General features: G+C 40.2%; 9 protein-coding genes across 9 annotated transcripts in view; 3 read left to right on the forward strand and 6 right to left on the reverse strand.

Moving 5' to 3' along the window:
• Positions 1-845: 845 nt before the first annotated feature.
• On the forward strand, positions 846-9784 carry GNL3 (G protein nucleolar 3; the record flags this gene model as incomplete). The annotated part of the gene is made up of 15 exons (XM_082004778.1): positions 846-858; positions 1242-1300; positions 1768-1905; positions 2562-2675; positions 2850-2933; positions 3444-3579; positions 4481-4584; positions 5553-5688; positions 6219-6306; positions 6696-6879; positions 7534-7676; positions 8393-8529; positions 8984-9195; positions 9525-9606; positions 9696-9784. 15 exons carry the CDS (start codon positions 846-848, stop codon positions 9782-9784), a joined length of 1719 nt encoding a protein of 572 aa, XP_081860904.1.
• A 2448-nt stretch (positions 9785-12232) lies between these two features.
• GLT8D1 (glycosyltransferase 8 domain containing 1) lies at positions 12233-18676 on the reverse strand (the record flags this gene model as incomplete). The annotated part of the gene is made up of 9 exons (XM_082004624.1): positions 12233-12423; positions 13090-13202; positions 13384-13550; positions 15122-15234; positions 15471-15555; positions 16102-16219; positions 16877-17093; positions 18454-18552; positions 18661-18676. 9 exons carry the CDS (start codon positions 18674-18676, stop codon positions 12233-12235), a joined length of 1119 nt encoding a protein of 372 aa, XP_081860750.1.
• Positions 18677-20981: 2305 nt separating this feature from the next.
• SPCS1 (signal peptidase complex subunit 1) lies at positions 20982-23280 on the forward strand (the record flags this gene model as incomplete). Its single annotated transcript, XM_082004612.1, has 4 exons — positions 20982-21017; positions 21709-21768; positions 22113-22199; positions 23158-23280. 4 exons carry the CDS (start codon positions 20982-20984, stop codon positions 23278-23280), a joined length of 306 nt encoding a protein of 101 aa, XP_081860738.1.
• Positions 23281-24707: 1427 nt separating this feature from the next.
• On the reverse strand, positions 24708-41746 carry NEK4 (NIMA related kinase 4). Its single transcript, XM_082004389.1, has 16 exons — positions 41487-41746; positions 37661-37927; positions 36444-36641; positions 35457-35564; positions 34629-34783; positions 33812-33953; positions 32485-32910; positions 31986-32044; positions 31630-31762; positions 30600-30740; positions 30139-30205; positions 29633-29739; positions 28214-28302; positions 27352-27569; positions 25639-25772; positions 24708-24934 (listed from the first exon to the last, which is right to left on the reverse strand). Exons 1-16 carry the CDS (start codon positions 41577-41579, stop codon positions 24842-24844), a joined length of 2430 nt encoding a protein of 809 aa, XP_081860515.1. The 5' UTR covers positions 41580-41746; the 3' UTR covers positions 24708-24841.
• Positions 41747-42964: 1218 nt separating this feature from the next.
• LOC309408578 (inter-alpha-trypsin inhibitor heavy chain H3-like) lies at positions 42965-65354 on the forward strand (the record flags this gene model as incomplete). Its single annotated transcript, XM_082004452.1, has 20 exons — positions 42965-43054; positions 46960-46983; positions 48130-48296; positions 49345-49449; positions 49862-50024; positions 50968-51078; positions 51716-51841; positions 52378-52494; positions 53257-53425; positions 53751-53876; positions 54124-54305; positions 55333-55518; positions 56493-56632; positions 57029-57183; positions 60493-60543; positions 61174-61287; positions 61874-62078; positions 63185-63357; positions 64946-65057; positions 65158-65354. 20 exons carry the CDS (start codon positions 42965-42967, stop codon positions 65285-65287), a joined length of 2646 nt encoding a protein of 881 aa, XP_081860578.1. The 3' UTR covers positions 65288-65354.
• A 3868-nt stretch (positions 65355-69222) lies between these two features.
• LOC309408640 (inter-alpha-trypsin inhibitor heavy chain H4-like) lies at positions 69223-88306 on the reverse strand (the record flags this gene model as incomplete). Its single annotated transcript, XM_082004529.1, has 22 exons — positions 69223-69298; positions 69904-70006; positions 70638-70792; positions 72241-72415; positions 73081-73194; positions 73685-73723; positions 74053-74106; positions 74729-74761; positions 76229-76261; positions 76772-76926; positions 77547-77686; positions 78255-78437; positions 79315-79496; positions 81045-81161; positions 82145-82313; positions 82864-82980; positions 83843-83971; positions 84056-84166; positions 84267-84429; positions 85108-85212; positions 85638-85798; positions 88232-88306. 22 exons carry the CDS (start codon positions 88304-88306, stop codon positions 69223-69225), a joined length of 2589 nt encoding a protein of 862 aa, XP_081860655.1.
• Positions 88307-91314: 3008 nt separating this feature from the next.
• On the reverse strand, positions 91315-95274 carry MUSTN1 (musculoskeletal, embryonic nuclear protein 1; the record flags this gene model as incomplete). Its single annotated transcript, XM_082004435.1, is given in 5 exon segments — positions 91315-91421; positions 92197-92317; positions 95151-95213; positions 95217-95246; positions 95248-95274. Coding segments are annotated over 5 exon segments (348 nt in total).
• A 7710-nt stretch (positions 95275-102984) lies between these two features.
• LOC309408712 (store-operated calcium entry regulator STIMATE-like) lies at positions 102985-118795 on the reverse strand (the record flags this gene model as incomplete). The annotated part of the gene is made up of 8 exons (XM_082004613.1): positions 102985-103101; positions 104007-104156; positions 105044-105117; positions 106045-106161; positions 112271-112392; positions 116041-116136; positions 117942-117990; positions 118714-118795. The coding sequence occupies 8 exons, from the start codon at positions 118793-118795 to the stop codon at positions 102985-102987; spliced, it is 807 nt and encodes a 268-aa protein (XP_081860739.1).
• Positions 118796-129256: 10461 nt separating this feature from the next.
• Positions 129257-135928, reverse strand: part of SFMBT1 (Scm like with four mbt domains 1) — a gene marked incomplete at both ends in the record, with an annotated part of 22355 nt that continues 15683 nt past the window's right edge. Inside the window, one exon of the mRNA XM_082004614.1 lies at positions 129257-129367. Coding sequence (XP_081860740.1) covers positions 129257-129367 — 111 coding nt within the window. The remainder of the gene's footprint in view (positions 129368-135928) is intronic.

Below are 135928 nucleotides of genomic sequence, written 5' to 3' on the forward strand. Positions count from 1 at the left end.
CGGAGAAAGACAAAGACAAACACTTTTTCGCGTACCGGACCAGCCTGTGCCCTCACGGACTGACGGGATGATGTCCCCCCCCGCCCCCGATCCGCGCTGCCTCCCACACAGGGCAGGACACGCTCCCGTCCCCCGCGCCTGGCTCCGGAGGCCCCGGGAGCGGCCGTGCCGCCGCTGGCCCTCGGCCACCCGCCCGCCGCGCGGCCGCTGTCACCGCTGCGAGCCCGGCCCGGTGATGGGACGGGGCGCTGGGGGCGGCGGGTGGGGACGGCACAGCAGGGAGGCCAGCGGGGTCGGGACGCCGGTGACGGACAGCGACACCGAGGGGGCCGCGACAGGGCGGCCCGCGCCCAGGGCCCGGGCCGCCGCGGGAGGCGGGGACGGCAGAGGTGACGGGTGGAGGCGGTGGGGCTCAGCGCCCCCGGGCCCGGCGCGAGGCCCGCTGTGGCGGAGCCGCTGCGCGGCCGGGCGGCGCTGCCTCCCCGCGGCGGCCACACAAAGGGAGGCAGCGGCCTCCTGGCTTCGGCCCGCCGCCCCGCCTGCGCGACCCCGGCGCCGCGCCTCTCACCCAGCCGGCTCCGCTCCGCCTCCGACAGCCGCGGCCGCACTCGCCCTCTGCAGCCCGCCCCGCCACCGCTGCTGCTGCTGCCGCCGCCGGTGCCGCTGCTGCCGCCGCTCCGTACCGCCGAGCCCGCCGCTGCCGCAAAGACCGCCCGGCCGCCAAACGCGCCGAGCCCGCGCGACACCTCCGGCGAGGGAGGGCCGCTTCGCTTTACGGCAGCGCCCGCCGGCGGGAGGAGGAAGGAGCGCGGCCTTCCACGTGGGGCAGGGGCTGACGCGGCGCCATGAAGCGGCCCAGTGAGCGGCGGGCCGGGGCGGCGGGAACGGGGGCATCAGTGGCTGCGGGAGCGAGGAACCGGTGGCCGCGGGTGGGAGCGGGCTCTCGGGCGCTATCGCCGGCCAGCGCTCTGAGGCGAGGGAATGGCGGGGGCGGGCGGCGGCCCGGGACCAGGGCAATGGCGGCGGGCTGGGGAGGTGGTGTTGCGAAGCGGCCGCCCGTGGTCGAGCGAACGGCGGCGGCCCGAGGCGCGGGGAATCGGACACCGGGGCTCGAGGGAACGCCAGGGGCGGGCGGCGAGGGGCGCTCGGCCGCTGCCCCGGGCGCCTGTGAGCGGCGGGGCTGTCCCAGGGAGGCGGGTAGGCCGCGGGGAGCCGGCGCTGACGGGCACGGTACCTTGCAGAGCTGAGGAAGGCCAGCAAGAGGCTGACCTGCCACAAGCGCTACAAGATCCAGAAGAAGGTGAGTCCCGGCCCGGGGCGGTGCCGAGCCCCCGGGCTGCCCCTGCCCCACGCAGCGGGGGGAACGTGGGGAGGCGGGGGGTGTCTGTTTTTAATTAAAGCTCCATGCTAACTAGTGTAACACTAAAAGCATTTTTTACATGTATTATTACAGAAATATGTTTTACGTATACATGTACACGATAAGAATGTTATACTGAATGTTAAGGAGTCTGGACTGTAGTGAGGCAGTTGCTTTCCAGTTACCATTGGCCAAAGGATGATGTAGAAAGGAGTGTAGGTTTTTTACATCGTTACATTTTGCGTTATTTTGGGCTGGGATGTTCAAATGTAGCATTATGATGAGACATTATGCAATCGAAACACTTCAGAAATGTACCACTTTTTACTCTCTGTCTGTAAATAGGAGGGATACATCACTTTTTTTTTTTTGCCTTAGACTGAAAATATTCTTGTTCCTGTCTTCAGATCAGAGAACACCACCGAAAAGTCAGGAAGGAGGCCAAAAAACGTGGACGCAAAAAGCCCAAGAAAGATCCCGGTGTTCCCAGTGCTGCACCATTTAAGGAAGAGCTGCTACGGGAAGCGGAGCAAAGAAAGCAGAGGGTAAAATACAGTTTGGGGTAAAGAGGACAAGAACTGAGACCATTCCTGTCTTCAAAGAAGCTTTGTGTTCATGTGCGTCCACATGTGCACACCCAGAGGTGCAATCATGGTCCTAGTAAACACATACTTTAGAAGAATAATACATTTATTTCTAGCATTATACAGTGTGTAACAATTTGCTCTTTTATTTTTAACCTTGATTTTATCACTGTGTGTATAAACATGCTGGAAGCATCATTTCTAATGTAATCCTGATTGCCTGTGATGCTAAGATACATAGATGTCCCATCAGAATGCTAAAAGTTAAGTCTTGGCATTGTATGATTATACAGAAAATAAGGATCCACTGTCTGCAGTGTGGAGTAATGTGACATGAGAGCAGCACCCTTCTCAGTTGTAATGTGGTTGCTGCACAACTGTTATTTTGAGGTCTAGCTAATGGATATATTGCCTCTGGTTTTGAGGCAATTGAAGGCAACAGTATCCTTTTCAGGGTAGGATGCAAAAAAAGTTCCCTGGGTCACTTGGACAGCCATGACTTGTAGCTAAGCTGTCTCAGGACTTTTGGTCAGAAATAAGTAAATGGGGAGAAAGATCAGTCTTCCTTACGACCTTCAAATGTGTTTTATCCGTCGTGCGGTTTTGTTTGCAATCAGCTTGAAGAACTAAAACAAAAGCAGAAGCTCAACAGACAGAAAGAACATGAAAAGAAGAGAAAGCTTGAAGCTAAAAAGAATGCAACAAAAATCAAGGAAAAAGCAGAGGGAAAGGTAGGCGTCTGGTATGATTTTGATTCCTTGAAGCTTATAGAAGCAATAAAAGTCATCCTGAAACTACATCTTAAGCAGTATGTTATGTGTTACGTTTTCATGCAGTATATGCATGCAAATACAATACACCAATTCTCATTTAAATCATTCCCTTTCATTTTTATTTGCATTCAGAAATCCTCTGTCAAATCTAAAGCAAAGACTAACAAACTGCTGGATAAAAATTCAAAGAAATCATTCTGCAGGGAGCTCAAGAAGGTGAGATGCTTCAACTATTTTTAAATAATTTTATAAGAGCCAGCAATAAGACCACTTGTTACTTTCCTTTTTGGCATTACTGTGCAGCTGCTAGAGAGTATAAAGGTTGCTTGTGATAAACTTCAACACGTGAAGTAAGGGATTTTATGACAAACTGTGAGGGTTTCAGTCTTGCCTGATGTGACCTACTGAGACATCCAGTACTTTGAGGCATTAGACTTTTTGGGCCAATGTAAGTACATACTGAGTGATCAGAGAGCTCTTGTAGTAATGAGGTACTAGTGTCTAAGGATTTCTTGCCTTTAGAGGAAAAAGATGAAAATTGCTTCGGCTTTCTAGTTTGTAGTTTGGAAGAAAGGAGCTCAAACAAGAACAGTCTTCTGAAACCTCACCAGTCATTCTGTGAAATTCAACAGTAACTGTTGTAAGCCACAGCTATTCCAGAGCTGTTGTCTGTCAAATAGTCTGTCCTATCTTACTTGAGTCTTCTCTCTTTTTTTCCTAACCTAGGTGATTGAAGCCTCAGATGTGGTTCTAGAGGTTTTAGATGCAAGAGATCCAATGGGCTGCCGATGTCCTCAACTGGAGCAAGCTGTAACTTGCTCTGGAGGAGACAAAAAGCTACTGTTGATTCTGAACAAAATTGGTAAGAAGCACAGGTTTTCTTGAAGTGTTAACTTGGTCACTGTGTGGTTCTGTGAGCTATGAAGAATATTTTAAAGGAATCTGAGGTTCCGTTGAAGACATAAGATCCAACTCTGAGCTCACTGCCCTACTGAAGGGGTCACATATCCTCCATCTTTTAGTCTAGTTTGCTAACAAAACACCACAGACAGGTAAATGCACATTACACCCTTTCTTTTGCAGTAATTTCTGACGGCACTGGCCAGTTTCAGCCAAATTTGTCCAAAGTTAAAGATCTTGCAATTCTTAACATTTTTGTGAATGTAAGTGAGTAGGCAGAGGTCATGATGCTGGTCCCCACTGAGGCAATGGTGAGTTACAAATCAGCAAATCAATGCAATACATGGATTTGAAACTTGCCTTTGAGAAGCATTTTCTCTCTTCTGTTGCTGTTTGAGAGAATCCACACAAAAGCAGGTGAAACCCGCTAGAAAGGGTGGAAATTACTGAGTTACCAGCAGCAAAAAAATAAGAAAAGAAAATACCAAGAGTGACAGCAAGAGCAAAGGGAACTTTGTATTAGAGTAGCCTTTGCAGGGGTGATGGGATAATCCTTCACAGAACATCACTCTGTACCGTACAAAGTCTCCTAGCAAGACCCCAGCATTAAAAATCTGATACAGGGACCAAAAATGCAATTGTGATGTGTTCTCCTTCACGCAGAAAATAAAGACTAAAACTTGCAACACTGGGTGCCTTTGGGGAATATACCCAGTACTTTACTACAGTTTTCAGACAAACATTGTTTGTTGTAAACATACAAAATACATCCTGGTTCCTGATTGCACATTAGATTTCCTCCACACAGTGATGTTTAAGATTCATGGGAGTGAAAGGACTGTACTTTTTTTTTTTTCCCCTAGACTTAGTGCCAAAGGAGAACTTGGAGAAATGGTTGAATTATTTGAAGAAGGAATTTCCAACAGTTGCTTTTAAATCAGCAACACTGATGAAGGACAAGACTATGGTAAGAGCACTGCAGGCCATCTCATGACTAAGTCATATACGTTTGCAATCATACATGTTGAAACATGCTGAGAAACAGGAACTTTTGTAATTTAAAATTCCTTTTCCCCTTGTTTGATTATACTGCTGTGATGGATAGATAGGCCTTTGCACTTTAAGCTTTGTGGTACAGTCAGGGAATTCTTGCTTTTCAAATACATACTGTTATTTGTGCTCAAGATGCTGGACTAGAGTAAAAGGAAGGGGTTTTTTTTACTGTAAGAAGGACAGTGAGGGGAGGAAGATGAGGAATTTTTCATTTTCTACATAGGATGGTTGCACCGGTTAGATCTGGGTTGTTTGTAGGTAAAGTGGTGCAGGCTATACTATTGCATTCATCCTGACTGTGGCCATCAGTAAAGGTAGTACCTAACATTATTTAATGAAGAGTATAAAGGGGTTAGCTCCCTGTGTCCTAGTCTCAACTCTTCGAAGATGCTCGTTTGAGTCATAAGTGTATTAATACATAATGCTTCACACATCATAACCCTGATTAACAGCATAGTGAAATAGACCCTCCTGCAAAATGATGCAGAAGCTGCAGTGCAGAGAGCAAGTTTTGAAATCCTTCAAAAAATGGAAGTCTCTTGAGTGCATTTGCAGATTTAAAGATTTTACCGTCTAAATGTACATGGTTTATTTTATGGTCGCACAACAAATCTGCAGTACAGCCTGCGCTGAAATCACAAGCCCTATAAGTTGGTTCACATTCCTTTTTCTCTTAGTAGTTGATGGCTCCCTTTTTTACTGTCACTTAACTGATTAGCCAATTTCTTATTAAACTAATTCCTTCTGTTTAGAAGAACACAGTAACATTAATAGAGAATAGGAGTTGGAAACGTTACAGTACATAAATAAATCTAAGCATATGTATTTATCTTCCTAAATAGCTCCTGACTCTTAAGATTTTTTTGCCTTTGAATCCTGTAGCAGGAACAGTTCACAAAAAGACGTGCACGTGTTGATTTATCAAGAACCACCGAATGTTTTGGAAGCAAATGCCTTTTGAAACTTCTTCAAGAGCATGGCAAGACTCAAAACAAAGCCATTCAGGTTGGGGTAGTAGGTAAGCATTTGGAGAGACAGGATTTTTCTTCTGCCCCAGTAAGGCTTTTGTATCCCTTATTATAAATTGAGTAAAACAACTAACCCATGACTTGCTAATGGGCTTTCTAGTCACTGTTCTTACTGTCATCCAAGAGTCACTACTGTAGTACTGCAGTTGACAGCGATCTGTGTTGCACTTATATGCACGTAGGTATGTGATCTGTGGAAGGCACATTGTGTGAAGCCTTACCTGATTCACCAACTTACAGAAACAAAGAGAAGCAGGTCACGTACCATGCAGATGGCACTGCCTTCCTCCTACCTGATTTGTGGTTACATTCAGTGATGTGTTTCGTGTCCCTTTTATTATTAGTGTGAGAAATGAGGATACAGACTTTGTCTTACTTCTGTAGTGAAGACTTCAGATCCAACTCTGACTCACACTGAAGACACTTTATCAAAGACACCTGAAAGAAGCAGTTTTGATCAGTGTTACATAGGCTGAGTTTTCTTGTTTCACTTACAAGGATTTATGTGGGGCTTTTTCAGGTTTCCCTAATGTGGGAAAGAGCAGCATAATCAACAGTCTTAAAGGAGTTCGTGCTTGCAATGTTGGCCTAGCAAGAGGTGTTACCAAGTAAGCTTAGTCTGATAAAAGCTGTTTGTTTCCCTGTTTGTTGTTCTGTTCAGATTACCTTGAGTTTGTTGTTTGTGTACAATTTCCATCCATTAAGGGCAAAGTATGCCCCTGTGTGCAGTTTTAAATGCACACTTCAGTTTGCCAGGATGAAAGATAATCTATGTGATGCAAGGCATCACGAGGGAATACAGTGTATAAACTTTCTCTTTTTGTACATTTAGATTTCTGTCCTGCACAAAGCATATGATGAAAAAGCATTGAAACTGACTCTGTATGAAGTGCATTCAATCCAACACTGAGCTTTGTGTCTTGCATCCCTCACCATTACCAGCCCTTTGCTAGTTGATTTATCTTTATCTACTCACAGTACATTTCTCTCTGAATAGGTCCATGCAAATTGTGCACATTGATAAACAGACAAAGATGTTGGACAGTCCAAGTATAATTGCAGATCCTTCCAACAGTGCCCTGGCTCTGGCTTTGAGAAGTATTATAGACACTGAAGAATCAGGCTCAGCAGGTGTGCTTGAAGGAGTAGATGCCCTTCTAAATCACTGCAGTAAACAGCAGGTAAGCTCCATCTTTTTCCACATCTCTCACTGCATTTGACTTCTCTGTAGGTTTTTTAGGCCAAGAACCAAAGTTCATTTCACTTCAGCTAGTTATGGTAGCTTTTGCACTGCACTCCCCTAACTATACAGAGTGGCAAACTTTGGCTGCTGTATCCAATGCTAAGTGTGATTTTTCATCCATCAAGGCAGAAACAGCATGCCAGGATCCTGTAAGCCAGAGTCTGTTTTCCCAATATCTTTTCTGATTTTTAAAAACCCGGCTTTTAAGATCTCATCACAGTATGACAGAGTGAAAAATGAAGATATTCTAACTGCTTCCTATTATTACAGTGAAGACCTCAGATCCAACTCTGATTTCACTCGTTTCAAGTAGATTAACCTAAGCCTAATTCCCATTCAGTTTGTGATAACTGTTTTGTCACAAATCAGTGTGCTGTCTCTATACACCCACTAGTATGGGTAAAGAGCAGATAGATTTGTTGATGAAGTAGGTATTTTGCTTTGTGATGTTTAGTCTCACACGCAAGAGAAAAACAGCTCTTCACATACTTGTTCATCCTTGCTGTAACCCAATTTGATTTGCTTTTTTATTACTAAAACTAAGAGAAAAGTGAGTGTTGCTTTCTGAATGCACCATTTTCTTTTGCACTAGGTAATGATGCACTATAGCATCCCAGATTTCAGGAACACTGAAGAGTTTTTAACTTTACTTGCTCAGAAGAGGGGTATGCTGAAAAAGGGAGGTGTTCCTGACATAGAGAATATAGCTAAAGTACTACTTTGTGACTGGACAGGGTATGTATGCTATGAATTTTGCTTTATGCTGCTCATCTTTTTCACATTGTTAATCCAGCACAGCAGAAGCTCTGAGTCCTGAGAAGTACTTAGAAAGGAGAGGCTGCTTTTTTTTTTCCTCTGCTTTCTCACATTTTACTTTGGTAAAGAGAGCTGGATTGGCTAACAGATTGAGAGAATGTCATCCCTGGATCACCTCCTGAAGTAGTGAAGAATAAATGGAAAGAGTTAAGCATGTTGCACGTTACTCCGTAGCCAGTTTTCTGACTTCTGCTATAACTTTTAGGGGAATTTGCCTTCCTCTCAAATACTGCATTTGCGTAGACCTCTTCTACAGACAGGAAAGGATGTGGCAAATTTTTTGTCAAAATTTATAGTGGTTCCTATATTCTGAGGCTGGGAATGAATAATCAGTAATTGAGTTTGACTATTTCCCTTGCTCAAGTGCTTCAGCTGCTTTTACAGCTCATGATTTTGCAGGCAGATGATTTGTGGTGACAAAGTATGCCATTTCTTTTTCCTCTCAGGAGCAGGCTACTGTCATTGACAACTTCAGAGTCAAATTTAAGAACTATTTAACTGCTGTTAAGCAGATAATAAATGAGTAGTTAGGTTGAGGAGTTTGAGAGGTTTGTACTTTTTTGAGAGGGTTTTATTTGTAAATACAATGATTTAACTGTGTCCTTTTTGGTTGTTTTTTAATGCTGATTTCCCAGAGCTAAAATAAGCTACCACTCACAACCTCCAGGATCTCAGAGACTGCCACCATATCTTACAGAAGACAAAATAGCTGAAATTCAGGAGTGCTTTAATTTAAAGAACCTAGAAGAAGAAAATAACAATACTGTTCAAGGTAGGATTGTTACTGTAGTGCAACACTACCATTAAGAGTAGCAGTAGTAGTTTTAATGGGAGATTTTGAATGGAAGTCCTCTTGGGGTTTATATGACAGCTTTGCTAATATGCAGTGACTATGGACGTTTTAAGAAAGAAATGGTTTCTGATGCAACAGATCAGTACCCCTGCTATTTCTCAGTTTCTGCTCATCTGACCTAACCCTCCTAAATAGGAAATGGGGTAAAAGAACATTGAAGAGCACATAAACACTGAATAATTAGGCCAAGAAAATACATTTTACCCAGGACAATCTATACTCAATTCCAAGTCTTTCAGCTCCTAGCGGTCTTCTGTAGATGCTTCAGGGAAAACTGTTCTCAGAGAATTGTCCTTTGTTCTACCTGCTTATATGGGAGGGGACAGGACTGTATTTTTCTGACCTAAAATGGCACTTCCTGTGTTTTTTCTAGCTTTAAAATACCCCAGTCCAGCAAGCAGCATCATTTTCCAGTCAGCTGGTATGGCAAATGGGACAATAGAGGAAAATAAAGTGACAGAGGAAGCATCAAAGTGGGAAGACTTGGAAACAAGCAAGAAGGGGGAGGAGGAAGAGGAGGAGGATTTCACAGGAAGTGATGATGATCAAGACAATGTAGAAGAAGAAGAAAAGGTTGTCAAAGAGGTAAATCAGGGTTTCATTAGGCTTCTCCTACCTGTTTAGATCCTGACACCAGGTACCCAGTCAGTATCTTGCTGTAAACTGAGAATGTGTAGGCACTGTGGAGCCATCAGAGGTAATCAAAAAGTCCTTCTCCTGGAGATAAAGGTTGGGCTTTTTGCTGAATTAAGGAAACAACATTGTTCTAAGTCAGTTCTAAGGCAGTGTGTTTCTGATGAACTATACAAGGGGACATACACACTATCATCAATCTCTGTTAGGTTTCATTTGCATGGGAGACTTCATTAGTGATGTCTGAATAAATACCTATGTCTGACCTCTCTGACTTGTAGGAAAGCAAAATTCAGGTTGCCAGGAAAGCAAAGCTTGGAAAACAACAAACAAGTCCTACAAATTCAGAAAAGGAGATGGCAGGTGTGTATTAAAAACCCTGACTTGAAGGATAGTCTCTAGTACTCTAGTGCTTGCATTGGTTTCACTAACACACTATTTTCTTTTCTCAGAAAGTAAACATTCCAGTTCACTATCATTCAGCTTGGATAAGACAGGAGATGAAGATGATGCTTATGATTTTAATACAGACTATGTATAATGAACTATATGTGTAGACAAGGTTTGGAGACTTATTACTGGCTTTCAGAACAGTCATGAAGACTTGTGTTGCAGAAGTTGGAGGAATGCCATATACCAGAGCTGTTGCAAATATTCACAATTATTGCTGTGTAAAATGATGTATATAATAGTTTATCATCTCCCTAGATCGTTCCATTATTTCATACAAGTCTAGGAAACCAACTATATTCAGCTTTATCTCCTATATTAAAAAAAGCCTATTTTAAAAATTTCCTAAAGACTGAGTTAGTCTGTTCTCACTTTGCCTTAAAAAAGATGTTCCAAAAGGATAACAGTAGTAAATGTTTCATTCTGCTCGTGTTCAAGCAGTTACATTTCAAGGTAAGTTTTCATCCTCCCTTCATAAAATGTAATTGTTTTTCCTAGAGGATTACAGAGACCGTACCTCTAGAGCATGACTTAGGTCAGTAAGTCTTCAGTATACTTTTGCAAAACTTCTAGAACTTTCATAAATAGCATTTTCCAGCCAACCTTTACCTATTTCAACTAGCTATAAGGTATTTTATCTAAGCACTGCTTCAGATGCTTCAGTGGGAAAGGTAACTGAGATTATACTAGTAATCTGTCTTCATTGGGGAACAAGCTTGTTCTAACAGTGCTCTTGAACAAAAGCTGTATTTCCCCATGACACCTATTATACACAGTAACAAATGGTAACTGTAAAGCAAAATTTTGCCCTGTTACTGTGCTCAGAGGTGCTGCAGCTGCTCAATGAATTAGGCATTTAGAACAAATGCCAGACACCAAGCATTTTCTTCCTATTAACTTAAAGGTCTGATTTCTGAGCTCATCTCTTTAGTAGATAGTTGTGCTTTCCCTAAATGTATGTTCAGGCACAGTCCCCCAGGCAGCTTGAAAAGTTCTTGTAGAACCTGGTTGTCAGAATTATTAACTAAGTTCAGTTGGTGTCAGCTGATCTAGTACAACCTTTCAAAGTTTGGTAACTGAACTTATTTCATTATTCCTAACTACTTCAAGGATGACAGTGGTTCCTGTTCATCAAAACCCAGGAAAAAAAACAATAGGTAACAAACCATAGATCAGCATTCATGACTGCAAAAAAACTATAGGCAGTGACTGCAACAGATCAAGCAGTTGGAAGTCCTTTTAAAATTATAAAGCAGTAGTAAAACCATATTCATACACATGAACAAGCCCTTCAGCTCTCTGCTGCCCTCCCTGGATCTCAGACCATATAACGCTGAGCCCATCACTACGTTAACACAAAGCCTTTTGTCTAACTGATGACTATTCACAAGCAGCATTATTGAATAAAAATAGCAACTTGAGTTCAAACCTGCATTAAATGGAATAGTTGGCACAATAGGTGCTGGGATGTATCAGCTAATAATAACCATTACTTAAACTTAACACTACAACTATTTAAAAAACGAACTTACCTATATGAAAGGCAATGGACAGCCAGCTGCAAAAGTGCACAGGAATCTCACTTGATGAGTTTAAAGAGCCAGAAGGAGAAAGGCACGGTGGCACAAACTGCAGTACAGCCATGCTCACTTGAAAGAACTATGAGGAACTTAACAAAATTAATCTGTAATTCATAGAGCCTGATCCCCAAAATAAACATTTTGCACAATTTTAGAATGCAATTGCTTTCACAAAGATGAGATAATTGACTTTACTTTCAATCACTACTGTATTTAAGCATAAAGGAAACACACTTCATACATCGGATTAAGCCTAGCATCAGATTGCCATTTACCTGAGGTTTGAGTCAACATGTTAAAATCGGCTTTTTTTTTTGAACAAAGTTTTCTTCTTTCACCACTTTACAAAAAATGTTTTAGTGTTCACTGCAGTTAAAACCACTTTGCATAGTGAAATAATACTTGAAAAATCCATTTTTTAAAAAAAACAAGATTCAATTTTGCAGACTTCTGCAAGAAAGACACAGAAATGGTTAAGAGATTTCATGCAAGAAAGGGTTGTTGATAAAACTATTTCACAGGATAAGAAAAGAGAACAAAACAGAACAAAACCCAAGCAGCTCGTAACTACAGTACATTGCTGTGCAAGATATGCATGGTGCAAGCACCAGCTGAAGTTCTGTCTTGTTCTTAGAAACTGCTTCTATAGCTGACGAAATGACCCTCCTCGAGAAGACTTGTAAAGAGCAGAAGAACACACAACATACAGAAATGAACTAACACAAGTGCTAGTCTGTGGAAATCTTCCCTTGCTTTCTATACTGCTACTGGAGTAGCAGCCTCTGTCCCACAAGTGAAATGAGTCTCCTTTGGACCTGTGCATTTCAGAACTGCACCTGAATAAATGCATCACCTTGTGCTCCAGAAAGCAAGGACTGCTCTGTAATACAAGTGGGCTAAAAAAAAGAGTTCGGCTTGGCTCCAGAAGTTTCCTGAGAAAATGCCATCAGTTATTGACTCTACTTTGCTTCATAGGCTTCTGAGTGTCTGCGGATCAGGCTGAACTTGCCCGTAGGGTCAGGGACATACCACTTCTCCCAGACTTCAGCATATGAAGCTGTTCTTCCCCACGGTTTGAAATGTCCATTCCAATGGAGCAGCTTGGCAGCTTTCACAAACTGAGGAGAGTACCTTTTTCCAGCACTAGACCCTTTTATTGAAAAAGAAGCATTAGTACCTGAAATAAAGGCAGCAGAAACACCAACAAGCAATATTTTAACTTCAAAACAAAGGATTTTAACAAAGGAAACCTTGTCATTTTTGGAGAAAGCGGGTGATATGGGAGTCAGAAATCAGGGCAAAAGTGAAAAACATAATTGGGTGCAACTGAATGAAACTTTGATCTGTCCCAGTATCTATTTTAACGTACTGCCTTAACTTCCAAGTTCTTTAAAATCCCCTTAATACCCAGATGTATTCAGCAGCCTACGTATTGTTCATTGCCTAAGACAGCTCTCCCAGCACTGGGGTTTCACCAGTAACAGAACAGATATGAATGGAACAGTCTGTTCCTCTCAACGGTCTTGGAAGAAACACCTAGGATCACTTCAGAACACAATATATATGCAGAAAAAGGAAAATGAGAAGTAATTTGAAAGTAAGTCAATTCAAGACCTATCGCCCTAGCAGTTCAAAAAAGAACGTGAAGGATCAAGCCCACAAGCCCCAAGATGGTATTGCAAAGCAGTGTTTCTTAAAGAACAAGGTATAAGATAGGGGAAGAAAAGATCCATTTGCTGCATCATCAACTAGGTGTCCAGCTACAGACCTGGAAAAACACACTGGTGGAGCAGTATCACAAATGTTTTCTACATACCGAGATGCCGGACATTCCACATGGGATCAATACTGGAATGTTGCTTGTAAAATACAATTAGCAGTGGAGGTGTCGTGATGCTGCCACCCAGAGTCCTACTGTAAAGTTCCTCTCTGGAAGATAAGATGAAAAGAAGTTGGGAAAGGATGCTTGTGTGGCCCTAATCAGTTGATTTTCACTTGAAGCTGCATGACAGGAATCCACAGACATACACAGCCCTTCATCTAACAGTTAAATGCTGTCGCCATAACCCAATCCGTGACCCACTGTTGCCCCCAGCTTGGGGGTACTTACGCTACATTAAGTGCCATCCACTTCTCCAATTGCTTAGTGATGTTCTGTAATTTCCATTCTGTCAAATTGGCAACAAAAACTCCTGGATTGAAAGAGCAGGTGTTGGCTTTCATGGCAAGCTTTCGTATGGTTTCTTTTTTGTAATCTAGAAACCCAATGTAATTATACTGGGAAAAAAGAGAGTAGAAATTAGCTTAAAATATGGTCAAATTACTATTTAAAGAAAAATTTTGCACAACTCCCAACAGACAAGCATAACTTGAAGTTGTTAAAGCAAATAACCCTTCCTTTAAAATGAGAGAAAGAAAGCTTAAGAGATCTAACATATTTAATATATGATTATATACACTACATATTTTAAGGAATGCTGCTTAATAATACCATATTATTAATCACAGAATCATTACAGTTGGAAAGGACCTTCGAGATCATCAAGTCCAACCATTAACCCAATGCCACCACGCCCCCTAAACCATGTCCTGAAGTGTCACATCCACACGTTTTTTGAACGCTTCCAGAGCTGGTGACTCCACCACCTCGCTGGGCACCCTGTTCCAATGCTTGACTACTTGGTGAATAAATTTTTCCTAATATCCAATCTAAACCTCCCCTGGCACAACTTGAGGCCATTTCCTCTAGTCCTATCACTAGTTACTTGGGAGAAGAGACCAACACCCACCTCACCACAACCCCCTTTCAGGTAGTTGTAGAGAGCAATGAGGTCTCCTCTCAGTCTCCTCTTCTCCAGACTGAACAATCCCAGTTCCCTCAGCCACTCTGCATAAGACTTGTTCTCCAGACCCCTCACCAGCTTCGTTGCCCTTCTCTGGACACGCTCCAGCACCTCAATGTCCTTCTTGTAGTGAGGGGCCCAAAACTGAACACAGGATTCAAGGTGCGGCCTCACCAGTGCCAAGTACAGGGGCACGATCGCTTCCCTACTCCTGCTGGCCACACTATTTCTGATACAGGCCAGGACGCTGTTGGCCTTCTCGGCCACCTGGGCACATGGCTGGCTCATACTCAGCTGGCTGTCAACCAGCACCCCCAGGTCCCCTTCCGCCGGGCAGCTCTCCAGCCACTCCTCTCCAAGCCTGTAGCGTTGCATGGGGTTGTTGTGACGCAAGTGCAGGACCCGGCACTTGGCCTTGTTAAACCTCATATGGTTGACCTCAGCCCATCAATCCACCCTGTCCAGATCCCTCTGCGGAGCCCTCCTACGCTCCAGCAGATCAACACTCCTGCCCAGCTTGGCGTCATCTGCAAACTTACTGAGGGAGCACTCGATCCTCTCATCCAGATCATGGACAAAGATATTGAACAAGACTGGCCCCAGAGCCGAGCCCTGGGGAACACCACTTGTGACCAGCCGCCAGCTGGATTTAACGCCATTCACCACAACTCTAATATGGTACCACTCCCAGAAAAAGTACTTTGTATACACTCACAAATGAAAAATTCTCCCTCTGATGTTCTAAGACCTCCTGCTGTTCTACACCAGGAATTACTCGCATTGTAAAGCATCGCAAAAATCTGAAGTGCTTTTACTGTGCCTAAACAGAAACTGTAGGCGTCACTTGTAACATAAACATCAGAGTAAATTGATTTGGGTAGGGACAATGACACCTTTAGGTTCACTGTATTTGGAAGTCAACCCGCAAGAACATTAAAACAAAGTGCCTGTTTCCAAAGCCTGGGATCTATAGTATTGTTACCGCTGAATCAGAATAAAACTAACCTGATTGCCTGCTCCACGGACAGCAACTTTATTGGTGGTTGAGTCACAATCATCTGAAAATGCAGCTGCGTGTCCAGGTTTCAGTGGAGTGTTGTAAAGTTCAAGAATATCATCTGAAAAAAATGGAAGCAAGCACAGAAAAATTAAAAGCAATCCTGATTAAGCACTGAGTGACTTTTTGTTCAGTCCATTGCTACAGCAGATAAAACCACTCAGTTTAATCCAACTCATTCATATTTACAAAGTTTCTACCTCTTTCCTTGAAGTAGAAGTGCTTGGTTACTGTAAGGGATGGCATACTGACCTCAGCATAAGGCCAGTGGCAAAAGGCCAAGAAAAGGTCCCATACCTTGAACTATTATATCATCATCCACATAGATGGCTTTCTCTGCATGAGGTACCAAATTGGGCAAGTAGAATCTTGCAAAGGTTAACTGTGAAAACAAGAAAGCAAGAGAAATGAAGAATTAAATGGAAAAAATTGTGCAAATAAATGTGAAATTGACTGATACTCCTGGCACTTATCTATGGCACTGATGTTCAAGACAACTTCTATCAAGACAGTAAAATAGGGAGCAATATCCTAGGATTTATTTAAAATAAACAGGTTCCATCAGTTCCTGGTTTCCTATGAATTTGTACATTGATAAACTAACTTTAAAACTGGTCAATATTAGAATTTCTTTTTTTTCCATGTCTATCTGTAGTATCTCTAGAGGTCTTGGCATGTTTGACATGCAAGCTGCTGTGTTTCATTGCAGCTACCAGCAAAAAACAATACTAGGCATGCATATGTAGATATTCAAAACCATCTCTCACTATCTGGAAATTTGTACTTACTGAAGTTTAGGAATTTGATTATAAAAAATTCCTTCTATGCTAACAGATTTGGTTTTGATCTCTAGTTGTGTTCAAAAGCCAATATCAAAATATATTGTTACTAAATAATAATTGCAAAAAGTAATCAACATCATGCTCACTGGTTTTAAGGTGTCTGCCTTTTGAGGATCCACTTGTACTTTCCCTTCTAAGACACGAGGGTCAAAATCCAAAATCCGGTATCTCAAATTTTTCAGAGCAGTGTTACTTAGCCACAGCCTGCGAACAGGAGAAAGGACAGATCTTGTTAAATGAGACAAAAATCAAACGAAAAGTAAGCGATCCAACTGACAGTGACACAGACCTTGATCTGGCCACTCGTTTCCCTATCCAAAAAACATATACACAGAATGTAATCCATGGCTGATGTCGGTGGCATCCTGTATGACTGCAGGGGCATGCCCACTATCAGCATACAGCTGTGACACATGAAAGGGATGAGATTGCTTCTCATTTTATTAGAAATATATGGTCCTGTTATCACAGGTCCTTCACAAAAAAGGATCAGTGTGAATGGATGTGGGTCAAAATAAAAGGATCAAAGAACAATCTAGGAAAATGGAGAAACTTCATTGCCAGTATTTGAATTGCTTAGATGAAATGTAGGACATAACTCTTACAACCCCTCCACCAAAAAACTCCAACCCCACTAGGTGGATATAACCCCACTGAAAAAGATGGCTCTTTTCCACCCCTGAGACATTTGCAGAAGGAATGACTGTATGACTCCCCAGAGCAGCCTTGTCAAAAAACTGCAAAAAGCAGCAGCAGCAGATAGGACTGCAAACAGTTGAGAGGAGTGCAGTTACAGGGAAAATTAGCTATTCCTCTTCTCAGAGATACTTAAGTTTTACAGTATTGTGTGAATCTAATTACCTCAAGTGATCCACAGTATCATTCAACGTAACAATATGGAAAACCACATTGGATCTGGTGTGTCGGTAAATACTGTTAATGGCTGCAATTGCACCCCCAAGCCTCTCATCTGATGCTGCAATGACCACAGAAATCTCCTTATCACTCCTTTCATCTGCCAGCCTCTGGGGAACTGCAGGTATGAAATCTATGGGCTGAAGTCCTAATGGATTTGAATCTGCAGAGTAGAAATGGCAACACATACTTGCTTTATGCAAATGAAACAGAGACATTATTGCCATGCTAAAATCCCAATACCTTCAATTCTTTCTACTATGCAAGCACTTGGATGTCTCAGCTGAGGTGTGGATTACAGCATGCCAGTATCAAACACTTAAAATATAGCACCTGCTCTTGCAAATTCAAGATGTTAATGAGTAAGAAAGCATCACACTTACAAATAAATTACATGCATTTAACTGTACATATTCACACGCAGCACAACAAGGTGCTAAAATGAGGCTTAAACTACAGAAGGTGGCACTTAACCTTCTGTAGTCCCCTCTGCCACATCTATAATCTCACTGACTTTGCCCTCCCATTTACCCTAACCACCTTCTAGTCTTCTCCACATCACCCTTCCCTCTTTTTCTCCTACTTTCTTTTCCTCTTAGGTAGAAACCAATGAATACAGAAATTTTAAATTAAAGTCACTGTTGTGAATTTTTTCCTGCTGAAGATCAAGGCATTAAGCACAGCCCATGTTTATTCCAGGCATCACAGATCACACTACATTATCTAAGCTGAAACTACAAGAATTTATAGTGCGCAGATAGGAAAATGGGAGATCAGCATTGAAATTTATTACTAGACCACACCACCAGTAAAAGCCAGCAAACTGCCCACTACCTGCACTTTTTATAACAACACTGGTACCTTTTGGGTGATCTAGACTATTGCATATTAGATACTTTCAGATAATTTAAGGAACACAGCAAACAGGGACTTGGCAGTTTGTGGGCAATATTCTGCTGTTCACAAAGCTGGGCTTCTGCTTCTGTTTGTCATCTTCTGATGACAGAGCTCAACAGCTTTGACTTCAACTGATTCCTGGTTAAGGTCTGCCAGGCTCCTATTCAACTGCTCTTGGGAAGCACCTGTACAACTGCTACCCAGGAGCAACAGCTCCCAGCAATGGCAAACTGGGACTTGGCAGTTAAAGGGGACATGGAGAGGCTCTGTGGGACCATGTGCAGTTTTTAAAAGCAGACTCCCAAAAATGAAAAGGCTTTGCTAAGCAAGCTGAATCATATCTTAATGACTTTTAAAGCCAGAAAGAACCCTTACTGCTATCTTGCCTGGCTTCCTGACCAAGAAAAGTCACAGGACAGCAAGAACAGGCAAGCCCACCAAGCTGAAGTTTCTTGGGTATGAGAACAGGAAAAGATCTACTCATACAAGAGTACAAAAAATGTATTGTTATCCAAATGGTTGACCATTATCACACACATTATTTCAGCAACATGGTTGTTTCTGTCTGGCCAGAGCAATGTGCTTTCCCACCAATATTGAAAAAAAACCAACAAAACAAAACATACCTGACAATTCCCGTTTCAAGAAGTCACTGAGGCCCAGGAAGTTATGATGAAGAACTAGCAAAAATATGACAACAGCCACTATAAGGATGGAAATATTCACTGAAAATTTAAAAGGAAAATGTTTATCAATATAACCAGAGAAAGATTGGGAAACTCAGAAAAATACAAGAGATTTTTTAAAAATTAGACCCACACACACACACATACCTTTCCTTAATGTCATTTTTCTCTTGTTGTTTTATTTATTACCACAAGCTTCCTTCAAACCTGCAAGAGAAAAAATACAGCTGTCATGTCCTACTTCCAGCGCATGGCTACACAAAGCATACCCACACAATCACCAGGAGTGTCAAAACAGTTTCTGAATGCAGTGAATGTTTCCTTCTCTTAAAAAGACAAAAAGATAAAACTGTATGTTACATTTTAATAACTGAGTATAGTATCTCAGTTATTGTACGTAGCTACAATGAGGTATCTAAAGAACTCAGACATGAAAAGGGAGACATAGAGATCTTACCACTTACTTTCCTGACAGAAAAAAAATAACCAAACCCAAACTTCTTCTGCTAGTCAAAAGTGATCTGGAAAGAATCTAGAAGATTATGTATGTTTTTTTCTTTACTGTTGAACCAGTTTATTTAACTATCTGAACCGGAAGTATCTCAGCAATAAAACACATAATTATACATTTCTTTCCATACTAAGATTGGAATTATCTCCGTAACTGCAAGATTCTGGCAGGACACGGTATTTGTAAGATTTTAACAAATACCATTATACACTTTCAAAGTCATTACATTCTCTACATGAAATATAATAGAATATCAGCTGCAGTGTCATCACAAAAAAAATATCACAAAAGTGTAAAAGATGGTATTACCATCACGTTATAGAAGGGGATAAAAACACACACTCAGAGCAATGATGCAATTTTGGTTTGCAATTCAAACACACATGATTCATTATTTAACAGTAGCTGTGACTGTAAAATCAGAACAAGAATTGTGCATCCTGGAGCGTGAAGCAGCAGTGCACAAAAAGCTCTCACCCCATAACAACGTGCAAGATTCATGAGAGAGAGACAGTTCTATATTAAAACACTTGCAAAATTTCCAAATTAAGATACCGCAGACTGTGTTGTGACTGTTTTATGTGTCAGATATAACCATCATCTTTCCGCTGTTGCATTTCTCCCGTGGGGAAGATTCATTTACGAAGCACAACAAGCAAATGCCGTGTGCCTACAGCGCTACTGGAGTCAGTCAGGACACGTAGCCTTAGTTTACAGGAGTACAACCCCACGTCTCGCATTACAATCAAGCACGTTGCGGTGCTCCTCAGTCCCTGCGGCAGCGGTGCTGAGGGTGCACGCACATATATACAACTTCTGCCTTTCAGTGACACTGCAGCAGCCTGTGCTAAAAGCACTTACAAATAGACTTTTCCAGAAATTAAAGTCAGCACAAACACAAACCCACGCTAAAATACTCTTAACACCTGCTCATCGCTACACTGCCACAATTTCAGTCACTCCGGTCGCGCGGCTTACACACAGTAAGCCGTGCACACGACTGTTCCCCCCCGTTTCACTGCATCCTCCAAGAGCTGTGTGGCCCAGCAGCACAAACCGCCCTCCCTCGGGCCGCCGCCTCGGCAGAGCTCCCGCGCAGCTCCTCCTCCGCGGCCCCCGCGGGAGGCACAGGCCCAGGCGGCGGCCCCAGGAGCTCCGCTCCGAGGCCAGCAGGGCCGAGCCCAGCTCTCCTCCACCGAGGTACACACACCCCGCCCCCGCCCCTTTCCCCTCACCGTCCGCCCGCGCCGCCAACTGCCACCTCGGCAGCGCGCGGCGCCCCCGCGGCCGCCACCACCCACCAGCAGCCCAACGGGCCGCAGGTGTCCGCTACGATGCCTGATGGTCCCGAGGAGCGAAGGCCGCGCCGCGCCCGCCCTGCTGCACTAGCGGGGCTGCGGCAGCTACCGACGATTTTGCCAGGAAAGCTCGAGCTTTGGGCGGGAAGGGCCGCCCGCAGGCTGCCAAGTCTGCGTCTATTCTGGACAGGCGACACTAATGGCGCTTCACACCTGCCGGCGAAGTCCCCTCAGTCAGGGGTCCTGAGGATCGAAGCCGCCGTTGCCAGGGAGACAGCGTTCCGCGTCGCGCCGGCCGTTTTCCGATGGCGGCGCAGGGCAACGACGGCGCAGGGGACCGGGACGGCGGCGGCGGCGATGACGGCGCAGAGCCGATAGCTGAGGCAGCAAGCTGCCACCTCGGGCTGACGGAGGACGGGGCGGAGCGAAGGGGGCGTGTTTCCGGCCAGCTCAGCAGCCGCCTTCCGGTCCTGCTTCACCGCGGCGGGTGTCCTGCAGAGCAGCGGTACCCGCCAAGCCGGCCCGCCGCCTCCCAGGGCGACGCAGACAGCCGGCAGCCGCCGCCGAGCTCTGACGAGGACGAGGGAGACGACTACGAGGAGGAGCAGGACAAAGACCAGGAGGAGGAGGACCGCGAGGAGCCCCTCTCCGCCGCCGCCATGCTAAACATCTTCCGCTCCATCCCCACGCAGATGGTAGGGCGGCCGCCGCGGGAGGCCCGGCCGTGCCCGGGCCCTCGTCCCCTTGTCGCTACTGGCGACACGGCTGCGTGCGGGTTGTGGCGTTCCCCTTCCTCCATGCGGTGTTGGTACCTGCCTGTGAGGAACTGCTGTTGGGGCTGCGGGGTGCTACTCCGTATAATTTTGATCTTTTTGGTCTGAAAAGTCGAGCATTAATGTACTGCAAAATGAAGGTAATATACAGCTGTGCAACGGAGACCCCTCTATACTTTTCTGTCTGTGCTATATACAGCCAGAAGGCTAAATGTTTACACTGAGAGCCACGTTTTCTGAAGTCATTTAAACACAGGTGACAGACATAAGCATATACTCTCTTTTGTGGTGTTATGGCTTTTACATAGTGATATTAAGCTAACTAGAATGATATTTTGAACTTGCATTACTTATCCTGAACAGAGAGTGCTTGCTTTTATTTTTAGTTGATGTGGTTAAGACTGTAGGGGAGGTTTTAAGTGAATTAAGAGTTTCTTTCACACTTGAAGTCCAGATACTTTAAGAAAAATAATTCCAGTCTGTTTTGAAAGTTGAACAAAAAAGTTGAGAACCTGTGGTCAGGCTGACTCTAGGCTCTAAACTGAAAGAGTTTAACTGGTAGATTTGTGTTTTGGGTAATTGACCAAAAAAAAAAAAAAATCTCTTTCAACAGGACTACAAGGGCCAAAAATTAGCAGAACAGATTTTTCAAGGAATCATTCTTGTCTCTGCAGTAAGTACACTAGAACTATGGGTGATAACAAAGGACTTTATTTTGTTTTCTGTTCTTACAAACAGAGTTTTTCTTCTGATTGTTTGGCTTAACTGGGTCACTAAAAGCTTGAAACAAAATCAGAGGGGCTGTCACAGATTAAGACTTTTCTTCTTTCATTTTTTTACTTTCATTAATGGCCTACAATTTTTAAAACAAGGTTAGAAAGTGCGTTCGAGAGACTGTGCTTTTGAAAAACCTGTATTTTTCTTTCTACTTAACTTCTCCCACAACCCCTCAACTTAATCATGGCATGGGAAATGTTTTTGCTTGTTTGAAGTTTTTTTTTTTTTTAATTTTTTCAGATAATTGGTTTCATCTATGGATACATCACTGAACAGTTTGGATGGACTGTCTACATAGTTATGGCTGGATTTGCTTTATCATGTTTGGTAAGAATTCTTTTTCCCCAAAACAGAAAATACATGCACTATTTAACCTCAAACAATCATTAAATTAAGGGGCTGTCAAGCACAGACAAATGTTTGCTATGTAATTCAGATTGTGAATATATACCTGTACTTTCTTTGATCAAAATGCTTTACAAGCCAGTAAGTGCCTTTTCTCAGATGCTAGTAAAATTTTGGAGAACACTGCAATTTAATACTGCTTTTGAATTAGTTTTTCATCTCAAATGTTTCTTTGAAGTCAAGCTGATAGCATTGATAGCAGAAAAGACATTAAGGCTTTCCGTAGAGTAGTAGCTTATCATGAAAGTTTTGCAGCTGGCCCATGCCAACCGAGGAGAGAGGCTAGAATGCAAAGTAGAGAATTACGCGTAATTCCCTATTCATGCACGTGAGGTGTCCTATGCAACTGGAGCACACCAAATGCGGTTTTACACATGGTTCTTATTCCTTTCAAGCATTCAGATACAACAGGATTTGACCAATCATTACATAACACACACACTATTGTTTTGAAAAGCCACTATAATTCTATGGCATTATCATCCATCTGTTTTTTTCTTGATCTAAATGTCTGTGGAGTCTTGCTACAGTTACTTAGCTATGATGCTAGATAACAGCAGGGTTTCACAGAGGTGATAGAGGGGCTAGGAAGCTGGCATTCCCTCTGTAGTCCAGGGGTATCCTTTTTTTCTTCAGGGTGGGTGCCGTTATCCTCCTTGCAATGAGCTGGGGTCCTTTAGTTATGCTTACTTAAGCATGACTATGTAGTATACAATATAGACTATATATATATATATGTATCTTTATAGTATGAAATTTTATGAACTTTCTGAAGACTAATAGTACAATAGTTACAGAATGAGGTTTTCCACACAAGCTGTACACAACATTTATCTAGCATCTTGATTTACGTGTTCTGACTTAATTCCTTTTTTCTAAGCTAACGCTCCCTCCGTGGCCTATGTACCGTCGCAATCCTCTGAAGTGGCTACCTGTCCAAGAGTCAGGAACAGAAGAAAAGAAGCCAGCAGACAGAAAGCCAAAGAGACATGCTAAATGCTAAAAAGTGTGGTTCTTCATGCTGTTACTTTGTTAAATTTTGTTAAATGCATTTCCACTGGGAGATACTTCTTGGCTTAGTGTTTGTGGTTTTTCTTACTACTTTGTATACTACCATGAGTACACCAAGATCTGCAGAGAGCATTTTGGCTGGAGTTTCAGTGAAGTTAGTTACTGAGAAGGCAGGTGTGGGGCGATTAACTTTAGAAGGCTACTGGAGATCACATCTCACTTAAGTGTTTTAGTAAACAAGGAACATAGCAAATGTAATCAAGTCTCCTTAAGCTCTTGCCATAGCCTAAGACATAACATACGGCTGGACTTATTATATTTCTAACCATGTGTAAAAGAAGCTAGCAGCAGTGGCAGGTTGTAACAAGTACCATAAAACAATTCTGAAAAACGTTAAGAATTGGAAAGTGCCCTGGGAGATTGCAGAGTGGCATTTTTTGTTTAAAATAAATTTGCCTGGGTAGAGAAAGTAACATCTTGACCCTATATAACACAATAGCGCTTGAAACCTTGTAACCTGAGCATCTATGTTACATGACAGAGGCAGCAGGATCCATCAGTGTTTCACTTCTTTACTCCTGACTGTCATGTTAGTCTCCCACATAGGTGCTGGAGGTTACAATATTTAAGCTACAGGCAGGGAAAGAGACAGGTTGTGCATTTAAAATTTTATTTTACAAATTCAATTACCTTTTGACTTCTTTATCCTTTAAAAAGAACATGTGCTTTTTCTGTAGTGATGGTACATGACAATGCCTGGGCATGTGTAGCAACACAATCCAGATGCAAAGAAAGGGAAAAGCTAAGACACCTGTTTCTCTAAGTGACCCTGGCCTTAGGCACTTTCATTCCTAAAATGAATTAGTATGTGTAAGGCAATGGGATTTCTCCAGCTGGGACCATGGTAACCATGGTTTTGTTCCTTTCAAAGGTTTTCAGACTTATTTTATCCAGTTACCAAATTCTTTCCACCACCTTGGTGATTGCCTTAGCAATAAGACACAAAAGCAAAGGCTCTGCTTAGAAGCAGTACAGTTATCCCCTTCAGCACTTTACCTTGGCAATTTACAGAACCTGGAGGGCTCTTTGTGCTACCAAAATTAGTAATTGTTTCTGCCTGCTAAATTTTCACAACTATTTGATGTAATAGCTTATAACCTCTTACATCATAGCCTTGGCATAGATTTTATTACCATATTTAGTATATGACCATACCAAAAAACTTTTGCTATGACAAATTCAAATCAAAACATTTTTTTTTACACTCCTTTGTATACAAAAGTCAGTATCCATCCCCCTTTGCATTTATAAAAAGCAACTTTTTAAAGTTTCATTAAGAGAATAAAAACTAAACTAAACAGTTTCTCTTCTGAGAAAGTGATAGCCTGGTTCACATTTTAACATGAAAAATATTACTACAAACTATTAACTTTTTTGCAAGTTTACCTCCTTATTCCAGAAAAGGAGGTCAATGGATAAACACGCTTTGTAAGCTGGTCCAATCTATCACATGAGCTACAAAACAGTCCTTTTCTCTGAGGAAAAAATTCTGGTCAGAACTTCACGTTTTCTTCAAGAAATTTCAGATGGCGTGCCTTCACACTGTAACTTGCATACTTGTCTCCCATATGCTCCCGCAACTGCAGCTATTTAAAACACACAAAAAGTCCCACAAAACTTATTGACATTGAAAAAAGCAGGAACTGCAAAACCATTAACAAAAAAATACCAAAGCACTCAACTGAAAGCAGTATGTGAAATCTGACAACATAGATGGGAGGGAAGAAAGATGGAAGACTCTCTGTTGTCTGAAGGCAAGAGTTCCAAATCCCACCCAACAAGTTAAAATATAAATAAGATTTTCACAGGTCATACTTACCCATGCAGTATTTTATTTGTAACCAAGTTTTGAATCACATGAGCTGGAGGTATTGCTCACTCAACTCTATTAGGAAGAGACATTAAACCGCTCCTCACTTAGGAGATAAGGGGCTTTAGGCAAAGTAATGTGAAGGCAAAAAATTATGGTTCAAAAGAAATTACCGAAGAAATGCCACAGAGTAAAATTATTTGCATCCCTTGCATCTTCCATAAACTCAGGGACCATGGTACAATTCTAAAGCTCCTATGCTTTCTGAAGAATTTGTGGTTGAACACAGTCCACATTCAGAATCAAACTTTTAAAGCTTGAAAATGACAATATACTTTGGCCCTCCCATAAACACTTTCTGGGATCAAAGTTTGTAGTACTATATCAATATCTAAAAAAGGGGGATAGGGAGGGAAAGACCGTGCTCATTTATCTAGGTTTATAAAGGAATTAAACAATTTTAATATGGAAAACATTCACCTCTCTTTTCACTTCATCATCTTCTTCCATGATGCTGTACACCTTCTCAAGAAGTTTCACTCCCAATCCTTGCACCACATCAGATCTCAGGATTTCAACCATTCTCCTAATCTTGTCAGGAACTGATAAAATATCTATTAAAAAAATATATGAATGCAGTAATGATTACTTTCACTATAGTCAATTTTCATACTCTATGCAGGAGAAGAACATGGGACGACATTGTAAGTACTGCCCCAGAATTCCAGCTGACCATTTGCATGAAATAAAGTTATCTGAACTAGGTAGCTGGAACGATCAACAAATACGGTGAATCGGAAGCACTCGGATGCTAACTCTCAAGACACTGAACAGTACAAAGTCAATGCAGACACGGTTCGCACAGTTAGGTCCCTCTAACTTCACTTCAGGCAGTTCCTGTATGCTATATTACAAATATTATTTGAATGAAAAGTACTGTTCTCTAATACTATACCACCACCCAAATATTTTAATAATTCAATCACTTGTACTTACAGCAAGTGTAAAAAAAAATTAATCACTGTAAGACACTAATGGCATCATTTCTGCCATCTGCCTGTTTGTCTCAACAGCCTTTGAAACTTTTACTCCTCAGCTGAAGCTGCCAAAAGATAGTAATTTTATAAGGAGAGGTCTCCATTAGGAACAGAACTGAGAACAGTACCTTGCTCTTTTAATCACTGAAATCACCAACACTTCTTTCATAGGATAGATCACCTACTGAAAATAAAATACCTGATCTAATTAAAATATGTTTCAGCTTAGAAACGCAGTAGCCCTGTCATCCCAAATGGTAGTAAGTAAATAGCTGGAGGATCTCACTATGTAATACTTCAAAGTGAGAAAAATGGACAGGAAAAAAAACCCAGCAAAACACTGAAATTTGCACCATTCAGTCATACCTATTTAGAGACTAACTCTTTCAATGTATTTTACTTTAGCTAGGCAGAATCAACTTATCAGAGTAAAATCCAGTGTTCTCCCATTGCTTTGCCTATCACCAGACTAGCTACAAGTAGAAACTTTATAATTAAAAAAAATAAGCACAAGAAATTCCGAGACTTCAAAAACCTACCCTCAGCTTTTTCACTTGTTCTTGTTGCATAATAAGTGCAGTCATAGCAAACACAATTTTTTCTTGCTTTTTGGAATACATATACATACTTACGGTCTAAACCAGACCTTAAATATGAAAAGTGATTCGATTCTTGCACCTGTATCTGTAGGAAAAATAGGCTTGCCCAAAGTCTGCAATGAGAATGAACTTCTATACTCATACAAACCTCCACTGTGTTTAATGCTTTGTGTACAATTTCAGCGTTATCCATAATTCACAAAGCTTTACAGCTATCAAATCATTTGAATGACTTAAAAACCTTACTTCAAAATACTCGACTCCACTGTTCATTTTGTAAGCTTCTAAGTCACATGGGGAAAAATCATATTGCAGACCAGCTTTCTCACTTCATTAATAATTACACAGATCGATCACACATTCCTTTCATTGGCAAATAAACCACAACTAGAGCGCTTTTGCACACAAAATTATTTAGAAAGATGTTTACTTCTATAAGCATTGTTGAGACTTGAGAAGAAATAAAAGTGGGTTGTCTTCTGTTGCCCACAAGCAGGTTTTCTTTGGTTATTAGCCGTTGACAGCCATTCATTTAAAGCAATAACAGAGCAACAGACCTGAAGGAATCTCTTCAAATTTTAACTCCTCTGGTGATTTTTTTAATTCATCAGATGATTTTCCATGCAAAATCAAAGTGTCTCGATATTTTCTATGAAGTTTAAACTCTGGGGCTGGAGTTGAGGTGACACAGTATTCGGAGTTCTCCTTAGAGTCCATTTTCAGTGTCCATGTCATTAGCTGCACCAAGTCACTCATTTCATTCACACTGCTTTTTCTAGTAGAGAGGAAACAAGATGTGATTCAGTCACAATTCACGATGCAACTTCCACCTTGCATTCAGAGGACTTTCAATAGGTTTAGTGAGGTCCTGCTAAGTATTCCATGTTAAATTACTTCTCGTGGTGCTGTTTTATCAAAAACAACATTATCAGTATTTCATCTAATAAAGGCTCAGAACCCAATTCACAATCCTATCAGCTACTGCTACCTGTCTAGCTGCACTTGTGGTAATGCAACAAGTCGTATTTTTTGAAAAGTTGCTTACACTGACAAAACCAGAAATAAATTCAGCCTCATTCACAGTGGAAAGGAAGCATATTGGCACCTTTGAATTCATGCTTTTAATGCGTCCTGACAGTGTATGTCTTTTGATGCTGGAAGACTGGTTTGCTGGGAAGCTACAGTTGACAAAAGCAGAGGTACACATTCATGTGTCCCAGAAAGCTCAGCATGGAAAGTTTATAGTCACAGAGGGGCAACAATTAAATGGAGTTTGTTTTCTTTATGCATCACATACTTCTTCAAGCACTCACCATGTAGAGATAAAGTGTGAAAGCAATTTCCGACATTTTTTTCCACTTCAAGTCAAGGTCCAATATAGCAGTGAAAGCTCTTGCACAGTATTAGCAAAATACTTACTTCCCCTTGGAATCACCATCAGACTTATCTGTAGAGCTTGTGGAAGAGCTTAACTCATCATCAGACAGGCAATGGGTTACTCTCTTTCCCTAAGTGAAGAGGGAATAAATGACAAAAATTCTAACAGTCAAAAGTAATTTATCAATACGGCATGAATGACATCTCTTACACAGAAAAAAAACCTCTTTCAACAAGCATATTTTAACAGACTTGGCTTGATAATATTTAAAAGGTGTAACCTGTGGTTTTAAATATAAGCTAATACACAGGATATACTTTATGAACTGCTTATTTGACCAGCATTACATCTCAGTCGTGCAGTTTTAACCACTATAAATGCTTCAAGTGCCTCTATTAAAAATCTTATATGTTTATACCACAGTTGGCTAAGAACTGACAAAGTCATTACCCTTAGCCCATCTATTGGTCTTCAATACATATTTTAAAATAATATTTAAATACGTTTTTATCAGTTCAGTAAGTTCCCAGCATTCCCTAAAATACATGGAGACTTTAACCACTTGTGTCACTGCAGTCTTGGGTTCTGTGCATAGCATAATACGCAAAAACATCACTAGCATATGCACACACAACTAGTGCGTACTAACTTTATGTAAGCTCACTTTGTGAATGCAGATAAAGTTTTTGCATTTAGATACCAGTTCTAAACATACACATGTAGGTAAAACATGCAAAACACCTTCCACCCAAGTGCTGGGCTGAGGAAAATAGCGCCTACACTTTGAAATTTCAGACTAAAATTTCTTCACAGTTACTCTTCTGCATTTATTAGTATTAACAATGTCCCCTTGATTGTTGCACAGGATTTTGTCCAATGTGTGTTTAAGATCTTAAAAAACACTTTCCAATTAAACAAGGAAGAGAATGTTAACAGAAACTATTTGCTTTTTATCTAGCAACTATTCCTTATTGCCAGCACATAGATGTATGCACGTAACATGACTGCAGATTAAAAAAAAAAAAAAAAAATGTTCAAACACCACTACCAAAGCAAAATTGGACATACCAGGCTAAACATAGTGTGTTGTTAATAGAAATTTAAAGCAGACTGAATAGTCTATAACTAAAGCATAGTTCAGGATAAACTTTTTCCCTTACAAAGTGAACTAATCACTGCAATTTAGAGAGCCTGTAACAGTAAGTAAGAGATCCCTAGTCTTCGTCTCTGACAAGCAGAGTGAAAATGAAAGCCTGAAATTTTAAACTGATCTACTCAAACAAAAAAGTGGATTAGACATCTGTACTCTCCCCCAGGACTTAGAAAGCAGTATATATAGAGAAGTGTGCACTCTTATTGACTAAGAGTTTCTTCTGCACATAGAGGTTTTTTTAAGTATCATCTTCTTTCCGAAGTGTGCCTGCATTTAAATATTTCAAAAGCAGATGACCCTAGTTTACCTGTGAAATACTGGGATCTGACGAGGACTGAGCAACTTTAACATGATTTTCCATATGTGATTTTGCTTCAACTACTGCACTATTTGACGTTCGTCTTGCTGGAATCACTGGAAGGATGACATTTTTACAATATTTACAATTTAGCTGTGTGTATTTTGAATTAGTTTCATGCTCATGCAAGAAAAAGTCTATCACCTGGCAGAAGACAGGCAGGCAGGTATTCTGCTAAGAGAAAACACTGAAGCTTCTATCTGAAAGGTGTATATTCTGTGCTTCGTGTACATTTCAAAGACAAGTTGTCACCACTAAACACAATTGAACATAACTGAGTAAGAACAGAAGAATACAAACATGTTAACAGAAATTTTTATTTAACACAGAACTAGACCCTTAGTGCATCTTTCTGAAGATATTAGTGAAGAACAGACATAAAGTTATAATTTCTTCACAAAGAAGTTATCAGCCTACTTACACACAGAGTGCTAACATGCAAACATAAAAATTACCAGAGGGAAACATTTCCTCCTGAGACTGTTTCAGCCTCCTTCGTTCTCTTGCTGACAACGGCCGCTCCTTCAAAAGAAGTTAATTTGATATTAATTAGCAATTGTCACAGAGATTTTTGTTATCTAGTCACCTATAAAGCAAAAAAACTTTATCAACTGACATGGAAGAGAGATCTATTACAGTAGACCTTCTGATCATCTAACAAACGCTTAATTAATTACTACAAAACGGTCTTGGCCAATGAGACTATATATACACTCTAGAAAAGGAGCTTCTGATGTCCCTGGTTCAGCAAGGCAACTTCTCATCCCACACTGACCAGGTTCAAGAACCTTGACAGGACTTCCATTAGGTAGGAAACTGCTATACATTTCTTTGTTCTCTGAGTGTATGCACAGTGAGTAAACTGCTCAGAAGGAGCAAGAGACAAAAATAAGCTGACAGGCTATTCAGCACTAACCTTTAAAATGGCACCTTGACTGGTTTTGCTGCTATTTACAGATTCAGAGACTTCAGCAGCATGGTGCTCTGCACACCTCTGTGTTGTCTTTGCGTTCACATCAGAAGGAAAAGGTAAAGGCCGAGGAGAAGCTGCTCTGAACTTCAAAAAGAAGGGAGCAAGAATTTATACCGTTTTTTGTTAAAGTACACTACAAGTTAGAACTCATTCTTGCATGGTAAGGCTGGATGCCAGAGGTTTTGGATCCCACTGTAACTTCCTCACATCTCCCAACTTTATCCCTTCCTCTCCACACTTCTGCTTGCATCCACTTCCCTTCTCCCCATCTCTACATTTCGTCCACCTCCTCCCAGACTATTTTTCAGCCAATGCTTTTGCCACAACTGTCTCCACCCTCAAATAGCAAAATCCAAGAGAAAAATAGGATATCATACTGAGAACCAATCATCCTCTTCTCTATCCTTGCATAGGCAGTGCCCTTCCACAAAGAAATCTCTCTGCTCGGTGTGGAAGCATTGACAGGAGCCCCATCTTATGTGCACGGGTAAGGGCCAAGATTTTCTTCCCAGACTTTGCACTCATAAGTTCAGGACAGCCATTATACATGTCTGTTCTAAAATACTAGTAATCTGCTACCCACTACACGTGGCCTTATCCACAACACTCAGGAAAAGTGGTTCTATGTATTTCGTAGTCGCAAACAGTAAGACATCCTGATGGAAACTGCCAGGAAAAACTGTAGCACAGCAAAGGCAAAGCCCACAGTTCACTGTGTTTCCTTGTGCCCATCTGGCACACCCACATCACACTTGTGAGGGTTACTGAGATTTTCAAATATTTACACAGACTGCTTCTAAAGGACATCTCAAGTGTTCTGCATTTTTTTACCAATGAAGTTATACAGATACATATGAAACAAGAACAGCATAAAAACCCCCACCCTTTTTAAAAAAACAGGCCCCATCTTTAAAGGGTGAAAAACGCAGGAGTCTTAAAGGAAAGAGGAGAACTGGTTTTTGAGTATCTGCACCTTCTCTGAACAGACTTCAGTGAGCTCTCTTTTCTTCCGCCGTCGTTGCCGTGAGAGAGAGGGTTCACTCACAGAACTATGAGGCTGCAAGTGGGAGGTAATTTTTTCCCGAGCATCTCCCAAAGCTCCATGACTAGTAAGTAAAAGTATTTTTTAAAAATGTAGACATGACATCTCCAGATTTACACATACACACTTTAAAAAAAAAAAAAATCAACGCAGGCCACTTTACTATTTGGACTGCATCCACCTTAACATACCACAGTTACAACCACAATAAACTCTTACTTAATAGACAGTTAGAAAAATATTTGCTGTACCAGCATTTTTAAGCTACTAAACCTTCAAAGAAGGACCTTACTTGAATTACAACAGGAACAAGTGGTGCTAGCAGCTTTTCAGTAGAATCCAAGCTCTACAATAAATAACAATTTCTCATTAGAAATGTCTGTACAAAAATCTCATTGCAGACCAAAATGCAATGAAAAGACAATCACCCCCATTAGGTCCCCATCCAAATCACGACCAACTTGAGATTAGCCAGGCCTATTCAGAACACAGAACAAAGAAGTTACAAAACTATTCTTACCATCTCTCTTCTCAACTAGAAAAGAAAATTGTTGTTCTCTGTAAAAACAGAATTTCCATCATCTAGATGCAAGCCTAAAACTACTTCACCATGTTGCCTTTGCAAGTCTGAAGCCAAGGCTCATAACTACTTAAGCATCTCAATAATTGCATCAGTAGCATCCTACTGTGACAGAAAAACATGCGCAGCAGCTCTCAAAATTTTAAGAGCTGGCCATTAGTTAAATCTATTTCAAAGTCTATTTCAAGTAAGCATAAATGCATTACCAGGTCAGTTTGGTTTTGGTCTTTCGATACAGGCTGCAGGAGTTTCAAAGTGTCACCATCATCTTCTATAGCATCAATAGAACACTGCTTAGACTCAACATTTTCAGCTTTAAAAGCTTGCTTTGTTTTTTGTTGTAGTCCATCTTCCTCAACTGGTGGGCTACTGGATGTTACTTTAGAATTCCCTAGAACATTTAAATACTTTGCTTTGTTATTCCCTGGAATATGCTCACTGCCACACTTCTCACTTCCATACTTCATCCTTTCAGATGGTAAGATAACAATATTCACTTTACTAACTGTAGCTAAGGAGTCTCCCAGGTTGTTCAAACCATTATTGCTTGGTTTTCTTTCCAACTCAACAGCTGGTTTCTCTGAGGGACAAAACATGGTAGCTTTATATTCGATAATGCAGTCTTCTTCATTCTAGAATTAAAATGAAAATTAAAAAATTAATCACCTTTTGGGTATTAGGCACATTGGAAACAATAAGCACTGAAGGAAAATCATTAACATTCCAGAGTACATAAACTGCAATGAAATTATGATGAATTACAGATTAAGAACCTCAAAAAAGCCGCAGCCCTTATTTTTAAAGGGATACAGGCTGCATTTGCAAATTACATATTTCAGGCATTGATTTATACACATGCAATACACCTACTTTTCACCAGGACCACGAAAGAAAAGTTGTACTCCCTTGGCTCTTCCATACGGCAGGAACCAACAAGTACCAAGAGTTTTTAAGATGTACTCCACCACATACATTCAGTATTTCAGCACTGAAAGCTTAAACCCGCAACAGCAGACTCATCACAGAAAATAAAAAGCATGCGCAAGATTAACCATTACAAAAGATTTGATCTAACCACTGGAAAGAATTCCAACAACAAACAATTTTTGGTTGTAGCTATAGTTTTTTTCCAGTAAAAAACATGTATTTAAAAATTATTACCACTTGTCATCAAATATTTGACCTCAAATACTTCATGAGTAATTTACAGAGTGACCCACAAATGGAAAACCAGATGTTGGTTGGTTAACATCTTAGAGTTAAGACAATAATAACAACTAATAAATAACTAATTAATTATTTATTAGTTATTATTAGTTAGGGAATTAGTTTTACTGATCCACAGCTGTTTATTTACTTCCACTCTTGCCTAAACACAATTCTTTCCTTAATATGAATTTTACACATTGCTAGGAATCAGATCTATGTTCTCACGAATGTTCAACGCACTTTTATAAAACTGAGTTGTTTCTCTAGAAAAAGCAAGTGGGCTTTGTTTTGTTTTTTTAAAAAGAAAACGTATCTCTCTCTCACAACTTTGTATGTCCTGGCTTGCTCAAAGGAGTTGTTTTGGTGTGTGACATTCCTGCTGTGAGATTCATTCTTTACTGAGACTACAGAACAAGGATCTTTAGGTTTAGAATTCACTGTTTTCTTATGACTTCTGGCTGCTTTCCTGTAAAGAAAATAAAAGTTGCTCATTCAGTCACCATCAAAAAAAACTTAAGATATTTCTTTAGATTATACAATTAAAAAAAATCCACTCCACTAAACAGCTTACATACAGACAGTATAACTTTTTCAACAGACCATGCACAACATACTCATTTTCATCTCTAAAAAAGGACCTTAAAAACACCACTCAGATTCTGCCAGCAACATATACTTGTTCTGCATAGCACCAAGATCAGTCCTATCTGGAAGCAGTAAAATAATTGACTAAATCTGACAAAGAAAAATAATTATATCAATGAATACCAAAAGGAACTTGGTGTTACAACTCTCAGCTGATAAATGGCCTCAGAGAACCATATGGAAAGAAACATATTTCCCATCACTTCCTTGAAAATACTGGTGCTACTTTTTTTATTTATTTTAACTCTCTGAATAAGCTATGCAATCCTAACCATTGCAGTTTTAGTTTGCACTTACAGAAAAAAACAGTTTCCATTCTAATTCCTTCCTATTCTATTTCTCAAAGAATCTAAAGAAACTCATATGTTCATATGCTTGGTAACTGCACATAACAGAACTAATTTTATCCTGCTATAAAAAACAGGAAGAGTTGTAAAACAAAGACCACAGTAACATAAATATTTTGCATAGAATCACTCAAATCACAGTATCTTACGCCTTTGTGGCTTCCAAAAACAAAGAAATTTGGTGCTTGATATATGGCTGTCGTAGTATGCTTTTCACACTAGGTCTTTCCTCAGGTTTTTTACTGAGCATAGTTTGTATTATTTCTACCAACTGTGGGCTGTAATCCTTTGGCATGGGTGGTAGCTGTGAAAGGAAAGGGAAGCCTGATATTATTTAATAGACTTGTCGATAGAGGCTCCTGCCAGATTATTTATGCATGACAGTTATATTCAGCTCGGTATTTTGCATAAAAAATAGTCCATTGTTCATATCCTGAAATTTACCCAAGTGCTTAACAACCCATCAAACAGAATCTAGAAATTCTAAGTGTTCTAAGAATTAATCATAATTTTTTATTATTATCAGCAGTTAAAGTTTGATGAATAGGCATAAATATGTATCTAAAATAAGTCCACATTAACTTCATTATATGGCAAAACAAGTAACGACACTCAAATAAGCTAGTCTTGCCTAGCAGGAAATTGGCATCACATGAATAGTGACCTATTTCTTTGCACAATGTTTAAACCAAAAGCAAATTAAGAAAGGAAGTCATCTCAGAACTTTGAAAATTAATCAATATACTAGTTACACAAAAGGGTAACGAGAACCTAGCGATATCTATAAATGAGTAACTTCTTGGGTCTGATATTGCATCATATACTGCCAGGAAATACCAGCCTTACAGTATATATGACGATGCATGTAATACGCAAAATATTTTTAACTCCATGCAGTATTTCTGATTGGAAATGGTTACCTCAAGTTCTAGACAGAAAATCCAAGCACAGATAAAAAAAAATTCTGAATTTTTTACCTTTCCTTCGATGATGCGATAAACCAAAGAGTTCATGTCTTTAGCATTAAAGGCATGTTTCAGTGTAGCCATTTCATAAACACAGCAGCCTAATGCCCAAACATCAGACTGAAAAAAGGAAAAAAAAAAAAAAAAAAAAAAATCAAGCTTTGGGAACTTTCTATTAATTGTAGAAGTTTTCTCTCCAGACTTAGTCACCTGTTTTCAATGAGTCCTTTAATGATAGTAAACTAATTAAGATCAAAATCCATTGCAAACTTTGGGCTTCAGTCTCACTCTCTTATTTTTAATTTTGATCAATCAAATTATTTTCTTCCAAATACCATCAGGTTTTTCTGAAGATAAGTGTAGAAAGTTGCCATTTGTAGGGTTTTTTATTTGTTTTCTTTTTAAGTACAACATTGGTTCTAACTGGCAAATGAAAATATTTTCATTTTTCATTGGGAGAACAGTTTCCCCTCAGCTCTTGCTCATTGTAGACACTCATATTTATGGTACATGCGGTTTGCAGCAGGAACTGAATAAAAGCACATTTGCTTTATTTTGTTCTATTTTAAATTCACAGCAGCACTGCTTATTTCTCTACTTAAAATTTCTTTTTTTTTTTAATGCTGCTGTTACGTCTAATACAGACTTTTGAGTACAGAGCTTCCTGTATGTTATACAATAAATTCAGAAAATGCAGCTGTCTAACACAGACTGATATTTTTGTTTACATTGGCACACTGTAATAGATCCAGGCAGCCTGCTGAACACCTTGGCTGTGATAACTTATCACACGCTATGAGTTCCTACCTACTGCAGCAAACACAGTTCCAGAAACAAAGGTTCCTGCAAATCTCTCCCCAATTTTTTCGTTTGGTCTTTGAGGACTTTAAAAAGAGTTGGAAGCGGTAAGAAATTAAAAACAATAGATAAGATTGTAAAGCTCTCAGACAAACAAAGTAAGTTGCCTAATGAAACAACATTTGCATTAGCATACTCTACCTTGTAGTTGTAGGGTTTGTGCGAAAAGAGTTCGGGGCTCATGTAGTATGGTGTGCCTATGAGAGTGCTGGCCATGTCGTATTGGTTTTCCAACACTCTGGCTATTCCCAGGTCACCCACTTTGATTATATTTGTTCGTGTCAGAAAAACATTTTGAGTTTTAAGATCTCTGTGCAGAATGTGCTTTTCATGTAAATACTGGGGGACAAAAACATATAAATAGAGTTAAGTAACTCCCAATTGGTTCTTCTACACTGAAAAGTAACATCACATTAGGCAAGTCAAAGAGGGAAAATACAAACGCAGAAAAGACACAAACATCACTATCAAAGTCATGAGTGCCCCTGCTGAAGACAGTATTAGTGAATTAACATTAAGAATGACCGATATAGACACGACCCAAAACCTGGCACTGCTTTAGCAAAATCTCCCTGTGTAGCTCTAACAAGCCAGCAGAAAAGAGGAAATAAAAATGTAAAGCTAAGACTCAGATTTTAACTGACTTTCTGCTGCCTCCAATTTTCGACAGTCATTTCTTAGTCTTTAGTATAAAATTTCAGTAGAAAACACAATGTGAGCTTTGTGTAAATAGGGATAGATTAGTATCATAATAAGCAAGAACAGGCAGTACTGTAGACTTACTTGCCTATGTCTGACCACAACAGGCAACTTTAAGACAGAATTTTCTGTCCATTTTCTTATTTCTTAGTGTTAACATTCATATCTGGCCTTTATTACTGTAACAATTGTCTCTAAAGTTTGATAAACTCCAAATACTGGAGTTCAACAGGCTGAGATAAGATTTAATAGAAGTGATGAATTAGTAGTCTGAATTTACCATTAAAAAACACCAGCAAAATCACAGAACACAAAATGCTTCTGAAAGAAGCCTTTTTTTTTTTAAGATACATTTTGTAAATTTAATTTAAGCTTTCAAAGCAGAGTAGCATGTCAGACTAGAACTGCAAAAATCCTGGAGGTTACTGTGATACAGAGGTATAGACATAAAACATGATAGCAATTTCTCACCTAAAATAGGAACTTAATTAGACTGCAACAACCTGTGAACATTTTTAATGTACTAATACCCATCGTATTTAGATGCTACCCCAGCCAAACTGAAATTCAAAATCTGTAGCCCAGCTGCGGAAATTTAAATGCAGAAAGAGACAAATTAAATTTATATCTGAAGGTGACAAAGTTATACTTGATTTTACCTGCAGTGCCATGGCAATCTGGACAAACCATTCCACCACCTGATTCTCAGGCAAAAGTTTGCCCTTCTGCTCTTTAAGTTTGTGATACAGATCTCCTCCCTCACAGAAGCCCATAACAATGTACAACAGGCCATCTCCCCCCTGCCAGGACTCTCTGTAGGTGACGATGTTCGGGTGTTTCAATTGGGATAACAACTGTGCCTCTTGTTCTGCTGCTTTCCTCTCTCGGTTGGAAGCATTCTTAAGGTTTAACTTTTTGATGACATACTGTAAAAGAAATTGCAAGATACATTATGAGAGATGAAAGTAACTATGCATAAGCCCTAGGAAATTCCCCAAATCTAAAGCAAATAGATATTTGCAATCTCGACGCATTATTCTGCATAGAGATCGCAATTTGTCTAGCGGTTATACATCACTTCTACCATTACGTTGTAAAAATGGAACAGGCATGGCTATTCTATTAATCTACCTGAATAAAACGCTGCATGGGAATTTTGTGGTGTTCTGTGGTTTTTTGACTAATATTCACATTTATCTTCCCCCTTCTCCCCCATTTTAAATGTGTGTCTATCATTTATCTCTTAGGCCTGAAATACCCGTTTGAGCATCACAGTTACTCTCAAAATGGGCCACTTCAATAGTAACTGTATAATAACCTTATAGTAAGTGTATAATGTTATTATAGTATATAAGAGTAAATATATAATAACATTAAGGAAAATATGCAGTCATATGCAAAAAATTACAATGGATGTCTAAGATAAAAGTCATCTGGCTGAACTTATTTTGCTCTTCTCTTCTAGAAAGCCAAGCCCAAGTCCTTTCATTTTATTTTAAGGAACAGTGGACTTTTCTTTTCAGCTTCTTCAGACATGAAACATATGTTGTTTGTAAAAAAAGAGAAACTCAAGCAATAACATCTCACAACTTTGGCAAACATAGATCATACATTTGAAGATCAGAAAAAGTTGTTAAAATCTCAATTTCAATGTTTATATTACAAATTTTCCATTTTCATATTCACAAGAAACATCTAACAGAGCTGAATTTCTGAATGTGCAAAATAATGCTGCTGAGCTTTTCAGGTCTGTTCATTTTTTTCTTCAAAAACTTGCACCTGGCAGAAGATCCCCAAGGCAGAACTGATTTAGGATTCATTGCTTTGTACAAAAAGTCTACAAAACAGTGAAGCATGGGAGAATAGGAAAAAGCTTCCATCAGGAAAAGAAACAGAGCAAGTAGAGATGCTGTTGGAGGGCTGGTACAGTTAGTATTTTTTTCAATGTGCCCCTAACTTTCTCAAAAGCCTGAAAGCAGATCTAATTTCTTTTTTTTTTTTTTAACTTATCTTAAAACTACCAGATAACCATTTTAACTGTCTGTTGCATTTATGAGTTTCTGCATATCTAGGCTTAAACTTATTGAAGAAGAAAGTAACTATTTTAGGGGAATAGACTCTTGGTCATAGTGAAAGAGTCAAAAGGTCTTATGCTCAATCCCAGATTTATTTTATTCTGTATTAAGATGGGTTTACAATTTTTTAAAACTACATATGAAAGCTGTTACTTACTTCCCTAATATGTACTAGGTCAAATGTACTTCTAAGGAATTCCAAGTTTTAGCAAAAATATAATTGAAGCTGAAGATGAGACAATAAAACCCATAGCACACGTTCATCATACACAGCACCAATTTTTAGGCCTGACCTGGCCCCCTTCCTGATGTAAATGTTATGGTAACCACTTTTAGCACATCAGCTTTCCATGCAACAATCATGCCATGGTATACACCTGACCCTAATCTTACCTAAGCGTTTTTAAACCTAAACACCTAAAAAAAAAAAAATAATCTACTTACTCAATTTCAGTATCCCTGGCAATTGCTTAGGGTGTCTACTTCCCAGGCTGGCCCTATTCATTTAGTCCAGCACATTTAATTAGTATTGAGGAAGACTGCCCCTATGTACCAAGGGAACCAATTATGCATAAATCAACAGTACCTCATGATTTTGTGTTTCAGAAGTCTGCTAGATATTAAACAAGCTCCTCAATTCTTATAACCTATGATGATGCACAGCTCCCAAGAGGAATATAACATAAGTAATTGTGTACAGCATCATCTAAGCTTAAAATAAAACAGAAATGCTGTAACTACTTGTGTTCTATGTGACAAGCCAACTACAACTGTATCTTTGGGCGTGGAAACCAAAAGCTTTTAGCTTTCTATCAGCATCTGTCTTCAGACAATATACTACCAAAATGCAAAAAGCATGCATTTAACTTTAAACCTGGCATTGGTTATATTTGGTTTAATGAGCATGTTATCCTGGCAAGATTCCCATAAAGTCTATTGTAATGCTCTGGTGCCTTATTTGATACCAAATTGTGTACAAACTGGAGGTTTTTTTGTTTTAAACATCTGGGGCCACTTGAATTTTTAAAAAAAAAGCAGCATTCATTTACCAGCAAATACTATTAAATAAAATATAATTTCTTTCACAGAACATATAGCACTATGCCAAAGCCACAACAAAAAAATCCCAATCATCCTGCTACAGAATAAAATTTATAAAAGTTGGCAAAAGATAAAACACAGTAAAACACATCAAATATTTAAGATGAAATAAGAATGATAAGGAAACAAGGCTCTTGCCAATGTTAATGATCAGCAGCATGGCAAAGAGGTGAAATTCAAGGACCTGTATACGGTTGAAAGTCACCTCAATGCACTGTTTACTTTGAGGACAACGAGGTTACCAACTCTTTGTGGTCATTGGACTACGCACCGCGGTGACTGGCCTGGAGGGAACAAGTGCTGCCATCGCTGCTACCCAACCCATGGGTTGTGGGGATTCACCTTTGGATTCCAGCCTCTTCCCTCATCCAGAAAGGATGCACCCTCTGATCACAAACGCTTCTCCCATCATCTCTAGCCAAATCCTGGGCATAAGGCTCACACCCATGATTTCTGCAGTGCTGCTCTGCAGATGTTCTCCATTCCCATTTCTTTGTCCCCTTGCATGTTCAAATTTCAAATTATTTCAACTTTCCAACAAAAAGGCAAAGAACAAAATGCTTGCACTTCAACTCTAATGCAACCAAAACCTTGCCAGGTTCTGCCACTGTTGGTATAGCAAGCCCAAGGCCCGTCTTCCTCCAGCAGAGTCAATGCCAGCAAAAGCCAATACCAGAAGCTGTTTTTTCCATCCTTGCTATCATTTCTATCTCCAACACACGTGTATGTCTTAAAGACACTACACAAGCAGTAACAACCCACGAGCAATCTTTTCTACTTCATGCCAAAAAAGAGCCAGATGTATTTTCTGTCACCCAAAGGGCTATCAAAGCTAGGTTTTCCTCCCCAAAACAAGGCACTATACATTTTAAAAAACAATAAGCAGTTTTATTTAAATGGAAAAAAAAAAGTGAGGATGTCGGTTTAGTTGGGGTTTGGGTTTGTTTTTTTGTTTTTTTAAAAAGAGGGGGAAAAGGGAGACTAATTCCCCCCTGATTAAAAGGGGGGAAAACAAAAGAGTCTCATACACACCTTTAACAGAAGTCTTCCTAGACAGGAGAGGAGAACAGGCATAGCTTGGCAGGCAAGCCCAGCTCACGGGGCTGCAGCCGCACCTCAACACCAGGTCACGGTCACAGCTGCACCCCAACACCAGGCCACAGCTCTGGTCATGCCCGGCGCTGTCGCCAGGGCCACATGCCAAGACCGGGCCACACGTCGCACCCCCCAACCAGGCCACGTCCCCAGCGGCACCCCCACAGCGGGCCACGGCCGCAGCCGTGCCTCTCTGCGACCTGCCCCTCGCTACCTGCTTGTTCTCCTGCTGGTGCCGCACCAGGCTCACCTCCCCGTAGCTGCCCTTCCCCACGGCTCGGAGGAAGCAGTAGGCAGCCAGGGGCATCCTCCCGCCGCCCGGGTCCGGTCAGCGCCTGACGGCCGGCGCCCTCGGGGCCCGCCCGCCCAGCAGCGCGGCCGCTGCTGCCATAGAGATGCCCACGGCGCCCCCACTGCCATAGAGAGTACGCCGGGGCTGCTGCAGAGCGGATCGCCGCACGTCTCTATGGCGCGAGCGCCTCATGGCGCTGCAGTGGCCATTTTGGAAGCGGGTGAGGCGGCCATGATGAGAGAGGGCAAGGAGCTTGAGGGAGGTGTGAGGCGGGCGGCAGCCAGTCGTGGTGAGGCAGGGTTTCCCTCTTGTTACGGCCCGAGAAACAAAGCCGTCCCCTCAAAAACAGTCTCTCACGAGGGTCCTTGGTGTGCTGGGCCACGGGGAAGGGTGGGGATAGGGACATGGTGACAGCCGTGTGGGCAGCTGTGCCACACCACCTCACAGCACCACAGCAGTCCCCACCACCCTGCCCTGCACCCTGGGGCATGAGGTGGCTGGGGAAGCCAAGCAGAGTACAGCTGCTTTATAGAGTCATCCTGTTAACTTTGGATAGAGCAGAGAACTGGTTTAAAAGCTCCAGTCTGGTTTCAAAGGAGCTCCTGGACCTATCCTCCTGTGTCTTTCACATGGCTGCACGCCTCAGAAAGCTGACTGCAGGAAAACCAGGAAATATCCCAAATTCTGTAAACTTGAATGTTTTACTATCGCTTGAGAATTTAACTCCCAGTCCTCAAAGTTTGTGTTTCATGCAACAGAGGAGATGAAACCAGTTAAAAAGATGAAGAGATAATTAATGCTGTCAAGATAATAAAGAAAACGGGCCTTGCAGCAGCAGGCTGAACGGGTATTGATTGTGCAAGACTCTGGGAGCTTGAACCTGTGTTTCAGCCATGAAAATGGATAGGAAAGCATGTAATAGGAAGTTTCTGGACTAGTCAGGACATGTTTCAAATAATGATACCTAAATCAGGTACCTGAGTGATATGCAGGATTACAGAAGGTAAATTTTGAAGAGCATAAATGGGTTTAAGAGACTGCAAGCTCTGTTACGGCTGCAACAAATTTGAGCCAGGGACAGCCTTAAGAAGGTATCAGAAAGATGACGGTTTTCGTTTGGAAAAGAGGTGAGTCTGGAGCAGAGATCAATTTCAGTTGCCTGTATGGAGATGGCTGTTTGGAGATACTATATCGAAGAGAGATTGCTGAAATATTCTGTAAAGTCTGTAACAGTATTCTGCAGATTATGCAAATTCAAAATTCAGTATTTGATTTTTCCTGCATGCCTAATGCTAATGTTTAATCCCACTTTTCACACTGGGTTATTTATTAACAATTGGTAAACAAAGCATTACATATCTACACATATCATTCAGATTGGAACCTTACTTTTTTCCAAAATGGAAAACCATCTATTGCTTTGTATTTTAGTATTGATTCCTGCCTTTGCATCATCAGACTTTTTGGTAACACATGTCAGAAACGTCAAGGTAAGTAATCAACCATGTATGGGGGTCTCATTCTTCATAGATAAACTTCTTGCCTTTTATCAACATTTGTCAGAGAGTTCATACAGTGCTGTAACCAGGAGCTTTGTGTTCTCTCTTACCAGTGAACACCAGATCAGACTTGGGACTCAGACTAGTTTACCTCTAATCAGCGTCATTTTTTAATCAGCTTTGAGGAAGCTCTCCTATCTCTTTTTAAAAGCATCACTGTCTTCTATTTTCCCTGTCATCAGCACACAATGGTAAAATGTTTTGGTGGTCTTATATTTAAATGGGTGAAACAATCGGTCCTGCCAGGGAACTGACTTTAGCACCTGTAAAACAGTGCAAAATATCAATGAAAAAATGCCTCCAAGAAGTTGAAAACAGAGACGTAACATGGCATTCAGATAAATGCGTTCACTATCCAAGTGACATGGTAGAATATTTCTCAAAAGATTTGCATGCTAGCATAACATGGAATATATCTCTGTCCCTCAAAGGGGCCATTCTGGTTTTGACTGGATCTCTGAGTAAGACAGTGCTTCCTGATGTTCTGCCTAATTTTCTTCAATTAAGTTGCCAGCCACTACTAGTTACCTCAATAAATTATTTTCCTCTTTCTCCGTAGTTACATACTATGAAAAGTTACAGAGGTCAAATCTCTTCAGGGAGCATTGTAGGTTAGTGGGTAGAACAGGACAAAATAATTTACAGTCCGTTTCTGTTGATTAGGTTATGGTCTTTGCCAAGACTTTTTCTTTGAAAATCAGGATAATAACATATCTAACTTTTAAAAATTAGCTTGAGATGTATTGCTGCAAATTGGAGATGCCATGGATTCTTATTATTTAACCATTATATCGTCCAGATACAATACAGCTTTGTCCTCCTGATTACCATACTACCTGTTGTTCTCTGTATGTCTTGCAATGCTAAAGCCTTTCTAAATGGAAAATGGCTAAAGTTCTGTGCAATGCTCCATCCGTACTTGCAGAATGCTACAGGAAAGTCAGTTGGTTCTCCCAGTTTTGTTATATACTTTATGGAAATGTAATTTGATTGAAATGGAGAAGATTTCTATGTAGCATGAAGGTTTCAGTCCCCATCCCCATCATAGCTCCTTTCAGCAAGTAGTACGCCAGTGAGCATGGCTGGCAGTTGGTCTGGCTGATGACCTTCAAGCTGTCAAAGCTGCTTTTAAAGCCACAGTTAGGTAAACCCAATTGGAAGACACAATTCTGGTGAAAATTGAACAAAAATCCCAATTCAAAGATCCCTAAGTACACTTGTACACCTTGTTCCTATGCGTGCAGCTACTAAGGCTGCGAAAGTTTTTTCTAGATTAAGAACTACCCCTAGAGCTACAGATTCAAAGCGTTCAAAGCACAGGTAGCGATGATGCAGCCTTCATTGTACAGCCTTCTCGTTGTGGCAGCAGCGAGACTCCTACGTAGCTCACAAGGCATAGCTTAGCTGCATTATGGTCTTTCCTTTGTGATTTCCTATTAGCATCACTTGGGATGATGAAATCTTTAATGCTGCTGTAGATTTGGAAATAATTTTCATGCCTTATTTTTGCTATGTGGTACTTAGGGATACACGCAAATACCTCGTTCAGTGTTGTGAATTCCTGGAGGTCACTTCAAGTTAACTGTATAGTCTTTGCTGAATCTTTTAGTCACGCTGTTTTTTAGTTTCTCAAGCTGTAAAACCTTCTTTCAGCAAGTACTGTAATGGGAGCTCTCTTTTCCCTCCCTATTTTCTTAGGACTTCAAATTTCTTTTTTCCTCTGCTCTTCCTCTCCAATTTCTGTGGATTTTTTGCACCTCTATTCTTTGCTGTTGCCACAGCAAAACAGTATTAAATAAAAGCACAATTTGTTACTGTTACACAACTGAAAAAAATTCATAATAATTGGTGCAACTGACAAATATGTGGAAATACTATAGAAAGATTTTATCAAGAAACTGTAATTATACAGGTTAGAGGATATTAAAATCTCCGTTTGGTCTAGAATTGCATAACATATTTTTTAATGGGACACTATCACTTTCTGCCCACATAGCTTAAAATGACCTTGGTGTTAGTGAGGTCTCTAGCTACATCCCAGTGAATCATTAAGAATGGGAAAAAACAAAAAACCACCACGGAATCACAGTCACCTAATCCACTCCCCTGTGCAAATCAGGGTCAGCTAGAGCAGGTAGCCCAGGACAATGTCCAGCTGGGTTTGAGTATCTCCATTGAAGATCAGCCCAAGTACAAAGCAACTAATACCTTTCACTGAGAGATTTTTTCTGTATTTTGTTTTTCAGCAAGAATGGCAGAGTACGCCCCAAAATATTTACAGAATCAGAACAAAACTCTTTCAAAACTACTATGTAGAACCCGTAATTCTGATAAAGAATGTGTACAACAGCAATTCTTTAAAAATTAAATGCAGGTAAAGTATCTTTTAATTTAGGAGGTAGTAGTCAGGATTGCAGAATTTGTAACCAAAGAACATTTTTGTATTTTTTTGTATTCTTAAACCGCTTGGTAATTCCACTTCAAAGAAAAGTTTGTACCAAACAAACTGACATTTCAGTGACTTCCAGCTTTTATTTTCCCAGGGTCCATACCTCAGTTTGTGGTTTACAAGGGGAAATGATTAGCCATAATGACAGTATAGCTATAAAAAAGATAATTTCAGTTTTGGAAAGGAAGGATTTGAATTGGTGTGTACTCTTATCTTCACAGGCATTAAAAAAGCCCATATAGGTTTGTGAAACAGGAAAGACACACACAGAAATCACCTGTATGGCAATAACAGTTTGAAAGATGAACCTAGAGAAACGTACACAGACTTTTTGGCCAGACTCTTGCAGAAGTTGAGGAGCCTCCCCCCCCTGCCCAGACCTTGCATTACCATAGATTTAATATAATGTCTTAGAAAAAACTCCCAAATAAATAAAAAATAACCCTCTGTGTCTCAGTTTCCAACCTGTAAAACTCCTACCAGTGAAAGGTAACAAAAGCCTTAAATGTACCTGAGATCTATATCTGCCTTGATACTTTATTGTGTCTTTACCCCTCTATTTTGTGAAGCAGGTAAACATGCTTGCACAAAACGTGATCCACGAGGCTCTTTGAGCCAAAAGAGATAAGGTATTTGCAGCTGAGCTTATGGGAACTGAGTTACACAAGCTGTTATTTTAACATGATTCAGTAAGTATATCTGAAGCCTGTGCAAACTCGTTTTTTATGCTTTGATACAAACCCCTTTTTTCTTTCAAAGGAGAATTAGTTTGAAAAGACAAAATATATACCAGAGGACTCCAAACCGTGAATTCCCAAGAAAAAGATGTAACCCTCAGGACAAGATACTCTGTGTTTAATTTGATGGCAACACATAGACAGACTATACCCAAGGAAGGTGTATTAAGCAGATTTCAGTGTGTTCTTTAGTCTCAATGACTTTTAAATATAAATGGCACTGAGCATTCAAGCATCTTTTCCTCTCACTCTCTGCTTATCTCTCAGGCAGTACGTGATTGTTTTTCAGCTGAAAGAAGATAACTTCTTGTGTCACTTGAGGAAAGTACAAAATCCACAACATTCAAAGTTTAACTTATCTTTCAAACCCACAGTAATTAAGGTGCACGAACATCAGATGAAAACCAAAAGATTCACCAAAACTGGGAATGCCATAAGCAAACTAATTGTACCTGCCTCAGTTGCCTGACTTGCTATTCCCTCAAATTTACTTCAGTTTACTACGGAGGACCTTTCTCAAGCCTTCTTTCTCCTGGACAACTTCTTTTGACTTGGGGAAGCAGAAGACAACTACATATGTGCTAAGCGATTTATTTCTAAATGCAGCTTTCCTACCTTAGTTACGATTTTTTCCATTTTTCTCTTTACAGAAGCGAAATGCTGATAATGACTTGGTGAGTAAGGCTTGATTTTGTTCAGGCTACTGAGAGAGATTTATAGTGACAAGAATATTCCTGCTGTGTTCACAACATATTTCTGTGAGTTCAGTCTGAGCAGATGGATATTTCTGAGTGTGTGTGACAAGGGCAGTAGTCCAGAGTTGCTTGTTTTAGGCAGTAGGACTAACTAGACAGTTCCTTTCCAAGCTCTGATGGAAACTGCTGGGCAAGGAAGGAGAACGAACAAATGATTTGCAACCTCATTGTATTTGAATAAATAGCAAAGTTGTTTGAAGTCACCTCTGTATCTCTAGCAGACATCCATTCTATGTTGGTTTTATTTTTATTTTATGTTGTAGTTATTTCTAAGGAAGGCAAGAGACCTCATCTTTGAGGCCGATTCCACTTGGCACCTGGACTCCAATACAGCAATGCTTAAATGCTTTGATTGTTTGGGGACCTTCTTGATCAACCAGCCAGAGATCAAGCCCATCATAAAAACCCCAAGGTTCTTTCCAGTGCTGCTTTTGCTGCAGGAAGCAGACCTTGTTGTTGTGGAGCTGCCTAAGGAGTAATATCTGTCGTTACCTATGCTTTTATATAGTCTCCAGCAACCTTATACCTGAGCATTCGAAGAAAATAACTATTGCCCTACCCATTTCCTTGTTTAAAGAAGAATGAGCTCCAGTTGTGAGGAAATTGAGAATAACATACAGTGGAATTTGGAGCCATCTGGAATTGTTTAGGTCTATTTTTAAACAAGATGACTACTTATATCCCTGCTTTAGGAGTCATCCACTCCACTGATAATTACAGTCACTAACACAGTGAGGCAGCAGCAAGTTGTTATGCTCTTTGGCTAACCATAAACAAAAGCCACAAAACAAAAAAGCAATTCCTACAATGGCAGTATCTTTGCTGTGGTGTAGTATTTTGTTAAAGAGGCTATAGTTGTAACTTGTGGAATAGCACCACAATGGCAGTGTGATAGATATCCAAGGAAACACATCTGTGCTCCAGTTCTTATTGTTTGGTCTTTTCCAAGTGATAGAATGTGCTCCCATGATTTCTTTTTAAAAATATGATTATGGATGATTAACAGAGATATCAGTGTAACAGCTAGCTCTTTTTTAATTTTTTTTTTCATTTTTCAATCTATAGGTTGTCAATGGGATAGAAATCTATAGCATGAAAATTGATAGTCAAGTAACTTCCCGATTTGCCCACAATGTCATCACCAGTCAAGCTGTCAATCGTGGAAATGTGCACAAAGAAGTCATCTTTGATGTTGAACTCCCTAAGACAGCCTTCATTACCAACTTCAGCATGTGTGTAATCTTTACAATATTGTTAGACAAGACTAAAAATCTGTGCAAATGCAGCTGGGAGAAACTGAACCCAAATGTTCATTTTTACTTTGCCATTTGATAGATTTCTAAATGCCTCCCAAGTAATTTTCTGGTACTATTAACTTAACATGCAAGATACTTCAAGAAAGGCAAACATTGGTACATCGATAGAAAAGATGACTAATTTTCAGTTATTTCTATTCATCATCATGGACCTTAGGGAATGAGGGATCTTCTCTGGAGATCCATTCACCTTTTCAGAAACACCACTTACTTACTCTGGTGTTATCAACCCAGAAAAGTTCCATTATTTAATTACCCTGATGGCATTATAGCTTAATTTAGCTCTTCATTTAAAAATCATGTTTGAATAAAAGACAGAAAATAGAGAGAATTAATCCTTTACATTTGTACCTTTAGTTGCAATAATACGCAATTTTCACACCGTTATGAGGTTTAATTCAGTTTAAACACATCCATGTCTGCTAATCACACTATGCGTGTTTTATTTTTAGTGAAAAGAAACAGCAGCTTTTAGGGCACAATTACTCTTAATGGGTGCTAGGACTTTTATTGTAGAATGAGATGAATCCCCTGTGAGAAATGCCTGTTTAATAGTGTAAGGTGTCTAAGGATGAAATGTTCAGCTGTTGACAGCTACATTTGGACAGATGAGTCTCATCCAGAGAGTCGTCTTGCCGTTAGATGAGATGAGATTGTCAGGCTGCTGAAGTGTAGGAGTATGGCAGATGTAAGTAGTGTCGCTATCAATCAGCCCAGTTTTAATCTAATTAATTTTCAAAGTAAAATTTGGTTTAGATTCTCTTAAGATACTGAGCACAGAGCTCTTCCTTCCATCTAAATTCACTGAGAAGACTAACTTCAGTGAAAGTGCTCAAATCTTGGCAATATCAGATTCCCGAATGTGCTGTTTAGCAAACCAATCAATAAACAGAGAATTGTCTATAGTGACTTTTCATGTATCAGTGCAAACCATTCAGCTAAATGAAGACTTTTTCATCTGCAGGACAATTGATGGTGTCACTTATCCTGGAATTATAAAGGAAAAAGAAGTTGCAAAAAAGCAATATGAGAAGGCTGTTTCGAAGGGACAGACTGCTGGTCTTGTCAAGTAAGAATGATGTCTTGTGTGGCTATCATCACATAGCGAATTGTGAGATCGGAAATACTTTGTTCTGGCATATTTCTGAAGTTTGTTTTTTACAGGACCAAAGAACAATCACTGAGTTATAGAGTTATTGTAGTGTAAATTGTAAAAAGGAAATAAAACTTCTGACTATGCAGGTAGTATCTGCAATTATGGAAAGACCGTTTCTGCAGCTTTCACTGACTATATGACGTGTTGCTGGGATTAAGCTCACTGGGAAACCTGAATAAATTCTACAGTTTGAGTATTATTCTAGCAGTAGATCAAAATTCACACGTCTTTTTACTCCTTTTTGAAAATCATACTCCACCAACCCAAACAATAAATATTGTGAAAGAGGATAAAGATACTCTTTTTCTTACCCACTTAAACACAGAGCTTCAGGAAGAAAAACAGAAAAATTCACTGTCTCAGTCAATGTTGAAGCAGCCAGTAAAGTCACTTTTGAACTCACATACGAGGAGTTGTTGAAGCGACAGTTTGGAAGATATGAGATGTTCATCAAAGTAAAACCAAAGCAGCTTGTCAAAGAATTTGAGGTAAATGGCAAACTGTATCAAATTGGACTGTAACTTAAGAGATGATAAAATTCTGTATATATGTTGAAAGTGGAGTACCATGGTCATTCCTGTTGGTTCACAGATGAGCTAAAGGCCTATTATAGTATTTCTAATATATCACATGGGAGTCCACGCCAGTATGCTTTAGTGAAGGTTTTTATTTGTAAGCCTGACAAATTGGCTTAGCTACTAAGTCTCGAAAAGAAATGATGTATGGAAACCTGAAAAAGCTACTGTGATGCCTTGAGGTAAAATAGAAGACTAATGGCTTTTATAAATGCCTTTATAACATAAACTACACCTTTCTCACACCACCATGAAGCTACATCATCTTAAATTACAGTGATACATATATTGCATTCTAGAATACTGTGGTTTTTGTGTGCCAAATCTCATCTTTGATTACTCCTCTCTCCCTTGCTAAAACCCAGCTCTAAGGCAAAATTTTTCTCCTTTGTATGCCCAGAAAATGCTGTGTAAAAATCATTACAAAACTCAGCATCTGTAAGAGTTTATGCAGCATTATTTTAAACACACTATGATAGAAGGCATGCTGAAATATAGGTGGAAGTTGGGCACAACTCACAGCTAATGGCTGGGGTATGTTTTTGAAGGACTTGAGTATTTATTGACATTTTACAAAATTCCAGTATCTAGCTTTCTAATAGGTTATATTTCTGTTAAGGTTTATTTGCTTCTAGCTTTGTTTTTAACTTCTGTGTATAAAAAGGCCTATTTGGCTGATGGTGTGTCCACATAAGTGTGGATTTGGACTGCCTTATGAATTACAACAGTAACTTTCGTCTGCTTTTACAAAAATCACTCTTTCACATTTGTAGTTGCCTGCTGATTCTCCTGTAAATGCCTAAGTTGATATATTGTAGGGCGATCAATGATAATGAATTTTCAATTAATATTTCAGATTGAAGTAAATATCTTTGAGCCCCAGGGTATCACTGAGCTGGAAGCGGAAGGAACATTCATCACCAATGATCTACAAAATATCATTAAAAAAACTTTTACAGAGAAAAAGGTACAATGACTACTGCATTCCATAATTGATTTTTTACAGTTATAATTCTGAAATAAGAATGTCAGTGCTAGCAATGGAAGTGAGAGGAAAATAAATAGAGATAATGCAGTAAAGGCTTGTCTGCAAATGAGGTCTGAATTCCAAGCTAGCAAGTTGAAGGCCATCTCCATGCAGTTCAGAAGCCACATGGCTGTTAGCATGGTACTGTACCCAAACTAGTATGTCTTGTCCCACAGCAGCGGTTGGAAACCTGGCTACTGGTAAGACTATTTCTTACAGAAGATCTGAGAGTCAGTAACAAGTAGTTTTCTCATGCGTGGAGGTGGTAAAATTCCTAAGACATCGACTGCCCAAAATCCTTATCAAAGGTGTCATTCAGAGTGGAGGGCTGAACCAAGGAAGAAGGGGAAAGAAACATACAAAGAAAGCTCGAGATAGCAGCCTTCACATACCAGTTACTCATCAATAAATATATAAATATGTATGGATACAAACTAATACCTAACCTGATAAAACAGGTTATTCTCATGCCTGTGAATATAAATATACTAGTTTTACAAAAATGCAAACTTCTTTGTGTTCTGTAGAAAATTTTCAGCTATTAAGGTCCAGATCTAATGAAGGCTTTTCTTTTCAGGGACATGTATCTTTCAAGCCAACTCTTGATCAACAGCGAACCTGTGCAAATTGCTCACAGTCTGTCTTGGATGGAGATTTTACTGTAAGATATGATGTGAAGAGAACAACTCCAGATAATTTGCAGGTAAATCTGACAGCTGGAAATTTTGAACTGTTAGAACAGCTTAGCTTGCATAGTAAAGGTCACGGAGCAGCGAGGACCAGCTCTTGCCTAGGAAAGGAGCTGAGGGTGACAGCATAGCTTCGCCAGCCAAGAGCTCACTCCCCCCAGTACCTGAGCAAGGCAGACCCAGAGATGGTAGTCAAATTCAACTGAGAGTCCAGGTTATTGGGCAAGTTTGTGGTGATGAGGCAGCCCGAGGTCAAGGTGGGAAGTCAGCCTGCAGAGTGGGATCCTGATCAGTGGAGTCCATGGGCAGTAACGGCTGTGACACAGCTGGAGACAGGTATTCTTACAGTGTAGCTCAGGCACAGACGAAAGGCCCAGGCTTGTGCTTAAATGAAGCTCCTGGGCCCATGGATAGAGGTGAGACTAGTCAGGGCCATAAAAATCTAGTAGTCCATTCAGGGGCTAGACACTAAATGAAAGTAATTTCTTCTTTATCCATTTTATCTTTATAATATACAAAAATCTTCTTTTTTTTACATTTTATTTTTCAGATTGTCAATGGCTACTTTGTACACTTCTTTGCACCAACAAATCTTCCAAAGTTGCCTAAAAATGTTATTTTTGTGATAGATATTAGTGGCTCCATGTCTGGAAGAGAAATAGAACAGGTAAGTTATTACATTAGTGTAAAGTCCCAATGGAAGAGCCTTGTTGTGATGGAAGGGACATGGTGGCTGATAGTGCATATGCGCTGCTTAAGCTATACCAAGTGGTTTTATGCTGCGACCTCTTTAATGCTCAGTACTGTAAGTACTAGTTTGAAGCGTTACTGTAGAACGAAATTCTATAAATTTAGGCTATATTTACTTATAAATGTTATTAGCTCAAATAATTAGCTCTCAATATCAGCGTTTCCAGAGAGCTCTGTCACATGTACAGTTCCAAAATTAAAATGTGCAGACAATATTATCTGTGTGGTCCATTCTCATTCCTCTTGGAAGCGGCAGCTCTTTTCATAGGTAGGACTCCTAATTTTAAATTAATGCTCAAAATTTTCAGGTTTTGGTGCTCCATCAAACTATCCACACTTGGTTGCGTATGAGCTTCTCCACCAACCTGTAGCTTTTTCCCATTACTTTCAATTTGCCATGTCAGCTTACCTCGGTGCAAGCAACAATCCATGACGTAAGACCTGATTTTCCTCTCAGCTACAAAGATTTACCAGATGTAATTGCAACTGGCTGACTTCACTAGAGTTACTCTGAAGTAGACAGAGGGACTGGCAAGGTCAAAACAAGCTCAGAATTTTTGCATGACATACTGTGTAAAAGTTAAAAATACCCAAATGCTGAGAGATTAATCATGTAAAATCTGTAAGCACCTATTTTGTTAAATGTTGAACCATACATTTAAACCTCTTTGTCTTATAGACAAGAGAAGCACTTCTAAAAATCTTAGATGACATTAAAGAAGATGACTTCTTCAATTTCATACTGTTTGGTAGTGAAGTACACACATGGAAAGAAGCATTAATCAAGGCCACTCCTGAGAATTTGGATGAAGCAAGGAAGTTTGTTCGGGGCATTGACACTAAAGACTGTAAGTGCTTTACTGGACTTGCCAGTAGGTCATTGTGTACATTAATTTATCAATTCAGTCTATGAACACAATGCTACAGTTTTTTTGTTGTTTTTTTTTTAATTACTAATAAGACACTCCTAAAGTTGAAATTTACTCAGAACATGACATCTATTTTTCCTTACGTTTTCAAAGTCCGGGTACTTTTCTATCTAAACATCCCCCTGCTTGCAAACCCAGATCTTTGATTTTCACACTGTAGCAAGATCTTGTAAGATTCTAGTGAAAAATAGGCCTTTATTTTGACTGTCTGTGCTGAAACCAAATTTCTATGTCTGCCTTGCAGTGACAAATTTACATGGTGGTATAATGAGGGGAATCGATATGCTGAATGCTGCTCATGAAGGAAACCTTGTGCCCAAGAGAAGCGCTTCTATAATTATCATGTTAACAGATGGCCAACCAAACGTAGGTAAGTTTGTGTTGGATGAAACAACAGAGTAAATTAACTAACAAAAAAATCCTCAGTTAAAATTGGCCTCCATATTTGACTTCTGGATGTTTTCATGATTTAAATGCTACTATATCAGCATCATACTACTAAAACAAGTTTTTGATAATGCCTCCTAAGAAATCTGAACACAACTAGCCACATTTCATTTTGTGATAATTTTATCTATTTATGAAAGAAAACTCAAACTTTTTCTGGTTTGATGCAGGCATATCAAATACTCAGGAAATTCAGGCGCATGTAAAAAAAGCCATTGAAGGAAAATATGCCTTATACAATCTTGGTTTTGGCTACGGTGTCGACTACAGCTTCTTGGAGAAGATGGCACTGGAGAATAAAGGATTGGCCCGTCGGATTTATCCCGACTCTGATGCAGCTTTACAGCTTCAGGTACAGTAATCATCACTTAAATTAGATGAGAGATACATTAATTCAGATAACTATACAGATGTTCTTATTTAGAAGTAATCAGAATCCCAATGTGTAATCTGGTACTGAGATACTCAAGAGTCTGCTGTAATCAGAATATTAGTTGCATTTAATTTTCCCCTTCCCTTATATAAGCAGAAAGTGGAAGGACAGTAAAAGGGAGATACTGTGGGCTGTGGAATAGGGTTCAAAACTTGGCAGAGGGTGACACAAGTCATGGTTCTGAAGGACACTTTGGTGTGCAGCAAAATTGCTGCAGTCTTTATTTGCTCATTGCAGGGGCGTTGGACTAGATGACCTTTAAAGGTCCGTTCCAACCCATATGATTAGATCTCCCACACCTCACAGATCATGTAGTTAATGTCATGTCAAGAGAAAAGAAGGATGACAGAGCATAAAGGCTCTAGGTATTCTGTCTTTATAAACTTACTGCAAGCAGGTGTATCTTACCACACTTTTGAAGCATTCCATAGTAATGTAAGGCATGAGAACAGGTGTAGGTAGTACAGAGTTTACCTTTTTCCATTTCTCACATTCCCATAGCAGCCATTCAAAAAAACCAGCAAAGAATGTAGATACTGGATTTCATTGCAAGCTCTGCCAAAATCAAATACCTAGTCTCCTTTGGCTTATGTTGTCATTTCAGTCTCTGCAGGGAATAGATCTAGAAACTTATTTTATCTAACGGTGGGAAGCTTGGGATCCCTCTTGATTAACATTGATGGAACTCATCATACACAGCACGTTGTTCTCAGATATTTTTTCTCTCTCTTAGTGAGACTGAAGAATCCGTATGCCCTTTCTCATTTCCATTATTTGTAGATTTTTAGGCCTTGTACTCTGATATTTAATTGAATAGTTAAATATTTCTTCTAAAATATACTTTTAGTTTTCATTGCTGAGATAGCAGGATGTTTCTGGGTACAGATCTACCTATGAATTAAAGAAACAATGGCAGTTACATGTTCTTTTTTTTTTAATCTCATAGGGGTTTTATGATGAGGTGTCGAATCCCATGCTTATGGATGTGGAGTTAAACTATCCAGAAAATGAAATAGCAGACCTAACTAAAAACAGTTTTAAGCATTTCTATGATGGGTCTGAGATTGTGGTGGCTGGGCGCTTCATAGACAACAACCAAAACAGTTTGACTGTAGATGTGAGAGGTGAAGGCGTAAGTATGGATTTCTTTGACTTAAGTAAGGTATTTCCTTGCTACGCAAAATGTCTGAATGTTCAAAGCTGGCAATACTTAAATATTTACGGGTATTTCTTTGCCTCCGTGACAGGATGTGTCACTGCATATGTGAGAAACTGAATGCACCAAAATAATTGCTTTTAAAACTGCAAGTTACTTGCCTAACTCAGTCAAATATACTAGGGTCAGTCTGGAACAACTTTGTGCAGTGTGACTGCATTAGCTTTACTAACAGATTTTTTTTTAGTTTAGTCTCTAAATACCCTACCTGGTTCTTTCAGGAGCCAAATGATCAGTGTTGACAGACACTAGTCTTCATTGGGTAAAGAAAACTGATGGATAAGCCAGCTGAATATTTGAAATGCCTTCCTCTCAAAATAGAAGCTGACTTCTAACACGAACCAAGTGATTTAAATACCTCACCAGATCTGGATTCCATAAAAATATTTGCCCCTGATATTCAAGAAACACAACACAAACATATTATGTATCATGTTATCATAAATGCTGTGAACTGAACATATATGTGAACTGCATATATGCTCCATGCACTGTGGCGTATTAAATGTACTATGTGAAATTAGGTATATTTCAAATACAAATAATGTATAATTAGTAAGTTAGCCAGCATATCTGCTTGAACATGTTCATGTATGAAATCAGCACCATAATCGAAGTTCTTTAAATGCTGAGTAGCCAAGTTGTAGTGAACAAAAATGCCATGTGAATTTGGAAACTGCATTATGTCCTAGCGCGTACACTACTAACCTTCACAGAAGCAATGGAACAAAGATCCTGATACAACACTGACAATTTCCTGGGAAAGCGCTGTGTAGGACCAGACTGTTTTTTCAATTTATAAGATTTTCAAATGTGAAGGTCTTGACTTTGGGAGATTCTGGAAGTTCCTGGCTACTTATGATACAGAGACATTTCCCTATTCCTAACAGGCTAATGATGTCCTGTCATATACTACACAAGAAGATGCTGAGCAAACAGCTAAAGCTTTCCAAGAACAAGAATACATATTTGGAGAGTACATTGAAAGGCTCTGGGCTTATCTCACCATTGAACAACTCCTGGACAAACGGTAATTATGTCTAGAATAACATCTGTGAACCCGTTAAGCCATCTGACCGGTGCAACTTCTAGGATGTGAAGCTGAAATTCGCATCATACTGAGGTGCCAATGGGAAATCCTAAAAAACAGTAAGGAAAATCCCCCAACCTGTTCTCCTCCCCAACCTCAGTATTCCTGTTTCAGGCTGCAAATGAAACAATCTTAAATTATTGCAAATATAAAGCACAGGTTTGGCTTTTTCTTGGATAGCCTGTGGAATCAGAAGTGCTCTTAGACTGTAATAAATATTCCTTATTGATAAGTTAGCTGCAGAGAAATGACTTAACTTTAAAGAAAAATATTTACTCCAGAGTTCAGTAAGTAATTTAGCAATCATTGATGCTAGGAGTCTCTACCTGTATTCAGTATTGCAGCTACAGGAGAAGAAAAGGAGAATCTTACAGCCGAAGCCCTGGATCTCTCACTAAAATACAAGTTTGTAACACCATTGACATCTATGGTGGTAACAAAGCCAGAAGACTATGGCAATCAGGATGGGATTGCCAATAAACCCATTGAAGGTATAGACATTTTCACAATTTTACTTTATTTGAGAAGCCAAGTGTTCCTTTGATGTTCCCCTAAAGAAGGGCTTTCGTGTGGGCACAGCTTTAAACATGTATCTGAAAAATCTACTTTCCAAGCCTTGCATGTGTACGCTGTATGCAAAATTGCTTTTCTCTGTAAAGCTCATTTCAGTCAAACCATCTTTCATTACTAAATCACACAAGCAAAATACTATAAACTCAAAATAAGTGTATTTTAAGCTAAATATGTATATGTAAAATATTACATAAAAACCACCAGAAACCCAAAAAGCATTTCTAATCTAATAATCCAGCTATATTCAGTTTAGTTCACTTGACTTTCTCCTTTATTTTTCTACATATTTCTGCTTAGGAGTAGATGTAGTAACATCCTCTACATGAAAGGGGAAAATTTGCATGAGCTCTTCCTCATGCAGGATATATCAGGTTGTAAAAAGATGGAGATCGTATCTGTAAAACACAGTATTCATCTGTATTGCTTAAAGAGAAGCAATTCTATTGAAAGCGCACAATTTATTCTCAACTCCTCTGATACTTTGGCTAATTAGTAACTGCGTGCTCAGTAAAACACTGGACTTCTGTACGGTTCAGCCTCTTTAACCTGTGTGAAACAAAATGATTTTGTTCCTCTTTAGCAAAGTAAGGCAAATGCTAGCCACTCAGTGCACCCCAAAGCCACCCTACCCCCGTCGACACGTGATGTTTGGGCCATCCTCATCAATCCCTCATGCAACAGGTCTGACAAACCTCTTGTGAGGCTTTTCAATCTCTTCTATTACCATCCATTATTTTTTCCCCAAACCTAGTTAGTGCCCCTAAAAGCTCCTCCCAGGCTCTGTGTGGGCTGTCTGCTCTCTTCTTCAGGCATTCTGCTGACACAATTTTTGCATTATTTAATAAGTATCAGAATGGGATGCTGACATAAAAACATGTTTAATTCAAGTCGCTATACAGCATGACGAGTTTAAAGTTTAAAGCTGGACTTCCATAACATGGAAGTAATTACCCAAACATCTGACGGAAGTGGCATCCACTCAGAGTGATCTTCAGCTCTTTGCTTTCCCTTTCCAGGTACTTGTAGTACAAAGTCCTTTTCTGAACCTCTTTCCCAGTAAATCCTCTTTGTATATAGAAAGAATAGAGCAGTAATAGGAGAAAATACTCAAAAAGCTGCTGCTGTGTAAGAAAATAATTTTTACACACCCTAGAGTCTAGATTCACAAATAGGGTTACTGAGTCATCCAGTCAGTGTTAACAGAATGATGCAAATGCCTTGAAAACCACAAAAGAGTAAAACCAATAAGGAACATTTTGCAATGTGGAAATAGCATAACAGTAGAACAATTACTAATAGCGCTCTTGTCATATGCATAATTAATTGCAGTTTTGCTGTGTAAAACTGTTATGTAAAACATAACAGCTTTTTACTTTCAGTGTGTTTCTGTTTGATCTCCAAATATTGAGTTGTATCATTGGGAAGAAACGGAATTGTGAAACACTGAAGATACCTGGTTGAATTGTTGAACAGTTTTAATTTTTTTTTCTCAGAATATGTTTTAACAGGGTCAGAATCCTTCCTGTTTAATTATACAACTAAAACTGTAAATTTCTCTTTTTCTTCCTTCTTACCTGCCCATGGTAACAGCTGAAGGTACGTACGTTTCTTATTAAATTTACTTAATATTTTTAACTGCTAGAGATGGATTTCCTGCATCACTTGGTTGATCTAGGATGCAATATTTTCATAAAATTCTAGGTGAATAAATGAAGACTGTGTTATAAATAGATTAAAAACTTTTCAGCTGGGAAAGTTTGTACATACCATTTTCCGTGTGGTTCCTCCTATCTCTGATAATTGCTGCATCCCACCATCACAAAAGTTAGGCCCTGTACAAATAATCACTTTCCAGGGAGTCCGAGATACCTGTGTTTGGCAGTCATACAGACTTGTCTTCATTGATGCTGTGGTTGCTTCTTCAGCACAAAGCCCTGTCTTCAGCCATCCCTCCATAGCTTCAGATGCAAAAAGAGTAGAAGGCTAGAAAAATGTGGAGGCAGGTGGGTAAATCTTACTGACTTCCCAGTAGTACAGTTTAGAACAAGATGGCACAGCAGAATCTGAGAGGAGCAGGTTGTCCCAGCACCCTCTAGAGCAAACCCCGGGCCTTTGGAGAAGGAACGTTTTTGCTGAAAAGTAGGGTGTGCTTTCTGCCTGTTCATGATATTTGCTTTGTTGCAGTACTAAATAAACTGTTTTATTTTTTAAATGTTTAGACATTTATACATAATTACAAGATTTTGGATTTGGTTTTGGTGGAAGGAAGGACGTGGGAGAGAGAGATTGTTTTTTATTCTTTCTAGCCTCTAAAATAACATTTTGTTTCATTCACAGCACAGGCTGTCACAACTGCTATGCTTGGTGAGTCATTAGTTTAAGTTTCTGAATGAAGCAGCATCTGTCAAAGGAAATTGATTCAGACAACTGAAATTACTGGAGAGATAAAAACTGCTTTTTCGAGGATTACAACTGTATTTTAACAAATAGTATCAAATTCTCCTTACTGCTAAAATGTTGCTTACTACTAAAAAGCTTTTAAGGAGTAAATGCCAGTTCATCGAACCACCATTTTTTCCTGAAAACTGTTTCCCAAGAACAGAGGATGGACTTGAATTTGCATCTCCTTTGGAATTATATAAAGCAAGGGACCATGATGTCAGCACCCGTCACTAAGTTAATATGTTCAGTTACTTACACAAAAAGAAACTTTTATTCAAGAGAGGGAGACGACAACGGACCCTTGAGATTGCTGGTTGGGCAATCCTGAAACTGGGAGAGTTAGATTTAAGTTCTTGCTCTGGAGATTAGCCTCAGTCTCTCTCTCTCTCTCAGTGTCTGTCTAGTTTTCTCAAGCCTTCATTGAAAAGACTTAAATTCACTCTGGGAAAAAAGTTTTCAAGATGTTGCATTTCCTTGCTGATAGACAGCTTAATCCTTAAGTCCAAGACATTTGTGTCCTACATATACGTTACTTGGGCCTTGTGGAAACCCTCAAAGCAATTTAGACTACAAGTGAAATCTGTCTCTATCCTGAAGCTTTGCTTGATTCAAAAGGGGCACAAACTGTCATTCCACAGACTATATGCTTTAAAAACTAGGATGGCATTAGCAATTTACCTAGCATATTAACTTCCTGACATCTTACATGTACTGTGCAGATAGTGTGTAAATACTCCATTTTGATGTGAGTTTCTGTCACATTTTGTTTTCTTTACCCTCTGCAGCTCCACAATTATCTTACGTACATGCGGTACACCCCACATGGTATACTAGTGGTGAGTAGTTTAAGTATTGTCTGCTTAGGAGAACAGAAGAGGGCATGCAAGACTAAAGCACACAATTCTTATGAGTCTCTTAGATAATTCCCTTCCACAAAAGCAGCCATTTTTTATTTCCAAGGGGCTAATATTTTAACTTACTTTAAACATCTCTAAATGTTTTTTAAAGATCAAGCCACTGAGGTTATATATGGTCATTTTCTTAGTCCTCCTTCCCATTGCTTGGCTTTGTGTAGGTAACTGCCTCTTCTCTATTCAGATGAACTTCCGGCCCTCAGTAATACTTTCACGGCCCTCAGAAACAAGCACTTAGCGGTGGCCATCCTGAACCTACAATCCATATGCCAAATTTTGCAGTGGTCGAGAGACACAGGATATAATGTCATGTACGTGGGAAAGATGAGGGGAAAAAGGACATAGTTCACTTTGGGGAGATGGTAGCTGCTTCCTTGGGACCCTGCCGCTCCTTTGCAGGGTGGGCTAGACTAAGCTGCGCACACAGCTTGTGCAGGGACCACTTCCTGCTGGTCCCCAGCATCAGCAGTTCCGTTTCCACAACGTTAATTGTTCATGCAGAACTTTGAACCTGTGTATCACTAAACAAATACCAGTGATTTGCCTTTACAGTTGATGGAGATCCACACTTCATTATATCGGTGCCACAGAAAGACGACGCCATTTGTTTTAATATCAATGAAAACCCAGGTGCTGTGTTAAATTTAATAAATGACCCAGTTACAGGTGAGTTTGAAATTTGTTTAAATACAGTAAATCAGAATACTTATAACAAAATGTCTTATTTTTAAAGGCTATTTCTCTCTTTTATAATGCACAAGCTTTTTTCCCAGCAAAGTTAATAGGAGTTCCTGTAGCTGCGATGCGGTCCCATTACCATGACTGCGTTTTCCCTTCTTGGAGCAAAACGAACTTTTAAACTTTGTTTGAAAACCACTGTGAGACTTGAGAGACATAAATTGTCTCAGTGAGTAGTAGTACAAGCAATAAAATAATCGTTAGGTTGCCATTTCATGGAATACCTGGTAAAGAGAGACTGATGCCACACAGGCTATTTGTGCCCATCGCAGACTCCTTGTGCTCTAGGAAATACTAAACTTTTCACAATGAAGTGATTGTTGTCTTTGTGGAAATCCACAGAACAGCCCCCTGGGCTTTTTTCTACTTTGGCATAAACATGCACGAGAAATTCTTATCTATTTTTCAACTCGTATTTATTTCCTTGAGTTGTTAAATTTCCATGACACTCCTGGACATCAGTTGATCAGGTCCTATCTATAAAACAATACTTGATGTTTCCTTTTTATATTAGGCATCACAGTCAATGGAGAACTCATTGGTGATAAGGGAGCAAATAGTGATGCAAAGATCCAAAACACCTATTTTGGAAAACTTGGCATTGCAAATAAGCACCTGGATTTAAAACTGATAGTAACTCCTGAAAAGATCACAATTCAGAATGGCAATGAAAAAACAGGTTTCACCTGGCTTGACTCAGTCACCTTGCAACAAGAAGGGTAAGGCTTACAGAAAGAATACCAGGCTCCTGTATTACTTTCTACACTTTTTAGTGTTGATCAGTAATAGACTTTTAAGATTTGTTGTCTGAATGTACAAAAGAAACGGAGTCAAGTCCTGCTGGATTCTGCTCTCTATTTTGTTGTGTAACTGCTGAATGATTATTCATAAATTCCTCTGCTTGGAATAAGTAAGTGAAGAACTTTCCCTGATTTTCTATTACTATGACTAAGGTAAAACTAGGTTTGGTATTGCGCCTAATGCAAGGGGGTCTTGCAAATACTTAAAGAATAACTTCAGACATAGTGTTTAAAGACATAATCATGTGCTGTAGACAATCTCCATTTTAAGAAATGGAAATTGTGATAATTATAGAACAGGTACATTTTGCCCTGTCAGCAGGTGTATTTTTCATGAGATTTATCTATTACAGAATCATGTATACCTGCGCAAAAGGAAGTTTAGAAAAGGAATGGGCAGTGTCTCCTCCTCATTTACATTTTCATTGTGTACCTGGAACAAAATGACTACCTTCTCAAAGCATGGCACTGCAACAGAAGGAGCACCAGAGCAAAACGGTTATTCATACAGCATGCTTTTTTATTATGATAGCCACATTGATGATATCACTAACACAATCAGAAGCAGATCTTCTTTATCCTAGCACTAACCTAAACACGTCAGGAGTTGTCTTTTCTGAAAAACAAAAGGAAAAGTTGCCAGGTAGGATCCAGGCAAGGAAGTGATGGTTTTATCAATAACATTTTTATTATTGAGCGTGAGGTGCTGTATCTACATATCGCTAACCTATCTGTGATTAATTGTGCTGTTATAGGATGAGTTTTGGTAGAAACATGTTGCTGAAAAGCTTAAAGGCTAGGTAGGCTTTTACAGTGTAATTTAGTATGAGTCTTGGACTGTCTGTGAACACACACAGATTCACATGGACCAAACTAAGCAGAGAAACCTCTGTTTTAAAAAACACTGAGCAAGTTATAAAGCCATGTTTGTTTGTTGGACATGTTTATTCTTCTCAAGTTTCTTCTCATGGCTGTTAACTCTGGGAAGCACAATGTCCTAAGTCAAGTTTTTCTTTTTTTCTCAGTTTAACTTTGATAATTAACAGAAAAAAAAATCTGGTGCTCTCAATGGGCAGTGGTGCCTCGTTTGTTATTGCTTTGCACCAAGTATGGAAGAAACATCCTCTCCACCAAGATTTCCTAGGACTGTATACATTGGAAAGTGATAAACTCTCTGAACAGACCCATGGATTATTAGGTATGACTTAATTTAGTGTTTTCATGCTTGTCTTTCCTTATGAGGCTACATAATTTGTAGACACAATCTCATATTTAGCCTTTCTGAACTGAGATAGCGGGGGAAACTGAGATGACATTGATTGGCCGTATTAAGATTTCTGGGCTCAGATTTTATGCATTATCTTTTTATAAATTCCTCTGCTGCTGCTGAAATCATTAGCATCCATTGTCCTCACTGGTGTCTTTAAAGCTCTTTATCCTGCCAAATCCCACCTACAGATTTTTTTTTTCTTACTACACTATTCCTCCAGTCTCTTGGATGGTTTGACCTCTCCTTTCGTCTTACCACCTAAAGTACAAGCACTCTGAGGAAATATATGTGATTAGTCAATCAAAATTTGCCAAACCTCAGTTAGTGCATCCTTGTAAGAAAAGTTGTTAAGGTATATCTTGATTTACCAGCATATATTAAAATCACAGAATGCTTTGTATCAGCTAAGATTTTCCTCATGTTAGCTAACATTCTTTAGTCTAGTAGCAGGCAAAGTTGGTAATTCAGGGATGAAAATTTTGACCCCGTTGAATCCTGGTTTTTGCCAGTGTAGTGGGTTTGGTGGTGTGCATTCTCTGTTGGAACATATACAAGGTAGCAGCCATTTTCCCTTGCCTTCCAATTTTCACTTACCAAATCAGGGAAGAGCAGCAAACATTCATTTTGGGTCAGTAAGTTTATTCATTGTGGAAAATAATGAACTGCTGTGAACTTACTCTTCTCAGTCTTGGTGTGCACTTTGAGACCCAAGGAGAGTGAGCCAAGGTATCAGTGGTAGCACATGTTAGGTCCATGTGTCGTGGGAAATGCTGTAACAAAACAGAAAAAGAGCAGAATAAGGATGGAATGTTATTTGTGCTCTCCTGCTCCAGTCTCCTCAGGCTACAGTTACTCTGCTATGGTCTGAATTTCAAGTAGCAGGAAAATTGCAAAAGCCCACATGACGTGTGTACACCATGGTACAGTTCACCGACTTACACATCTCATCGCTGTTTTCATCATCTTTGACTTTGCCTCTGTACTTTGCTGAGTAATCTAAAAATCTGTGTTCATTATAGCACTCAAAGCACCAGCAGCATCCTGCACCAGCCCAGACAGGGCAGAAGTGTACGAAAGCTAATCCTAGCAGGAGTGTGAAAATTCCGTAGACGTCAGCCTTGCTCTGAGCGTAATCACATGCAAAAATTGCAGAGATCAACACATTTGTTATTTGATCAAAAAAAGCTGAAGACTTGGAGAGTATGTAATAAATACAACTGAATTGATAAGACACAAAGTGAGGATATCTTGAAGAATATCTAGAAAAGACTGATTTTACTGTGCAGTCAGAAGTTGGAACTTACATCTAGATGATATGCATAGAATTCTTGTTTATGAAAAGAAAATAATACCATTGGCATATGTTCAGCCTTACACGAAACTTGGTGTTTGCTTGTCCATTCAAAACTCTGAGGGGACATGGAAAAAGCATGGGAATGTAGAAATTCTGTTTGGTTTGTTTCTATTACAATGTGTGTAGCAGGCCTGAAATGGTAATTTTGGCTTCTATTTTTAGGACAGTTTTTCCACCCTGTTGACTTCACCATACTTGAAATTCATCCTGGGTCTGATCCCAAGAAACCAGATGCCACAATGATTGTTAAAAACAATGAACTGACAGTAACAAGGTAAAAAACAATTAAGTCCTTAGCAAAGACTTAGGAAAGATTACCTCATCAAAGTGCAGTTTCTGCTTCGATACTCCCGTGACTGTATTTTCCCTTTCAGGGGCTGGCAGAAGGATTACAGAAGAGATCCTAAGCACGGTGTTGATATTCCTTGCTGGTTTGTTCATAACAATGGAGCTGGGCTGATAGATGGTGTTCATACGGATTATATTGTTTCCAGTCTGTTTTAAACAACTACACCTTCCTCCAAATTCATGGGTATACACAGTATTTGTCTGAAAGAATTATATTTTTCAGTGTTTAAGAACTATTAAAAATACATAAGTTTACCATGTTTGGCAATGCCAAGATACAACATATTCTCACAGAGAGTTTTTACTGCATATTTGATCAAATTTAAGTGCTAAACAGCTGTTCTGCTTGTGTACACAGATGTCACTCATCCCCGGAAACATCCTCATTTTACTGAATTAATTTACTAGTTTTAAAATTCTGACTTAAAATTTTATTTTGTAAAACATAACAGAAACATTCTAATCCAATTTTAAATCAATAACTGAGTGTCAGGAGTGATTTAAATAAAAGCATCAGTACTTAATGCCTTGTTCTGTTATTCCAACAGCTATCAATGTTTTAATTCTGGTTTCACAAAGCCAGATGCATTTTGAAATTCCACACAAGAGGACAGAGGACAGAGCAGTGCGTATTTTGGTATAATTCAGTAGTATTTAAAACCACCTGACCCTTGGACTGCAGCGTGCTGTGGGATGGTGCAGCGCCATCATTCAAAATCCATCCAGGACTTCCGTATTTTAGCATTTTAATTTGAACCTAACTTTTGAATGCCCAAATCTTTATAAATTAATTAAATACCACAGTTCAACACAGCACTCAGATTTAAGTAATAATAGCTGTCCAAAAGGGCAGTATCTTTTTCTGTGTAGGACCCTTTGCTGAAATGCCATTACCGTCTTCCAGTAAAATTCCTCCCTCTGTTCCCATAACAGAATTTATGTCTGTAGTTCAGGGCGAGAAGCGTCCCATTTATTTATATATTCATTTTGTACTGGAAGAAATTGTAAGCTATTTGTTCTAAAGCAAAAAATTAGCAGATTTCTTTCTTACTTCACGTTTTCTTTTAATCAAATCAGCCATAGCAAGGCAACTGTGGTCTCACATGGCAAAGTAGAAAATTTCCCTACTGCTGCACGACAAGGAGAGAAAGTCAGTGTGGGGAAACTGGAATGCACACACACATGAGGAAAGGGGAGTGCAGTGGGAAAAAGAGAGATGACCGAAGATATGAGGGGTTAAATTGAAAGAACAAAGGCAGAGGTGAACAAAAACGCAACAGAGAAATAAAGAGCTAAAAAATAGAGAAAAAATTCACTTACTGTTAAATTTATGAGAGAGATGGGCCTTTTCAAGGAACAAAACCCTTTACTGAAAGCAGAAGTTTTGTAGAAGAAAAAAGATCAGTATTTGCAGGGAGAGGGAGTGTCACCGTGGCTCTGCCTGCTAAATTCAGACAGAAATTATGAAAGAAAACAGTGGTTTCTACAGAAGGTAGTAAGTTATTGAAAAATGAGGAAGGCAGGGAGAGAAATAGGAAGGAGTGAGAGAAGACCAGAAAACTGAAACTAGTAAGGTTAAGTTTACATGGTTCTGAATTTTTATTCTAAGAGAATAAACTAGATGGAATGGAATGGAATTAAAATAAAATAAAATAAAATGCCATGATCCATTTTGGATCCTGAGATAGAGGCTGTGGGACTGCCCGTCAGGGCTGGTCCTGTACTCACTTGCTCCATTAAAACCAAAAAGCATAGCAGTGGACAGCAGATCTTGACCTACCTGGCTGGCAAAGTTTAGGCGCAAGGCAATACAGGGCACAGCCTGAGCCAGAGCTTTCCTCTTTCATTTATGGGGATGAGGCAAATCTCCAACGGTGGCAAGAGTCTTGTCAGTTGTGACAACTGTCGGCCGAAGCTGACCTCAGAGGCTGTACTCGCTTTTGCATGGCTCCTGTGGCAGCCTGGGAAATTCCCACCTACACCGATGGAGACAGAAAAATCCCCTTTTAATATGCAGTTCTTCCAAGAGTTCTTGTGTAGGAGATAACTGCAAACGTAGCTAAAGGTAACAATAAGGGGAGAGAGAAGTAGCAGAGGCTTACAGCTAGAGAAAAATTTTAGTCCTACCGTCGACTGGTACAATGCTGGTTAAAAGAGAAGAGTGTGAGGTGAGATAATACTGTGTATTCTGCATCGGAATTAGAAATGATAGAATGCAAAATATTCACTACTGTGTCTGCCTTCAGCTTCTTGAGCAAGGGAAGGGAGCGTAGGAAATCGGAACCTCAACACAGCGTAGACAAATTGGATGCAGCCCAGAGGACAGGAACAGCTTTGCAGACAAGTTGTAGGAAGCAGGGGAAAAACCCCAGCTACATAAGAGGTGGCTGCGAAGAAGCTGACGTCTGGGCTCTTCCCAACTATCAAGGTGAGCAGGACCTGAGGAAGGGTGAGTTGCATCAACAGGGCAGCAGGCTGCCTGGGCCGTCTGGGGAACCTTGGGCATCGCAGGTTCCAGGGGACGGGTTAGGAGAGCGGCTCTCGAGCACGGTTTGCGCACATTTTGAGGGGACCGGCTGAGGGATGCCCTCCAGCCGTGCCTCGCTGCTCCCCATTTCAGTGCTATTTGCTATCCCTGCGGTTGGCAGGCGGGTGGAGGAGGCAACACGCAGACACCCTGCAACAGAAAGCAGGGAAGTTTTAGTTTGCAGTAAGTCCACTGATAACGCCCAGCGTCCACAGCATGTAATTCAAATACCAAGTTCATTTATAATGGAAATAATCTCCTGCTTTTCACATTGGTAACCTGTTAATGAGGTGGCAAAGCAAGAAATCTGGTGTTTCCAGTTTCCAAATTCCACATTGTCTGTCGGGTAATTTGTCCAGCCAACTCTGCATCCCCAAATCTGCATCTCGAAAGCACAAGCAATTTACGCAAGCGTATCTTGGCATCATGTCTACACAATTTTTTTAAAAAAACAGGCTTCTAATTACATAGTTTGCTTTATCTTACTGACTTTGGCAAGAAATTGCTTCTCTTTTAGTACACTGCTTTAAAATAACATGGTTTTTCCAGTTACTTATTATTGACAGGATAGAAAGCAACTTTTGTTAAACCTTCTACAACGCTGGCATATTTATGGGTTCAAAGATACACAGGAACTGAAATTCTACAACACAAAATAATTTTGAAATTAAGAGTTATGAAAAAATCCTGAAGACTAAAACTGCAAGTCTCATTCCGCAGGCAAGGCAAGGGCTTCTGTGTGTACGATTCCTCTGAAATGTTACCTCTGTGCACCACGTGTTGTTTTGAGTTCATTATTTGTAAAATGTCTTCCAATGTTTGCAAAATGTTGTATGAAACAGTGCCAGAAAAAAGCTGCTAGATTTCAGGGTTGAAATGCTGTCTTTTGCAACAAGTCAAGAGGTCTGTTTCGCAACAAGGCAATGTCTGTTTTGCAGGCTTTTTTAAACAGGAGCCTCCGAAACTTTGCAGCCCCGTGCCGGGCTGGGTCGCCATTCCCACTCATGGCCCCATGGCTAATTTCATCAGCTTTGAACCCTGTTACAGAACGATTGCCAAAGAACCCCAATGCAGCGAGGCTCCTTGCTTTCGATAAAATAAAAAAATGAGAGCAATGGTGAACTAACTTCATACTCTTTTTACAAAACACCTAGTTCAAGAACACCGCCATTTGTAACGGGATAGAGGGAATACATTTTAGAAATCTATTCCTGTTTGCATGACACATTTGTTGGATTGGGTGATGCCACTACTTACTTTTATTCAGAGACCGAAGTCTGTGTGTCCATATCAAACTGTGAGCTGGTAATGTCAATTTTATTTAGTTCATTCACATAAATCTTCAACAACATAACCACAGCAAGTATTAGAAACCATTTCAAAATAGCAACAAGCAGGCACATTCTCATCTCAAAAGTATAATTATTCTGAGTTAAAAGATTTGTGACATTTATATAGAGTAACAGGTAAGGCTTTAACTGTGGGATTTTCTTCATGAGAGAAAGTATCAAAAATATTTGGAAGAGCATCATTTGCATAGTTTTCTTTCCCAGAATACTTTTTTCTAGGGATTTACATCTATTGACCAGCAGGACACAGGATCACTGGTTGACTCAAGCCTGTAATCTTTCTTGTATTGCCTGAAACAAAAATCAAACCAAGAAAAAATTGTGATGAAATAGCCAAAGGGCAGGCCCAGAATTGAACTTCTGTTTTCGGATGGTACCAGGAGTCAGAGGGAGTGTGTGTGGGCAGAGCTGGCACCTCTCTGCTCCCAGAGCTGGAGGCAGCAGTGATGGGGACATGCAGGGACAGCGAGCAGAAGCTGCACGCTCACAGCATTTCTTCCACATCAGACACTTACTAAAACCAATTGAAGTGTAAAATTTTTTTCTCGTGGTAAATCCAACTGGGGAAAAACTCTCCCTTACCCATGTAAACGAGGCAGCAGAACCTCACTTTACAGGGCATTTTTAAGGCAAACTGTAGCCCCAGGATATGATTCCCCCCTGCCCCCCCCCCCCGCCGTGAAATAGGAGCCTTGAGCCCTGTAGCATCACTTAACAAGCTACAAATTCAGGGTCTTAGGGGAAAATTCAAGCACAAGTTCCTATTACTTACTCCAAAGAGGTGTATTCTGACAGACAAACATTCCCTTAGTTTAATTTCTTTTGATCTCTGGCATTAGCTGATAAAATACATCTCAAGGCATGTACATCATTCACCCTTATCCCATATCCGTTACCTGGTTACTTTGTGCTCAGACCCAGACACACTTAGGAGTCGTTCATCAGCTCTCTGATTGATATTGGAATTATTCTCAAATTGTGCTTTTGAATAAAATTGACCTAAGCAACAGACACACAAATTATTTAAAAATACAAAACATCTGAGTATTGTTGTTCATTTAACCCAAATGGCAGCTGTGACGCCAGGCAAGCAGCCATCTTCCTCAGAAAGCAAACAACAAAATCGCCGTGTTTCAGCTGTGATCTCCTGTTACCCCTAACACCCCTACACAGAGAGATCTAGCCTTGCTCTGATGGATTTTCACATGTTTTTGGTGGTTTTAGAGTATGCAGCCTCTCTGTTTGCAAAGTTTTTGACACAACTTCCAGTTTAGCCTATCAGGATTTTTGGAGTTGAGATGTTCAGGACCAGCTGGCTTTCATTTTCTAACTCTGATTGTTTACAATTTTAAGTACATTATTTATAGTCCATTATTTGACATCACATGAATTTGCTGCATAAATTCTATCATTCCACAGAACTGTTGCGGTTAAGCCCAACTATTATTTTAGTCTTATTTTAACATTTTCTAAACCCATGATAGTCTGTTTAGGCTTGTACCACCGGTGAGCGGAAAGGCATTATGTTACATTTCAAGGGTAAGACCTCCCCGCTTCACAGAGTAGGGTCTGGATTGCTGTGCAATAAAAGGTGATAAAAATGCATCATTAAATACATAATGATACATACCCAGAAGTCCACTGACTTTGTCAGAGAAACGGTCGGTGTTCAAGAAATACAGACCAAGGAAATAGTCTGGAAACTTTACAAAGGAAATTTTTACTGTAACTGTATCAGACAATGATGCTGTAACACTCCTTTCCTTCTCAACGGAGACTCTCAGCCTAGGAAGTAAATTATAGCGTTATTCCCCAGGAGAATAGGAAGGAAGAATATGTACTTAACTAGCTGACATTAAGGTATTAATTTAATTTTTGCCTTTTGTCTCTTTGCAATTGTATTTTTGATGATCTGTTGGTGGTTATTTTTAAGCTAGAAAATATTAAGTAGCGTATCTTTTCTCTCTATGCTGCACAACTGATCTTTCCCACATCAGGCTGCATGCAAATACAGCAACAGAGAAGAACCTTTTGCTGATGAAAACACATTATTATCCATAATGACAAGAAATGCTTGGATAGAAAAAAAGAGTATTTTTTTCATCATTTTAATGAGAAAAAAGGTAGACAATAAAATAATTCAATCCATTTTATAAACAAGTCAAATACTTTTTTTCTGGGATATTTCACAAGTTTTCTCAGACCTTGCCTTTCTTCTAACCCATTTATTTTATTTTGACCCCAGGTGGGCTTGCAGAACAAAAACATCCACTGTTCTTTTTCTCCCTCACGGGTCTGGATAGATAAACCCACACCCAGAGGTGCTGGTGTACAAAGCGCTGCGGTTGCAAGGACTCCGGGGCTGGTTTGAAGCAGGAGGATCATTCTGCTTGGCAGATGACAAATTCTAGAACTAGGGCATAAATCCAGCATGTTCTTGGCTCCGTTTGGTTTACAAAAATAATTGAAAGCAGTTGTTTTAGGACTGCTGTTATAGTCTAGAACTGGCTATAAAGGAGGGAGTGCTGTGTGCCGTCTGCAGATCCTTCTGGAAGTTTAATTCGACAATGCAAAAAAGCCGGTGGAACTAGCTACATTCAGCTCTTTCTTGCGGTAGTGAAGGATCTTGCTCCAATAATTCCGACAAACGAAGTCTACATTTAAAGTACCCTTTCTCCAAGAGCAGGCATTTAGTTACAGACAGCTATTCAAACACTTTATGCCTTCCCATAAAAAATGTCAGCTGCCCAGACGCGAGTTATTGCTAAAACTGAGGAGAAAGAAAACTCAGCCTGTGTGGAGCCAACTAATGTATCAAAGAGACAGTAAATGTCAAAGCCATCACTTCACAGCACTCGCTCTGCGGCTGGAGGACCACCAGTGCCTGGTGGCCTCCGGCACAGCGGTGGCACGGGGGCTGCTATGCGCCGCAGCGGGTCCTTTCCTTTGGCAGATAAATGTTGTGCCTCTGATGTCGAAGCAGAAAGGCAGGCTGGTGGTGCAGTAGTTTTGATTCTCTTACACAGGCATGGAGATTTAAAATAAAATATTTTTGTTTCCTGTATTTGAAATGGGGGATTGTGAAGGTACCCTGCTTCCGCTCACGTGGAGTTACTCACTGGATAAGGACATTTGGAGGCACTTACTTGAAGCAAATGTGAAAGCACACGTCTGGATGAAAAAAGATCTGACACGTTTTCAAGTTTGGGAAAGGATGGGGTGACATTTCTTACCCCTGGAGGGTGGAGGTAGCTGATTCCGTCCATGGCAGCCGAGTGCTCTCGTTATTGTGGCTTAGGACGATCTCATCCATGGAGACATGGATTCGCACAGGGAGATTCACATAGTTAATTTCAAACTGCACAAAGCGGTTTATTCTGTCTCCAAGTTTCCCCGTCACCGTGAGTCCTTTAATAACATTGGCACAATTTGTCAAGTGACCGTGCTTTTCCAGTAGGAGTGATCATAGTAAAACTGCTTCAGCTTTGTTGCTGAAACAACTTCAGGGTCTCAGATCTAGTTTCGAGAGGCACAGCTCCCCAGATTTCAGCTCCACGTGCCCCAAGGCTGCGGTGGGGTCACTAGAATCTCTTTACCCCCACATTGCCACCTCCTCTCGCAGAGGTAGCTCTGTTCCATAACCAGAGCAGCTGACAACCGGCGCCTGGGGCCACGGCTCATCCGAGTACAGAACCACGGAAAAACTGCAGCACGTTAAGAGCGTGCATCTTTCTGCTAGCACGTAGGGACCGCAGGCTTTAAGATCTCTGCATCCTCAGAAGCCCCCCAAGGGCTGGGCAGGGGAAAAGCCTAAAGGCCATGATGTGACACGAGGAGGAGGAGGAGGAAACCCACAACCAGATCTGTGAGAAATGCCCTCAGCTGCTGCACAATGAAAGTTAATATTGCCTAATAGAGGGGAAAAATGAACCACAGCCTCTCCGGTCACTGCAAGGCAGCAGGTATGATATGGCATGTCACAAAAGGGGGTTATTCCCGAAGACCCAACTGCTCTCGTAGACCAAAGTGACTCTCCTTTGTCCTTGGTGTCAGGGGTAATCTGGCTCACTCACCTTGCTCTGGATCTGACAGCAGGTGGACAGAGGGCTGTGCTTTTCTGTCAGTATTTAAACAGATTATTTCATTTTGTCTGGGTAATTGTAAGAGAAGCTGTGGATATTCATTGGCTGAAAAGCCAGAAGAACAGTGTTAGCATGCAAAGAAAAATCTAGCCTGTGCCCTTTGGATAGGCACAGCAAAACTACTTAATCAGTTTATACCGAAAATATTATTTATAGCTTTTATAGATTAGAATGATTAAAATCAGCACAGTAATAACTATTGAAAAGCACACCCAGGCACAGCATCTTGATACGAATGAAAACAACAGATTTTTAAACTTAGAGTTTATTAAGGACAACGAGCCCTTAAGAAAGCTGAGGCTGAAGGGCTGTTGTACTACATTTCTGTTAGTGGTTATATCCTCAAGCCAGAGAGGCTCTCCCATGGGATACGGGGATATTTTTCACTTATGTGGAAAGAAACAGCCAAAGTTTGCAAGAAAAGGTAAAGGGTTTTCATAGAATTGATGCAGTCGGGAAAAACATTATTATATGAAAAACTATACATTACAGTTCTATTAATTATTAAAATGGGACTAGTATATGTCTTACTTACCAAGAGGTTGTGCTCTCATTTTGTCTCTTAGCCTGACAACTGAAATACTTAAAATTAGTCAGAAGAGTTTAATGAAACATTTTTCTCTAAGTCTGCTCATTAACCAGGAAGAATGCTGTGACAGAAGCCTTTTTAGCAGGGCTCTTCACTGACTTCTATGGAGAGCTTTACTTAAAACAAAATGTCCCAATGGGGAAAAAAAAAGCACAACGTCCAGTGCCCATGTCTCTTAGGATCGACCATGCCACTGGGGCATGCTCAGCCCGAGGTGCGGGAGGGTTTAGAGCTGCGTTTCCAAGAGCCGCTACGCAGCATTGAACCCAGCGCGCCCACCCCAGCTCCTCTCGCACGCGACTGTGAATAACTACCTACTGACAACAGCTTCTTGTTGCTGCCAGACTGGGGCTCAGAGCGCCATCGACCTGAAACAAAAGGTTTTTCCAATGTTTTCCAAACCCTGTTGGTTTGGGGTTGTGCCTTGCATCTCCCTCCCCACCCTTTAAACAGGGAATCCCTCCTGCTCATTGCCCACTGACTTTTTTGGATACAGCCGCAAGTGCACGTGTGCAGATCCTATGCAGGCAGCAGCCAGCGCCTTCTCTGCTCGGAGCTGTGGGAGCTCGTGGCAATGCCGAGCTCCGTCTCTGCAGCACCCTGTGATTTCCTCCTTACAGGACAGCCGCTGTCATCGTGCGGATGGCTGTGCCCCGCATTGGCTTTACACAGCAAACCCCAGGACTGGAAAATTTTTTTTTTTTACACCCATTTCCTTCAGCTTACTAAGATATGCTTTTCCAGTTTTTTCCCACATTTTTTTTCAGGAACTATAATAATTTTTTATTTCTGAAAAGGGACTAAGATTGTTTTTAAAAGTTTATAGTTCATTATAAAATATCTGTGGACTGAAATACATATAATAAAAACTAAATTGTATATCAAGTGGGCATCCACAATCACAATGTATTTATTAATGTTGCTGTGAACCCACGTATGAAAAGAACTTTATAAAATTATTCTGATTAAAAACAAAGGAGGAGCACTTACCAGGAGGTGAGCCACTCCTCAGTCTATAAGCATCTGCAAATAGAAAAGACAGTACCTGTATTTTATTCATGATTGTATTTGCATACCTTATAGGTGTGTTTCAAACATCGAATCTGTAATTCCCCAGCTGCATCTGTCTTCCTTTTCCAAAGCAAACTATCTGCAGTAATGAAGTTCACAAACCATGAGCACTGATCCCTGGAAAATATTTCCAGCCCAAGGACAGAAATGGACAAAAGCTACTAAGAACTTTGTAAGAACTAAGGGATTTGCAAAAAGGGATTTGATTGTCTGCTAGATGCCTGGGGCCTCACCCGCCTGGTGCACGGGGACCTCACCGGTGGTGCCGGTGCAGCAGTTGCCCATCCCTGGTGCAAGGGCACATGTGCTTCTGGTGGAAGGGGCACCCAGCATGGGAGGCTCTGCAAAGGGACTGGATCCATGTGGAGCTACAGCACCAGCACAGGCTCACAACATGGTCCCTCTGGAGTGCTGCAGCCCCAGACAAGAGCTGTTACTGGCAGTTAAAAATCAGATGACTTCAACAAGAGAAACTGCAATACCCAAAAGAGCACATCAAACCTCCCTTGGTCCCAGTGGTCCAGCATCCTGTTTGCTCTTCCTCTACCCCGGGAGAGCAACAGTGCTCAGCAGTGCTCTGGCGGGCGCCCACCCCAGATCCAGTGGGGACATCCCTGTGCCCTCCAGCAGCCATGCCTGCCCGACCATCACACCGACGTAGGGCTTGGCACCTGCTCCGGAAGCAGGTCGTGCTGCAGAGGTGGCCCCAAACTCTTCTCCCTTGCAGCCAGTGGGAGCTTTGAGGGAAGGGCAGCTCCAAGCCCTGCGTGTCCCCTGAGCGGGGCAGGATGGTCGCTGGACCGTGCTTCTGGTCAGGGAGTTTCCTGGTATTAAACTCCCCAGCGCCACTTTGAAAGAGGTAACCTTCAGAGAAGCGGGCAGCATAATAGTTCCCTCGATTCATTTCTGTGAAAGAACTAGAGCAAAACCAGGGCTCTTCACCTATAAAAGCATTGCTATTATAATGTTTTATCATAGCTGAGATTATCAGATTAATAATGCTGGAAGTTTAAAATTAATATGCTATTATTTCAATTTAAAGAGAGTAAAAAATACCTAAATCATCCTCAGCAGTCATTCCAAAATATCTTGAGCTTAATTTTTTGACAGATGCTTCACACATGGTAGGAAGAAGCAGAAAACATCATTAGCACTGTTCACTTGAAGAACTGCTTTTCCTCATGAGATGACGACAGTTTTGGCCTTTGAGTCTTTCTGAATGGAAGGTTTTCTACCCTTGACTATGTTATCCACCCAAACCCTGCACAGAACTTGGCAGTCATTGCTTCTGTTTTGCTTCGCATATTTTTCCAAATCTCAGAGAATTCACTCTGTAGAACAACCACCACAAGCTCTTTTTTTTTTTTTCTTTAGAGACTATTATGGAAATATACTACTGGAAAAGAAGAAAACATTTACCTCCTACTGGAAAACTGCTGGGCTTCTCATTATCTAACACAAGGAAGAGGGACAGATTAGTGACACACAGTCAAACAACCAAATGACTTTACCCATGCGAAAACCAGAAAACTGGGACAAGTGAGTGTTGGGCTTCAGGTGATAAGCTTTTTTTTGTGTTAAAAGATAGCTGGATAGAGCACATGCAAGACTACTTGCGATAGCGTGCTTTCCTCTGCTGCATTCATTTTTCCACTTTAATGCTACAGAGGAAAGTGCAGAATCCCCTCACAGTGACAGGAATGTTAAGTAACAACTGTTAAATTACTTTTAGTTAATATTTAAACAAATTATTTTGCGTTTCTATAGTAATGCCCATTTCACCACTTCACCTTTTAAAAAAATGGTGTTTTATTTTGAAAGGAGGATAATCCCTGAACTCCTGTCTCTGATATAGCATATTACTACGTCACATCACTCTAAAATGAAGCTATACTGGAGGTCAACAACAAATCATCAATAACAGCAGCATATTTCATGGGGGCTGTTTGATGCCCCATTTACCAGCTTCGGTGGGTTTGTTCGCCAGCTCCATCTGCTGCTGGCCAGCGGGTTTGGTGACCACCATGGAAGTGAGGGGCGTAACGAAGCTGTACCGCAGAGACAGCTCTAAGGCCTGTGCCTCCAGGGTCTTCTGGTCCTCTTCTTGTGCTGAAATACTAAAGTCTGTGTTAATGATGAAGAAATAACATATAGAGACTATGAGCTGGTCATCTTCAGATTCTTTTTCATATTAGCTGTGTCTTAGATATTTTTTATTATTAAGGGTAAGTAGTCTTATTGCGATAACTCAGCTGTTCACGTGCTTGAAATTATGGAGATGTTTAATTGTTTCCAACACTGATGCCTATGCACGGTTCAAATACATAAAAAAAATAGATGCATGATCTACGAAATGTCTTATGGACATACTTATTGTTGTCTTTACCAGCTACTGCCATTCACTTATCTACAGACAATATTTCTGGATGCGTAACAGCAGCTCAACACAATCAATGCAATTAAAATCTATTTCACAGTAATGTCATGAAGAGTATTTTCTGTCATGTTTTCATATATGTGTGTATACACACACACATTTAATGATACAGCACTATCATAAACTGAAAGGCACCTCATGTTGCTCATACAGGAATGTAGTATTCTTCCAGTATACTATGTTTTTAATGCTATCTGCAGAAATATTTCTGTTTGTGTTTCCGATCATATAATTTCTGAATAAGGAATCTGTGTTTTAAGAAGTTAGAAATTTATAATACAAAAAATTAAAATAGCTTACGATTTTTCCAGAAGCTGTTGAATGGTTAAGTAAGCCCACAGTCTCTCTATGAAATTTCCAAAGATGTAACTTTGATTTTGAAATACTTGCTCCTTCTCTTTGACTTTGGCTTCTTCTTTAAGAGTCAAGTCACTAGAATGCTGAAGTGGGAGAAAACTGACTGTCAAAAGAACAGTTCCAGTTTTCTTTTATAGTCACATTATTAGACTTAAAAGAACATCTTTCTGTACAAAAGTGCCCTTTTTGTGCTTCAATCTTGTCCTTTCCCATTGGAAAACGCAAGTCCAAACTACCAAAGCAGCATGTATTTTGGATATGTATTTCTGGACTTGAAACAATGTTGAAAAAAGGAGGTAATGAAATTGTTCTATTTCAACATTTTTTAGATTAATAATCCAGATTCCCTTCTTCATTCTGAAAATACAAACCAGTTTCCCAAAAGTGCTTGGAAGGCCAAAATATTATGGTTTTGAAAGGATTAAAATTGCTAATTTGCTTATTTGTGGACATACGTCAAGCTTTTTCTTTTGTAGCAAATTCAGGAGGGGAGAGTTGTTTGAATTCTCAGATATTTTCCTAAAATGAGAAAACAGCCGAATCCCCAAATGCAGAGAAAATGCACACAAAAGACTTCCTGAGGTCTCCTATTGCACCGTAAAAGACAGAAGGGAGATAATGTTTTTCACAGTTAGTAAACTAAACACTTACTGACTGAGCTTTAATTTCTACCGGCAAAAGATCAAGCTCATTGCTAATTTTTCCAGACACTATAATTTCAGACCCTTCAAAAAACAGCTTGAAATTGTTCTTGGTTAATCCCTCAACGGCATTTTCTGGATACTGCATTTCAATTTTCATTAATATTGGGGTAGCCACCTCTTGATAAAAGCCCTGAAGAGAAGCAGAGAGAGAGTACGCACACAAATGACTGCAAAATTACACAAAGCAATATACCGAATGCCTAAAACCCCCTTAAAAAGAAGGGAGCAAAGCTTTTCCTTCAGCAGTGTAAGACTGCTGCAAACTTAAACAAACAAGCAAAATTTCTTCACAAGGTTCACACACCTTCTCCAGTCAGGCTGGAGATGCCAAATAAACTGTATTTCCCATGGTAATTCAAGTACCCAAGCAGCATCCCCATTATCACCATCCCACCCAGGTAGGTGTTTTGCTTTAGCCACTTTTCACATTCGATTTTTTAAACTTGACTAATTCCAATGATTAATCTTTCTCTTTCTGGATTGGGGCTGGCATTAAGCAAATCCAGTCTCTGTATATCCAGCCAAAACAGGTAGATGTGGCTTCCCAAAAAAAAGAGAATGTCCCGAAAGTTATAACGCCTCTCCAGATGGACAGGAAAGACCCAGGCTGGTGGTACTGCAGAGCCAGTTTGCCTGTTAGGTGCCTCAAACTACCTGGTGATTTTTAGGGAAACCATAACAAACAGCTTCCAATGGTGGTACTTCAAGCAGTTTGAAATTGGACCCAAGAACAGAAGTTTTTCCACCATCACCTCCCCTGGACAATTTGTCTTTTTGCAGAGGTACAGAAATGTGTGAGTTTCCAGCTGATTTGAGGAGGACTTCTTGAGTCTTTGAGTCATTGTTAGGGTACAAACCCTCAGATACCCCAAAACTGCCTTCCTCCCTCCCCAAAATTAACAGATAAACCCAACTTTTCATCTCAGAAAATCTGTGGTTTTGCGGCTAAGACTAGACAGAAGGTGTAGCTGATAGAAGGCTTTTCTGGCATACTCCTTACTCCTGACCTGGAGCTGTAAGGCTGCATTAGCGTTTTCATATATACGACGTGCTATTCCCCCATTGCGTAGGGCCATTTTCTCCAGAAACTTATAACTGACATCAAACCCGAAGCCAAGGCAGAAAAGAGCATATTTCCCATTGACTGCTTTCCGAATGTTTTCTTGAATGACTTCCACATTACTCTCACCTGTAATGGAAACAAAAACATACCCTTGTTTGTTTGGTTTTTTAAAGCACAAAAAGACAGCAAGTGGGTTTAGTGCAAAAAACTGCCTAAAGAATTTTTTAAATCATTCAGAAGAAAATATTAAAAATATATGGGACAGAATGCCATTAAATGAATTGGGGATGAAAGCACCACTCTGCATTCAGAGTGCGAGAACCCGATTCTCCCCCTTAATGACTTTTACTGATTTCCACTCATGTCGTCATAGTCAAGTGCAAAATATTTTACAAGATTATGGGGGCCAGAGCAGGTTTTTAAGAGAAAAGGGACACATACAAGTCAACAGCGCAAGGGGTGGAAACACTTGATCAAACATTGGGAAGACAAGTATAATCTGTAAAAATTACGTGCATGAATTCAGAGAGGAATGGATTGGTTAATGATAAAATTCACACAAACTGCAAATTAACTCAGCCTTGCTTCTCTCCCAGCCCCTCTGCGTGACAAAGGGAAAAGATTTTCACACCATCCTCTTAACCCATTTGAAGAGCTGCTGACGGCCCTGTGTGGAGAGCTTCTCTATCAGCATTTCCAGGCAGGAACTGTCACTGCCTGTAGCAATATGATGGGAGCAGCTCCAATTTTTCCCTTTCAGCCTGCTTTGCCAAGGCAGGCAGTGTATGCAGTAACGCTGCATGTATTCGTCTGGCACTCCACGCCGGCCTGAGTTCTAGCCAACTTGTGGATGGTGCAACGTGCTCGGGGATATGTGAGACTCACTGTGGCTCTGCTGAGCAGGCAGCACCAGGAGCTGAGTTTTATTTAAAAACCCAAACAAATAAACCAACCCCAAAGCAGTATGGATCACACGATCTGAAAGGGAGACTGATCTTATTAGAGGGCTTACAGCTGAATTAATATTGCTGGCCTTGGAGAGGTGCTGGTGCCACACAAAACTTAGACAAACTCCTGTTCAGAACAAGTGATGTTTGTGCCATTGCATTGGGAGTTACTGTTTATTTAACCCAATATTTCTATTTCAACCCTCTGGTTTGTGCTATGCCAGCTGATCACCAGTTAAGAGCTAGACATGGAAAAGAATACAAAACAAGTGGCACCTTGAAAATATCTCAGGTTTGGGGCAAGGGGGATGAAGAAATGTAAGCAATACCTCTCCAATGGGACTGTACATAATGTCCATATACTGTATGTATACTGTATACATATACATGTCCATGTTTCAGCTCTAAGTATTTTACTTTCACATGTCAGCTGTGCCTGGAGTATCTCCAACAACTCCCTCGAGTTTATAAACTAGGAAGCCAATGGTATTTAGCAAAACAGTTCGCAGCTAAGGGATGAGTAGTCATGGGCAGGCAGGCTTTGCCATCACTTCTTACAGCCCTTGCCAGAGCCCTCTCATAATCATCCTCCCTCCAACGCACATCCAGCCCAGCTTGCTTATATCGAAGCTCTTCTGAAACACAGACTATATGAACATCTGGGATGCAAATGTAAAAGATTTAAAAAAATCAAGGAGAGAGAGGACTGAGGCTAGGATTTACCCACCAGAAGTGGGCTGGCCATCTGTCAGCAAAATAATCATGGAGACACTCTGTTCTGGCAGCCTCTTGGCTTTATCCAGCACGCTCACGGCAGTCAGCAGGGCACGATTGATATCCGTGCCTGTAATGAGAAAGCGGGCATCACTCACCTAAAAAGGATAATCATCCAAAGAAATTGGTGCACTTCATCTGCAGAGGCCCTGCAGAATTGTTTAAAGTTTTCTGCAGGAAGTAATCTTTCAGAGAGATGAGGATTTAGGGGTTTAGCCTACTGGGTTTAATTACGGTGTATTATATTGCAATGGCAATGCTGGAGTATTCTTTTGGGAGCATTTTCCATACTTACGTCATGAGAAACACAAACATGTCTAGAGCCATTAATAAGTGCTTGAATAAACACACTGTCATCTGTTAACGTAAATTTAAGAAATGTCTCCTAGCCTTATTTGAGAAGTCAAAGAAAAGAGATAGGCACAGGTGGGCTTTATTGGTATTAACTCCTGGGATAAGAAAACCTACATTAATATTAACAGCATAACATTAACAAGAGATATAGCCTTTTATACATGCTTAAAAATAAATAATAAAACTAAGCACACTGATGCAGCCATTGAAATGCTTCAAGCCTATTTTGACTATTTTGTTTCTGTAGCGTGGCTTACATGGGAGTGTAACTTTAGATGCGTTTTATTTTACAAGGGGACCCTTGACATTAAAAAAATCAGCAAATCATTGTGAAATGTTTGAGCAAATTACCATTTTTCAGAAAAAAAATGTACTATTGGAAATCTGTCAGCCCTCTCTGTTATAAAAATCTGAAACAAATCTTGGTGGCTTGTATGGTTCATAGATGTGATCTAACCCTCTCTCCCCTATATCCGTATCCTGGTCAACAATTCATCCACCCCGCCCCGAATCAGCCTTTCTATCCCATTTGTCACTCACATAAATACCAAAAATCACATGTGAACTTACTTGCTTTGTGAGCACTGATGGTAGTTCTGTGGCACTATATGATTAGTAAAAACACTAGTTTTTTTTCTAAGCAATATATTATATTGGGTGCATGTTTGTGGTTACAAGCATCTAGGTCGTGCTTTGTACCTCCACTAGCAGAAAGAGTTTGCACGAATCCTGCAGCACTTGCCACGTTGTCTGCAGTGGCTTGCAGCAAAGAGCTTTTCCACTCCACCACTTTGCTGTTAAAGGTGATAAAGGTGAAATGATCTTCTGGGCGGAGGTCTTTCAAAATCTTCAACAGAGCATCCCTCGTCTGTTCCAAGGAGAAAACAATCATGTTGAATATTTCTACTTCTCTGCCAGAACCGGGATTGGAATTGCAGTGAAATAAGAGTGTTTCTCTACAGCACTAGTCTAGATGCAGCCCAAAGCCCTTATTTACTCCTAATGGTGTATTTCAGGTTGAGACCATCAGAAATGGCTGATTCACTTCACTTACAGACACAAAAAGGTGGGCTTGTCTGCTCTCTAGCAAAGCTACATACAGAGTCATCAATAAAGGCAAAACAGACAAACTAATTCCATAAACTTCACTAAAGGAAAGAATTAGAAGCAAGATATTCTGCAAAGACAGACAGAAAAAACGCTCTCTGCCTTAACGTTTGATACCCGTGAGAATGGCTGTATCAGCAAAGCGTTGCTCTTTAATAGCTTAAATCTGTACATACACATTTTCAAGCATTTCTGTATGTCTGAAAATATTGCTGTGTACAAACCAGCATGTGTTTCAAATGTGAAATTCACAGTCACTTCCTCAAAAGGCTGGTGTGTGTGGCTGATGCAAGCAGAGGTCAGTACTTCACCTGTTCAATTTTTCTGCCTGCCATGGAGCCACTTCGATCTATAACAAAGATGACATTTTTGGGAAACACCGGCATTTCAGGGGGTGCAAAGTAATGCACAAAATACCCATTGACAATCTGAAATATAGAATGTGAAATCACGTATAAAATTGTATCTAAATAAATAAATATTGCACTTTAATGTTCTGGCATAGCATGAAGGGGGTGCATGCTCAGCATTCTGTTGTTCTAGATAAGCCCAATTCAAAGGGGCTTAAATGTATTTCCTAGCTGGAAGCAAGACTACCTGTAGAGAGCAAATTACTCTCTAAAATAAAAAAAATAGATATTATATCTATCTACGTCACTGAGGCGTATAGCTGTATTATCACTGTATATTATGTTACCTCTTTATTAACATCTCTGAGCACATCTCTGCTCATTGACTGAGACTGCCATCTTTTAGCACATCCATGTGTACTTCATTAGTGAAATGGTATGGAAAATAATGTACTTTATTCCCTAGGATACGCATTGGCCTCTGAATATTTTTAAGTTCCTGCTCTCTTTAGTTATGCCTCGGTTGTCACAAGAAAGAAAAGAAAACCAAGCAGTCATTTTAATAGTTACATAAATCACATTCCTCTAAACTTCATTTACAAGAAGTCACAAATACACTTTAGATGAGCCAAAATAATAATAAAAAAGAATGAGAGAGACACACATCTATAAAGTGGCAATATAGACTTGGTATTGAAACAAAAATTGAAAGATTGATTTTTTTTTTTTTGCATGGATGATCCATTCTTGCAATGTGTCTGGTGTCTCTGGGGCTTTACTGAACAACGCCATCAGCTCCTACTGACCCTGGACTAATGGAAACAGCTTTTCCTGTCACCCTTGGTGTTTCAAAGTAAATGTTGCTGTTTTGCTGTGACTGCACTTCACATTCAGACATATCTATGGTCTGAAAGCATTTTTATTTCTATTTCTTTTTTACCTGTATATCCCCTGCAGTGGCATCTCTCCTAACATCGTAACGCACAACAAAATCACCATTGAGGAGGGTTTCATCAAGTTCAGGATTTATCTTCTGTTGATCTACAGTTGGCTTAAATAAAATATGGGCCTGCAAAGCAATCAGAGGAAAAGATCTAAAGCAACATAACTTAAAGCTGCCACTGGCAGCAACGTCTGGCAGCCGCTGCTTTACCTTCGTTTCGTTCTGCACTTTTGTGAGCGCCTCAGTTAACTCATTTGTCATGAACGTGCTGTCTGTCTCCAGGAAACGTATGCCTTGGGGTTCAAAGATGTGCACATCAATCTGACAGCAGAGAAGTTGGCATCAGCATCTCAGAGGGTACATGACCATGCCCGAAAGACACCGTGCTGCTCCTTGCCCAGCCCGCACCAGGGCAGCTCACCTGGAAGTGCTTAACAAGCTGCTTCGGTCGGACCTTGATCAGCAGCTCGATCTTCCCCAGTTGCCGCTTCAACAGTTCCTCATATGTCAGCTCAAAAGTGACTTTGCTGGCGGCCGCAATGCTGACGGAAACGTGAAACTGCTCCAGTTTTCTGCCTGTGATTCTGGTGGGGGGGGGGGGCGGATAAAACAAAGATTTACCTCCTGCGGGGAAAATTTGCTTGTGGTGGGCGAGGTTTATGAAGTGTGCTAAATAACGGCCAAAGGACCACATGGAATAAATGAAAAAAGAGTAGCAGTAAATCTTATTAATCATTGAGAAGATTTTTTTACACTGCAGGCGGTATTATATTACATTAAGCGTGCTATGGGTGCTGCATACGCACGCTGAGAAATGGAGCAGAAACCTCTGCACCCCTCAGACTGGGATCAAGCAGAACTGGGACTGAATACATGGGAAACACAGATTAAATATACCCCGACATGATGATGTCTGCTCAAGCGCCACGGTCCTCTGCGCTTGCAGGGAAGCAAACTGAACAACTGAGCATCATCCCAGTCCCACAAGGTGCTCCTGCATGACAGCAAGTCCCAGGGCAACAACAAACACCAACGCCTCCAACTGAAGCCCATTACAGGATCAGATATAAATCACATATATATGTGAACATATATATATATACACACACACACACACATCATCCCTCCCAAAGAGAACCCAAGGCTCCTTTTCACATTTATCATTGCTGAGAAGTGACTGGCTCCAGCATTTACCCTGTTCCCAACCAAACAAGAAGCCAAGGAAGAGCGTTGGAGCAGCTTTACTCAGGACAGCAACGTACTTGACGAGGCCGGCGCTCTGCCCGTGCGAGACCGCAGTGTCATATTCCTTTTGAGCAGAAGCTTTCTCCTTTATTATTCCTGGGTATACTTTACCATCGATAGACCTGTTTGGTTTCCATAAAAATTAATTAATATTAGAAGGAAAACACTGGGGAAAGAAACAAGAGGAACGCTGCACTTAGTGGCCCTCGGGGCATGAGCAGGGGACACTGTTTGGCTCACACATCCCTCCTTGTCCAGGAGGACGCCAGAAGCCACGACCACAACACAGCCCTCCTCCTTGCTGGATCTCAAGGAGGCTGGAGCAGGAGGAACACCACCACCGAGCATGTTTGTCACCCACCCTGTGCAGCAGGCAGCCTTGCCCTGGCCACCTATTTGGCTGCTTACTACTTTGCCCCACAGAGCATTTTGTGCAGGACCCTCCTCAGCTTTGTGCTTTTCACTCAGCACCTCCTGAGAAGAAAGATGAACCCCCCCCAGCCCTCAGAGCTGCCTTCTTCACACCACAGGTAAGGACTGGTCCCACATGGAGAAGTTGGTGATGAAAGCCGTCTTGGGTAGCTCCACTTCAAAGGTTGCCTCTCTGGAGTCATTAGCTCTGTTGACAATTTTGCTGGTGATGATGGTGTGAGCAAACCGTGACGTGACCTTGCAGTCCACATGGAGGCTGTAGATTTCAATAGCATGCTGGAAAAAAAAATAAACAGGCTGAAACAGAAACACTCAATTTTTGCTCTTGAGCAGTCCTTACCTGGGTCACGTTACTGGAAAAGTCTGATGAAGGAATGACCTGTTCAAAGGTCCGGCCAGAACTGGAGAGACGGAATTGTTCATGACCAGACTGGCCATCTGCTTATTCACATCTCTGCTGCTGCGACCCCAGCCCCACACAAAATCTGCAGCTACACTTGCGTGTTTTCATTCCACGGAAGGCTTCTGTCAAGCCTTTTGCTGTGGTCTTCTCAGGTTACTCTGAAGCAGCTGCTGTGTCACCCCAATACATCACCTAAGACCAACCTCAGAAAAATCAGATGCCTCTTTAAGCACTCGATCCATGGAAAGAGACCTGCTAGTTTTTTGCATGACTATTTATTTGCTCTCCCAGCTGTTGACTTTGCTGCATGTTTTTCAGCTCGGTGCCTTGTGTCACACATGATGTTCAGCAGGTTTGAAACCCCGTGTGGGCCTCCAACCCCTTGCTGGTTGCACAAGCAGGGATGCCCTTTGAGCGCTTGTGTTTCTCCTGGTCTGGTGCTTCCAGGGTCCCTGACGCTTGAGGGAGGAGGGCACCGTCACAGAGCTGCCCGGGAATACCCCATGGAGCAGCTGGACTGGGAATTGCCTGGAGCACCTGCCTCTGTAAACACCCTCCTTTTGCATTTGGGATGTCTGTTTTACAGGTGCTACCTGTGTTTCAGCAGTGACGCTAAGAAGGGTCGATCTGGACATCGCCAGCCTCACAATAGTCCAATAGTTTATTAAAATAAAAAAGCTCAGCATCAAAGCAGATCATTGCACTTCTATTTTCACTTTTCCAGCCTCACAAATCTTTCGATGGCTAATTGATCTTCAGCTATTTTGTTAATTCTTTTCCTGTACTTTGCTCACCAATTAATAGCATCCACTGGCCTCTTCTTAGTTAGGGCATTGGCCACAATTCAAAAGTTTAATCAAGCTAAACATGGCCATTCAATACAAAGCTGTGACCGCAGCTTTGTGCTTGGGCATCAGGGCAGGAGGTGCCACAGCCAACGCCATCTGAGTAATAGATGGCTGTTTCTTTTTTCATTATATGTTGCCAGAGCGTGCTCTATCCCCCGATGCCTGCTGACAATCCAGGACAACGGGATAAAACCCCAAACTATTCATCGAGAGAACAATTTCCTGATCCTGGCAGTTCGGGTGCCTGTCCCTGCCGCTCACCCTGAGCTGGAGCCCTCTCTGCCCATGCTGGGACCGTCCCTCCTGGGGGCATCTCTTCCCAAAGGCTTTCTGAGTATCCCCAAGCACCTCTGCTCACGTTCGTTGCCCTGCCACGCTCAAACCCACAGCACGTTCAGAGGGGAGGTTTTGCCATGACCGAGGAGCCCCGAGCCGTGGCTCATTAGGGCAGCACAGGCACATGGTGGCCATCGCTGCCCATGGAGCATCCTTGCAGCACAGGAGGAGCCTGCCCCGTGCAAAACTTACCCTGTGCAAAATCCACCCCACCGCCACGTGCCGAAGGGACGCTGCGGGGATGAGGGGAGAGGGACCTGCATGCCCTGGGCTTGCACCGCCCCAGCAGCGTTTTAGGCTGTGGCCAGCACAAACAAGCACGCAGCAGGGTGCAGCATGGCGAGGGGCATCGCTGTGCCGTTAGCGAAGGGGGCAGGAGAGGAGCAGCCCCGGGTGTGTACCCAAAAGCAGCAGGGAGCAATTTGTGGCCGCTCCCCAAGGCACCGCAGGCCCATACACAACATCCACGGCTTCTTGCAGAGCCCTCGGCCACCCCTGGAGCAGCCACAGGACCTGTTCCTGCCTCCCAGAAACCCGCCTGCATTTCAGTTGCGTTTCACGCTTTTCTGAATAGCACGATGTAAATAAAAACCTTCAGACATAAGGCTTCCTCCATTTCTCCAATATTAATGTTTTTAAAATAAGACCAGTGACATGCACCCCGAGATGTTACAAAACACAGTTTGCTCCTCCATTCAGCACAAATAACTGGCTACTCCCTTCTTTTCCATACTATATAAATTACTAAATGCCTGTCAGAAATCACCTGGCACTGCAAGGGTCCTCATTTGGTCCTGCTGTAACGGCACTGCGTCACAATCCAAACCTCATCCGGTGGCTGAGGGAGACCCATTGGTCCCTCAAATTTGATATTTTAACATCCCTAGGGAAGACCATGATCAGACACACCTGCAAACGCTCTCCCGCCACTTTTATACTGTAACAGCCCAAACCGCCAACCCAAAAGGCCTTAAAAGGACCCAGAGCTCTGAAATCACAACACAATATACCCGAGGCTCCACAGGTGGTGGTTACCAGAAGTTACCTGGCCAGCTACCATCAGATCACCAAATAAGCAAACAAGATATTGTTTAAAAAAAAATAAATAAATAGAGCAAATACCTTTTGAGCAATAGTTTCTGCTAATACTATGAGTGAGGAAAAGACCATCAATGTAAGCAACGTTCTCGCCTCCATTTTGGAAATACCAGATTTTCAAATGAAAACTCAGTTTATCTTAATCCGTTAATGAGTAACTTGTACTTGGGGATATTATGTAGACTTTAAAGAGACCCAGAAACTTAATATTTACATGTTAAACATAGGTAAAACTTGAACTTGGTTAACATTTATTTTTCCAACAGATCTTTGCTGTTAAGCGTTAGAATTTTAATGTTTAATAATCCATAAAGTTATTAAATCCTACGTTTTCTTTTTAAACTTAGACCTCACCGTGGCACGCGAAATCCCACAGGCAGATCAACTGCTCTGTGCAACAAGCTGCATTTTTTTGATGAATGAATCTCTACCATATCCTACAGTAATAATTTGAAAGGGCACATCCTTAATGTTACCTCAAGCACTTCAGAGATTGGGAGATTGCCAAGACATGCAACATTCATGTGAGATTTTACAGCGGGTGGCTTCTTCAAACTTTGTGCCTCCTTGCCCAACCGGTCCATGAGAAGTATGGAGCGGCCGTCTCGAAACATCCCTTTTTGCTTGATCCTTTTTGCTTTTCTCCACCTCAGAGAAAGGATCTAAATCCATCATCACAACAGGAGATATTTTTGAGTGCAAAATGACCTAAAAACTCAAACCCTGAGGCTTTGTTCAGACACTTCTCTGTCAGTATTCCTCATTATGAAAGTGAGGGGAAAAAAGGAAGAAAACACATTTTCCATGACTGGACTTAATAGATCCGCAAGGATGAAGAAGATGACAAAAATTTCTCCTGGCAGCTTTATATCCATTCCTCTCACCTACAAGTATCTCCTGTCCTGCAGCAGCAGCCAGTAACTGTTCCAGCATGGCAGCAAGGCTGGGGACAGGGGGAGGATTCCTGCAATTCATACAGGAGAGCAGAGACCTCACTGTCACAAATAGGGAACGACTTTGTCCCAGGGATACACTTTTACCTCCAATGCATATTTTTCCGATGAGGTCAATCTTAAAAGACAGAAAAAGAGATCCCTGGTCTTGAGCACCTACTGTCACACTGGGAAGCATCACAAATAACTGAACCTGAAGACATCCTGGATACGAAGCTGTTAGCAAAATCCCAAGTTTCTTGTAGATAACTTTGATTCCTGCTGCATCTGCGCTGCAAGTCTGTGGGATACAAGAGGTTTCTGTGCTTTGCTAAATCGCCACCAACATAGCTGAAGCCGGGCCTGAAATACAGCCTCCAGCCCCCCTCCTGTTACCCAGTCTAGCAAATTTGCAATATTCAGTCACTTGTAGCGTATAAAAAGAAAAGGATAACAACATTTTGCTCCACTTGTCCCTCTCTATCATTTTTCTAATTATTAAACAATCTCCTGCCAACTTCTCATCACAAATTAATTAAGGAGGGCTTGTTAAACCTGATGCAAGGACAGTTCTGGAGTTACCGGAGTGAGAATCTTTTTCCACAATGGTGGTTGGGTTTGGGGGTTTGTTTTTTTTTCTTTTGGTCTTGTTTTTTACCTTCAAAGCATGGCAGGAGTCCTTCTCAGGGGAAAAGGGGCTCTGCTGAGTTACCTGTGCCAGGCCCCACAGACAAACAGCAACCAGCTGAGAGAGGAGGCAGGGTCTTGGCTGCAAGTAACACCACCAGCAGTATCTTTTTTTTTTTTTTTTTTTTTTTTTTTAAAGGAAATCTCCCCCTTAAGCCCAAAGGATTTGCTGCTGCCTTGCACATATCCGGCTCTGCAGTCTCTCTGGGAGCTTGGTGGACATCGGCAGGTTTTATCCGTGAAATGTTTGGAACACAAAAGGCAAAGGTGAGATTCTTCACAGTGCACAGAGACCTTCAATACTGATTTCACCTCTTAATCAGGTCTAGCCTGTGCAAAATTAAAGTAATTCTTTAAATAAAGGCGGCACCTACCTTACTGTCCTCGGATGTGCTGCACGGTGTGTGAAAAGCACAGAAGGTACAACAAAGCAGATCATCTGTGTTTAAACACAAAGATCCAGCTGAGGGGAAATACTCCAGGTTATAACCTCAGGGAAGTTCGCTGTTTAATGCAACAAATCAAGATTTAAAGAGTGTTGCAGAAAAACTTTCCACTCAGAGTGGAGTGGAAGCAGACAGAGACGCCCAGCAGGCTGTTCAGCTCCTCAGTCTGGCAGGACATGGCTGCCGGTCTGTCCTCCCACTTCTACTTGACCCCAAGGCCATGAGGAAAAAGCTGCTGGGGAACGGGCTGGAAGCCTTCCCTCGGGGCCGGGGAGGACCGACAGCATGGCACCTTGCCTCCCGGCAGAGCCACGCCTGGGGAAACAAGGGGGCTGCTGCCCGCGGCCTGTGAGGGAGCCGTGAGGGGGGAGCCATGACAGGAAGGCTGCGACAGGGCAGCTGTGAGGGCGGAGATACGAGTGGAGGGCTGTGACAGGGTAAGATATGAGGGGAAGGCCGTGAGGGGGGAGACGTTAGAGGGGAGCTCTGAGGGAAGAGCCATGAGGGGAGGGTGGTGATGGGGCAGCCATGAGGGGAAGGCCTCTGCCCATGGCACCCCCCAAGCCTGAGGGCCCCCCCAGGGCACTGCTGGGATCAGCACAGATTTGGGTGAAGTCTCCAGGTTTTTGTGATGCCCCTTTGACTTGCTCCTCCTCAGCTACCCCACAGCATGAGGAAACTGCACTGATGCTAAAACTGTGTCATCTGGATGTTTATTCTTTGCGTTTGACAGACTAGATCAGAGCTTGTCATGCCAAAGTGTCCATAGAATTAATCTAAGCCTAAATTGAAATTAGTCACCACAGTGTGCCAAGCTGTGTCCAATCTTTTTTTATTAAACCATTATAGCAAACACCATTCACATAGAAAGAAAGTAGGTAATAAAAATTAACATGGAAGTTGTACCCTCTGACGTGAGTCTATTCCCTACTTAATGACTTAGAGTAGCTACTTAGATCTACAGTGAGTTTAATGTAAAAGGGCAGAAGTTTGGGAAGACGTTACAACAAATCGTCTGGGTGAGACACATGCAGCTCTGCCGTCAGCCAAAGACGCTCTTGGCCGGCTCTTCTTTTGGTTTCTCAAAGACTGTTTCGCCACCGGTCCGATCCCGGCTGAAGATGGAAGGAGCTACAGAGCCCATTTGTTCTTGGGAAAGAAAACCAGGAAAGGCAATCAGTGAAGTAGCACACCAAATTCAGGGAGTAAAACCAGTGCTGCTAAAACATGTTTGATAAGTATTTCATCAGCCCATCAGCTTCCCAAACCTTAAAAGACAGCACTTCCATTCCAAGCATGGGGCAGCAGACAGCACCTGAAGGTGGCCACTACCATTGACTGGCCCTGAATCCCTGCAGGTGCTTTAGAAACTTGGGATCTGCCAAGGCCCAGGCTATCATGCTGAGAATGGGTTAAAATTAATCATTTTTCTTTGGACTCTCCCACTGGTGGTGGAAAAGCAACACAAAACCAGAGCACCAGGAGTGTTCAGCACAAGCACCCAGTCTCTTCTCTCTCACCTTCTGTCCTTTATCTCCCCTCACCTGCATTTCATCTCAAACTCATCCAATTCATCCACCTGAGAGGTCAGAAATCCCATCATCTATGACCAAGACTCCAGTCTTCCAACTTGGACAGCCACTGATGTTGATTGTGGGCCCAGGGCTTGGTTTGAACCCTGGTTCAGATGGCAAAGTCGGGGCTCTCCCTCCCACTTTGTCCAGACAGGGAGGACAAAGACTCCAAGCAGAGCCCTGCTGGCACCTCTTGGTGCCATCAAGATGGTGGATGCAAAGTCCCTGCACAACCAGCAAGCACACTGCTGGCTGCTGTTTCAGAGGCACACCCTTTCACGTGCAAAGAGCAATTAAGTCAGTGCTATACTTTGGAAAACTGCTTAATTGTTTCCATCATGGAGACTTACCACACTGCTTCATCACTTGGTAGGTTTTGGATTTAATTTCCTGGTTTTTGGAAAGGTTTCCTCTGGCTCCTTTGAGGTCTTCTTCCTTCACTGGAGGACGCTTCTTTTTCACAGGGGCTGGCTAAGAAACAGATGTAGTGCCCATGCATCAGCATTTCATGTTTAGAAGCACAGGGAACAAAGCTGCCTTAACATATAGAGGATGCCGATACAATATTCCTCCTATTTCAGTTCTGAGACTGTGCACTCAGCTACTCCAGATCTTTGCACAACCATGATTTCACTGCCCTTCCCAAAATCTGTTGCTACTATTACTGTTCTGTTCTGAAATTGTCTTCTGATTGTACAGCCTTTGAAAGAGACAGTGGATTGCTTTATTTTTTTAATTTACTTTTAAATGTTTTCTGTCCAGGCCTGCCTGGCCCTTTCTGCAAGTACAAACTGGTAATTCAAGAATCTGTCCAATGTTTGGGAAGGGAAAAACAAACAACTTCATTACTAAGTTGTGCTTGTGCCTCAGTCTACTTGCTACTTCTTTAGGAAACTGGTCAGAGAGTTTCTGAAATCGGGCTTGATTTAGTTGGAGTAAACTTAACACTTGACCCATAGTTATTGACCTTAAATTTAGGGAACAAAAGTATCAGAGCAGTCAACATGGTTGCCTACAAGCACAAACTGAACACACCCAAAACACTGGCCTCAGAAACCAAAGAAGGAGAAGGAAATCTAATACAGAAACAGATGCATCATCAGGTGGTACACTGCAACATCCGAGTACTAATCTGTTTACAGCTTATCTTGTGAGAAGAAAAATCAGGATAACATGGGATCATATCAGACTACCCCTGCCTTTAAATCAACACTTGAAAGTCAGACACATCGATCAGCAGCAGTCGGCACCATTAACATTCTCTCTTCAGTTTACTATTTCAAGGACAGATTGCCAAGGTCCCACCAGACAAACCTCACGGCAGGGTGCAGGGGCACAGGAGATATTATTAAAAAGAATAAGAAACCCACAGACTCCAACTTTAGCAGATTCACATACTGAGCCATCAATGGGAAACTCCTCTGACCATCGCTACATACGTAGGGCTTCTGATATTTGGGTTCTGGCAGCAGTGGAGCCCACTTGTACTTTTCTAGGCACCGCCTGTAGAGCTAAAACAGTTGTGGAGGGAAACAAATCCCTCAATGCCTGCGAAGGGCTGGAGCAGCGAGTCCCAGGGAGCTTGCAGAGACAGCGTGCACACGCCGGGCTCTTGGCAGGAGCAGGCTGGCTGCACTGGAGCCTTCGGCATGTTTCCTGCTGGCTGTAAATTCCTGGGAACACTCAGAATAGCTTGCTGTCAATCCCATTTGCATGTGTTGTGGGAAACAAAACATTCACAAGACCTCTGGGGAAAACACTCCACAAGTAGCCAAAGCAAGCAAGGGGGGAAGGGTGGTAGCAAACCCTTCAAAATTCACAAGGGCTTTTAGTCAGTTAGGTGGTTAACCAAAGATCCCTACAGCCAGGATTTCATTGTCCCTCTGTAACGAGGACTGGCATATGACGGTCCCCCATGCCCATGGCATGGTCCACAGGTAGCCAGCACAGAAAAGGGAAAAACCCCTTGTTTTGTTAACAGGAATACGAAAACTGCTAAGGTCTTTCACCCATTATTGGCAAGAGATAACTGCAAGGCTTCTTTCCACTGGGACAAGGGACTTCTTGGGTATGGGGTAAGGAAAGGAGGCACTTGAGATGCACCAAGACAGCCAGGCTGAGCAGAAGTCTTATATTTCACACAGTTATTTTGTAGCAAAACCTCTCATGCTTTCATTACAGGTAGATTTTCCAGCAGGATTGTTGCTGTGGATTAGTTCCTCCAGCTAAAAAGCAAAAACGCCGCATAGAAAGGTTACTGTGAGCCACAGAAGTGAGCCCCGGACCTGCCAGCACCAGTAGCTGCCAGTGTCGCAGCTGCACGACTGCCAATTGCTCCCAGCACAAGTGCATTTGTAAGCAGGGTTTGCCAGGAGCCATTCCCAGCTGGCACAGCAGTGTGCAGCCTGTGCTTAATCTCCTCCTGTCACAAGTCAAAAAGTGTTGGTTTACAAGACATATAACTGTTTAAGTGTCTTTTTCTCTGGACTAAAGAAAATAAGCTGAACTGAATTACTCTATGTGGTCAAAGGATTGTGCTCTTCTACCCTCCCCGTGTCCTGACTCTCCACCCCACCTACCACATAAAACTCTCATGCTGGGGAGAACTCTGCCAGGCACACGTAGCTTGTGTTGAAAACATAGCACTTATGTGAAAACCTCAGAAATTCTAAGCTAACTTTAAGATCACTTTGAAACACTGATTTTTGGGAAACGCAGTAAAGACAAACCATTAGTTACAAAATGAACATAGAAGTGTGCAATACAAAATTTCAGTCTCAAAAATTGTATCCTAATGGTTATAGTTTTCACTCATGCACTCTCTTTTCCTGCACGTTAACACATTAAGTTTTACATAGCAGCAGACTTTAGTATAGCCACGTCCTTTCAAAACTGCTGCCAAAATTTCATTCTCTGAGAAAGTGCATTGGAAAAGCAGAAATTACTCCTTCTGTGAAACATCCCAGAGCAGAGCAGTGGAAATGTTTCTTCCCTTCCTACAGAAATCAAAGCATTCATGGCAAACCAGAACATTTAAAAACTAAATTAATTAGCCATGTAGAGGGCAGCTGCTTTCCTTTGTCATTAAATAATCCCTCCTAACAACTCACTTGTTAAAATATATAAACAGAGCATTTAGATACTTCAACATGATCAAACAAGTCACACAGAGCAGAAAAGCCAAATTCGCTGGTTAACGAGTGACTTGTTAATAAGCTATTCCAAGCAAACCATCTAAAACAGTAACACATTCGTTGGGCACCCTGCTCTAACAAAAGCCACCCTCAAACAGATCTCCCCATACCTGTGACATAACTGCGGTGCTCGTTCGAGCGTAATCCCTCCTGAGGTCGTTTCCCGGCTTTGATTAAATCCAGCCTGCGTGCTCTGCGATCGCCTGTTATTTTTCCTCGACTTATATAGAGCATCTAACATGAAGTCATTAGCTGGGTCATTTTCCCAAACCAGAACCCAGGATGATTCAGGTTGACGGAGGCTGTTGTTGTTGAAAGGTTTATTCTTAGCGATGACTAGGGTTTGCAGTATTTACTGCGCCCTGTGCCCGGGCACGGACAGAGTTGGGGACTGAGGAGAGCAGACAGCTGTGGCAGTGGGACCGCAGGGAAGCCCGATCCACCACAAAAACCAACTTCCCCGGGAGTCCACTGGGGCTCTATTTATAACTTTAAAAGGCAAAACTTTGCTACAGACACAAAATTGACTCTGAATTCTCTTGATGGAGGGGAAAAAAAAAGTTTTTCTTTCCCAGCGTAACAAAATGTGCTTTCTCTAAATATTATATAAGCCCAATGTCCAAAGCACAACATTGTGCCCTGAAATCACCTTTGCAAAGGGATCTTTAACAAAAGAGTATTTTGTGTATTTTGGAGAGATATGCTTTTACCCTTACAGTTCTATTGCTGAGCTTGCTCTGATGCCAGCTCTTACACAGCTGAGAGAGTAAAATCACTTTCTACTTACAGCAGTACTAGTAAGTTTAATCATTTCACCTGTCATTTGTATAGGAATAGCTCACTCAGACATGAATAAATTCAGTGTTCCCCACCGTACATGCTGACAGTAGTAAAACCTTATCCAGAACTTTGAAGATTAGTTCTCTAACCAATTTTTTAATTAAATAGAAAAAACCCCCAAGACTCTAAGCATTAATTTTATTACCAGGACAAGGCTGGGTAGGGGGTTGTTTCCCTTTTCTTTTTATAGTTTTACATTAATTCTTCGCATCATGGGGGGAGGAAAAAAAAAAAAAAATCAGCTGCTGTAACTGCACTCAACATCCACAAAGAACCAAGACTCCCGCGAGGTGTGTCAATATGGGGAGGCAGATGTGGCAGACCTCCAAAGATCTTTTACTAGAAACAGTGACCGTTGTGATAGAAACCTACCCTGGCCTTTTCTCAAGCTCTGCCTGTGCTTTGGTTAGGCTACATAGCAGCACAGGATATAAAATAAAATTGGTATTTTTCATTATGGAAACATGACATCAATACCACAGCGCCAGCACCATAAAATCAGGACGGTGGGATTTGTTGGCTGTGAACTATCCCCCAGGCCTGCGGGTGCCCATTTTGCCTTTAAGTTGAACTCTTTCCAGGCATGAGAAGATGCTTTCCTTTATGTGACTACTGGACGAAGTTATGTGTAGGTTAAGAAGCAGTTTGGATGTTACATACTAAGCCATTCCTTAGGTTGAATTTCTATTTTAAACCCACGGCTTAGTAAACTAGAGGAAATGTTTCTGTGGAACAGCAGTACCTTTTAGTAGGCTAAAAAAAGCAGAAGGAAAACACATTGACTTTAGGGAAAGCCGCAGATCTTTCTATTGTACAGAGTAACACCCCTCCTTCTCTATTACGATGTTTCTATACAGTCCTGTAAGCATCACTATTCTGACGCTATGTATTACAACAGGAAAATAACATTCTGCATGTTTAAAGCAAATATTTAGAATTCAAGACACTAAACTATTTTTCCCTTCAGCTTTCAAAATTGCTTCACTTAATTGACACTACATATTCCTCACTCAAAAGCAACAAGAGTTATGCTTTCATGGCAATTAAAAACAAAATCATTGAACAAAATTGAAACACCTTCAGCTTGCCTGCTGCTCAGGGGTAGTAGATGAGGTGCTTCAGAGGGAGACAGCATATCCTGAAGTTTCCAAGACATCCCCCCTAGCCTGGACAATTCTGTTCTCTTTGGCTATACATTTCCTAAACCAACACTGAACATCAAGTACAACCATTTCCTCTTACGATCACGGGATAACTTTTCCATACAAAAAAACAAACCAAATCTACAGTTACTTACATTTCAGAGTAGAAATCCTGTTCGTCTGGTTGAGGTCCTGAGATCTGTTAAATGGGACATGAATGACAATGAAACAAGACAGGCTCATTTATTTAATAGTGGCTATTAAAAAAGCAACTTAACCTTCTTTCATCTTCCACTGCAACACAAAGTGTGGAAAACTCCTTTGCGGAGGAACAGCTGCAGCTAAAATATGGCTATGACTATGGAGAATTTAGTCAATGTACTGGCCACTGTGATCTCTGGGAGACATAGATCTTGCATAACATTTGACTTCTCCAGGAAACTGCTAACATCCATCAGTAGACTGACAGGCTCGATCGGTTGAAGACTATTCTCAGAATTCCCTTTAAGGATGCAGTAGGTATGGGGCTGCTTGTGGGTGGGAAGTAATGAAAGTAATGGGCAAACATTAGAGAGGAGTTGCAGAGGTAGCAGTAGATCAATGCTGTGCAGGTCCAGCCCAGTAGAACACACTAAACTGCTCCCACCAGGATAGGAAACGGGGATAGCAACAGCAGCTCACTAAGAACAGGATTTCTGCTCTATTCTGGCATAAAGGTATCAACCTCTCACCATTTGCAGCCTTGAAAAAAAACCTGATAACCTGCACATGGTCATGTTACAGCTTTACAGTGAGCCAGCTCTTGTCCTACATGGTCCTCCTCATTCCTCCAGCACTCTGGAAAATAGATGGTAGATAGCTTACCATGCCTCCAGGGAACCTGGAGAGTAAGACAGCATCCTTCCGCCCAACAAAATAGAAAAACCCCAAACTAGGCTACACTCATTTTGTTGGGTATAATAAGGGAAGTCCAAGTGCTTGCTGCTGACACTTTGGTACTCAAAGCACCTGCTTCCATGGAGCTTGAAAGACAACTCTGCACTACATAGATAGCATGTAGGAATGATATCTTCATCAGACAGAAAAGAATCTGCACTGCTTCCCCCTTCCTCTTTTGCACAGTTTTGGGAAGTTGCAGAGACTAAAGTAAGCAAGGAAGACATTGGTCATCTCCAGCATGTTGCCCTCGGGAGTCGGGACAGAGAGGCCATTTGGTCTTAGAATTAGACATCCCCATACGGCCCTTTTCTGTCTCCAAGGAGGTACTACACGAGTTCTGTAACACAAGGCACTGCACGAGTGCAGTTCTCAACAGGATCCTCAGACATGTTCCCTCAGCTTGTGTTTCTACTACCTGCTGCAAACAAGTCAGAAGGGAGACAGAAGATAAAACAGTTTAACAAATTATTGAATTAGGCCATGCCTCTGCCAAGGGGCAGGACATTGGAGGTAAACTCAGAAATGTCTAAGTTTACACATTCTTCTTGTCAACCAAAAGATCTGGCTTTGCTTGAAAAGCCAAAAGCAAGCGGTGACAATCAGCTGTGTGGTTAAAGCATTTTAACAACATCCTACACTCCAGAAGGCCTCAGGTCAATGTCCTGCAATCTCAGGAGTTCTCAGGTTGCACATCAAAGGCTTTGTTTTCAATATGAAGATATAGATGGTTATTCTCCATATGTGCACACGCAGAGGAGAAAAACCCTCCTCAGGGAAGAGATCCGAGAAGAACCTGCAAGGATTCTTACAGTCGTAAACAAAATTTGCTACTTAAGAATAGTGGTCCCTCCAACTGAAATAGGACTTGCTACTACGGTAAATGAATACATTGAAATTAATACCAAGAGGAGAGTGCAAAACATTAGATCTGCAGTTCTCAAGTTAAACTCCAGTAGCAAAATCTGCTTCCCACAAGGGCACATTAGAAACATTGAAACATGCACACTTTTAAACAGAACAAGTATAAAACAAGTGTACAAATCTGTAATAAGAAGTCAAACTTTATTGTAAACCATTATACAATGTAATTACATCAGATACCCTTAAAAGTTTAAGGTAACACCACTGATTAAACAATATGGTCCAAACAGAGGGCAGCAGAATACAGCTGTTTGTTTTGCTCACATAGGCTATACTCTGAATTTACTTACAAACAATCCCAACATTCAGTTTGAGATGGATACCCACGCAAGACAAAACCACCTACAAAAGAGTCCCTTTTTTAAAGATACTGTAGTTTTACTTTGTAAAACCATAGTAGTCATTTTCAGTAATTGAACTGGAAACTTCACCTAGAAAAGTTTGCATGCCTATGCTGTAGATCTACTCTGATTTGATGTGGCTGAGCTTACTTGCTGTCATTACTGGTTTCTCCTGTAAAAAGCACAGCAAAGTTGCAAACATGGGTTAGTCAAGCACAGTGGCAGAAATTCCTTGTGATGCTCAGCTCTCAGCAGAGCGTGAGAGCCCAGGCCTCCCTCCCCAGGCACAGCTGGAATCGGAGCAGACACCTGCCGGAGGGGATCACTTTGCATTGCTCTGATTTGCAACTCAATTTCTGAGTTTTCCCTGAAGAAAAGCTATAGTACATTTTAATCAGCAACATTAACATACAGCACTTACCTACTTAAAGTAAGACAAGGGGACCTGAACACATTAAAGCCAGAACTTGAAAACCATGTATTAGACAACACCAGTGTTTTAAGTTTATGCAGATGTGTCATGGGTCAGATACTAGAAACAGTACATATAGGTTGACCATTTGTGGTAAAGTCAATCTCCACCAATACTTCTGTGTCTCTCCTCTTAAGTTACAATCCCTTTCTCTTACTTTGGCATATACTACATAGCTCATTTTCACTAAACAGAATCACATTTTTTTAATCACAGCCTGAATTAAACCTTTGCTATGAGTTGTCCTGAAGTACATTTACCAGGCGTAAATTTAGAGCGCCTACTTGAGGATAATGCAAAGGTCATGTTGCAATATTATTAGCGGATCAATTTTTCATGAAGAAAATGTATTTCAGACTGCATGGCAAATACATTTCAATGAATATTAAGACATAGTGAAGCACTAGGCACATACTTCCTTCTCACACATACAAGCTCTTCAGACAAGAGCCCATGTCCTACTTGTACCTACTGCAACAATTTCAATTTTTATCTTACAAAGATGAAAACTGCCAATTCTACTTTTTCCATCTCTTTCATATGATAACAAAGAATGAATAGGAAAAAAAACCAGTTTTTGTTATTTGGCTAAGGTTGTGAATAAAACTTTTATCTTAGTAGAGAAAGTTAGAGCTGCTTTTTCCCTCTGAAGATATGGTCCTCCTGTTACTACTGTGGTATTTAAAATAGTTCTGTCTCTTTGGCTCATAGTGCTTTACTACATCATCTTGCTAGGCATATAAAATCTCAAACCAAGTGACATTTAAGCACTTAAGACATGAAAAATGAGGCATTCATATACCTTTGCTGTAACCATCTTCAAGAAACTGCTCCATAGTGCTTTACACTGTTTTGTACTTGGTCAAAAAGTTTGAGGTCTGCTCAAAACAAATATTTTTACATGATTAAGGCCATAATTTTATACTGACATTTCACAGACTAAACATGAGACTAGAAATAGAAATCATTTTGATAATTTAAGCAACTGGAGAAGAGGAGGGAAAAGGAAAATAAAATGAAAGCTCGTACAGTTAAATTTGTGTGCGCTGTTCAGTTATCTCTGATGGTTGATGAGGACAGTGATGGCTGTGCAGTGGTATGTAGCACATGCTGAATAGCTTTATTTCACTATGTGAAATAGAACAAATCCTATGCTAAAAAAAAAGCTGACATTTGTGACAAGAGCTGGTTCTAGCTCTTAAATCCCTTTGGAAAAGTAAACTGTATGAGACTATTCTGTTGATGAAAATTAATTCCTTGAAGTACTGTGCTTTTGGAGATATGCACCCGCCCAGTGGTAAATAGTCAAGAGAAGATGGAAGTCACACAATCAATGAAAGAATCCAAAACACGGAAAACAGAGGCAACACTGATTAGGGACATTCCCCCTCCACTCCCCTCCATTTCAGAATAACTCAGTTAAGCTTCCGTTGTCATTAGTTTCTAGATTTAGTCTAAAAGAAACACTAGTACTTAAACTTATTGCAGTTATTACATTTCAGTGCACAGTAACAAAGGTCAGTGGCCTAACTAAACTTGCACACATTACGTTTGGTAAAATGTCCCTTCTAGGCAGCTGGACATGCTGAGGTGTACCTGAAGTCTCAGAACATTGTGTTCACCTCGGCAGCCAAGCAGTGAAAAGGAATGCTGGAATAGTGAAAAATAAGTAAGGGAGCGCACAGTTCAGTATTTACTAAGGCCCAAGAACCCCATTTAAAGTGGCCTGGATAATAAATCACATTAAGACCTAGTAAATCTATAAAAAATGTAAAAAATCTTAAAAAGTTCTGAGCAGTTTTCCGATGAAACTGTTTGGTTTAAGGCTTGGAACATTTCTGATGTCCAGATACTACAACAGATTTGCAATTAAGGTCTGTTGTCACCTCTTTGACACATCGCCTTGTCCTGCACAAGGTTTAACTAAGCAAGGAAAGCTGTTGGAAACAGTAATTTAGAAAACATGCAAAGCAAAAGGATGTCACTGAAAACATGTCTGCTAGGTTTCAGATCAGCACGTGTTGTCAATTATCAGAAGACAGACTGAAAATCACAAAAATTCTATAGTAACAACTGTATTATACCTCTCGGGGTTGGTTTTGTTTTGTTTTTTTAACTACTAAAGGATAATCAGTCTTTATGGAAATTAAACAGGAGAAATATTTTTTTTTTTTTTAAAATCACATTAAATAGAAGATTGCTTTTCCAACAAAAAACAAGGGACAGAATTATTTGCAATATTGTAGCACAGCTGCTTCAATCGGATCACGGTCCTGTACTGCAGGCCCTATATAAGGAAAAGTATAAGAAATGTTCTATGTCTTTTGGGTCATTTGAGAGGTATGCACAAAAAACTTGCAGAAACAGAAATAATTAGTCATCCACAGATACTCATTTCACAAATAACCTATCACAACAGATTTTTGTTATACACTAAAGTGCACATTTGTCAAATATGCAAACACCACCTCCTATTAAAAAAGGTATTTTCAAATTATGTGGTCAAAAGCACACTTAGGACTGCATTTTTAGTGATATTTGGTGATTTCATCAGTGACAGAGAGCTTTTCCCTTTGCAATTCCTTTGTCTTAAACCAGGACACAAGGATAAATAAGGTTTTCACTAGAAATTTTTTGACATGTTCTGCACAAAAAGGGGAACTGCACCCTTTTCTCTGACAAAGAGAATCTTTAAATACAACTGTATGAAAATATAACTTAAATATAAAATAGTCAAATAGATTCGAGGAGACTTGGGGAGGGGGAAAAAAAAAAAATCTTTGTTCCACCTATTAGTTCCATAGGTACCTGGTAGCAAGTAAACATTTGTACTTAAAAAAATAACGTTAAGTTACAGCTTGTAACCATAAACTATTCTGCTCTAGGAATTATGCTGCAAAAGCCAGTTTTAGTAATAAAACACACTCCTTTAACTTAGTTGATTCTGATGCCTTTTTGAGAGCATCTTAAACTGTATCATCAGTAACCATAAGCGAGAGATTGCTGTATCTGTTTTCTGTGATCTTCTCCGAAATGTCAGATACAAATGCCCTTAGCGACTAGTCCTTATCAGCGCTGTTTCTCACACATGATGAAAAGACATTCTTGCATAATTGGTCAGTGTGTCTGTAGTGCAACTGAACTGGAAGTCTTCCAACTGTGTGCATTCTGTTGGTAGACCTTGCTTTTGAGTCAGTTTGTATGAAAAGGGAGATGCAATTGCAACATTAAAACCCACTGACTGAAGTTTTTGCCATGAAACCTGCAAATACACAGGTCAGGGAATGTGTCATACAGGCAGACCAAAACGATGCTTCTTCTTCTTAATGGGCTTTAAGTTGGTCAGTCTACGCAGGTCCTCTTCAGCGTCTGATTCCTCCATCTCATCATCTGCCGAAATAAGGATCTAGAAACAAATTACAGCTTCTGAGTAATATGGATCAAAGTCACACTCTTGTCTCCATTCTACTTTTAAACTTTTACTTTTATGCTTGCAAAGCACCTCATTATTAGCTTAAGAGCGAGCTTACAGAACACAATTTGGATTTACTGCCAGTACTATCAATGTCACACATCCTATCTGGAACCTCCAGCAAATTTCAAAGAAGGGTGCATGTGTACTGATCTCTACTAAAATCACTGACTCTAAACCCAAAGAAGCGATTCCAACAGCTCCAGAACAGTGGGGGTGGCTTGCTGTTAGAATGAGAGAGAATATATAAGCTCTTTATCCACACTGGTAATATGGCAGTCATTTTGTTAAAGAAAACCGCATATAAGTAGTACTGTCTGTAACACAGAAAAACTACATTAACCAACTAAAGCTAAAACAACTTACCTTTAAAGATACCACCTCTCCTTCAGCTGAACTGAAAACTGCCCACTTTAGAATAATTTTATTCTAAATTATATGAAGGCAAGAATGTAAATAATTCTCCAAAATCAGGCCAGTTGCCTCCACCAGCTTCCTCTCACTTTAAGCTATTAAACTCTCTCTGAATTAGAATTGTCTATTAGGTTTTTTTTTAATTCCGTGTGGGTCTTTTTAGACGCATTTGTAACACAGTTCACCTGTGATATTTAAATATATTATTATGTCTTCCTGCCCATCTGGAAGGAAATTAACTACTGTGAGTGGTGCAACAATGACATTTTTCTTAACTGGTTTTCAACTGCAAATGCTTGGAACTACTGTTAGAGGTACATGCAAAGGAAGTCAAAACTAAGTTAACAGTGTTACAATTAAATCAATGGCATGAGGGATGAACTGGATTGATAACTGCATTCATTGCAATAATTAACTCTACATACTTCTGACTCTGACTCTTCATGTGATGCTGCTCTCCTGTATCGGACTTTACTTCCATTTCTTGAATCTTGTCCTGCTTCCTTTTCTTCAAGTTTAGCTTTTGTCTTCCCTTTCTTCATAAGAAAATTATCGACTACCCAGAACATTAATGCCTGTTAAAGAGACAGTTTCAGGGACAGTTCGGTTTTCCTTAGAGTAGCGTATGTTCATTCGGTCAGTATTTGGACAGAATTAGGACAACTTGACGATAATTCTGAATTGACCAAACAGGTAAAATGCTGTTTTTAGGCATAGGCATGCACTCACATGGCTTATTACACATTGCATGAATGCTCTAGAACATAGATACTTTATTCCTTTGTAGAAGAGAAGAAAATAAGTAGCTGCTGTTCAGAGTGATCACATATTAACTCTTCATGTAGAAATGTGAATGGTTTAGGTAGACATCTTAGTGCAATAGACTTTTGGTTCTCAAAGGATAAAATTCAGGCTTGTACAAATTAATGAAAGAAAAAAAAAAAATCACCAGCAGTTATTAAATGCAAGGACACCCACCGTCTCTGGCTCTAATCCTTAAATCCCAGACTGCTGGAAGAGTATACTTTGGGAAGGATGACTGCACACTTGCCCTTTTCCTCTGCTCCATCATAGGCCAGCCACTATTAGCTATGGTCAGACACAGGATACTTCACAGTACAGCTATGCTTAGACCAACTGTTCCCTAAAGCAAATTTCACGGTAATTTTATAATATCTATGTCAGTATTTCAGTATTACACTCAATCTACTGAGGTCATCAGGCCAAAGAGATCTTATGAGGCATTTCTGCATCCATCCTGAGCCTGGTTACTTAGCTCAAAATGGATTTCAGCTTTGTAAAATGTACATATCAAGACATTTTATCCATTCTTTAACACCCTTCCTTGTTAAAAATTAAGTACCAAGGTACACTGTGCTTTAAGAACTAATGTTAATTGATTAATACATGGAAGAAAGATATCCAAGTGAACATCTCACAGAAGTTTGCAAGTTGTACTAACATTAACAAAGAAGGGAACTATCAGCATGACGATAGCCAGCTCCAGCTGGGGGTTCTCTATAGGATTCAATAAAGCTACCTGTGAAAAGAAAAGGATTAAGTTCAGATCATGGCAGCATGGACACATAACTGGATTAGTAATTGCAATTGTTCATGTACTAGCTAACACTACAGAAATAATTCATATGAACCAAAAAAAGGACAGCTTCGTAGAAGAGCACAGTACAGTACTTAGGACAGCTTATAAATTACTACAGATAAGTTTCTTGCCAGCCCTGCTTACTTATCTCTGTCATTTTTGTTTACAGAAGTCTGAAGAGCTGTGTTAGAATCATCTTGAACATTTTAGAGCTCCATGCTCCCCAGGAACATGTTTAAAGTTCTATCTTTAGAAAACTTAAGCAGACTAGCGTTTCACAAAATACACAGGAAGAAGAAGACCGAGTTCGCAAACTAATCCAGAGCATAAAATAGGGACTAACTGGTTTTAATGGGCTGTAACACCATGCACCATCACTTAGAATATTATGTTGCACAGATTCTATCAAATATTTATCCACTCATCAGCAATGGCTTCACTAATCCATTGCAAATTACTAAAATTCTACTGTTTAGACCTATCAACAACATCAGGCAAAGAAAATTCTTTAAAATACTACAAGAAGCAATTCAAAATAGCTTTAAGTAAGGGTTAAAGAATTAAGAAAAGGAAGAACCACTTAGTAGCTTCAAGAGCACTCAGACAAGGAGATAGAATAAAATTTTATATATTGCAATATATAAAGAACCTCCAAAATATGACAGGATAGTCCTGCCAATGGATGCCAGAAAGCCTAATTAGCAGTATCCTAATCAAGCTAAAAGAATATACCACTACCACAGAGTTAAATGGCATCAACTGTAGAAAGGATGCTTGAGCCAAACCAGTAAACACTATGGGAAGTCTGTTGCTTTACAGCTTCCACCTGAAATTCATTTGTCTGTAAAATGCTAGAAAAATACAAACCTCTTTCCACTGTGGTATAAGCAGCACTATAATGATGATGGTTTTCTCAAATGTCATAATCATTATGTACAGAGCACATTGGCCCACCCAAGCACTGCACTGCAACGGGTCACCTGCAAGAAAGAAGAAAGGTTCAATATATGCATAGGGTTGCTTTTACTTCACAGTAAACATTTCAGAAAAGCCGTATTAGAAGAGGCAGGGCAGCTCTATCCTCTTAAAGTGCCTTCTGCAATTTCCTTAGTGCTGCTCCTTCCCTCAGCCTCACCCAAACTTTCAAGAAGTATCATTTAGAAACTGAATATAACAGGACTTTATCTGATTCAGTAGTACCTGGTATACGCTCACTGTTCTACATCACCTGAAGAAAGCAAGACAGATATAGTTGCATTACACTTGTTTCTCATCAAATTATTTTTGACCCTCTATCATGAAGTACTAAGTTTCTTAAAAGGGAAAACTTAAAGGAAACATAGCTGGGGAAAAATCTATTTTCCTTCAGTCTAAGTAGAAACATGATGATTTCTGCCATTCTCCCTAGGCTACCTTAAACATATTTTCCCTCTCTACAAAGTTAGTTGCCATAACTAATCAATCATAATTGAAGCAAGAGGTGCAAAAGCTGCTATGAAAAATTTAACTGAACAAAAAGTTAGTATCACATTTTAATGAAGGGGTTTGAAATTTTGCTGCACCCCATTGCGGTAGAGTGAAAACTTGAGTGCATTAAGTTATCTGCCAGGACAGACTGAAGACCACAATATTTGAACACTAAAACATAGGTACTATTACATTCTATGACAGCAGGGAGCGAAAATAAAAAGGAAAAAAAGAGGACTGATATGCCTAACAAGCTTTGCAGGTAAACTTAAAGCAGCACTTCACTGGAAACCAAAAAGAAGCTTTGGAGGGGAGTGTTAGCTCTTTAGTCTTCACAATAGCCTCTGCAGCATCTTCAAAGGCAGCTTCAAACTTTTAGCCTGCGGATGAATAATGGGCAATGGAAATTCAGATGCCTTTATGTATTTGTAATGCATAATGGATAGTTGCTACTTCCTTTTCTGGAACATTTCTGAAAGACTTTCAGTATTAGTACTTGGTAATTGTCTTGAGACTTACTGTTTGCTGCTTAAATGCTATGAGGAGAAACTGATAAATCAGACTGGAGTCCAAAACAAAGAAAACTTCCTAAAAAAGTTTTACAGTAAGAGCTAGGGATCAACATTCAATAGTCCAAGAGGAAAATGGTTAAAATGTTCAAGTTTTACAATCATATACTGCAGTTTATGGCTTCTGTTGTAAAAAAAAAAAGTTAGAAAATTTGAAAGGGGAAACATCAGTAATGCAAAGTTGAGCAACTGTGCTTCTTCTGAAGATACAAGGCCTGAATTAGATTTGAGAATTAAATTTCAGCAATTAATTTCTATACTCCACATTTTTATTAGCATTCCCCAGTTATCTTCATTAACCAGCAAATATATAAAAAAAAAAACCCCTAGCTTTAGATACAGATTTACCATTGACACTTCATCAGTTTATTCTAAGCTCTTTTCCAATCTGTATTTAATTCCTAAAAGCAAAGATAGCTATAGCAATTTTGCATCTATTCCAATTCTGTCACATGAGATTTTGTACATCCAAAAATTGTGAAACTCTGCATTAAGAGTGTTGTGCACTATGACCAATGAAAATTTTGTTCCATGATGTTTTTGTGGAGAGGGGGCCTGATTTTTGGTGGGTCTTTTTTTTTTTTTTCTTTGCACATGACTGAAATTAGAAGTTGTATATATTAAATTCTACTTGGGGATTTTTGTGTGCCCTCCTGTGTCTACAAAATTGTCTCTCAGCTCTAATTACAAGTGGGGCAGAACAGGGATGCTGTCTACTTTTGAATTTACCAAGTCTTCTCACAGCCTCCCAATAGAATCCTTGGAGAAAAGTTGGGAAGATATAGACTGGATGGGTAGATATACAATTCTGACATAAAGGAAAAAGCTTTCACAATGAAAGTAGTTAAGCACTGGAGTAGATTGTTCAAACAGGTTCTTAAATCTCAAACCATGGATAAATTAGAAACTGGACTGGACCATGCCCTGAACAACCCACTTTAGCTTTGAAATTAACCCTGCTTTGATATGAGACCTCTGGAGATCCTTTCCAACCAAGTTTTTGCTACGATTTTATCATCTATGCAATTCAAGGGAAAAAGTAGAAGTTAACAACATCACCACATCTAGGAGGTGTTCCCAAGATTATGTGGGACATTTGTACGTTCAAAGATTCAGTACACAAACTCAAATTAGAACTTGAAAGCCATAGTGTTGAAGCCATAAAGGTCTAATTTAATTCCTAAAGTCTTCAACAGTCTCTCTTGAATTCTGATTTTATACCTGTCATGTATAAATTACATGTCTAGAATAAACTAGCAAATCAGTAGAAATCTTGTTACTGCAAGAAAAGTGCATTAAGATTGAAACTGAAAAAAACCCGAATCCTCAGCAGTAACAACTGTAGCAGCATTTTTTGGAAATGCTGGGCAATGAAAAACTAGTCTATATTAGTGTTTACTACTTCCATCAGCCACTTTGTAGAAGCATGTTTATAGACCACTCTTGAACAAAACACCTGTGATTCCTCTATCCTGTAACTTCTCTCTGTTCTTCAAATCCTGAGAAATTTTCTCAAGAAAGTGCTAGCTCACAGAACTACTGCAAAATAAATTTAAAAAAGCTTTAAAGTAAGTGCTATCTACCCTATATGGCTATAAGTTGCTCTGCAAGTTACAAACAAAGAGCTAGAGGGAAAAGATGCATCAAATACAATTTCTAAGCTTTGACATCTGAGAAGCAAAGACAAGCAAAGAAGCCACAGCACAATTTAGTTGCCAGAGTTCATTGTCACCAAGAGGGATTTAGTCACCTGTTTTTTTACTCTCAGCAGCTAAAGTGGCCTAAGACAAGAAGGGAAGGAGAATGCAGGGAACATTCTTTTCAGTACAGATCATGACTGCTCTTCTCCTCTTTATATACTCAAATATATTAACTGATTCTGCACTTCTATTAAAATCAAGCTGCTTATGTAATGAATCTGAAAATACAAAACTAGAAAAATTAAGACATCTAAAACTTAAAAATTCTGCCATAAAAAAGCCCTTGAGGAAGTATCATGCTACTTTGTTCATAAATCTGGGCAGTGCTGTTTTGCTGTACAAACAGCAACCATTTACGAATGCTGATTTTTTTTTTATCCATTCTTTCCTTGAGGCATTTATGCTTAAAAACTATCCTCCATATAAAGAAGAGGCTTTTACAACCAGCAGGACACTGCTATTTTTGTGACAGCTTCAAGTAATGAATCACTAGGGATCGAGTAATAGAGCTAAGAAGGGAAATGAGCTCACAGTGAGAATTAACTTGAGACAAATGATTATTTAGGCTCTAGAAACACAAACAACATCACTCAATCACAGGAAGAGACTTGTTTTTTGGGGGAGGGGGTCTCTTGTTTGTTTTCTCACACTTGCAACAAACTGAAATCACGCTGATCTCCAAGCTGAGGACTTGACTTTACTACTTCAGATAAAAAGCCACAAGTCTCTGATACCTTTCAATAAGCAGACACCTCACCACCCATGTATGCTAATCATCCATATTTAACTTCAACATACTAAGTCTAAACACACTTGCCACCTCATAGGACTGCATTTTAGTCCCCTCTTCTGCCCTACTTAATTATTTTAAAGAACCTTATGAAAAATAAGACATGAGGTTTTTTGGGGCCAAAGTGAAAAATTATAAATAAGATGGTGATATGAGGGTTTTCTATTCACAAACAACAGTAGTACTTAACAGAAGAGGGCAGCAAACAATCCAATACAACCTGTCCTTTTTAGATGGGTTTCTTACATAGGGTCTAACCTTACTGCAGAGCCATTACTAACAACTTTCCATCTGCTATCTAGTTCTCTTTATACCAGAACCCTCTCCTACACGATTAATGGAAATACAGATTTACAATATGCTTTTTATTAGTCCTTACAATAGCTTGATTAAAAAAACCCAACACACTAAGGTCAGGACAGCACATTAATGAAGATACAGAAAAGAAAGCCACTAACGAAATGTTCTGATATTGGAAAGAACAACTAAGTAAAGAGGACTTATATAATTTCATACATTGCTTACACAACACACACAGAGAACAAATACTTGATAAACAAGTTTAGGTATTGCAGATCTCCTAACTCAAAATGACAATAAAGGATCAGTCGCAGACCACCTCGGCAGCAGAACACAACAAGTTAATTTGTTGATTCCAAGAGCTTAGTTACTGCAGTCACAGATGTCTCATAGCTAACCAAAATAAAAAACAGGTTAATTTTGGAAGTCAATGAGAGATAGAGACAAATTTCAGGACAGCGAATATACTCCCCACACCTTCCCATCCACAGACCACTATTGTTAAAAGGACATTAAAATGGGAGAGGAGAACCGATTACACAAGAAAAACCAGAATGTTATTAGGAAGAAATAGAATTTAGTATTTAGTATTTACAAGTACCTACCTGTAATTGTAATAGGTACACCAAGTTTTTTGCTCTGCGTGGAAAACCAATTTTATATGAGCTGAAAGCTGTTCAAGCATCTTTAAATGGCTTCAAGCCAAATCAACAGTCAGAAAAAGGGGCTTTGGGCAATAGGTCTCAAAGCTCGGTCGCAGAAGGTGTAGCTCAGCAGTGTCTCAGCTCTTTCCTTGCCCTTTTCCCTTCCCTGGGCATTGGTGCTTACGTAATCCCTTATGGACCCAAGTCTGGGGACTGATCTGGAAGAACTATTTACTTTTCTACATATGGTGAATTTTCTGATGGTTTAGCTCTCTGAATCAGTTCCCTGAAGAGTCAGATGTGTACCCGTCCAAGGAAGAGTGGAAATATTAGACCATGGCATGTGGGAAAAAACCAGATAAACAGTGTTGTGGCAGTGCTGATTTAAACTGCTTAAATGGTCGTAAACTGTACCCTAAAAGACACACATTAAATCTAACTAAAAATGCCCTAATGGTATAGGCAGTTATTTCTCCTAAGACAGATGCTTGTCATCATCTCTCTTTTAAACCTCTGACATTAAAACAAATAGCAATTAATGCTATTTAATTTAATTGTAAACTTCTCAAGCTTTTAAAGTACTTCAACTTGGCAAGGCCTTTATTTATTTATTTTTAATTATGTCGGCCACTTAGGTTTATTAAAAACAAAGAAACCTACAAACAAACAAAAAAACCCCTATGAAACTGCTACGAAAGCTTTTGTTTTGTTAGGCAAACATTATTTTAACTCTCTCCCCCCGCCTCCAACCATTGGGGTTTTTTGTTTGTTTTTCTCTCTGATGAAGAGCCATAGTTCTCTCACAAGGCAACCTCTCCCGCCATTCCTATCTCAAGGAGCTTCAAAGGTAACTTTTAGCACCTATACAGAACTTCCATTCCCAACCAGACAGACCAAGCAATCTGAAAATAACAGCTTGAAGAGAATTAAATGTTGAGTATGTATGATACTCAACTGCATCTGCAAATCCACAGTTTCTGCAGATCAGTGGAATTCCGTGGCTAACGTAATGGAAGATAAAACACACAACTTCAAGGGAAAGTGATTTCACTAGCCTATCCCTTAGCCTGTATGAAAGACATATGTGTTTTTCATCAGTGGTACAAGCCCTATGTGCAGGAGTTCGAGCGATCATTACTTGAGGACAAGCACAGGCCACCTCGTCATTCTCTTCACTGAAGGTATGTGGTTGTTTAAAAGAGGGCTGGCAGAACTCTTAGCCTGTATCTTCAGATAAGGGCACGTGGTTCAGTGAAAGCTTTAATAGGAAGTGACCTTCCAGCTATCATTTATTTAAAAGTGTTTCAGAGTAAATTTATCATGCTGTTGATTTTTTTCCATGAGAGTAGTCAATATCATAATTTGTTGAATCACTCCTAAAAAAATAAATATTCAAGTAGTTGTTCCAAAATCACTAAATGCTTACAGACTTGTTGAGCTTTCTAACATAGAAGGTGCATGCCAAGATACAGAACTTAAAAGAACCCTTGTGACAAGTGAAATAGTAAAATGACCACTATAATCATTATATAATGATTTTAAGATGAGTTAACCACTAGCTGAAATATTCTGAGATTCTATCCTGAAAATCATTTCAGTGCAAGAACAGAAACATTTACCATATTCACCAAAGCGAAGGGACTCCCACTGCTGCCATTCCACAATGCTGCTGACTGCACGTATACCAATATAGATTAACAGCATTCCTAATGTGGCATCTAACAAGAAGTTGATAAGGTACCTGAAAGGAAAAAAATGTAAAAGAACACAAGGAGCAAGGGTCCATTTTCTACAAATTCAGTGTATTTTAACAGCATGATTTGAGAAAAGTTCTGTATATATGTTGAGAAGCCAGAGTATTGAGAATAATCATTTACCCACTTCCGTAATTACATGGTTAGCTTAAAATTTAAATAGTTTTAGAAGAGTCTCAATATTTTGTTTCTGTCCTTAAAGTTAAGCTCCAGCTTCTATTTTCATGAACTCTGGTGTAAGCATGTGCATACTCTATATAAACTCAAAATTAATTGTACTCCTTTAAATTAAAACCAGATTTCCTTTTTACCATTGCTCAGTTCATTCTACATGGAGAACATGTATTTGAGTAAAACCAAAGGAACAGGAATAAGAGGAGAAGTTATCTTAAAGACACCTCAAGGAATTTGAAAGTAAAAAAACCCCATGCAAAACCCTTTCATTCTGAGGGGGAAGGACACTACAAATAGACAGTTTTTCTTGCTTAACAGAACCCCTTCCTAGACTCAACAAGGAGCAATTGAGCATGTAGAATACGATGCCTAAAGAGTACAGTCACTATCTAGGCCAAATTTCAACTTACTTAGTGTTAGAAAGAAAAGTGATTTACTTTCTTGCACTTCAGTTATTGTCCAATAAACATCTGAAACAATCATGAACAAGCCTTCCCAGAAAAAAAAAAAAAACCACAAAACAAAACCAAAAACACCACCAAACCACAAACCAAACTACCCCTCAGTGGACACACAAACGCTGCTCTACTAGTTTTGTTGTTTCAAGAAGAGCTTCTGGGATCTTACCTATGCTTCAAGAAACTAGAGATTACTATGGGTTTCAAATTAATTCTTAGGTTCATTAAATGGTGCAGCTGAAATGCAGAGCATTTTGTAAGTCAGTTTGGTTTACTTACTATCACTGATTTTAGCTAAACAGAACAGCAGCTGAGAAAGAGCCAGCTGTAAGACACACAGTAAATCCCTGTTACTGAGATTCTTATTTGGTACTTCCAAATACTTAAGGTAAACGCTAGAGTCTATAGGAACGTATCTGCAGGGATAAAAATAGCAAGTCAGAGACCTGTGGGCTTCTGCTGGCTGTGGAGGCAAATCCACGTGGACAAAATAGTATCAGGGAAGTGGAAAGTAAAGACAGCATATGTGCATTCAAAAGAGTAAAGGAGGAGCTGTTCTGACTCTCAAAGTCCCATTCAAGAGCAGCTCAAACATAAAAATGAAGCAGTCGTGCCTTGCTTCAGCCAAGACTTACCTATAAACTTCCTAAAAAAATAGTTAATTTCTAATAGTTGTGTGTCAAATCAGAGTTTTAATGAACTTTGTAGTAGAGAAACATTGAATCAAGGCTTAGTGTTTGGCAGCGGAAACTCAGCAATTACAAGTCTACACAAGTCATTTTAAGGCCACAAGGGGCTGCTGTAGGTCTACAGCAGGAAGGCAGCCATCAGGAGCAGGGAGAAGAGATGTGCCAACACCTATTTCACATCAAATTACGTCTCACAGTGCCGGCCAAGTATGCCTGATATTCCCAAGCACATCAGGCTCACTACATGTAGGCAACACGCTCATTCTGTGCTGCACTGCATTAAGCCTGCTCACATCTAACTGGTGCACCAGCACAAACAACAAAACAAGTTGCTGCTACTATCACATAAATGCATCTGCCTGAGAGTTCAGCGAGCAAAAGGGGTTCATACAAACTTCCCAGTGTACCGCATACAGCCAAGTGGGTACTCTGCACTACAGAAGAAAAGTGCTATCTGCTTTTTCTATTTAAAATTCTTCAGACAACAACCCATCTGTCGAGTTGGTTTAATATCAAAGCTGATAAAACGCCTGTTATCACACACCTGCCTGAATTACAGCACTACATACCCAAACTAACAAATGGCAACTTCCAATTGTAGTTCTTTCCAAGCTTTGAACCACAATGCCTTCTAAAACTACATTTTCTGGTTTTGTTCTGAAAATAACACACAAACTACAAAACAGGAAAGAATGGGAAACCACCCATGTTTGAATTTGCTGAGTAGAATTATTGTTATTTAAAGTCACAGACATAAATGTTACTTTTACTCTCTAATTTTGACCTACTTGCAAACTTAAGATATATTTCTCCCAAGAAAGGACAAATGGCTTTAGTTAAAACTACCTGCTGGTTTTTCTGCTAACTAGGAGGACCTGCACCCTTGTCCGAGAAATTATACAGCTCCACATTGTAATTTCTGTTCTCCTGAGAACAGTGCAATAACAGCTCTCTACCTCACCCTCTTACTTGTTTTGTGTCACATTACTCTTACAGGAAAAGTGCTATTTGAAAATAAAGTTATGTAGAGTATATTAAAACAGGAGGAAGAGAATGCACATATTAGTAAACCTTTTATTTTGAAAGCTCAGTACACAGCACAAAGTTCTTTTTGATTTTGAAATACTTTAATAAACTATTGAGCTCTAGCTCAAATGGAATTAAAGCAATTTGCACCTGCTAGTTTTTAAATCTATCAAAAAATTCTTAAATCAGTAAGCAAGGAAAATCTTACAGTGACAGCTGGTATTATTGAAACTGTCATAACTTAAACTTTACAGTTAGTGTGTTAAAATAAATACATTTTCCCTACTAAAATGCTTTGTGGTGGGAAGAGAAAAACAGTGTTTTACTTGCACATTTATAGCATGTAGGAACACAAAAGAAACCAAGGAGGAATAAGGGAAATAAAACAGGCTTGTGAAGCAACACAAGCATATTCCTTGAGCTGTGTAGGTCCTTTGTTTAGCAAAGGACAACAGCGAGCAGATGCCAATCCAGAAGGAACTGGATTGGTTTTAAAGGGCAAATTACTGGACTTTTAAAAGTAATATCACAGCTTCTGTTACCAGAAATGTGTAAGCTTCTCTAAGCACAAGCCCTACAAGAACAAACCCAAACAATTACCATTTGTTTCAGGGGCTCCTGTAAAGAGCCTGATGGGGTCTTAGTCATAAAAAATTCTTCAGGTTTAATATACTGCAGTGAAATGCTTATCTACTTAGTCACACTGCTGCATGCGTGACATTGCAAATTTAGTTTTTGTACTAACTGCCTGGGTACCGAGCAAGATTTCCTGCTTTTAGCAAAATGAAAATAATACTGCAGTAGCTAATGTAGGTTTTAGAAGAAAATACAAGCATCAATAATTTTTGCTAAATATCGCTGAAAGCAACCAGACTTTATATTAAAGCCTTGCTGCAGCGAACAGTGCAGTTGGAGGTCAGTGCACACAACTTTCTATTGATTTCCTTTGGTCCATAGCACCTCCTTCAGTTAACAGCCTCATATTACAATGTGCAGCCTAAGTCCTCATCCGTTAACTGGAGAGGGAGAGTAGAAAGGGTTTACCCTAGGTCTAAAATATCTATATTCGGCCCAGAAAAAGCTCTCCCAGGTTCTGCCAGCCACAAACTAAATGAGCAGAACTCTGACCCTTGATTAACTAAACTTAAACCACAGGTTTTTCAAAGTGATGGATTTTTACCATGAAAATTGGTTTCTCAGCTCTATCTTGCATTATTGCCCTTGTACACCATCAAACTCAACTGCAGAACTTCCATAAAGACCAATTATTCTGAAATAAAACACTCACAGTGAACAAGGATCTTCTTCAGTAAGGTCTGATAAATAGACATTTGCGAAGTGGATGAACAACATCCCTATGGCTTGCTTGGAAGTATCTAAAAACCTGTATAGAGTAAAAACAGTTTTTAAGACACACATAACTTTACAACACAGACGTGGAATTTTAATTAAAATAAATTTGCAATCCCAGTTATTTATTTTTATTTCAAATGGGAACACCAGAATAATGAAGTGTCATGGAATTTAGCTTATTTAGCAATTTTACATTTTAAATTCTGCCCCCTTTTTTTCTCGTATACTGTTAACAATAAACCAAATCATACTAACTTGAAACCTTACCACTGTAAATTTAAAGTCTAGGGATATCCTCTTGGTATCATGCATTATCCAAGAGCTAATCCTCACTAAACCTAGCTAAGTCTTTAATAACCTCCTGTAAACAATGAATATCCCAGCCTTGCTAGATATGTCAGTCCTTTTATGTTTATGCATTTTTTGCAAGTTAATGGCACAGATAAAAATAAAATGCTCATCATGTGCTTGTTGAACAATTTAATAGCTGGCTAATGAGTCTTTCATCTATAGTATTTTGCTAAAAAGACAACATATTTTTCACCTGAAAGCATGAAGGGGTCTTACTGAATTTTATCTGTAGTACAACAGCTTGGACCACACTGCTAAAAAATTACAACCTTGAAAGCATTATCTCCATAGCAGATGACAGAGTAAGAGAGAAAATAGTTCGCTATTTACAAGGAAAATACAAAAAAACCCACTTAGGTACTGATTCAGTATTGACTCCTAGCCCTTCTCATTCTTCTATCATCATCCTTTGCACAAAAACAAAACTTCCAGTGGATACTTTATTAAATGTTAAATATAGGAATCATGTCAAAAGATTTCTGTAAGCAAGAGTGTGTTCTTTATACAGACCAACACCCATCCTGCGTGTTGCTTCCATGTCTAAAAAGATCCAAACACCCTAACAGATCCAAACAACATATTATGGCTGAATTCGTCTCCCCTCCCTGACAACTTTGTCTTAAACTTTATTCTCTTGCATTCATTGCAAGACATAGAAAGCACAGTGTTGGAGATGAGGCAGGAAGCCAGTGAGTTACTTATCTAATCAGTACGCCATACTATAAATAACAATACTCAAGTCCCAGAACAAGATTCTTTGCTTAAAAATTAAGGGCTATCACCACACTACTCGGAATTTCAGGCTAAGGTAGACTGTACTACACAAAGATTTTGAATTTATTTTTTCAATAAAATAAAAGTCAGGATTGGTTTTGAAAAGCAGCATTGTACGAGATGAATTTAAACCACTGAAGTCTTCAACAACTGGAATGACAGTTTAACATTTACACCAGTCTCAAAACTAGTACAGGTTATGTTGGCATTGCTACAATCCAGTAACATTTTAAGAGTAATGAAGACAAATATACTTTTTATACCTTGCATTCTTCTATGGCTTATGGATTTACATCTTTTACCACATGGTTTTCTATCTTATATGTAGTAGGATAGCTACAAAACATGGAATTTTGTTCAAGCCCAGCCGAGAGCTTCTTTTAAGCTTATGTAAGTCTGTAGATGTTCAGATGCATCTTAGGGCAACTGTAAGTTTCCATCTTCTGGAGAAAGCATAACGTGAAGCTTTATGTCTAAATGCACATCTTTGTAGAGATTCCTGGAAGTGTTTAGTAAGAAAGAACTAGCAAGGAAACACACAGAAGATAACTTTTCTTTGACTCGTGTATTTTAGTAACTTTTTTTGTTCCTCACTGTCAGTCACCAATTTCTTGGCATCACTTTTTTTTAATCATCATATGCAAACAATCATTCCTTCAATTTCTAAAACACACAAGAAAAAAATTAAGAATAAAGCATGCAGAAACATACCATATCCTCCAGGGACGTCTTTCATGCTTTGGTTCTCTGAAGCGTTTTACTAAGAAAAAAAAAAATATTGAAGACAATCGGCAACTCCCAAAGCAACAAAAACACAGAAAAGTGAAAGCAAATCATCTAGCAGAAACATTACGTTCTTTGATAAATTAGATCTTACACAACTGCGTTTCACTCTATCAATCTCTAAGGACACATTTTTAAAGAAACTGGCTCCCTTCCGTCACCTTTAAGTTCCTACAGATCCATCGTCTGACTGCCAGTATACCTTACATGAAAAATAATCTATTACTAACACCATTTCATTGGCCTTAGCTTTTATGACTGCCCATCCAGAAAATTTAATTTCCAATAGGAAAGCAGGTATTCGAAAAAGACGTTTCTTTTGCTCACTGGAGACCAAAAATCAAATTGGAAAATATTCTCACAATATAGGGGCAATCTACAATATCAGAAATAAATCAAGTGAATTAGTAACAGGACAAATATATTTTCTAACAAAGTATATTTATTTTATGGATGACAAATAAAACTTTTGTGAGCAAACTGAATTGCAAAAGGAAAGCAGGGCAGGTTTTTTCAGTCAGATAATCCCTTCACAAAAAGGCTGACACTTGTTAACATATTAAAACCTCAAAAAATACACTATTAAAATTAATGCGAACTATACAAAGGCAAAAAAAAAAGATACATTTGACTATTTCAATCTTGATACAGTTTATAATACAAATTGTTTGGGTATCTGATAGAAAGCTCCTCTGCATACCTGCAGAGGGGGAGCCCAAATCACACCCTTCCCGGCTACTCCAAGGTCCATCCCAGGAGCCATCAGCCCATCCCAGGTCCATCCCCACAAGCCCAGAGGAGCAGAAGCCCAAAGGCAGATGGGAGAACACAAATTACAGACTCGGAGGAAGGGATGGTTGTCCCAGGAGATCCTCAGCCCCGCTGGCCAAGGGTGACACCCATCCTGGGAAGCCAGCTCCGGCACACTGTTGGGAGGGAGGTGGTCAATGCACCAGGGTACAGGACAGGTATGGTGTGCATGGGAAGAGCGTTTTGGAGTTGCACAAGACTTACTATAGGCTGTTTAGGGGAGGAACCAAAGGCAGGGAAAGGGAGGGATGTAGATGACTCGTGGAGGAACAAACGTGGGAAAACCGAGGGATAAAAGGTTGCTCATACATAAACAGGGGCTGGTCTATGCTCTTGCACTGTCTGATCTGCAGTTTGTCCTGTCATCTTAGGAAATTCCACTTTAATTCCTTCTGGGCAGGAAAACCTTTTTTCCTACTGGGAACACATGCTCAGCCCCACCACGGGTCAGACCTGGGGCAGGGAGCCGCAGCAGCCTTGCCTCTGCCGGATCTGGCCTAATGCCATAACAGATTTATTTTCCGTTACAGCTGCAAGATACTAATTCCTTATATATCCCAAAGACAGACCAAAGATAACAGGGTAATGGAAAACCTTTCCACTAAGGATGGGTTTTATATATGGGTTTTACTTCCTCCTTCTGTCCAAGGTTCAGTGTCGCGCACCAGTTCCTTCAACATAAGTCTTGAGAAATAATTATTTAGGCTCTTATTTCAGAAACTATCTCTACAAAAAAAAAAAAAATTTAAGCCCCGATTCCCCTCCTCCCCTTCAACTTGCAGAGTTTCTGTCTTAAAAAGCACAAACCATAGCAGGTATAGGTCAGGCAGAACTTCAGTAGGTATTTTAACCTGCTTCTCCAGGTATTAGCAATGAATTCAAGTTTCAAATAAGATGCTGTATATAAGTTATGCTTACCTAGCTTACAAGCCTTTACAAAACATTTTGGTTTATGAACTAATCATGACTTTTTCACAGCTAAGGCAATTTTCCCCAAAGCCAACCATCCCCATACAGTAAGTCATTAATATAGTTACTCCAATGCCTTTAAATAAATAAATACAAATTCACCTCCAAGGTGGAGGGGCAGCATTTGCAGGGAGCACCAAGCTAACAACTTGCCATTTTACTGTCTGTCTTGTTACTGCTTCTGACAGCAGAGAGAGAAACTGTGTTTCACCCCCATATAGCACCATTAAAAATTAAAGGGTGACAAGAGGAAAAGACCGTACATTTACGCCAAAGAAAAAGTTGTAATAGCAACATTTGCCAGCAGGTTACTCTGTGAACAGCATGCCATAAGTATAAAACTTCTGTTAAAAATGAGCAACATCCAGCTAAGTCAACCAGTTTGCTGTTTATGCCAGTCACACTATGGATTACTTTAATTAGTGTCACTTTTGCACAACAGGAAGCCACAAAGCATCACAAAATAAATGCAAGAAACAGAAGTTTCAACTTACTGTGGAGTTTGTGCAATTTGCTTTTCCGCAGGCAAAACAGAAATTAAACTGGTAAGATTTGCACACTTGAGGGGGGATGATTCCAAGCTTAGGCTTTTGTCTATTATTACTATGAAGTTGTATAACCCGTGGATTCATGTCTTTCTCTGAAATATTCACAAAAAAGTCATTTTGGAAGAGGATATTCAAAACCAATTCAACTAAAGCCATTTCAAATTCTACCCATACTGAGAAAAATACTTCAGAAGGTCTGTGTTTCTCTGGCCAATTCTGAAAACAAAACATTTAATTTGAGTTAACATTAAACAGGAGATTAACTTTGAAAGCCTCTACAGATGTCTTTTGGGAACGTATTGAATGGCTGATCGCACCACAAACTTCTACTCCTCCAAATGAAATGAGACAACCTGTTTAAATGCCTTAGGAGTTGCTACCTGATGAATATGTACCTGTATACTTGAAAGTCCAGTAGATCCCTATGAAACAGGGTTTGTTTTCTCAGCCTGGTTTCTTGCAGCTCTATCTCTGTGAGCATCAGGTATTTCTGACATACGCAGATATTGCCAGGTATTTTCCTACATACCCTTGATCCAGTATCTGGGTTGTACTGGGTAGGCAGCGTAACATATCACATCAGAGTGGTTCAAGTTGAAAGCAATTTAACTTCTCCCCCAGCAAGGAAGAGTGTTTTCTGAATGGCTGTAGACAGCTGGGGCCTTCCCAGTAAGTAAGCTGAGCAAAAACCCAACAGGCTTTTTTTACCCAACCACACTGGTAAGCCCAGGGTCCACAGCATGTGAAGGAAGCTGGTGAGGGATCTAGAGCACTAGCTTTATGAGGAGCGGCTGAGAGAACTGGGGTTGTTTAGCCTGGAGAAAAGGAGGCTGAGGGGAGACCTTATTGTGTTCTACAACTACCTGAAAGGAGGTTGCAGCGAGGTGGGTGTCAGTCTCTTCTCCCAAGTAACAAGCAATAGGATGAGAGGAAAAGGCCTCAAGTTGCATGAGGGGAGGCTTAGATTGGATATTAGGAAAAATTTCTTCACTGAAAGGGTTGCCAAGCATTGGAACAGGCTGCCCAGGGAAGCGGTTGAGTCACCATCCCTGGGAGTATTTAAAAGACGTGCAGACGTAGTGCTTAGGGACATGGCTTAGTGGTGGACTTGGCAGTGCTAGGTTAACAGTTGGCACTTGATGATCTTAAAGGTCTTTTCCAACCTAAGTGATTCTATGAGTCTATGTTTGCTATTAGTAAATTAATTTTGCAACCAAAAGCCAGCATATTTTTTCAAATAAAGATTCTGTAAATTTTTTAAGCATCTATGAAATTGGGGAGGGGAAAGCAATTCTTCCACTTGCCCTCCCCCAAAATATGTCATGATGGGTGGACTGTTGGGTGGATGAGGAATTGGTTGGATGGTCGCACCCAGAGGGTAGCGGTCAACGGCTCAATGTCCAGTTGGAGATCAGTGACAAGTGGTATCCCTAAGGGCTCCGTATTGGGACCAGTGCTCTTTAGTATCTTCATCAATGACATAGAGAGTGGGATCAAGTGCACCCTTAGCAAGTTTGTAGATGACACCAAGCCGAGTGGTGCAGTTAACACGCCTGAGGGACAGGATGCCATCCAGAGGGACCTGGACAAGCTTGAGGAATAGGCCGCTGTGAATCTCATGAGGTTCAACAAGGCCAAGCGCAGGGTCCTGCACCTGGGTCAAGGCAACCTCCAGTATCACTACAGGCTGGGGGATGAAGGGATGGAGAGCAGCCCTGCCAAGGAGGACTTGTGGACACTGGTGGATGAAAAGCAGGACATGAGCCAGCAATGTGCACTTGCAGCCCAGAAGGTCAACTGCATCCTGGGCTGCATCCAAAGCAGCATGGCCAGCAGGTTGAGGGAGGGGATTCTGCCCCTCTACTCTGCTCTGATGAGACCCCACCTGCAGTGCTGTGTCCAGCTCTGGAGCCCTCAGCACAGGAAAGACATGGACCTGTTGGAACATGTCCAGAGGAGGGCCACAAAGATGATCAGAGAGATGGAACACCTCTCCTATGGGGACAGGCTGAGCAACTTGGGGTTGTTCAGCCTGGAGAAGAGAAGGCTCTGGGGAGACATTATTGCAGCCTTCCAGTACTGAAAGGGGGCTCAGAAGAGAGAGAGGGATAGACTTTTTAGCAGGGCCAGTACCAATAGGACAAGGGGTAATGGTTTTAAACTAAAAGAGGGCAGATTTAGGCTAGAAATAATGAAGAATTTTTTCACCATGAGGGTGGTGAAACCGTGGCCCAGGTTGCCCAGAGAGGTGGTAGATGCCCCATCCCTGGAAACATTCCAGGTCAGGCTGGACGGGGCTCTGAGCAACCTGCTCTAGTTGAAGATGTCCCTGCTTATGGCAGTGGGGGGTGGTCTAGACGGCCTTTAAAGGTCCCTTCCAACCGAAAGATTCTATGATTCTGTGATTGTAGATGCTGTCAGCCTCACTCACAGTTTCTCTTGGCAGTCTGCATTGCCTGAGCGTAAACTCAGAGAAGTGCACTAGTGTGTGTGTTAGCTGACAGATGGATCTCAATCTGCCAGCTCCTCACTGTGAGGAGGTAGTACCACTCCATATGCTTCAATTCAGAGCGTTACACCCGCACTAGCAAGAATTCACCATATTTAATATTAATTAACTAATAATGTTCAGAATTTCATGCTGAATTATAAATGAAGAAAGAAGTGCTGCTTGTTTATACATTCAGTGCCAGAATTTTTCAGGAAAGGAAATAAAAGCACTTCTGCCAACAAGCATGTGAGCTGCCAGATGGACAGATAATAGATAAGCATAGAAGGCAGAGTATTGCTAATGCAAAATTCAAGTTCATTAAATTGTCTTCCCGTTTCATTGAAATACTAGGAATAATTAATGCCAGAGCACTGTGGAAAGGTTTCTAACAGTTACTTTAACACCGGAGTTTTGCAATCATTATTCCAGAAAACTGAAGACTCATAGGAAAGAATAAAGGCTATATATAAGAACAGAGACAAGAAATAAAGTAAAACCTCTCCAAAGTATCAATATGAAAAGCAACACTTGAATCTGTACCTAGAATTCAGCCTTTCCTCCTCTCCCTCCTTCACCCTCCCAAAAAGTCCTACACGAAATATTTTTATGATGTGAAGTAACTTCAACATGCATTTAAGAACTCCAAGTTCTTATGGCTCTCAGCAGATGGCTGCTCTTGTAACAGCACAAAAGTGGCCCAACTCAAACGTTTTAAATGTTTCTACATATCATGTATTATTGCATTTCTTAGTCACACGTTCTAGTGGTTCACAATAAGAATCTTTCTGATTCCCAATAAAGATCTAAGATTTATCTAGCTCATTAATTTGAAATTCAAAAAAATGAAAATAAGCTAAAGAATATTCAACGTGTTTGATGTCCTCTACAGCCATACTGCAATAACCCTGCTTTTCTGAGGAAAGAATTGGGAATTTCACCTGTATTTCCAGTGCTTCTCAAAACATTTTCAAAAACAGGTCAGACACAAAGCATGTGACAACATGTTTTGTTTCATAAACCTCCTACACATTTCTGTCATCAGACCTCAACAAAGCAACAGCTGAGCTAGCAAAACAGAAGAAGAAAACCAAAAGGAGGAAAAGTTAGCACGCATAAGATCACACTTGCACATCACACATGCAAACCTGCTCACGTGCATGGGCAGTTTCAGCGAGGACAGAATCAGACCCTTCTCACAGGTGCACAGGTAACGGGCACAAGGAAGCAGCCACAAGTTGCAACCAAGAGAATTCCAGCATGATAGAAGTAAAAAATTTCGAATGAGAGCAATTAAACTCTGCAACAAGTTGCCCAGAGAGGGTGCAGTGATTTTGGTCTCATAGACCTTGAAAATTGAACTGAATGATGCTCCAAGCAAGGGGACATAGGCTCACTCTGCTCTGGGCAAGTGGCGGTAGCAGGTGACATTTGGGGTACCTTCCAACAAAAATTGGTCTGTAAGTCTAAATATCACCTTTCTGTGATACAATGCTTAAAAGCTCCAAGATTTGAGCCAATTATGAAAGGACCAAAGAATGGCTAACTAAAAACAATACACACACACGTGTATATATGCACAGAATTTAACAGTAAGGAATCTGCTGCAGTTTGAGCTTCCATACAGTGTTATATCATGAGAGTATTGAACCTCCTCTAGCAGGTTGGCTTTGCTGAACTTCCTGAATAATGAGTTGAAACTAGACAGATCCTCCAACACAGCCCTCATCGTACAAGATGGCTGTGATTTGAAGGGTTTCTTTGATATTAGTTCACATGATTTCCAACATTCAAGACAGGTATTAAAGTTTCCAGTAGAACGCTGTTTTACTAACTACATGTGGTAGTTAACGCTGAAGAGTTAAACGAAGCATTAGCATACAAACTCAGACACTGATGCAGAATTTCACACAGCTACTCTCAGACAACAGAACTATTTTCAGAACATTTGGTTATCAGGAGAACATATGCATCATAAATGTGATCCTGCAATTTCTAACCCTGTAAAAACTTTGCAAAATCAACTACATATGCAGGCCAGATTTCAAAATTCTACTTGGGAAGAATGTCAAAAATGCTGTTCTGCTTGCTAATATCAATGGTTTTCCCACAACAGTGGAAACCATGTCTGTTATGAACATGTACATGCACACTAATAATTCCTGAAAATTCACACCACCATGGAATGACAACTACTGGTGAATTTTATGTTACCTGTGATCTTTATCATACATTTGAACCTACAGCTCTTTCCCACTACGCAAAGCTTTTAAGAAGCTTGTCTTGCAGTTCCATTTTGCCTTCCCCCTCATTTTCTTGGTAGCAGCAAAGAGGGAATAATAAATTACAGGTTTCCCCAAAATACAATTTTCTTTCTTAAAATAGCTTTACAAGAAACAACATGCCTAATGAGAACAGGCTAAAATGATGCCTTGCAAGAAGGTAGGCAAATGTATCTGCCACAGGTCACTCGACTGCCAAAAGCTTGTGTGACACTTGCAAGCTCAGCATCTCCCTATAGTCATAGTTTAAAAAAAATTAGAACATTGGCAGGGTGTGAGGTGTGTTTGTTTTAAAGAGTGGTAATAAATGGGATTGCAAAAAGACCAAAAGAACCAGTGTTTTTGGCTTACTGCTCATTTCTACAGACAAAAAAGAAAATGCACTATGGTCTTGGTAATTCCATTTTTGTCCTACTGCAATTCTTGCTCCTCTTCCTTTGCCCCATTAACTACAACTGAGATGCTGAATTATAGGATACCCTGAAAGACTGTTGCTTATTCCCCTACATGAGAACCCCAAAAGTCTTGACTATATTTTTGCTTAATGACCTAGACTTGTCAGCAATCTTGGACACCAATTATACTACTATACTGGCCTAGGGCAACCGACTTCCAGCTACACCCAGCTTTACTGAAGAAAGATACCAGGAATCATGGTTTCTTCATGATGAAAAAGTTAAGGAATAAGTCACTCAAAAGAAAATTTTGTTCTAGTCCATGTTAAAGACTGACAATGATATATGCAGCACATGAGCTCACTGGCTTTGTTCCCCATGCAAGAAGGATTTTTAAAACTTCTGTAAGAAAACAGTATTAGCCATGCAAGTGCCCAGCCTCTTTTCTTAATTGCATTGTGTCCTTGGCCTCAATGGTTCTGCAGAGATATGTGTGTAATTAAGAACTTGCCCGTTAAAGATGGTCACCCAGAAAGAAACTTTACAGAAATGCTGGACACAATAAAGTTTAACGACCCAGCTAGTTAAGTTATTCAGGGACATCGTAAGACTAATGATTCAGTGTCTGGACAGCCATGCGGTACCTGCAAAACTGCAGATCTTATCCCAATCTCTTCATTCCAATAGCAGCAGTTATGGCTACAGTTTTTAAGCACCAAAACTTTGCGATAGTTAAATGGGCCTGACTGGCATTCTCGTTAGAGCAGAGAACAAGGGACTTTGTTTTACTGCAAAGTCAAATATGCTAGTGCTGAGCATCAGCCTAGCCCAGCTACCTCATGACCAAAGAGAAGTCCAGGGCTCTTTTGTCTCAACACCGATGACATAAGTTCATGGAAAATGATGTGCCAACACTGGACTTCACCTAATTTGTCAAATGGGTGGAAGTGCTTGCTGGATAAACACTGGAGAATTACAGTTACTGGAAGTTACCTCTGTAAAAACATTTACTTCTCACTTGCTTCCATATCCAGCTAAAAGCCTATCTGTGAATTTTGTCCCTACAAAGGTTTTGTGATAGCTAAGGGAACAGCTATCACTAAGTGAAGCTCTCCTTCACAGTGCAGGGGAGGAGAGGACAAATCATTATGAGAAAAGAAAAAAACAACAAAAACCCACAACAAACCAATGACCAACAAAAAAACCCTGCTACCTGAGATTTGGAATAGAACTAGACTATGTTGCTTCTTCATAAAGGGCAGCCACATGCTTTACCTGAGGTTGGTGAGCTTTTTATTCCCAACACATTTCCCAAAAAAAAAATTTCCAAATGCTTAGCTCGTAAAGACTGGCTGGGACACACACAAATAAGTCATATTACCTGTCGCATACAACTCAGTCTAAGGCAATTTCACCAAGGCTGATCTCATGCCTCCTGGTAGCACATGATAGTGTGGTTCTGACAGAAGCATTAACTTGGCTGTCCATAAAGGAAACAAATGTGTCTTAGTAGAGCATGCAGCCCAGACGTACCACATCAATAGCCATTGCAGTGGAGCTTTTTTTTTTTTTTAAAGTAAAGCTTACTTTTAAAACAGCTAAACTAACTCAGCAGACAAAGAATTAGACACAATTTCTCACTCCCGATTGCTAAGCTATTTGCTATCTCCCCAGAAAGAGCAGCACTTTAGAAGAAAACGCATGTAATATGCACTATGTAAAAGAAAGTATTCAGTCCTTTACTCCCTGAAAGACATGCCAACGCTACGGCAATACTAAAGATAAAGCAGTTACTTGCAACCCTTTAAGAACTCTAAGGTAAACAGCTCAAGTAGCTTAGTATTTATCCAAATATTAAAGTTATAAGACAAGATTTGGTCTTAGAGACAGGCATTTGTTACCTTTGCATTTAGCATACGTATCACTGTTCGGTCAAGGTGTGCTCTATTTGAAAGGTCATAATAAATCAGAGTTTCCCAGCACTTTCAGAGACAGAAGCATACACTATTGTTTCCTCAACAGGTATGAGACAGCTGAAGCAAAGCAAATCTAAGCCTCCAGTACTGAAAGTGTCTGTAAGATTGGCTTTAGAAGTTTAATACACAGCCTTCTTGCAAACACTTTTATACTCTGAACCAGGTGTTATTTAGTAACTACCAAAAAAACCCCACAGAGGTTGCTAGAGAAACAGACAGCCCATTCCTACCATGCGATGCATACGTCTAGTGAGAGCTGAAAAATACAATCTGCTGCATTCAAGTGGATGTTTTTTCACTTAAAAATAAGAACCATTTGGGAAACACAAACTATTTAGTACAAAACAATCAATCCATATTAATGTGCACTAAGCAGCAATTTACGATTCACAACACCATTTTCACATACAGCATTCACAAGATCACTCAATAATACATGAAGCTTTCCTGACATTATTAGTATGACGACGGATATCAATGAACTTTAAGTCATTCAAGCCAGTTGTTTCAAACCAGCTCTTGGGAGCTGACAGACCTGCCAAAGCACAGCTAAGAATTCACTCATCATTCATTAAAATATTAAGTAAGTCAGAAACTGTAGCAGTTTTAAAAAGCAGAAAGCAACCCCAAAATATAAGTTCAGATATACTCAAAAAGAATGTAAAAGGAAAACTGTGCTTCGATTTGTAGGAAATTATAAACACCAAATATATTCAATCAAGGGGGCCAAATGTAGACATACACTGTATGTTTAGAGCCCATTTAAATTCTGAATTGCTTTGCTTACCAGATTCATTCTTCCTAGGCTGCTGAAACTATTGAAGCATTGAATTGCAAGCAAGACACATTTCACATAACACTAACTGCTTTAAAAAAAACCCCAAAATACACAACCTACTTTCATACATTCTCTTTATACATGATCAAATATGAAAGGAGAGTCAGCAGCCAATTATGTAAACTTCTTTGATATAAATGTATCTAACAACTAGGTATTTACTGCATAAATTAAATTTCTGAAATCAAGATGAAAACATGTAATAATTCCACATGCATAAACATTCTTCTTAAAGCTTCATACATCTTAATGTTTGTGTAAGTTTCATAAAAGCTTCACACCAAAACCTAATGCCAGCACTAAAAACATATTGCCATAAGAAAGCTCAAGTTTTTAAGACTGGATGGAGTGGTTTGTTTTTTTTTTCTCCTGTTTAATTTTAAAGCTCCTTAGACTATTTCATCTAACATTACAATTACCTTGCAATGAAAGCATTAAAATCCTATGCATATAAACCAACATATGTTGCTAGTCACACCATCAGCCTCAAAACAACAAAGGTATGCTGGAAGAAGTTGCATAGTAGCTGACATTTTCCAGCACAAGTAAGAAATTAAAAGCAATTATTCTGACAAGGAATTAAAATTCTAAAGCATAACATCTTAAAAAAATTATTAAGAGACAGAGGATATACGTTGTTAGTTGTGGATAGTTATTTGTAATTTTAAGGTCATTTTTGTTCCATGGAAAAAAACCCAAACGCATATATTTTTGACAAACAGGTGAAAAAAAAAAACCCCAAACTAGAGTAGAACAACAAAAAGCAAGCAAAGGTTGTAAGTATTCACTCAGGTGACTGGCTAGCCTGTCCAAAACTGGTAAGATGAACCCTATAAAATAGTATTTGGCCAAGGTCTAAGCATTCAAGCCCAGGACAATGACTTCTTAAGGTTTACCAGTTACCAAACTAACGTCAGTCCTATAAAACTTGCAACGCTTAAAAATTCAGGAACTCGTCTCTCCAGTTCACCTCCCGCCAACAATTTCTAGTTACTTCCCTTGGTTCATCTATTTCAACAGTGTCAGTGGAGCACAGCAATGGAGAGACCTGTCAAACAGAAGAAGTATACAAATAAACTTCTTGTTACAAGTCATCATTCCTGAGCACCTTGCAGCTTACAGGCCAGCTGCTTCCCAAGTCCTCCTGAGCTCTATTTAATGCCTGGTGACCAGATAAAACAAGGAAACATAGTACTGTGTTCCTCTTCTACCAGGTGAGCCAACACACTTTAATCACTACAAGAGGAAGAATGGTTGGTCTTAGAATCTGGGGTAGCCAAGGTCATGACAGAAGTTAAGAAGCCCAAGGTCAAAACAGTGAAAAAAGCAACCTTTAGAGAAAAAAAAATTATCAACAATAGAAAAAACAAGTTTTGTACCCTCCTTTTGTATCTACTCCTGTGAACTAACTTACATCTGGAACTAAACCTGAACAACGAATGTGAACTATGAGGAACTTGCACTGGGAATCCATTTTAGCACATTTTCATCCTAACATTCATTACATATGACAACATATGTACAAGGTTATGACAACATATATATATAAAATGTGTGATTCAGGGTCAGTGGTAGAAAAACAGGTCTTGAGTATCCTGAGCACCAGTGTGAACAAGTTTAATTACTGCTTATTAAACCCTAAAACCTCATCCCCATACCACAACACCTGCAAAGGCAGTCTCATGTAAGCTCTAAGCTTATAGTCAGTCTGCCAGTGAGATTTAACATACTAAGGATCGTAGGGAATACACTTTGCTGTGATCAAGAAATCTCTGAGAATGTAAAGCATTTCCTGCCAGCAGGCATGAGAAAGCAGACCTGATTTTTTCATTTCATCAACAAAACCCACACACAGATAAGGCCTTGTTAGATACCCGTTTAAGAACGCAAACTTCATTAACCATGAAATTAATATCACTCAGAACACAAAAATGCGCACTGTGTGTTTGTACAAATCAGCTCCTTACAAATTTAATTATAAAACACCAGTCAAGAACACATTCATTACGCAGTTTACAGTTAAACAACAGTCTAGCTAACAGTCCAGAAGTTAGTTCTAATTAAACACAGCTTCAGAGTTTCTGGATAATTTATCATTTTAATAGTTTCCAAATGTCAACATAATTTATCCTTTTCCCTAAACATTTTGTAATGTGAATGACATACATAATTTTACTTAGGACAATCTTATTATCTGGAGCACAAATCATAGCCAGCAATCAGCCAAGTAATAAGAAAATGTATTATGTTCTGAGCCAACAAGACAAAGGAAGGCGTCAGACAACTGTTAATGAGAAGTGCAAATTACAGAGTACAGGTTATTTGTTTAAATTGATACCTTTTTTTTTTTCCTTAACTTTTATTGGCATGGCATTTCAAGAATAGTTGTTGCATTTAGTGACACTAAAATATTAATGACCTGACACTATCAGGATGTTGAACCACCCAATAAAGTGCTATTACAACCTATATCCAACAAAGAATCAGACATCTTGCAAGCAGTTTTAATCAAAAAAACAAGGAAATGTAGTTTAAGCTGGACTAAACATTATGAAAACATGTTTCTCCTTTGGTCAGTAAATGCAGAGATACATACCTAACGGTGCTACAAAACAAGACTGGTCTTCTGTTTTCAAAATAGGAAACAACTCCAAAATTGTTATTCCTAAATTCATTGCAGGTTATTTGCTTCACTTAAAAGGATCAGCTGAGCTGCTCCCAACACTATTATTACTTGCTTTTATACAACATGAAGTTTGTCAGCAAGATTTGTCCTTTTCTGCAAAGCTCGCAATGGATAGAATTTATCCCAACTATGTGTTTTATATATTAGAGAGTACTACAACATTAGCATGGTAAAATAAAGCCATTTACTTAGCTAATTTACCCATGTGGCTGCATTTTTCCCCCCTGCTATGGCTCCAAGTGCATCTCTCATTTTTGTCTCAAACATGGATAACAATGTCACAGAGATACTGAAAGGACTGATGATTTATTTACAACAAACAAGAAACAGCCATGTAATAGACATGAGCAATACCTCACCAACTTGGGCATAACAAAACACTTGATCGTTATAAGTCATAATTTACTTGGCCACAACCAAAGTGACCTCACAGGGCTTTTATGAGTCCTGCAGCCACTTAACCTGGAGAATAATAGCTGTTCTCTAGTAAACCCCACTAAGATACTGATCATTACTACTTACCATAAATTGGGCCCAAAGGAGCAAGAGGTTAAACCACCTTCTTTCTACTACCATCACCCCATCCTGTTTCCTTCTTGGCCTCCAGCCAGATGGGGGGATTGCATCACCCCTTCCTCACAGCCAGCCAAGTAAGAATATCACTTTACACATCCAGCACTTAACTAAAACCCAACTCTGAATCCAAGGGAAAGCTCCCCGGGCAAGGGGAGGCTGAATGAGGCTTGGCCATCACCTCGGCCTGCTCCCTGGGCCTTGCACCCAGCCACCCACTCGCCTTCCGATGAAAAAGCCCTGCTAACCCCATGTTCTGGATTTTTTTCCCACCCCCACCTCCTCCTTTTAAAAAATTTACTCTCTCTTCGCTCCCTCCGCAGATCTTGCCTTTTAACATAGTTCAATAGCATATCTTGCTAGTCCTTCTTTAGCCTAAAAGGGATTCACCCCATTGCTGCGATACCTGGGAGAGGTCCTTAAAGCCATTTCAGACTGCCTCATACTAGGTAATCCCCAAATACAGACTGGCATGCAAGCCCTGCATAGATCTGGCAATTCACCAGGAACTTGGGAAGAGTTCTAGGAAAAAGAATAAAGCGTGTTCAACAAAGGTGTTGAACAGGTCCAGGTCCACTGTGCAAGTACAATACTGTTCATTTTTTCTTAACTATGAAACTATCCTATTTGTGATTTGAAACTTCTGTATGATACAAGTTTTAAAATCAGTCGCACAGATAATGTTTTCCAAGGTGGCCCTCAGCAATTCGCGTGAACATATACTGCGTCACTCAGAGCAAACGCATACAAGGATGGGATATTATCAAGTCAGGATAATATCAAGTCTTTTTAAATAATACCTTTATTAATAAAAACACCACCTTGCTAGTAGGCCACTGCCCTACATTTTAGGAGATCGCCATGTAGAATAACCTCGTTACTCTAACTCAGAAGCCAGTATTTCACCACTGATGTTACAGGGTATCAAAGCCAAATCCCTGCCATTTCCACATTTTTAAAATCTGCTCAAGCAGAAAGAAAATTGCTACAGAAAACAACTGAAAATCATAACAACTGAAAATCATATGCTTTAGTTCTTTTGTATCTAATGGTTTTCTTTAAGCTTTTTTTCTTTTGAAAGGCCACTGGAATTATTTTTAATTTCTTCTCAAGTCCCTGCTCTCCAGAACGTTATTCCAAATAATAATACTCCCTTAGCTTGATGAAAATATGAAACCATTCCTCTAAAAAGCATATTTTTGCTGAAGTGTTTTGAATTCTACTAAACTACCTACTAAGATAGCTTATTTAATGAAGAAGCATTCATTTTCCTTGCATGGCTTATCAGGTGGGAAAACCTTGCTGGAAAGTAAACAGACATTAAGGGTGTATTTTTTAAGGCACTTCCTTTAAGGCACTGTAAGCAAAAAGAGGACCTTAAAAATATATAAGGTATCTCTTATAAGAATTGCTGCTTTTTTTTTTTCCCAGCTGTGACCCTCACTGGCAAACCCACCTACTCACTTATTCACTGCACCTCTACCAAATAATTTCAGCTCTGTTAACACAGAAGCTTTTACCCTTCTCAGTGTGAGTACAGACACAAACTGTAGTAGAGCCATAAAAAGGTAACAGACTCACAAGCTCTTATCTCCTTTACAGCATTATTTATATTTTCCTCACAGATGGACACAAATGACTCTTCCATTTCAATAGTTCATCAATACGACTCACATCTAATTTCTCAGCTGATCCTATGTATCCCAAATCAAACACAGCCACACTCCAATAAGGCACCAATCTTTTGACAAACAAGCTTAGTAAATATACTACATATTCAAGATGAAGTACTTGAAACAGTTTATGTCAGACAGGGTAATGGGTTTTCTCCCCATACCTTTCTGCAGGTTTGGCTACTAAAATTTGTATTATTTGCAACCATCCCTACATTGTACATGTGTGGGAACACTGTGCTGACACCACTCTCTAATTCACCACCAAGAAAAGTCTAACCGGAGAATGCTCAGAAGGTGCTCCGGATTACTGACAAAACACATCATATTATACAAAAATATTTAAAACCAGCTTTGTGGCACCAGTAATAACAAACATAACTATCGCACCAACCTCCCCCCTCCCAGAAGCAAAGTTGTCAGTTTAAATCAAGATCCCCATGAAATAAGATACAAGCATTACAATGGCTAACTCTGAAAAAATATTATCTTTGGCTTACTGACCTGAAGCATAAACATACATCTCTTCCATCAAGGGAAACCCAGTAAGACTTCCTGGTGTGAAGTGTCTTGGCTTAAATAAACTAGGGTGGAAAATAATGCATACTTAGAGAGGAGGGACAAGACCAAAATTAAGCAATAGATGTCAAAAAAGCAGGCTAACAGACTTGAGAATTAATGGCCAGAATCCAAAAGGGCTGCCAGTCCAAGCAGATTTGCCAAGAGGAGGTAGTTTTTAGTCAGTTAGTCCCCTTGTCAAAGGGAGTTGGAGCCTATGGTTAGGAGAGGAGCAGCAGAAGTTGTCTCACCCGACTTCAGTACAAATTTTGATGTACTGGAACATCTGTAGTGCCTGGGTGAAACTGTTTCAACATGTCTTTAGCTTCACAGCAGAGTACTGACCTCTGAGCAGTAAAGATTTATTCACAACAATTAAAAATAACAGACTGATGGGCTCCAATAGTAATAAGTATATTCACTACCGATTCAGACACCAGAAAAGGACCTCACTTCTGCACAGTGCTTTACACGAAGAGCAGGAAGGTAAGATTTGAAATCAGGCTAAGTAGTGGATTTGGGAGGCCTTAAACAGCTTATAGCAATAAAAACAAATGCAAACTTCTACTCTTCGGTTAAGGGGGTTAGGGAGGCTCCTGTATAAAGTCAGGATAGATGATAACTAGCTAAAGCATCTTCTGCAAGAAAAAGATTAGGGGGTTATGACAGGTTGTATATTTGAATCTAGAAGTAATAGAATAAAGCTACTGTGTGGTAAGAGAGTAAGTTAAACTGTTCTTCGTTCCCTGTGTGACAGGACAAGGAGGCAAGAGCTACAAAGAAAAGGAAACTTCAGATTTATTCTCAAATTACCATTCCAAACCGAGATTCTCTGGTACTGTCACTTCTTGGTTGTGCCAATGCAGTAGCAAGGGCACACACAAGCTAGGCTGATAATGTGATTGGGGTAAAAACCTTTCTTTGAAGTATTTAGAAGATAGTCACAGAAATGCAGTTTCCATGTTCCCTCTGTCAGAGTCACCACATCTTCAACAAAAAACCTGACACTTACTCACATTTTAGCCTTTAAAATATGAAGTTTAACTGATGTCATTGGCAGGCCAGTTGATAGCATAACTTTACAGCAGTTGAGTAAATGCACGCACAAGAAGGTAGCAAACGAGTGTCAGCTATTAAAACAATTTTGCTTTAAGAACAGTCCTTCAGTCATTTGTAGATGTACATCTACCAGTGAGGCACAAAAGAGGTCCTCCTCCTCTCACAGCTAGTTATTACGATCAGAAAAAAAAAAAAAAAATTTCTTTGTTCCACTGAACACAAGCATGGTAAGATTTATCTAGAAAAGAGCAAGTCTGGGTCTGCCTTTCATTTAGGCACTTATCAAAAATTCTTACCCTTTACACGTCAAATCAAATATTTTTCAAAGGAAAACAGCCTCTGTGCATAAAGAGCAATTGTACAGTGTATCTCTGTTGCTGTTAGTTTAATTTCTTTTTCTACAGAGGGTTCTGCACCATTCATCACAAAGTATTACAGTATCTCCTTCTAGGGTTCCCCTTCAAAAAAGAAAAAAAAGGCAAGTGACTTGCCCTTTATAAGTTAAATTTAAATACCAGCCAGTCATGTGTCTTCAATTCTCTGACTTTTTACGGAGGAGAGCTGAAGAAGCGATACAGCCGCATACAGCCGCATACAGAGAATTAATGCTGTTCAAAAGGGAGACCCACCTCTGACCTGACAGCAGTGTCACTTTTCAAGCAGTCCCTGCCTACAGCCACTTGTTTCTCCCTCAACGCTACCACCTCTGTTGCACCGGACAGCTAGAGGACCAGAGCATGGAAATACTCCAGATTAAAAATAACCACGTCTCCCTCTTCATTTTTCTTGCTGTATTTGTCCTGTGATCTAGCTCCAGAAGTTGTGTCACCCCTTCTGCCACAGCAGCTCAGGGACAGGAACAACTGTGTAGGTGCGGAGGTGACTGCTGAGGTCATGCTCTCCTCGTTCTCAGCCACAAGTTCCTGCTTCTCTGTCACATCAGATCTGCCACAGGGATCACAAATCCTATTTGTTGAGCCAACTTTTAGAGGTTTTGGAACAATATACCAGATGTTTTGCATACAATCTAAAAAGGATAGAAACATTCAGGAAAAACTAG

Source organism: Phaethon aethereus (assembly GCF_964289735.1).
Source record: "Phaethon aethereus genome assembly, chromosome: 11".
In the NCBI taxonomy this organism is placed as follows: domain Eukaryota; kingdom Metazoa; phylum Chordata; class Aves; order Phaethontiformes; family Phaethontidae; genus Phaethon; species Phaethon aethereus.

What these genes read in the sequence shown, in the direction of transcription:
- NEK4 (XM_082004389.1), bottom strand. Translation starts at nt 41,579, where the DNA reads ATGCCCCTGGCTGCCTACTGCTTCCTCCGAGCCGTGGGGAAGGGCAGC. An exon ending in TTTTTGGAAGCCACAAAGGC is followed by an intron (nt 33,954 to 34,628) that starts GTAAGATACTGT and finishes TTTTCTTTACAG; the next exon opens with GAAAGCAGCCAGAAGTCATA. An exon ending in ATTTGAAGAGATTCCTTCAG is followed by an intron (nt 25,773 to 27,351) that starts GTCTGTTGCTCT and finishes TTTTTTTAATAG; the next exon opens with ATATTTTATCAGTTCCTGAC.